This window comes from Dicentrarchus labrax, unplaced genomic scaffold (genome assembly GCF_905237075.1).
Source record: "Dicentrarchus labrax unplaced genomic scaffold, dlabrax2021, whole genome shotgun sequence".
NCBI lineage: Eukaryota > Metazoa > Chordata > Actinopteri > Moronidae > Dicentrarchus > Dicentrarchus labrax.
In genome coordinates, this window is record NW_026136713.1 from 12,217,392 (window position 1) to 12,327,137 (window position 109,746).

The following is a 109,746-nucleotide window of genomic DNA, read 5'->3' on the forward strand; positions in this document are numbered from 1 at the left end:
ACTAATGAAATTAATAATGAAATAGAGATGAAATAGGAATTACATTAGCCAATATTACACTAAGACCCCTAAGGTGCTGCAGTGATGTGAAAGCTTTCAGGCGTTATGCCAGGAGTCCAATATGTGAAACCCATTAGCTCCAGAAGGATCACAACTGACACATCACTTTCAATCAAATGGAAATACAAGAGAGGTAAAGAGTCTTTTAATCTACTAGTATGGTATCTTTGTTGTAGTTTGCATTTTTTCTGTTTCATTGTATTCTTTTTTAACATACACTATGTAATTATTAAAATGTTTTAAATCTTTTAACCACAAAATATAGGGTATTGTGCCACGTACTGTGATGCATCTGTTCCTAAAATAAAATGAAATAAAGCAAAAATATAGATTTTTTAATGGCAATGTCTTTGAAAATGTTCAGTATTTGGAATAAGGGAGTGGGTTACCAGAACATCTTTCCTCAACAATAGCTACAGAAATTAAATATAATTTATGAAAAAGAAATTAGAGCTAGTTGATAAAAAATTATGATAAAAATATTAAATATAGTGTCTGTCACTAGCAGATATACCAATATATGTTGAAAATAAATAGATTAAATAACAATTATGGAAATTATGTTTTAAAATGTATCAGCATTGCTTCCCAAACATCCAGTGCACTACTGGCTCGACTTTAAAAGGAATATCATTTAATCAAAGTAATTTATTTCTTTACTTTAGGCGAGGTTTTCCAGCTCAGCTTTAACACTGCGGAAGAAAAACGCTTTAAAAAAAAAAAACCAGAAGCACCCTGAGAGCATAATGTCTTCAGTAACCTGTTTCCCCGGGCAACCAGCAGGGGGCGCTGTTTCCCCGCTCTCTGTCTCCGCAGTGCTGCCTGTCTACGAGGAGTGCGTTTGATTGTTGCAGGACTCAATGGCGGACAGAGCAGGGTAGTCGCGTTAGCACCGAGGACAATAACATCTCCACTGTGTGAAATCCCGGCGTGACTCCGTCCGCCGCTGCGTGCAACGGGTGAAGCGGGCTCTCTTGTGTGCACTAACATTTAAAAACGAAGTCGCTGCAGCTTTTTTTTTTCTGCTCGTCTTCCTCGCATTCTTGAGTTCACCCCCCTCCTCCTCTCCTCTCTCTCATCCCAGCCGGAGAAGTTAACGTTTACACTGTTCATGGTGGCTCACTGAAGGCAGCGTTAGCTTGCGAGCAACAAAAAAAAAAAACAACAACCATGGGGGGAGTCTCTCGAATTGATTGGGAAGCGTCTGCTTTTGCTCCTCGACGACGGCAGGTCCGCGAATGGATCCGAACCGGAGAAGGCTGCCTGGGCCCGGGACTGGCTCCGGGGGACGGTGCGGGCGGTGAGCGTCATCGGCCTGGCCGCCCCGGAGGTTGGCGGAGGAGAGGCGACAACAACATCCACCGCTGCGGGGCTGACGGTCAGTGTTTACATACAAGCTATGCCGTACCGCGTAGCTCAACCCCCGCTGGGTGGTGTATGAACCGGGCACTAGTTACCGAGTATGTGCCTCCTAACCTCCGTCGACCCGCTCCAACCGCCACTAACGGCACATTTGTTGGGCAGTTAACGTTAGCTCGTTTACCTCCTATAATAGCTAAGCTACAAGTCGCAGCCAGTCGGGCGAAGCTAAACTCGAGGCCGGGGATTTTTTCTGGCCTTTGCTTTGTTCGCTTTTTTTTTTTTTAAATATTTTTTTAACGAATGACATTCAGCTCCCCCGATGTTTATCACAACCTCGGAGCAAACAGTTGCAAAACACGGATGCGTCAGAGCTAATTAATCGGTCACGATATTGTCACAAATCGTTAGCAAGCAGCAGTGAATAACAGCGTTAGCTCTCAGTTATAGTCCAGTTAAAGGCCTCACAAGTTCATATGAGGGTGAGCCGGGGATTCCTCCTACTTTACTGCGGGGTCCAGGTTGTTAATAAATGTCCAGACTTACGCAGTTAGCAAGTTTGTAATCTAATAAAACTCTTGAATGACTGACAGCAATCTTCCCGAGCTGTCTGTAGTCCACATTGTGCAGGGCTGCTGAAGTGCACAGACATTTCTGGGTGAGATTTAAAGAAAACATTGGGGTGGTGGTTGACCTACATTTAAAGGCCTTCACAGCCGAAAGCCAGGATTTTAGAGTAGTTAAGGAGTACAAACTAGGTATTTTAAATAACATTTACACTTGATTTACAGTACTTTAAAAAGCACTGTAATTGTTTACATTTAATAAAACTGATTTGTTGGTGCCTTGTTAGATTTAATACAGAAAGAAGACCTAGTTGAAAAGTATAGAGTGAGTGAATGAATGAAAAGTGTCCACTTTGGCTGATGTATAACTATATTTTAAAAAAAGTTAAATTAATGATTTTCAAGGAAAATAATGAATGATGATCCTTTGGGTTAGGTTTTGAGTTAACTATTAAAGTTAGATTATCCTGTAAAATCCTCCTATAAAATATGAGTATGTACTTTTGTAAATCTCTCTTCTGAATGGTGTGCCTATATCAAAGTGGATATTTATTAGAGAAAAGTGATCCGTCAATACTATAAACTTACGTGTGGACTGATCTCAACCAGTAAATGTCACCTGAGCTTGACTAATAACCAGCATGGCAAAAAATACAAAGTTTGTTTATGTGCTGAAGATGTTTTGTAAGGAAGATTGTTTCAGCAACTAACTTCAGTAAGACGAGGTCAGTGCAGCTTCTTGTCAGGACGCTTTTATGTTATTTCTTAATACAGCTTGGGGATAATCGAGATACTTTAGTTTAATAATGCGCCTCTGGATTTTTCGCTTCTCGCCATCTTAAATAAATTACAAGTAAGTTTCACTACTAGTATTTTTTCTCCTCTAACAGATGTCAGTGTAAAATGTCAATACCAGAAGCCGATACACGTACAACTAAATTGAAGAATAATAAAGGCTGCACAACATAAAATACTCCACACCAAAGACGGTCGGTTTCTAAAAAGACAAACAAAACATTTTTCACAGTTTAAAGCTTTTAACAGCTCACAGGTTCACATGTAGACAATGTTTGACTGAAAGAAGATTTGCAGTTATCTCAAGTTTTATTATTCCTCCTCATGAGTGTACAGAAACTGGCAGAAATTAGAAGGTTTTGATGGAAATAAGTGAAACTAGTTTTGTTGGTAAAGTTAAAATAGGTTACGCTGTCATACACAACTGCTGACTGTTGCCACAGCAAACGTCAGGTCAGTCGGGGAACCTATCTATCAGCTGGTTGTTTCCAAAACACAATGAGTGCAAAAATGCTCCAGTCGGGTCCAAAAACTCACTGCAGATATCTGAGCACACAGTGGTAATGGGATGAGGCGCCACCATGGATAAAAAGGAACACAATAAAGACACTCTGGCTTTCCACAAAGTCTATTTATTCTCCAGGTAAAATAACACTGCTCTGTTTTATCTCTGCACCACTCATTTTTTAGCTTCACAAAGCATATTTTCGCAGTTTTTACAGTAAAATAACGCTACACCTTTAATTAATAGGACAGCATGGTGTAAGAATATCAAGATTTTAGATTTTGTCAATATTACCCAACCCTAGCTTCAAGGCTATGCGCCACCGTATGATACTTATATGTATGTATGTAAGTATGAACCCAGTAATTTCTGTACTGAACTGTTTGTTGTACCAGCTCAGGTAATGTAGGCATGACTATAAACATAATACTTTATTCTATAATACTATACCGCTTGACTCTTTATAACACCTACTGTATTTAGTGTTGTGATGTTGGTTTCCTTAGTTACAGAAAAGTGCAGCGACGTCTAATAAGAGTTCAGCAGCGATTTGGTTTTACTTCATGTTTCTGAGATAAATGTGAAAGTCTCTGCTCTCCCACAGACATACAACTATAGGCTGTGTGATTTGTTTAAGCTAATAAAAAGCAGATGGGTTCTAAAATTGTATTTCAGCAAATGCGTTCTGCCTGTTAAGCTCTTCACACGGACAGTTTACCTGTGTGCAACCCAGGTTTGCTCAAATGTGATTAGACAATACTGCTCGGACTATAAACAGACTACCAGAAAGTTTCTGATGCTAAAATCTTGTCCCTTTGCGTACAGATTCGGCATTCGTATGTGAATGTTTATGCAGATCATTTAATGGAAAGCTTTAAACTGACTTGTTGTTTAAAGCTAGCTGACATCAAAAACAATAGTCTCTTAAAACTGGTACCTTGAGGGGTCATTACTTGAGTCGAGTGACACAAATTTAATAAGAAAAATACATCTCTTCATTTACCTACAGTGTTATCTAGCCAAGCAGATATTTTAGGTTTTGTTTGGTCAGATTTTACCCCCAAATAATGACCTTCTTACTCTTGACATAATCCACAGACCTTATTGTGAACAGTTTTCGTTGTATTCTACCAAATAAATATTCCTATGGAGAACTACAAAAAAAAAATCTAAATCCACTGTATTGGGGATGAGGCAGAAAACTGAAAGATGGATATCTCTAAAGCTCGGCAGATAAAATCTTAACTAGCAGCACAGTTAGAGACCACTTGGTAAGTGACAAAATATGTTGTTTAATGTAAATGAACCAACCTTTTTAAAAAGTGCTTCCCTGACAAGTATAGACACCAAAGTTTAGAGGATCCACAGTGGAAGAATGAGGGAGAACATCAGTGACTGAAGGTTAAGCAGTCGGCTTGATATTATCTGTGCAAACCTGCTACATCAATGCCCGCTGAGCTTTTTTTATTTTATTTCTGGTACTTACCTTCTTTAGCAAGCAACTGCAATTAAATAACTTCCAACTAAACGTAAGTTTCAGCTTCATTCAGCTTCATTTCTCTCTCTCACACTTGCTAATTATTTTTTCCTTTTAATCTAAGCAGGTGGGTATTTTGACGGATGGCGTTAATCAATAACGTTCCATGAAATTCCCACGCTGAGTTTAAACAAGTCTTGATGTGGCTAGAAGCAGCGACTGCAGGAGTCAGACTGATAACAGTTCAGTCTGTTTCTCGCAGCTTGCTCTGTTAAATCAAACAGCTCTAGTCAAAAGCTTCGTCTGTGTGTGTGGGGGGGTTCTTCTCTCAGGTTCACAAAATAATAAATCTCCACTATCCAACTTACAACTGTGACAATTAGCTGGTTTCGTGGTGTCTTTAGTATGTGTTATAAAAGTCAGGAGCACAGCCGTTATCCAGTTTACTTGGTGACTTTTTGTTGTTTATTTTGAAACTCTGACTACTTCAGTTTGATCATCCATTGTGAATTAATGCTCCTTTTATTATTTTGACACAAATATCTTACACAAAGAAACAGGGTTACAGGATCTATTATGTTGTCTGCTTATATCTGTTGTAGTTTCAGTTGCTCCAGTATTATTCGCCCCTCTCAAAAACTTAAGTTTAGGAAGCGTTCAACAAAGCAGTGCACAACGGTTTGTAATACTGACAGATATGATTTTCCAACTCTGCAAACTTATCTCAGTGGCAACTCTTTCGCATTTCTTTGCGACAATTGTGAGGCAACCTTGGTAAACAGTAGAAATATGCCATTCATGTTACAAAGTAATCTACCAGGAATGTGCACTTGCTGTTGCGTTGTGTTGCTGCAAAAGGTGAGCCAGGGTCAGCTCTTTCTACTGGAGCCTCCTGCATTCAAATTAATAATTGAACTTTTTGGTCTGAATGCAACATAACGCCCAAGATCCCTAATTCCAATCCATTCAGTGTGTGCGTGTCATCTTCTTAATTCAAAATAAATAACACTTGAGAGCAAACCAACTAGAATACAAGCTCAAAGTGGGTCAGTATTTAGACATTAACTGCACATTGTTCAGCTTCATGTACAGGCTATGATCCTTTTCAAATATCCGGATATGGACATGCGTAATATTAAAAAATACTAATACTACCGTTTGATGTCATTACCTGAATGTTGCCTATTTTTAAGGCTGTCTTACATTTTAAGCAAATGAATCATCAACTTTTTCCTTTACATCAAAGTAGCTGGAAAACTAATGACTGGCAGGCACTCCTCCTGGGATCCTGACTGGGGGATTGCTATAGTAGTTGTAAAATGAAGTGCGTTGTCCAACTGTTGCTCTAGCAGTACAGGGCCACTCTGTAGTCTGATTAGCATTAAAGATAAGATAAAGTTGTGCATCAGCATATTGTACCAGTGACACATGCACACTCGCTGCAGGTGTAGACGGATTCTTTCATACTGTTATAACTGGCACGGTATGAAAAGTTAACAAACAGAATCATGACATAGACGATGCAGACCAAAGTAGAATTAGTATGAACCATATTATGGTTATGAAAGGCTTTTTGAGAGCGGGTTGCTGCCTGGTTGCACACAGACATTGTTTTACACGTTAACTACATTTTGGGAAAGTGTCTAATGAGCTCTTGGCCACTGATGTGTTTGTGTCTTCACTGCCAGATAGTAGCCTGTGAGTCCACTTGCAGTGGAATTTAATTCTGTCTTTTGTTAAAGAAAACATTTCTTAGAAAGTGGAGCACATATCTCTACCATGTACTGCATTCTTTTATTTTTCTTTCTTTATCTGCTATAGTTTCCTAAACTTAAGATTTTATGAAAGTACTGAGTCTAAGTAAGCATAGCTGTCCTATATCATTAAATGTTCCTTATATTTATGATCTGTTTCTCCCTGTTTTCCGACTGCAGGTATTTGTGGAGTTTGAGAACGCTTCACAGCGGTGTTCTTGGGTGCAGGTGTATGACGAGGGGGTGAAAGCCGTGTTGGTGGAAGACTCCATTGTTTGGGCCAATCGGAGCGATGGTACAGGGAGTACTGGAGCCCCATCATCAGCCACTGCCTGGCCTGCCCTGGTGAGTGCTCAACTGGACTGTGGGAGCAAGCAGAACCGTCTGCACCGTGCATACAAGTCAAGCTTTGAAACAATCTCGTCTACCTGTTGAATTGTGTGAATAGGCATCAGCCAACCATGTCCAAGTCCAAGGTTCATCCATGGCTGTATTCAATAACTTTAGCTTTTATTTGAATATTCCTTCTCAAGTTTCGACCTAGACCATTGCTGACTAATTTGCAAGTTGAAAGTTGATGTAAGTAATGCAGTGCTTTTTTGTCAGTGAGGATATGAAGGAAAAATACTGCAGCTGTTGCTGCTGGGGCAAACAGAAGGAAACTTAACACCCCCTATGACAAATGCAGAATCACTCAATTTAGATTTTAGCATCCATTAGAGATGTAATCTGAACAAGTAACCGCGAATAAGTGATGGGACTTTCATCTAATGTTTGAAAACATAATTACTGGACTTTTTTCTTCACTCTGGTGTCAAACCCAGAACTAAACTGCTCAGCTTTTGTGAGAAGTCAGTTAATGTGTCCATGTGGGTATTTTGAGCAGAAACACAAGAATCAGATATGATTCACTTTAAAATGACTAGCCTACATAGCTTAAATTACATCTAGAAAATCCAGTTATTATAATTTTCCAGTTGCCCCTACTTGATAGTTCAAGTGCTTGTAAGATCAAAGAATTACATGGTGTTTTCTTTTTTCCTCAGGTCTTCCGCTCCCTGGTGGACAGAGTGGGTTTAGGCCCACTGGTTCCTGTGGAGTATTTTGGAAACAAGAATTTTGAGTTCCTGCCTGATAGCAAAACTGTCCAGAGGTTTGAGGTGTGTACATTTGTTTTGCAGTGTTTGTTAATACTTTAGCCATGTTAAATGCTAAAATTATTAATTTATGAACTAGTTGGTTCATAAGGGACTAATTATTTATGATACTTTACTGATAAATTACAGATATTGAATACCACTGGGGTTTTTGACTATTTATCAGACAGAATAAACAATTTCTTAGATCATTACTTTCTGACACATTTAAACAAAAGATAAACTAATAACAGCACAATGTTCTTTCGTGTGATATTCCAGTGTGAAGTTTCACACATCATTGCTGCACCAATGCCCAATGCCACTATTTCAGGACAGTTTGGTTTGTGTCCTTGTGCAGGTTGATAAAGACTTCAGACACCCGTTGCTATTGGAGCAGCCCACCCTGCAGACTGCCATCTCCAGCTGGCACAATGACTTTGAACTCCAAGAGATCTTCAGGAAGGGTAATACTCAAGCCTCAACAGTTTTTATGTTGTTTTTCTTTTACCTCTGTGTGTTCTCTGGCGTGTTTTGATTTTGGGCACCTGCTCAAATCAGCGACCTTGGAATTACTGTTGATTTGAAATGCTTAAACTTGGCATTTGTCATCGTATGTAATTAAACGATGATGTTAGGCAGTGAAAGCATGATACCGATGGACTAATAACAGTAACTGTGAGTCACTGTGTTTCTGATGCAGAAAATGTTGACACAATGCAATGGAGGTGGCAGTTTTTTAATATCTGGGTGTACTTATAATCAACTTGGAGTATAATAGTTATCTAAGGATGCAGTTGCAACTCACTAGATCGAGAGACTTCCTTACCTTTGTAATTTTCCAGTCTGTGTTCTTGTTGATGTGAGGTGTGCATGAACTGAAAAAGAGAGTGATTTTATTCAGGACTGTTATGTCCACCAGCTGCTTGAGCTGCACATTATCTGCAGTGTTATTTGCATCATCTGTTTTTTGGAATCATTTTACATCTTTTGAATAATATATAAATGCAGTATTTAATCTCACACAGATACATATGAGGGTAGTGTAGTCAACAATCTTGTGCTTAAGATTTGAAAAAATACAGAACTTTAAGATAGAGACGACCTTTTGTAGTGCAGTAATTTGAAACAAAAAGTTATAGAGTTATAGACAGCAAATGTAGTATTACAACCAAATTAAATCTTAACCATCCAAACAATGTCAAGCAGTATAGTTTAAATAAACACACATTCCAGTTAACATTGCTCACCTGTGCATAACTGAAACATGTACAGGCGGATGCATCAATGTGGATATTGTAGCACAGTGTAGACGTTATACTGCTTAGCGTGTGTGGTGATGCTTTCACCCTTCAAACCAAACTAATCTGCCCTAAGTTAAATAAGATCCAGTGTACCAGCCATTCTGAATCCCCTGTGTTTTAATTAAATATGCAAGAATGTAACTCCTACTTTTCTCCCTTTTTCTGCCCTCAGGTTCATACACTATTCAAGGACGCAGAGTTCTTGTGTACCAGCCAGAGTTTGAGGAGTGCTGGGCCTCAGGATTGGTCTCACAGCATGACCCTATTTCACACATTATGGAGATTACCTTAGATAAGGTAAATATCACTTTAACACTATTTAGGGATCAAAATAGCTAACAAGTAGAACTTATGGAAAATTGGAGAAACAAGGATTTAGTTGGACCATCGGTCACATGTCCTTTTCAGACTGGATAAGACGGAATCAAACGACTGTATTTATTTCGATAACTACCTATTAATGGAATGAATTGGAAATTGTGGCTGACACAATGGGGGGGACATTTGTACTGGGAAATGTTAACATTGTACTGAAGTGGTGTGAAAAATGAAATGCAATGTATTGGGAAAATGTACAATAGGGCCATACTTTTTTTATTTTCCTAATTCAAGTTTAATGTTCCCTGAAATGGACACACATTTACTTATTTACAGTATTGAGAATAAGCTATTTCAAAGTAATAACAAGCAGACAATAACAATTAGATGCAAACAGGAAGCCCAAGTGTAAACAGATGGAAAGAACTTGTGTAGCAAATGAAAAACATGGCGAAAGTTACAAGGTTTTCTAAATGAGATGGGCTACATAGCTGTCCTGTGTAAAGTGAATTAATGGTGATAATGGATGACATTAATGTGCATAGGTACCTGTATATGGGTGGAAGTGTATTCATGTTATTACATGTTAAGATATGCATGCTCACAGAGATGTTTATGCATGTACAGGTATGTATTTACAGCTACACACAGTATCTCTTCCCTGTCTTAAGATAATATTTTCTCACTGTGATGATTGGTGAGTTCTCATTGTCACACCATGAGTAAACCGTACTGTAGCGATGATTGGTCTGAGTCAAGTGATAAGTATCAGACTAGCCTTAAAAATCTGTTGAAACAAACTTAAACTAATCCTTATATTTTGCCTAAATGTATTCTAGTCATTATAGTCAAGCACTTAAAACCCCCCCCCTTTTTGCTGTAGGGAGAAGAAAATCAGATGGTAGATCCTCGTGTGATACATGTCATGCTGGCAGAGGAGGAGGTAAGCTTGTCGTATTATAAATATAACTGTACTCTGTAATTAGTTGTACTGTGCTGTACATTTTGTTAAGTAGTATTTTCAGCTCAAGATTGGCATTTAAAAAAAGGTGTTAATTGAATTCCTTCCAAACATTTCCCCCCTTTTTAGCTTGGTAAGAATGGTCGACGAAGGAAGGACAGTGAAACAATGAAGGGTGACAGTGGACGCAGACGCAGGACTGCCTCCGAAGGTGAGGATGACTTGAACTTGAAACGTTTTAAAGGCGCAGGAGATGCGGGAGCTGATGGCCAAAACTGTGGCGATTCCAACAAAACTCCAGCAGAAGGGAAGGGGATCTGGGGTGGAGACTCGAGCGAAAGAGTCAGCAGCACAACCAAAAACGGAAGCTCTTGTGAAGGAACCTTTCCTCAGGGCAGAGTGTCGTCCCCCAGCACCAATTCCTCACTCCAGATGGACCAATCAAACGCTACCCCTCCTCGCTATCCTGCCCACGTCAAAGAAAATGGTCGTTCACTCTCCACAGGGGCGGCGGACTCTACCACTGCTGTTGCCCACACCCCCACTCCTCCTCCCCTCAAACCAGCCCCTTCTCCCTTCTCCACCACATCTTTCCCCTCACTAGGCCAGATGCCAAGCCTGGTCCCTGGAGCTCCAGCCCCCAAGGCTTCCCCATCCCCCCAACCAGATCGAGAGGAGGCCTCCCAGTCAGCTTATTCCAAAACAGCTGCTCTTGTTTCCCCGGGGCCTGTCACCATTTCTTGGTCGCACGACAGTGGCCCTAGTGTGGCACTTTCTGCTTCTGTGGGTTTTAGTCCTAAAGCCCCCACTTGGGGAAGCCAGACTGAGGTAAGACAATCAATATGATCAGTGCCATCAATAACATCATATAATGCAAGTCACCACTGTCATTTTACTTTACCGCATTGTTGTTTTTCAGGGCTCTAAAACGGCATCGGGTTTTCGTTTGCCCCAGGCCGTACCCACTGCCTCTGTATTTGGAGATGTTACCTCTCAGACCAATGGAGCTCCTGCCACTACTACCACAACCTCCCAGGACACTCCCAGACCCTTTGGCTTCGGTTTTGGTGGCGCAAAGAATGAGACTCAATCCCAGCAAGACCAAAACTTGTTTTTCCAGTGCATGACCCAGAATTCTGGCTCTAGCTCAAGCCTAACTGCTGGTCAAACCCAGTCCAAGGACACAAATTACTTCACCGCAGTGTCTGAGAGCCTGAGCAAAGAGCCCCCAAGCCTTTTCAAGCCCGCGACCTCCACTGAGGGGCTGAAAAAGCCTGAGCAGCCTAAAGTGCCTGAGACCCATCCGACGGGAAATGGTGTGCTCAACAAATCGTCTTCGGCCTTCCAGGGCATGGGTGGCTCTGCAGGAGGAAGAGGCTCTGGTCTAAGTATTGGTGGTCTGGCTGCAGCCTCTGGGCCTCAAAGTAGTTCTAAGAAGAGCAGTAATAATGGAACTTCTGTGGGGGGCTTAGGGCTGCAAGCTGGTTTTAATACTTCAGATAGCCACCAGAACCTTTTTCTGCAGGCCTCCAAAGAGCCTGCAAATCCTTTTCTGGCATATGGGGACAAAACCTCCCACACCTCCTTTGCTGGCCTCTCTGGGACTGAGCCACAGACCCTTGGTCCTGCCTCGGACAGCAAGCCAAACCTGTTCACTATGGCAGAGCCACCTAAGGGGATCATGTCTTCCCCTTTCCCAGCACTCTCAACAGCTGCTTCACCCAGCTCTTCCTCCTCTCCAGCACCAGCCTCATCACAGAGGTCACAAAATGAAGGCACTGTGACAAAGGAGGAGCAAGATGTTGGGGAGATGCCTTCATCCACCTCAAGCTGCCCCATGTTTGTAAGCACTGGCCCTAGTGGAATGGAGGACGTCCCGGTGTCTTTTGACCAGAGCCAGTCTCAGAAGTTTAGCCTGGAGGAAAGGGGCCAGTCGTCTAAACGTGACTCTGACTCCAGCAGCAACAGCGACCTGTCAGACCTGAGTGAGAATGAGGAGGGACCAGAGAAAGGCCAAATCCCAGGAGGACCACACCCTACCAAGGATGGAGCCATGTTGCAGAAATCTAAAGTCCAAGGGGCCGCTAAGAGCCGTCCACGCAACAAGCCTTTCAAAGGTAAGTCTTGTCCACTCTCGAGAAACCCCAGAATTGTTGTAATGACAATGAAATGAACACTGTTGTCTCCTTCAGTGGGCCAGTCTGTACTGAAAGACCAGAGCAAAGTGCGCCGTCTGAAGCAGTCTGGTGAGTCCTTTCTCCAGGATGGCTCCTGCATCAATGTGGCCCCTCACTTGCACAAGTGCCGCGAGTGCCGTCTGGAGCGTTATCGTAAATATCGAACTACAGACCAGGACAGCGATGATGATGATGATCCAAATGTGGCCTGTCGTTTCTTCCACTTCAGAAGGTACACGTTTCTATGCTGGTGCTGCTCCTCAGTGTCTTGCTTTGTGTATTTGAGCATCGGAGAAAAAAATGATCAGAATAAAGGAAGCAATCATCACAAATAATGCTGTGTTCCTGAGTTACCCTTTTTTTTTTTTGGCTTGTGACTAGGTTGGCGTTCACTCGTAAAGGTGTACTGCGTGTGGAAGGCTTCCTAAGTCCTCAGCAGAGCGATTCCATGGCCATGGGTCTGTGGCTACCTGCACCAGCTGTCCAAGAGGGCCTTGACCTCGATACATCCAAGTACATCCTGGCCAATGTGGGAGACCAGTTCTGTCAGTTGGTCATGTCTGAGAAGGAGGCCATGATGATGGTGGAGCCTCACCGTAAGTATAAAGACACTAATCTCTCCTGAGCCCATGTTTTCTTCACATTTGTCTTATGCAGCTGTCTTACTCACACTCAACCTGTCAGAAGTGTCTATTGTGTATGTAATCCTGTTTCTTGTTGGCCCGTCCTTCAGAGAAAGTGGCGTGGAAACGTGCTGTACGAGGCGTCAGAGAAATGTGTGACGTGTGTGAGACCACCTTGTTCAACATCCACTGGGTGTGTCGCAAGTGTGGTTTTGGAGTGTGTCTGGACTGCTATCGGCTCCGCAGGAACAGGCCACGGGAGGGTGAGTCGTTAGGATGACATTTAGCAATCTTTATACCTTAGTTAACTAGTTCACCTGTCTTAACCTAACTTTTATTATTATTACAATAATAGAAACGTGTCGACACAGTTAATACTTTCTGAGATTGTTCGAGGCTAAGTTCACAGATCTGTCTTTTCCCACAGATGTAGACGAAGGTCCGGAGGATGAGGTTTTTGCTTGGTTGAAGTGTGCCAAAGGCCAACCTCATGAGCCACAGAACCTCATGCCCACACAGATTATACCTGGGACAGGTAATGTGTACATTATGATTGGATCATCAATCTATGAACCTCATGTGCCTCAAGTATTAAATATGATCTATAATTGATACAGTAAGAGTTGTAATGATTGATTTTATTGCTTCTATCCTTTAGCTCTTTACAACATAGGTGACATGGTGCACTCAGCGAGAGGAAAGTGGGGTATTAAGGCCAATTGTCCCTGTGCCAGTCGACACACTAAGCCTCTAGTGCGCCCTAGTGCCCCCAATGGCATTTCACAGGTACACATCATCTATTTCTTAGTTCTGCATTTCTGCATTTTGAAAAGTGTTTGACCTGAAGGCTCCAATGTGTGGTTGTTCTTATCTCAGCAGTCTACAACAAGCAGTGGTGGAGTACTCGCAGCTGCAACTTCTGGTATTGGCTCCACTCCAAAGTCAGAAGGAGAAACGTCAGTAATCAAAACAGAAACTACACAAACAGCAGCACCATCAGACAGTGGGGGAGGTGAAACTGTGGGCAGTACCAGTAACTCCACCAGTGGTACATCCTCCCCCTGTAACCTCACCCAGTCCTCTGCCAAGGAGTCGCGCTCATCAGGAGAGGGCAACAGCTCTGCTCTACACTGGTTAGCAGACTTGGCCACACAGAAAGCCAAGGATGACACCAAGGGTAAGTAGGAAAGAACAAATGCTGAGTCAGTGCAATCTGAGAGCATACAAAAGTCAAAATCAATAGTAAAATAGAAGTTGTATCACCGTCTTCTTGCCATCTTTCTTCCAGAATCCGGTTCACTTCGCTCCATGATGAGTAGAGACAGCCGGCCTCCCTTTGGCCTGGACTCACTCAGTGCCCTGTCGAAGCCTTCAGCTTCCAGCCCTAAGCTATTTAACAGCCTGTTACTGGGCTCCAGTATGGCCCAGTCCAAACCTGAGGGGTCCAGTCTCCGGGACCTGCTCAACTCCGGACCAGGCAAACTCCCACAGGGTCCTGGAGAAAGTGGGGTACCATTCCCCTCTGTCTTTACCTCAGCAGGCGTACGTATATAGCTTGTATTATATTATATTATATTGTATGGATCTCAGTGAAGAATATGCTCTGCCAGCAGAAGAGAATGTGTTAGTTTTGTGCGTGTGTGACCGTGCCCTTAAAGTCTTGTATTTGCCTCAGTTGTTTATGTTCAAATGATGCATGAAATAGTGTGTTTGGGTCAGTCAGTGAGTAGTGAGTCAACTAACAACATTTTCAGTAAGGATAACTGGGATTATAAGAATACTAAGATTAGAAATAACTGAATTGATTACAAATCATGTTTGCCTGTGTAGTAATGAACCACAACATTCACTTTGAAATTCCCCAAAAAAGATTAAGCTTTTACTAAAAATGATACCAATGGAAATACAGGTACTTAGCTGGGTAATCAAAATTTCTCTTTTATCAGAGTGACAAACTGAAGAGCAGCCTCCCGAACTTCCTGGATCACATCATTGCCTCAGTTGTGGAGACCAAGAAGGCAGAAGGCCGTCGGACCGGGGCCTCCGAGGGCGGCGAGCTTGGTGTGTTGGGGGGCCGTAAAGACGGAGTTATGGGCCTTAGTGTTTTGGAACCACATACCTCACACTCCTGGCTCTGTGACGGACGACTCCTCTGCCTACAGGATCCCAGTAACGGCAACAACTGGAAGATCTTCAGAGAATGCTGGAAGCAGGGACAAGTAAGAACCACAATATGTACAACTCTTGAGGCAAACATGATGGAGCAGAGCAAGAAAGATTGCTGCCAGTGAAACAGTTTGAAACTTAACAGCACTGACTTGCTCTTTCATCTGTCTAATTTCTTCTCCTTTGTGTCCAGCCTGTGTTGGTGTCAGGAATTGATAAACGCCTGAAAGGTGATTTGTGGCGGCCCGATGCCTTCAGTAAGGAGTTTGGAGACCAGGATGTAGACCTGGTCAACTGTAGAAACTGTGCTATCATCTCTGATGTGAAGGTGCGCGACTTCTGGGACGGCTTCCAGGTCATCTCCAGTGAGTGCCCAAACTATTTCTAAATGACTCCCATTTGTTGTTTTAATTACACGCTGCTGTATTTCACTGCCATTTCTCTCTGATGTCAGAAATGGCTAATGTGTTTTTCTGTGAATGCAGAGCGACTGCAAGATGTTGATGGCAATCCCATGGTTTTGAAATTGAAGGATTGGCCTCCAGGTGAAGACTTCAGAGACATGATGCCCACACGGTGAGGAAAGCAGCAATCTGTTGTTTCTTTTCTGTCTTAATGAATTTGCTCACCAACCGAGCTACCTACTATAAACATTTAGATTTTGCACAACGGTGGAGCAACACTAACACAGTCCTTGTCTTATCTACAACTCTCTCTTCTAACTCTGACGTTTCATTTCCACTTGCCATAGGGTGACTGACTCACATGTCAATCAGCTTGTTTTGCTTACCTCAGCACGTTTCTAACAGAATACAGACAGCGCTCAAAATCAAGGATGTCCTGTTGTCCCGAGGACAATAGAAACAGAACCTGGGACACAAAGATACAGTGTCTGGGACGGTAGAGAAATGTATCATTAGAAATGAAATTATTACATTTACGTGATATGGATTATGCCTTTAATTATTATGTAAGGTGGCACAGGCATAAGCGCTACGCTCGTCACACGCATACTTACTCTACTTATATCAATCATATAGAGAGAGCCAATGTAGCCAACTTGGTGACTGTCTTGCTAGATTTAGCAACTTATTCAGACCATCAGGGAAATGGCAAGAAATATATTCAAATACCGTATATTAGTTATTCATTCCCGTGTGCTGCTCAGAGTAATCACAGTGTTCTGGGGTGCAGCACTGTGGTGTCCCCATGCGCTGGTGCAGGCAGTCAGTGGGTGTGACTTGTGAGGCACGTTTGACCTTCTCTCGCACTCCTTCCCTCCGGATCTATGGATTACTGTGTTCCTATAGCTTATATGTAAATAGATTGTTTGAGTTTGTAAATATTTAAGTTGTTCATTTGATATTCTTCCCTCTCTTATTTACTTCAAATGTCTCAGTTGTGAGATTGTGATTATTTGGCTAAATAATAATAACTTGATAAAGGGACACTGAGGAAAAAGGTTAATTTTGAGCCCTGCGTACAGCTAAAGTTTTTTCAGGTGGAACTCCCTCTTTCGAACTTAAGTTGTACGTCACACGCATCAGTCTGTGTGCGGCTGCGTGTACAGTACCATGACTGTTCGTTCTGTTGTACTTAAATACAAAATTAAAGGTTTTTTCTTTTTAGGCTTTGATGGTTTATACCCCATTTTTCCTCATTACCATTGTGTGTACACTTAAACAATAAACTTGTTAAAATGGGGAATAACCATATTTTTACATTTCCACACATGTCATGAATGTAAAACCATTTTTGTGAACTAGTTATATCTCTTGTGAGCTACATCCCTCTGATTTTAGTTTCGGGATGTTATTTTTTTTGGACCAATTAATTATTTGTAATGTACAGAAGACATTTGCAAATATTACTTGTGTTGTTTTTCAATGTTCTCTCTTTATTTTCCCAGGTTTGACGATCTGATGGATAACCTCCCCTTGCCCGAGTACACAAAAAGAGATGGTCGTCTAAACCTTGCTGCCCGTCTGCCCAACTTTTTTGTGCGTCCTGACCTTGGACCTAAGATGTACAACGCCTATGGTGAGATGGACTGGCTGAGTCCCATGGAAATGTTTCATTCCCTGTCACACAACTAGATGTCTCACCTCTTCCTCCCTCTCCCTCCATTATATATTAGTTTTCATCTTATCTCTCTCACTCTCTGTCTGTCTTTCCCTCAGGTTTAATATCATCTGAAGACAGGAAGGTGGGAACCACTAACCTCCATCTGGATGTGTCTGATGCTGTCAACGTAATGGTGTATGTTGGCATCCCTCAAGGCGAGGGAGACCAAGAGCAAGGTCAGTGGACTTAAACACACTCTCACTCTTTGTTCTCACTTGTTCTTTCTCTCTCACACACACATTTAATCATTTCTTACATGACACACTTATAGGGTACACCAAACCAACGTAATGTAGCTACTAAATGTTATCAAAAATACAACTTATTTCCCAAACACTAATTTGACTATGTAAAAAAAATATTTTTATTTACAATATTACATGCAAATCCTCAGATTTTAAACACTTGATATTAAACACTCGTCCTTCATCTAACTGATCCCTCCTGAGCAGTCTTTGAGAACATCTTCACAGCTGTTTCCCGAACATCATGCTTTTCACTGTTTTTAGTTGCCCCAGGGTTGATTGGCTTGAATTGGGCCGTGAAAATACCCTTCAGTGGGTCTCACTTGTTTACATTGTGGCAAAATTTCTCATTCACAGAGGCAGATATCTCTGGACGCAAAGGTCTGTAGACTTTCAGTTGTATCACTTCAGTAGCATGCCCTTCTTCTTGACTAACTCCCCTTCTTCACCCCTCCCCCAAGACCCCCACCTCCTCCTCCCCACTCCATCCTTCTGTTATTATCTGTGAAGTACGGGCCAGAGCACTGGGACCCATCTGTTAGTTTCTAATGTGGCATGTTTTGTACTTTTCTTTGTAAATGCAAACTTTATTAACACCTTAAATTAATAGCGGATGGCATTGAAATTTCTGTTGTTGCCCTTTTGGAGATTCTGACTTTCTTCTACATAGATTTCAGGGTTGGGTTAACATGTGAGCTGTTTGGGGTTCAGTCAGTAACGTATTCCACGAATTGACACAGACTTCACATAAGATTTCATATAGTTACTACAGTGGGGGAGTATCTTCAGTTCCTGTTCGCTTTGGGTAAGCTGTGCTCTGGTCCTTACACTGTGGGAGAAAAGTTTCAATGAAGGGCATCTAGAATTGGCTTCCCTATTCCCTCGCAGGCTTCCTGTCACTTATCACAGTGACATAGACACACACCCAACAGTATGACCACAGGAATTTTGTCTTCATGCACTGGCCCCTCTTCTTCTTCTTATTGGGACCATGGGATTTTACACACACTTAAAAATTAACACATTGACTGATTCATCCTGCCAATTGAACATCAGACTGTGAAGGAATCATTTGTGAGTGGCCAGATAATAATGCCTGTGCCAGCACACACACAGACAGACACATTGTTAATATAAGTTACCTTAAACACGTACACATGGTGAGGTAGCAAAGAGATACACTTAAATTAAACAACTTTGAGCTGGTGAAAGACAAAAATCCACATCAGTCAGGAATTTTTGTTTTCACTTATCATCTTTCTGAATAACTCTGAATAACTCATTTGTAGGCAGTAGTGTTGCTCTGTACGATCAACCTTAGGCTGTCGATGTGAATATTGTGTCAGTCAATGTGATTGTGTAGTCTGTAACTTGTCCTTATCTTTGCCCCAGTGGTTCTCAACTGGTCCAGCCACAAGATCATCCTTTGCTTTAAGTCACAACCCAATCATCAGTAAACATTTGAACCATTTTCATTGATTTCTTGGCAAATATATATATTTGGCGCTATACAACTAACATTGAATTGAAATTGATAGTTCAGTGATCTACAAAGCTTTCATGCGCTTGAAACATTTGTCCTGTTGTGGTTCTTTCATGTTTTGCCAAAGGCAATATTAATAGTTTCTCTTTAGACACATTTTCTTTTATTAATCAAAGTTCTTTGGGGAAAAACATGAACACATCGGACTGCTGCTCGGGATGGTTGTCGTGACAGCCACATGATGCAGCTATAAACAGTAATATAAAAGAAGCTCTGGAAAATCTGTGCACTTCAGAATAAAACTATCATGGCCCACAATCTTGCAGTCCTCTTATAATGGACTTGCGACTTGCCACTGGTGGGTCATGAGCAACCAATTGAGAACTACAGCTCTGTGCCATTGTTGTCAAACATTATGATGAATGTACAATAATTCAGTTATTTAAGAATTATGCCATTAATCACACGAGAAATGCAGATATATCTCGACTGTCCCACACGGGGCCTCATACGTTTAGTCAGTCATCAAACTGGAATGAGGAAAAGACGGAAGCTATAAACCTAATTCAGTTGAAGAGAAAACTCTTCTGTAAACTCTGATGACTGCTGATGACCCTTTGGTGTCCTGTATGTGTGTGCTTTGTTGTTTATGTTTGGTCCTCCAGAGGTCATGACCACGATTGAGGAGGGCGACGTAGATGAAATGACGAAGAGGCGGGTGTACGAGGCAAAGGAGAAACCTGGAGCTCTCTGGCACATCTACGCTGCCAAGGACGCTGAGAAGATCAGAGAACTGCTCCGCAAGGTCAGCAGGCAGTAGATTTCTGTCTAAAAAGAGCATCTGATCTCTCAAGCTCAGACCTAGGGTGCTTTACAAAGACAGTGATGAATTGAATGAAAACTGCTCTACCTATGGCCTGATGTCAGCAAATATAATGCACAAACAAATATCTGATTCCCCTTCAGAAAATACTTTTAAGACAACTTGCATTCTGTGAATTCATGTTAATCTGAATCCAGTTTTTCCCTCCTCTACATCTCGTTTATTACACTTAATGGTTAAGATTATGCCTCGGTTTATGCACGTCTTTGTCAGGTGGGAGAGGAGCAGGGACAAGAGAACCCTCCAGACCACGACCCCATTCACGACCAGAGCTGGTACCTGGACCAGGTGCTCCGCCGCAGGCTGTATGAAGAATATGGCGTCCAGGGTTGGGCCATTGTACAATTCTTAGGAGATGCCGTATTTATCCCTGCTGGAGCTCCACACCAGGTCAGACATATTGTGTTATTTTAAGAAACCGTAAACAGCTAAAAACGAATTCACCTGACAAAATTTGGGTCGGGTACAGCCCTGTTATAGATATAATTTATGAATGTCCTGTGATTCAAGTTCTTGAATCTGCTTTATTAACATATTTGTTCATTCTCTGCTCTTCTCCTCTCAGGTGCATAACTTGTACAGCTGTATTAAAGTGGCAGAGGACTTTGTGTCTCCTGAGCATGTGAGGCACTGTTTCAGACTGACCCAGGAGTTCAGACACCTGTCCACTACTCATACAAACCATGAAGACAAGCTACAGGTTGGTGGAATTTTCCCTCATGTAGTTTCAACGTCGGATTTGAATGCATTCAACTAGAGAACGTTTATCTTGAGAGTTCACACCTTTGTAATCTGCTGGTTTGATGGACAAGAAGTGACAAACTCAGACTAGGTTAAGAGTTGCTTAAGTATGAACTGACAGAAATCAAATTCAACTGATATAATTTATGTGATACACAAAATGAAATCAGAACAACTTATAACTGGATGTAAAGTGTGTTTTTATATTTTAAAATCTGTTTTCTTTAAAGATTTGACTTTTTGTGTTAAGATTTATCATGGTATGTGTTTAGGTGAATTCTAATATCTTCCAGCCAGCATTTGAAGGTTTCTTTAGAAAAAGTACTAAGCAGAGGATGTTTTTTTTTCCCTGCTGTGATGCAGCCAGCAAATGTGTGCACGCTGGTAGAAGACAACATCAATCAGTTTGTGACTATAGAATATAATTAATATCTTAACGTTCTTCTGACGGGATTAAATCTGTTGACAATAAACGACGATGCCTGCTTTTGAAACTCTTCAAGCGTCATCAGAGGAATGTTAAAATAGCCACAAGTGACAATTAGTTTGTCTTTTGGCTTAAACAATAACAAGGAACCAGTATAACGCAGCTCTATTCTCAGGCAGCTGCTTGTTACTGTATGAGTTGACATTAATATATAAACAGCACCCAGCCTTAGAGACAATATTATTTACGTGTTCTGGGGCAGGAGATTGTTTCCATGTTTAACAGACTTTTCCTGTCATGTTCTCCTCAGGTGAAGAACATCATCTATCACGCAGTGAAGGACGCTGTTGGGACACTGAAGGCACATGAGCCTAAACTAGCCCGCCCTTAGTTCTTCTCACTCAATGCTGTCTCAAAACAACCAGCCTCTGACGACCACTCCACTACGTATACACACAGTATGCATTATATACCTACATACACAAGTACAATCTGCTGAGTGCAGAGTACAAAGATAGAGTGTAGGTTTTTTTGGGGGGAGGGGCAGTGATGGTCTGGGTTTGGGGGAAAGAGAACATTTAATTTTGGGAGGGATTAAACTGGGATGGGGCTAGTCAGCGCTTCGATGAAGGAAGTCCTTTATCGCTGTTACACAGTACGCTCAAACTTGTCTAGTTGTTTTACAAATTCTTTTTCTTTTTTTTGGATTAACTCTGTATTTAAGGTCAGTGTGTTTGTTCTGTTGTTTTCATTGTATATGTAAGATGTGAGAGTAAGGGAGGTAAAAGCTGAGCAGAGGTTCAGCTACCATCTAAGTGACTGACAAAAATGTGAGTACTGGGCTAACTTTCCTATTTTGATGACGTTGATATTATTTTTCTTCAATAGGAGCGAGGTTAACCTGTTTTTTGTAGATTTTTTTGTTGTTGGAGTTTTTAAACAGCTGATTGCTTCTGCCCTTTGTGGTTGAAATGAATTTGTGAAGCAGCCAGTGAGGGGAAGCAGACCAAAGTTTTGTATTTTTTGTTTTCTTATTTCACTTTTAGAGTAAGAAGTCTTTTCTTTTTATACACCACAATGTAACGATTAGGAGGACTTCAGAGAAGGCAGTTTTTGGTTTTTTTGGTCACCTATCTTTGTCCCATGGGCTGAATGAACTGCAGACTTCCAACAACATTGTTCAAGAATCACAATTGCAGCTGAACAGAACTACTGGCCATTAACATTGTATCAATATATATATTGATCTTAGCAGTCTGTTTGATTTTTCACAATAAAGTTTACAAAAACTACTGTTTTAATATGTCATTTTTATCCACAACCTGGGTGCCTATAAGACATGGTCGTATTAAAAAGTTTGAATTAGGGCTATTTATTTTATATATTTTAAATATATTTATTTAAGTCCAAAAGTATTCAAAAGCAGCAAATATTAACATTTGGAAGCAAATATGTAGGATTCTCACTACAACTTGTAGATTGTAATTGTGAAAAGGAATCACTTCACTTTCTGTTGATTGACTAATTGTTTCAGCACTTGTCTAAATGCCTCTCATAGATTTAATGTCCTGTGTGGTGTTGAATATGATTAGTGTTTCTTCATAAATTGTGGAAGTGTTAGTACCCAACCTTCCAATCTGACCAAGTGTCTTATTTTCAGCTGTAATTAGAATAATAAAGCTCCTAAAATCACCATAAAACACACTGCCATTTACCAGATTGTGTTTTACAGATGACAGCTGTTATTTTCTGTCCTGTGTGGCCTAGCTTTCGCTGCTCGTGTCTGAATTAGTAAGTGGATCACAAAAATGGGGCAGAGAAGATTGAATGTACTGTGCCTAACCAAGGAGGAGGAGGCAGGCATGAGTGCAGTTACTTTAAACCAACAAAGACATCTTTTTAAATCACAAGGTTTACTGTCTTTAATAAGAGTCACTCTATTATAATCTCATCTGCTGTTAACCATGGGCTCTCTGGCATCTTTCTCATTATTGCCACTAATTAATTAATTGAGCTGATTGGATCATATGAATGTGTCAGTGTCGATGCACTGCACAGGAAGAAAAGACTTATTATAGTTTTGTATTTTTCTATTCCATTTTTTAGTTTTGTTTTTAGTTTAGTTATTTCCAGAACAGATGTGCTTGTTTAAAGTTTTTCTTGTTTAAAAATGTTTAGCTTTAGTTTTTTATCAGTGCTGTGTTTGTTTTAATTATAACATGGGGGGTATAAGTCAGGGTCATGTAGATATTCCTTATCAATAAACTTATGCACAAATGCCTCCTCATACTTGTGTTGACAAATTTGACCAGAGACTAAAACTAAAATACTTTTTCTGTATGTTCTGTATCTTTTAATGTTATTTTATATATTAATTTTACTTAACTAAAACACTTCTTCACATCCACTCTTAGTTTTATAGTGCAGTTTACTTCATAATAACCTTGGAAAGAGCACAGGTTTTTTTTTAAAGTTAAAATGACACCTTTTACAGCGGGACCCTGGCCCTTTAAGAGCCCGTCCGTCCAGCAGTGGTAGGAGCATTGGAGAGGAGCTCGGAGCCAGAGACTGCAGCACATCCTCCGCTGCTGCTGGCCCACCTGACTGCACGGCACAGCGGACAGCCATCACAGCAAACCCCGCGTCCTGGAGGCTGGGGGAATGGGGGGCACCTAGCCCGCTTGCTTCCTATATTAAAAAAAAAAAAAAAAAAGATTTTCTTAGAAGCGGAGGAGAGTCACGGTGCAGCAAGATGGTATCGTGGATTATTTCGAGGATAGTAGTGTGAGTATGGGCTGGGCTGCATCTGTTGTTGTGGTTAAAACGTTAGCGGCTCCTCCATTCATCAGCTGTCTGATGAACGCCGCGACAACTAGGCTAGTAGTTAGCCTCGGTGTGCTCTGTCATCCATTTTTATATATGTTCTGTACATTTTATGAACGTGGACAAATACCTAAACTCTTAATTTAGTTAATAATAAGCGCTGGACTGAAGCAGCTGTCTGTGCTAACCGTAGCAACCGTTGCCCTGTTTGAGGCAATGATGCGGTACTGTCTGCATCCAGCGCTTGCTAGCCGCTGGTAGCTAACGTATGCGGGCTAGCCTGTTAAGTGTGAAACCACCTGACAGATAATGTGTTGGCAGAGAAAAGGAGCTGTTAGTCAGCCACGTTATTCGAGTAAAACCTGCTTAGTATGTCAACCTCGCTGCAGACAAGGAGCCAGACTCTAAACTTGCCGCCATGGCCTTTTTTCTTTGATCATCACAGCCTGAATGCTGCTGCTCTGTACACCATATGGTAACATGAGTTGGTAAAATGTGATGGCCCAGCAAGGCCAGTCACGGGTGTGTGTGTGTGTGTCCATCGATCCATGATTAGACCTGTGTTCAGGAACTGGCCAGATCAATGTGGATGACTGGTACATTTTTAAGTATTACATCATGTTAAAGATACCAGCTGTATGAGCAGGTCAGGCCTGGGCTTCCACCTGTACACATCCCGACTGTGTGGATGACTCAACCAAAGCCAGCAGCAGCAATCATCACCCTGATCCCCAATGCAGACGCTTTGCAATGCTGCATTAGTATTGTCTAATGTCAAGTGTCTGAGGGAGCAGGGTATTATGTCATCTGACTACTGGGTGCACATGTCAATGATCAGGAAAGATCAAATCGTCTTAAAGTTCATGGAAATGTATCCAGATCTGCATATCGTATATCTTTTATAAAGATAAAGATCCATGTCTGTAATCTTCTGGATACGAACAGCATCCACATCCAAACAATACACCACATTGGTTACTACTGTATTTTTGTGCCTTTATTCCAGTGAGTGCTGTCAGTTTCTCGTGGATTCAACCAGGCTGTGCTTAAGCTTGGTGGTGTAACCCAATGGTGTCTTTGAAAAGGTCCCAGGTGTAGAGATGTAATCGATGTTTCATCCTGGAAACATCGATTACGTAATTGCTGGATTACGTAAAAAACACATTGGCAAACGGTTACTTTTAGCGGCTTCCAGCTGGCTCTTCCACTTCACTGAACCTCAGGTAGTCATGCGTGGATGGGAGACAAACAGTGTGAGTGCATATGCATCATAATGGCTGCTGCACATCTAACACAAGATCAATCATTTCTCATCTTTACTCTGCATGTCGAATATGCAGCTGGCCCTTTTGTTGTTTTTTTAAAGGTAATCAGACAGAAAAATGGTTTGTCCAAACCTGAAAAACAGGTGACATAAGCAGCTTAACCAAACAGTGTGCTCAATATCTCTGATCTTGGAATCTCAGCCAGAGGACGGGACGCCCTCAAAACTCAGAGAAATGAACCCGAGATGGGGACAAAAAGAGGCGTAGGGCGTCTGCTGAGGGAGTCTGCTGGCTTGAGGGCTTTCTAAGAGTCGCCTCAGCTTACTGTACAAAGCTGAGAGCTGCTGCACACATGACTGAGCAGCTCATACACAATACTGTACACGGACAGAAGACCTACTTAAATGCTGAGAAAGGCTACCAGTAGCTCGGAGCGAGAGCCTCATTCTGTAGGTAGACATTCAACCCTTTAGTTAATATATACGACACAATCAGTGGTTTACACTGTGGGCACATAAAAACAAACTAGTGGCTTTCTGAATTGTATTCTCCCTGCTGTCCCCTCACTCAGCATTTCGCATCCTGTCACATCAGCACAAATCACCACAGTGGCACAGGATGTCACCAAATGCACATCAAAAACCCGGCCCTGTGTGCATTGTGTCCCAATCTGCACTTGGACCAACACATGGTGACCCACCCCTGGCAGGTTTTTGTGTGTTTTTCCACTTGATCTCGCTGCGGTTTTCCTGACTTGATGACCTGCTTTATATGTTGTTGTTTTTTGTACTGATTATCAGGCCAGTGTGTTTTGACAAGCCGCTGCCCATCAGCTGTCGACTGTAGAATCAGCATTTAGACCAAAAACACAGAGAGACTGACTTTGCTGGGTCATATACTACTGTATGTATATATATATATATATATATATATATATATATATATATATATATATATATATATATATATATATATTTCCTGACTAGTTTTCTTTTATTGTTTACATTCTGCACACATTACTGCATTAAAATGTTTTTTTAATTTCCGTGTTACGAATGACCGCCCAGCACTAGTATAAATAGACCTCTAATACAGAAAGCTACATGTGTTAAACTCAGAGCAAACTTGGCTAACCTGCTTTTTAAGCCAGAGCACATTTGTTAGGTGTCTGAGTCAACACCCAGAGGGTATGTTCTCAAGCTGAATCCCCTTTCCTCTGACCCACACTTCTGTGCTCCTCTACTTTTTTTTTTGCAGCCTTGCCTTTGGGACGCTCTATCCAGCGTACTCCTCATACAAGGCTGTCAAAACGAAGAACGTGAAGGAATATGTGAGTATCACCTACCTTACTAAATCACAGCAGAACCATTTTTGACCCCTGCCTGCTCTGTTTGACTTTCGGCATGTTTTTGCCCCCGGCTGCTGCTTGCTATTTTTACACTAATGTTTTAAATGCACACTGTGAGAAGGAATCTTAATACAAAGCCCACAGACACTTGATTTTCTTGAATTGGAGGACACATATTAATCTGTCTACCATACTGACTTTTCTGTTTCTTTGAGCACTATTAAATGCTCCTTACCTAAAAATATCCATCATGTTTGATAATGATCAGGGTCTTCCACTGGGGCACAACAACCTTCACAAAACGATAATGGCTATAAAAGATCTAATAATAATTCCATATCTCTGTCTCAATCTTAATTCTTCTTTTATTCTCCAAGAACAAATCATTTTTATCCAAATCTGCAAAGAATATATGAATGTACCTGCAGCTCGTAACGATTACATAACAGCCTGCCACATTGCAGATTGTGCATCGTCTAGTTCAGTTCAGTCCACAATTTCTTCACCACAAAATGATTTCTAGTTAAATTAAACTTTTGTTTTAAGAGGAAATGAGCCGATAAGGTTGGGGACCACTGATCTGACACCCATAGCATGTTTTTTTTTTTTTTTTTTATTTATAAACATGGTACATAGCTCATTGGGTACAGCTTACATACATAAAAAGATCAGACAACAAAATGACAAATTGGTAAGGTGTTCCTGGTTAAAAGGAAAAAAGAAATTACAAAAATACAGAGGTACAGGATTACAAACAAACTACTAGTAAGAGGTCAGGTAGTCCATAAAATAATCCCAGCTTCCTAGAACCACAGGTCCCCTGCCCCTTATTCTTGTCAACATAATCTCACATGATGCTGTTTCACTCATCAAAGCTTTCCACTCATTAAATGTTGGGATAGTGGATGCTTTCCAATGTCTCAGATTAATTCTGGCAACTGAGGTTGTCCCCACCATCAACACTGATGTGGGGATAGTGGCAAGGATATTCCTACCCACGCCTCTAAGAATTTCAATACACTTTGCCAAAATGGGTTGGCCGTAGAACATTCCCATATGAGATGTATGAATGTGCCTACCTAGTGTCCAGTAATACCGGTGTAAAATGTTATATTGAGTGAATTTACCTCTGGTTTCCTTGACATATTTACCATTATCAGCCATAATTTGTTTCCATGTATCTTCATCAATCTGACAATTAAGGTCTCTCTGCTGGATGAACCTCAAATTGTTACAGGAGCTGCTGGTTAAATAAATTTAATTAGTATAGAATGTTGATGCTTTATGGTTACACCCATAGCATGTTAAGAGCATGAAACTATCCAATCCCTTGATACCAAAATGATTCATAGTTTGACCGTTCACTCCCTTATTATGTCATGAAGTCCTATAGTGCCTGCAAATCCCCACATTTCCTCTCAGTTAGTCAGTGCTCAAGTATGAAAAATATTAACACTGAGCTGGGAGTAAAGTTTGAGATTTGGCGTCGTTATAAGATAAATGCTAGAGAATATCTAGCACAACAAATAAAGTGTTGATGAGTTTAAGATGAAATAGTGTTGCCATTGGAAAACGGAGATAAAAATCAGTAGATTCCCATTCTGTCTTTGGCTGAGAGTCGGGGTCCTCCCTGCTTACCTCATCACTGCAAGGGATGAGAGAGAGAGGGGGGGGGGTCCGGGAGACAGAGGAGGAGGATGAGGAGGAGGAAATACAGCATTCTGGCCCTCCGCCTAGACTTGCACTGGTGAACAGTCTCTTCCTGGCAGGTTACCATGGCAACCCCTCCCTCTCAACCGCTACTCAAGCAGACGGCCACAGAAGGAGCGAAATGAGGGGAAGAGAAAGAGGGGGGGAGAGAGAGAGCGGGACGCCATTTTTAGAACTGATGTTTTCATTCCCCTCTCCTCTTGTTTGACTCATTTCTAATGAGTCAAATGATTCAGCGTTATGTGCGTTTACACGGCTGCACGCCTGGGCCTTCGAACATACCGCACTGCTTTCCCCTAACTTAGTCATATTTGATGTACCAATATGTTTCATTATTGATAATGTATTTCCACTAAATCTACGTTTTGTATTACTTTCATAAGTTACCTCTAATTGCCTAGTTTATCGCAGTTTAGACAATGCCCTACATTTCCTTTGTCTATGGGAGATTAACCATGCGCACTGATGTGATCCGACAGGACTGAAACATATGTTGCACTTCTGCATTGGCATGTCTGTTCAGCTCCACGTGTCTCAGCACGTGCACACTGGATGCTGTGGGTTTTCATGTGCTATTTTTGTGATGTTCTCTCTACTCACCTCTGTCTGTGTGTGTGTGTGTGTGTCCAGGTGAAGTGGATGATGTACTGGATAGTATTTGCGTTGTTCACGACAGCAGAGACGGCCACAGACCTGCTCCTATCATGGTGAGTCAGGAGCTGCTCGTGATCCTGACCCTCCACTAGCTTGTAATAAATAAACTGCTTATATAATATCAATAGATGCATTCATGTGTGTATCCAGTGCTAAGTGTTCTTGATATTTTTAGTACGATGATCTTTTAGCGTCTTAGTTTCTTTAATTGTGTCTTTCTCTTTATAACTCAGAGGTCTATACCTTCCTCAAGCTGTTTTTCTTTTCCACTCTGTTTCATTACTCAGGTTTCCATTTTACTTTGAGCTAAAGATTGCCTTTGTAATCTGGCTCCTGTCCCCATACACCAAGGGCTCCAGTGTCCTCTACCGGAAGTTTGTCCACCCAACCCTGTCCAACAAAGAGAAGGTATGAACATGAGTTGTCTTTATGTCCATCTCACAAATGTAAACTGGTTTGCACATCCAGATTACTTTCTCATATTCTGATCTTTCTCTGCTCTAATTTTCCATTGTTGTCTGTGTTATAGGAGATAGATGAATACATCGCACAGGCCAAAGACAGGAGTTATGAGACCATGATGAGGTTTGGAAAGAGGGGTCTCAACCTGGCTGCTAATGCTGCTGTCACTGCAGCCGCCAAGGTGAGTCATGTGTTTCTCTTACGGAGTGAGAGCCCATTATCATTCTGGTATAAGGGGAAAAAAATGCCCTTGCTTGTTTTGTATTTCTTTAAACCAATCACAATTGTTTTGAGCAACACTACACCCAGGATGCGATGATGGTGTCTTTGCAAAATAATGTAGAGGGGGAAACTTATTTAGTGGAATATACGTACGTGGGGAGGCGAGCCCTGGAATTAAAACGACTAAATCCCAGCAAAAGAAAAGGTAACAGCTGCTAGCTTGTTTATGTTCGTACCGGGTTAGGGTAACTTGCCAATTTCAACGTGTAGGTCGCTAGCTCAGAGGTTGTGGTTGTTGTTTTGCGTAGTGACGGGGACGGTTATGCACAGATAGCAGAAGGGGAGGAAAATGCAGAGGTTCAGACTGAAATAGTCACCCAATGGTACTACTGGCTGCCCGATCTGATGCAGAGGTAAGGGAAAGATCTTTTTATGCTGTCACATATCTGACGTTTCTTTTTGGTTTTGCTGTGATGCCCAGGGGCAGGGCGTGCTGTCAGACAAGCTGCGGAGTTTCAGCATGCAGGACCTGACTCTCATCAACGCTGACGATGACCTGGTTCTGCACACAGACGCCCGCATGAGACGGGACCACTTGGACGAGATGAGCTCAGGGGCAAGCACGCTGCCCCGGGCCAAAAGCACTGCTGCACGGCAGAGTAAGGCCACACAACATGCATGACCACATTGCTTCATTATCAGCTTCACATGGAGAGGCATGGAGTCGCACACAACTGAATAAATACATACATACTGTGTGTTAGTTGATTGGGCCAGCGTGTCACTCAGTGGACTTACTTTTTACTTAAGAGCAGGACTGGGGCTGGGCGGGCCAAGTGGAATCATGTGATTTAAAGCACTGCAGGATGGCAGCAAAGAGGAGGGGATGCAAAGTGTGGAGTGGGGGGGAGAGAGAGCATGTGATTCCAGTGGGAGGAGAGGCTTGGAAGGAGGACTCTTTGTGTCTCACTACACTGCCGACTGCCTGCCCGTGTGGGCCTACGAGCTGTGAACTGAATACAGAGAGAGAGAGAAACAATGAGAGAACAGAGCGAAGTGGCACATTTTAATTTCTAACAAAGAAACCATGTGCAACTTCAAACACCAGTCAGAGTACATTTTTAAGTTTTCTTACAACCCATTAAAATCAAGAAGGCTTAGCAACCTCCTGTGAAGCTTTGCGACTTCTAATGTGGGTCAAGACCCACATGTTGGGAACCACTGCTGTAGATGGTTAAAGGTTGAATTTAGTTTGACTTTCAAGCCAAGTGAAAGAGGCTAGTTTTGTTTTTCCATATCCTGTAGGCAAGCTTACCCTTTGGTTAGCCCTCTCTGCTGCTCCTGTAGCTATAGACACACCTCTGATGGCCCTGTCTGGATATTTATCAACCCAGATACTGCAATGGTAGCTGGGCAGAAGAGAGTCCTATTTAGTGAGGCCTTTATCAAATAGCCAACATCCAACTTTAAAACTGGTGGAAATAAAAACTGTAGTTTGAAATGTGGCCACTGGGTGGTGTGAGAGACTGTCTGCAGTGATGTAGTGGTCTGCAAATGAACACTTTTAAACAGTTGTTTAAGTCTTCTAAATTAATGGGAAAAGGAGGTTTTTGCATTTAAATGTTTATAGAATAAAACACATTCACATCAGAGGCAAATAATTGGAGACATCTGGCTAATTAATGATTTGTCTTGTTGTTGTGGTGAATTACCTGTTGTTGTTGTTGTTGTTGTTTTTCCCACCTGCTTTAAATCTGAATCCTGAGCTTCTTTCTCATTGATTGACCGCCATTTTTTGTCCAATCCTACAGCCCGCTCTTTGGCAGCCACAAACCTTGCTGATGACGCGTCATCCCAACACAGCTCTGACCAATCAGACACAAGGACTGAACACTCTGATGAAGATTTGGGAGAAAAAGCCCCTAAACGTGTTACTAGCGTCAAGGCAACCAAGAAACCTGCCGCTGCTAAGACAGAGGTAGGGACAATGAAAACCACACACACACACACACACACACACACACACACACACACACACACACACACACACACAGTCAAGAGCAGGTCAGAATGAATGAAGGCTAATTTATTTTATGGTTTTCAGTGCTGTATATTTTACCTAAGAAGAGAGTGTAATAGAATAATGTGTTACAAACAATTCAAATTAAATATATCTTATTTTTTTAACAGACTGAATTACAGATCCATTTCCAAAAAAAATAAGAGTTTTGATTGATGATTTTGGTTTTAGGTGACAAAGATTGCTGTACTTCCATATTGCAATAGCTCAATATTCAAAATAAAATATAATTTCAGTGGGGGAAAAGAATGTGATGTCTGTGATAATTTTAATAACTTAAGTGCACTTCCACAAAGATGGGACTTGCAAGGAACAGATTTTTAAAAAGATGCTGAAATATCCAGACTTTTAGTCCCTCTTATGAGTCATTGCTGGATCCTACAATATAGCATCTTTGACTAAACCACTCATGCACCTTAAAACCTCAACCTTCAACTTAAATCCCTTAGTTGCTGTTTAACAAACATTTGAAGTCTCAAGCTGAAAGGTTACACTTCCATCCTACAGTATGAGTAGTTGCTCCATTTCCTTTTCATGTGTATTGATCTGTCTGAGCGATTTCAAGCATGTGTTTCCCGTATTTGGCGTCTTCTCTCTCTGACTGGCTCCGGCACATTGGCTGGTCAGTCTTTCTTCAACTTTGATTGAGCGGATGTCAATAAAAATGTTGCAGTGAAGTTATATTGTGCTTGTTTCTTCACCATGTTTAGTTCATTATCCCATCGCCTATATCTGTAGTGTCACCGAAGACATTATACAATTGCTTAACAGTATTATACGCCTCTCCATGAAGAGTAAACTGAGCTTGTGTAAAATTGGTGGACTGCCCTTTTTGGTGTAGTATAAACTTGATACATCACCCAACGTTAGTCGAACCTATTCTGGACCTCTCATTTGAACAACTCTTAACTACTTTTGACTTTCTCCTCCCTCCCTGTCCCTCCTCTCCCTCTTCAAGACTCAAACCAAGATGGTGAAAAAGCCGACAAAGAAAAAGACCACGACTAGCAATGCAGAGACGCCACCATGAGGCCTGCTGTTCACATCCATCGGCCGACACTCGCTCCCCCACAGCCTGCAGGCCCTTCTTCCTCTGTTGGTCTCCACACAAACACATTTATATATATATCTCTCTCTATATATATATATATATATATATATCAAGCACTGAAAATTGTGTCACTCTTGCTGGTTTTTAGAGCAAAGTGCAGGTTTGTTTTTTAGCAGTATGTGGCCTCCTTTAGGTTGGGAACAGTTCTTTTAAGTTTTACCGGGTCGTTGCATATTTTGTCTCTTTAATTACTGTGAGCTCATCTCTGATTTAACAGTCGGGATGTTTCTTTTAATCTGATAATGATTAGTGATATATTTATAAATTCCCCTTTATCCTCTCCTTAGACATACAGTCCCCTTATTAGGTGAGAACATAAGCTGGCCTTGTGCAGTTTTTCAGTCTGATTGATGTTACCGATTCATTTTCTGCTGCAGATATTCTTAATCGAGGCTGTTTTTGGTTGAAGTATCTCCTGTAAAATATCCCATTATTTACTCCTCTGTGCTTACTCCTACATTGTATTAGTTGAAATGTAAAAAATCTCACCATCCAGATTTGTGAAGGCCCAAGTCTGGGTCCTCATCTGGACCCGGCCATGGTGGTAGAAATCCTCAGATGCTGATGTCTCGGAAGCACAGACATTTGGCCTTTTTTAGAAGAGAAGTAAGGCGGTTGAGACTTTAACACCTGCACTGACTGATGGTTGTAGACGTCCTTATTTTCTCTTCCAGACCTAATAGTTCCCACTTTTGTCATTCAGCCACCACCCTGTCCTAGCTCAAGAAACTCAAGTCTAATTTTACAGGAATACTTGTGCTTTGGTTTCTTTAGTTTACCTTAATTATAACATTTTTTGACTTCATTTTAGGCCTCACAGCTTGTGGAGGAGTTTAAAGACTAGCTTCCCCCCTCATTAAGCCTGTATACCTCTGAGTGAGTCTGGCTCTGCTAGGTTCAGATCTCGCTAATGGCAACTTTCTTCCTCACTGCTTTTTAATGCGACTTTGAAGTCATGTGCAGTACTGGTGATGGAGTGTTTTTTTGTTGAGTGTTGGCTTAGTTATCCATCTATGCATCACTCTCGAAGTTATATTCCTCCACCATCATTGTTTTATTACACTTCTAGTTGAGTCAGTTCTTTTTGGTCACGTGATATTAGTAATAAGTAAGATCAGTTGTGCATATTCGGGCCTCTTAAGGTAACACTGTAACTGGGCTCCCTCCCGATAAAATACATTAGTCATAGAAGAGTTGCCTGTGTTTGTGAGGTAACATATCTGCTTTCACCACAGTAGAAATGTGTGTTTGTGTTCAACATGAGAAAGACGTGGAGTAGCTCTGCACTTCCTCACTCCTTTTACCCCGCTGTGTGGTTGCCTCTTTATAATATTTCTACTTATCTTTAGAAGCAAGGACAAAGCAATATGGAAATAATTAAACCAAAACCAACATCAGGAGACTGTGAGGAATTATTTTCTCATCCCCGTGCTGTTGTTTCAGATGTGGAGGGAGTGTCAGACCAGGCTGTGGGTGTTTTCTAAACACTGGACTTTGGTTCTGGTCGCCAGCCACTGCATAGGGCCTGGGTGCTCTGTGATGAAAGATTTAAAAAGCATGTGACTACTTCTGCACTCATTACTGCAGTGTGACACTAGTATGAACCAGTAGAGGGAGACAAACTCCACCTCAACTGTTGGTAAAGTTACTAAACCATATGTAAACACAATGTAAATAGTAACTGTGACTGTATATACAGTATGAGCTTGCTTGCCTTATTCCTTCTCTGGGCTTAAATCAATTACATTTTTCTTTTTTTTTAATCATTTGTGTGCTTTTCTTTTTAAATTCTTGACAAATCAAATGTTCTGAAACCAGAAGAAGCTCAGACTTCATCAGTTTGGACTTAGAAGTGATTTATTTTGTGTGTTTTTAAACATGTTAACTTTTCTTTCTCTGTCTTTTCTCATTAAGACATTTTAACTCATCTTCATCACAAAGTAGGGAATCTCTAGGCTGAGTCTAAATTGATGTTTGTACATTCACATCCTGCTATGTACTACTACTACTGCTACTCAGACTGTTTTTAATTTTTTCTTCATAACTTAATGTTTGCACTAAATTAAAAAGAAGATGGCACATAATTAAAATACATTTTGTCAAATGAAGATGCAATCCTGCATTTCTATCGTTGTGCTCATTCCATTTTTGGATATTTATTGTTTTTTTATTTTCTGTTTAATATCAGTATTGTATACAGGTTATGTTTATTTGTATATTGTTTGTGCCAATTCTCAAAGCTCCATCTCAAAAAGGATTACTGTACATGTGCTGAGACAATGGTATCTAACAAGGTCATGTATCAGTAATAAAACTACTAATAAAGGAAACTAAATCAGTGAGTTGCTACCTGTTGTTGTACACTTGAAACCAGATGTGTATGTTATAACCCTTTTGTGCCTCTATCTTTATTCTGTGACAACAAAGAGTGTGAGTGGATCTGATGAAGCAACAGTTAAACAACTTCACAGCCCTAACAGAGCACTCCTAGTTAAGATACAGTTTTATATGTTTTAGATAGAACTATAAACTGACTTTTTTTATTTAACAAAAGCATTATTTTATTCTCATGTCTATTTTACAAGATCTGTTCCTGACTCTGGAGGCTTTCTTGTTGTTGTTTATTGACCTATTTATGTCCACACATGCCTATAGATAACCAGAGACGGTTAATGGTTTAATCACATGTTGTTGATGGTGAGGGAACAAAACACAGAGTCTCAACTTTAAAATGTTTATTGATAAAATAAATCATCAACCAAACAAAATAAAACATGAGTTTCAACAATAATTAGTACACTAATTACAATTGTTACTCAGTTAATGTATTAATTCTAAAAATACATTTTTAATAAAACTAAATAGTTGTTACTAACATTCTCACAACCATTTAGTATTTCATATTAAAAAGAACACATTTACTTTACTAAATGTTAAATGTCCTTGTGATATTATATTAAAAAAAAATTATAAAAGGAAAAAAAAAACAAAATTAAGATAAAAATAAAAGAATTCAATCAATTCAACATATTTTCATTTGTTAACGGGATCTGATAAAGATGGAAAGGGCTGCTATTCCCCAAAGACATCTGAAGTTTTTGTACAAAAGCTTGAACTATTGAAGTGTTAACAGTTTGTATGTCTTTTCTAATAACTGACATAAAACTGTTGGTAACCATTTCTTTCCAGTTGTTTCCCAAAATTTCAAAGATTTCATCCTGCACCACTGCAGGAAATTTAAATGAAGAAATTAATTTGTCTCCACGGACCATATGTTCTTCCAAATCAAGTGAACTTTTTCCCTGTTCTACAAGACGATCAACAGCAGATTTAATATCAGAATATAGTTTGCTTCTATCTTGGGGTTCAACATTAGATATTAATTGAGAGGCACCATCAGCGTTAACATTTTTTCTGAAATCTTTGCTGTCTAATATGAAGGAGGTTTTCTGACTGAATTCTGAAAAATATTGTAAATTTTTACTTCTCACAGATGAGATTTTGGAATATGTGAGAGAATTTAAGAAACTTTCTGTAACTGGCCCCCAACACTTTGTGAATCCAACAAAAGTAAAAATCCCATATTCATTGAACCACTGATAAACTTTGTGTAAAAGTTTTAATATACAACAAAGGATATGGTTTTCCTTCCCATTTCTTTTTAAACATGGGCTATTTAATGTATAAATGTAAATAGCTTGCACTTTGGTTCCATTGCTTCGTAGATATCTATCAATTTCTCCAATTAAAATTTCCTCGCTGTGTATATTAAATTCAGACGTCGCTTTTGAATAATCCGGTCCAACCCCGGGAGAAAACAGACATTCACCACTCCTCAATACAAGAACAGCAAATGCATATTGTGTCTTCTTGTTCTTCTTGTTCTTGTTCTTCTCCTCCTCTTGATAATATTTCAGGAAAGTCTGGAATGGCCTACAAGCAGACACTCCAACAATAGGCTTATTAAATATTTTTCCTTTGGATAATGATTTCCAAACTGGCCTCTCAAAATTATTAAAATCAATGGTTCTTTTACTTAATGAATCAATTGTATCCAGCAACTCTGATATTAATGAATTCCTTAAATTGGCGGGAAAAGGGATTTTAGGAAACTGAATATTTTCGTTGAAATCATGAATTTGAAAAGCAGCAACTGGTTTAAAAAAGGGATAATTCTTCTTTCCAAGATCCTCCTGCTGATGGTCCCTGGAGAATGAAAAAGTTGAACTTTTAATTTAATTTACAGGACAAAATGATGTGAACATTATTGAAATTAACTGCTGCGTATATTAAACTATACAGCTGTAAACAGTCTGATTATATTGAATGAAACTTGAATATATGGAATGAAACTTTAATTTTCATTCCATATATTCAAAGTTACATATACATACATTTCATATGGCCACTGCAACAAGGCCTCTTGGTACAGGAGGTGCCAGCTCTCAGTTGAAGTTTGATACATTTGACTCATTTAAGTTGACAAAAAATATAAAATTCAATAATATTAAAGTCCAGGTGAAATAAAAAAAAGTAATTTTAGTAAGTTATATTGTACTATTGTGCCAATTTCTTTTTTTTTTTTTTTTTTTTACAAAAACTCAATTTCTTTGTAGTTTTCTATCAAAATATATTCATTTTGTCTTCCTGTAAAACAAACATGTTCTTATGTAAGCATGAAGTAACCGATCTGAGTCCCTCCCTAGCTGCTTGTTTTTAAAGGAAACACATAAATGTGTGGAAATGGCACTCTGATTTCTTTCGAGGTTTCATGTAGACTTTTAGTAAAGCCATTAAATGCCCCAGTTGGCACAAATATAACTTAACTGTGGTAAATTAATAATGTTAAAAATATTGGCTATTATCAAACAACAAGTGCGTCATTCTTTAATTATTATATAATTTAACATTTACTGAATTGAAGATGGTTGTTAGATTTGCTTACTAACTCCATAACTGATTCCATCTGTTTAACATTTACTTATCTCAGCAGTTTCATGGGACCAGTTGACAAAACTTGATTGAATAAATACAGCATTTTATTTTTTAGATTGTACCTCTCGGGTGGTGTGAGTTCTTGCTCTGTCGAACTGGTTGAAGACGTCTCTTTTCCAACTCCTTCGAGATCGTTGCTTCTGTCCGGCTCATAGGGGACTGGTTTCACTGGAAAACTGGAAAAAAATATATAAATATATAAAAAACGTTTAAAATATATATATCATTCAACATATTCAGAGTTTTATTCTATATATTCAAGTTCCATATTATATATATAATAATTTCCTAAACGACATTCCAAATCTTTTGAATGTATCTCTTTCAAGATATAGGCTCACTATTTGTTACGACATGTGTGCAGCGTGTTCACATTTACTTATCTCAGCAGTTTCATGGGACCAGTTGACATAACTTGATTGAGTAAATAAAAAAAAAAAAAAAAGTAAAGCATTTTATGTTTTTAGAGTGTACCTTTTGGATGGTGTGAGCTCTTGCTCTGTCGAACTGGTTGGAAACATCTCATCTCCAACTCCGTTGTTTCTGTCCGGCTAAGTGGGGAAAAATGTATTAGCATCTATTAGAAAGTTTACTGGGTATAAATTAATTCTCAGAAGTAGCCTCAAGTGTTCTGGGTGGTTAAACACAGTTTTAACAAACAGCTTGTCTCTGTGAAATAACTAAAACAATAATGTAATATTTTAGTAACTGCAAACTCACGTCTTTTGTTGACATATCCAAAATCCTTAGGTCCGTGGTCAAAGACTACAGACAAATGTGTGTTTGTAAGTGTTAATCGAGTCAAACTGGCTTTACCAGGGTTTACTTTCCACTACACCCTCTGATTCAACGAAACACTGTGAATAAAAACTATGTCGAAAAGCGCCTGTAATTGTACTGTGGAGGAAGAATGCTGGTTTTCCTGTTTAAAGGGTGGAGTAACAATGCGTGTTATTAAGTGTTATCCTAATATACTGAGCGAGTCAAAGTATAATATCACTGTAGTGACACCTCATAGAAGATCGCTGTTAAAACGTTTAACGTCATATTTTTCAGTTTTTTAATATACACTTCTTTAATATATGGTAATAAATCTATTTTTGTCCTCACTAAGCCGGACAGAAGCAAGCAAGTTCCAGGAATTCTTGAAAAAGTCAAAGAAGAGATGTCTTCACCACTTTAACCAAGAAACAGCTCGCAAATAGAGCGTAAGAAAGTGAATATTGGACTTGGATTCATCCTGTTGGCTCAAACACAACTCCAAATAAATGCTGCTGTTGCTCCATAACTGCTGGACGTGTTAATAAGCAAGAGTTTTAGTTTTTACAACTTTTATGTTGAAATATGAAATATAACTATTGATTGGATTCATGTTCCCCTCAAGATGAAATGTAACCATTTTTGTGATTTTCTGACTAACCTCATCAAAACTGTATTTGTCACATAGTTTGGTTTATCACCAGAATGCACAAACGTAGATTTTTGTAATGTACTGTAATTTATGTTTAGTGCTAATTAGCAAATGTGAGCCTGCTAACAAGTTTCTAACTATCTAACTTTTATAACTAAAGTGGTGAACATAGTAAACATTATACTTAGTATCAGCATATTCGCATTATCATTACGATTGCACGTCTGCATGCTTTAGGCATTTAGAATTTGTAATTAAGATCGGCACAATCTTAATTACAAATTGTTTATTATAAGGCATGGAATGGCTGTAAAACAATGAATACCTTTTTGGAACGCTATTTTATACCAAACACAAAAATAATTGACCTCAAATTATACAAAAATACTAATAAGAAACCCATAAAGAATAAAAATGTAATCACTTTTACTTATAAAGCATTAAAAAATTATTTGTATTTATTTACTTACTGGTTAATTATCTCATTAATGAGTGAGATTACTGCATGCTGTTCCTCATTATGGAGAAGAACTATATATGTATGTTTGTATATGTAACATATATATGGAGGAATTAAACGATTTTACTGACTGTAAGAATACTGAAAAGTACAGATTACATGTTATTGCAAAAATTGTATTCCTCCCACTACTTTAACAGTAATTATACTGCCAGTAAAATGTAGGTTGTTTAGTTGGCAGGTTTACCAGCCCCAGCAGGGTCAAACGATTTTTAGAAAGGAAAGGCTGTTGGCTGTGTGTAAATCTTAGCCAAGTTTCATTGTGTAGCCTATACAGAGGCTGGAATCTTGACGTAAACACAAATGTGTGTTTGTAGGTGTTAATAGAATTGATTTGAGAGTTGAGAATTGATAATGAAGAAAAACAATACAGAGATCACGCTGGCCCTCAGTTACCTGCTGCATAAAAGAAACAAATCATAGATTTAAAGAAAAGGTAAACAAACCAGGGGATTGTCACATTTTCTCATTTTATTTCCCCTCACTGAATAATCTGAAATCCTAATAATCCTAATCTGAAAACAGATGAGTAAACTCTCAACCTCATTTCTCTCCACTACTCCCTCTGACTCTATGTAACACTGCAGTAATACCTCATGGAAGAGTGTTATTAACCCTTTCATGCATAGAGGTCACTGCAGTGTACAGCTATTCAAAAGCTGTTTTCTTGTATATGATTGAGTTTTGATGGCATAGTTGCACATCAGCCACTTCAGTGGATGCTATTGCATCATCCCATACACTGACACCCAGTGACAAGCTATTGCAAGGAAAAAAAAGGGTTAGGGTTATTTTAGTTCTGATTTTGATGTGCAGGCAAAGTTTAGAGTAGGTTTCCTTGCAGTAAAGCTAACCATAAAAACATTCAGTGTAAGTCAGTGCTGGGGCAGTGCACCTTACTATGGCGGATAGTCGATGGATCATGAGCGACAGACTTGGGAATCTATACAGGAGAGTGAATTTCTCAATGGTGTTTTGGTTATGCATGCATAAATTATATTATTTTATAGTTCACATCACTTTTTATATAATTTTATCCATTTGTTTGTTAAATACACATTTCTACAAAAATGTATGCTGTCCACCTCAGTGGACATGTATCTTTATAAAATATGGGTTGAAAAAAAATAAAGTTCAAATCTTGTTTTTCATGCCTAAAGATGAAAAAAAAACACTTAGTAAAAAAAATCCTGACTAAGGTTATCATAATTAATGCATGAAAGGGTTAAATATGGTCAAAACAGATAACAATGATAACTAACTCTAACTGGTTAACACTGTTTAGAAATGTATACATGAATGTGGCAGGCAGCTTCACTGTGCTGAATTGTAATGGGAAGTTAAATGTGGCTATATTCTTTTCCATATAAAAGTTTAACTTTTGTTTTCAACCAAACAGGTGTAGTGCAACTATGGGTGTGGTCAGACCAGAACTGAAATGTTCACCAGCTTGTTAGCTTTGTCTCATTAAACGCATTGTTACTCCACCATTTAAACTTGAAAACCAGCATTCTAGCCTCCACATACAGTACATATTAAACTTGGCAATAACAGATTAGTCACTTTAAGAAGGATAAAAATAGTACAAGCAGCCATAGCGTGCCACTAAGTTTCATCAAGCCATAGCGTAGTCTGACCGCACCCACAGTTGCATCACACCTGTTTAATAAACAAACAACAGAAGTGAAATAATTTCTTAAATTGAAACAAGGAAAGGGTGAAAGATTTACTATATGACTAGATATGGAAAAGAATATAGCCACATTTAACTTCCCATTACAATTCAGCACAGTGAAGCGGCCTGCCACATTCATGTATACATTTCTAAACAGTGTTAAGAGTTAGAGTTAGTTATCATTGTTATCTGTTTTGATGTTTAATTTATGATGTTTAGACATATAAGGTGAGAAAATGTGACGATCCCCTGGTATTTTTACATTTTCTTTAAATCTATGATTTGTTTCTTTTATGCAGAAGGTAACTGAGGACCAGCGTAGTTGAAAGCACCTGGGCCCGGAGTTTTCTGGCCGAGGGTCTCTCTCTTCTATCCTGCACTTTGCTGTGTTATTTTCAGCCATCCAACACTAATCTCACTATAGGTCGCACTCACGCATACATTGTCACTCAAACGTTACTGATAAACACACATCGTTGTATCTGTAGTTCCTTTTGGATTGCAGTTATCCTCTTTTCTTTAAGTAAATTACTGATTATTTGCCTTCAGCTTGCACATCTTTCTTTTTTATCTTGGCCTCAGAGACAGGTCATGATCCACCTCTGAACTTACCCCGTGCATTGTGTGACTCTGTATTGTTTTTTTATTAATTATCAATTCTCTCAGTATATTAACATTTACAAACACACATTTGTGCTTGCGTCAAGCTTTAAACTTGAAAAACAGCATTCCAGCCTCTGTATAGGCTACGCAATGAAACTTGGCATGGAAACAACAGAATTGATTGGCCGAGGGAAGGGTTTATATAGAGCCAACATTCATTTCAACGTTCAGAATTTTTTTTTTATTGTGATATTCTTTATTTGAAAAATGAGTTGCGGACCCTGCCAGGACTGGTAAACCTACTTACGAACAAACCTACATTTTATATAGCTTACAAAATTAGTGGTAGTAGTACGAAATAATACAATTATATTAAAATTGTTCAGGTAACTTTGCCAGCCCCTGCCAGGGTAGGCTTTTACTGGACACCAAGAAAACGGTAAGTCACAACAATTTTGAACTGAGTCTCTTCCTGTTTTTCAAAATATTTTTATATTGTCATTAATAAAACTGTCCAATAAAGTCTCAGCATGATAACTAAATTTAAAGGAATTCAATGTTTTTTCTATTGTTAATCTAATATATTTTTTCTCTCTTGTCTGTAGCGTTTGAACCATGAAGGTAAGTGATTTCTCTTTCTTGAAAATATTTTGGATATCCAACCAAAAGACAGTTTTTCAAAGGGAAAAATATTCAACATCCTTGACAACAGTTTGCAGTTGCTGAAATATAACATTATTGTTTTAGTTATTTCACATAAGGTTGTTAAAACTGTATTTAACCACCCAGAACACTTGAGGCTGCGTCTGAGAACATAATTTATACCCAGTTAACTTTCTAATAGATGCTAATACATTTTTCCCCACTTAGCCAACAGAAATTGGAAAAGAGATGTCATCAAACAGTTTGACAGAACAAGGACTCACACCACCGGAGAGGTACAAATAAAATGCTGTATTTACTCAATCAAGTTTTGTCAACTGGTCCCATGAAACTGCTGAGATAAGTAAATGTGAAAAGATGGAATTAGTAAGCAAATCTAACAACCATCGTCACTTCAGTAAATGTTAAATGATATAATAATTAAAGAATGACGCACTTAATAATGTTTGATAATAGCCAATATTTTTAACATTATTAATTTACCACAGTTAAGTTATGTTTGTGCCAATTAGGGCATTTGATGGCTTTACTAAAAGTCAAAATGAAACAGAAATCTAGGGAAGCTGAGAACGGCCATGGATTTTTTTTATTTTTATGCACTGTTATATTGTGATAACGACTTATTATCTCGTTATCTCGATATAACAAAGATCGTTTTCTCGTAATAACTTATTAATTAATAATGTGTTTGTCTTGATTTCAACCTACAAGAGCTGCCACAACGGCTTCCAGTCAAGTAAACAAACCAATGTAAAGTGTAACTTACTGGTAGGCGACAGCTACAGCCAGTGGCTACAGAAGCCGTTTGTGGCAGCTCTTGTACCTAAGTTTGTTTTCTCAAGGTCAAAAATTAATTATTTAGTTATCCCGACATAACAAAAATAGTTTTCTCGTGATAACAAATTAATAATGTGTTCGTCTTGACTTCAAACTAATGCACTGCCACATTCAGTGCCATTTCCACATATTTATGTATTTCCTGTAAAAACAAGCAGCTAGGGAGGGACTCAGATCTGTTAGTTAATATATTTTGATAGAAAAATACAAAGAAATTGAGTTTTTGTAAAAAAGAAATTGGCATACATCGTTCAATAGGGGTACAATATAACTTATTAAAATTACATTTTTTTATTTCATCTGGACTTTAATATTATTGAATTTTATATTTTATGTAAAGTTAAATGGGTCAAATGTATCAAACTTCAACTGAGAGCTGGCACTTCCTGTACCAAGAGGCCTTGTTGCAGTGGCCATGGGTTCAACTCCCACCTGTGGCAGTAGTTAACTATATCAACCTTGGTCACCGCCCTCAACAGTGGAGGAACAAATATATTGCAAGCTCCTGAGAGGATTCAACACGCTGCACACATGTAGTACCAAATAGTGGGCCTATATCTTGAAAGAGATACATTCAAAAGACATCAACTTTATAAATATCAACTTTGCAAACTACTGAGCCAGTTTATGAGGTACTGATCCAATGCAATCCAAAACAACAGCTGTGATACAATGTATCTGTGCCTTCCAAACCTGTTTCAAATCACTGTTGAAAAACAAATATGTTTTATGATGATTCATATATGGTTGACGTTTGTTTAAGTTTAGGCTCAAAAATGACTTGGTTCTGTCACTTTTCTTGGGACGACAGTCTCTCTTGACGTGTTGTTGTACCTTTTCATTCTCCAGGGAAGAAGACCATCAGCAAGAAGATCCTGGAGAGGACAATGATCCCATTTCTAATATAGGCCTATGTGGATTTGCTGAGTGTCACCCCATGCTAACTTCAGCTGTCATTAACAATAAAGGCAATAGAAGTCCCAAAAAAAGTAATTTACTAATATCTGAATTGCTGGATACAATTGATTTAATTCGTAAAATGTATTTAAATACTGTAAATACAAATAAGTCACATTTACAGTCCCCCCATAAAGTTAATAGTAATCGGCCAAAACTTAAGTGTCGCATTTTTGAATTGTTTTTGAAAAGAGTGTCTGCTCATGGGCCCTTACATACTCCCCCGATATATTTTCATGAGAATAATGGGGGGAAGGAGAAACAATATGCATCTGCTGTTCTTGTATTGAGAAATGATGAATGTGTGGAGTTTCCCAAGGTTAAACCAGTTCTTTTAAAAAAGACATCTGAATGTTCGAAACACAGCGAGGAAATTTTAATTGGAGACATTGATGAATATCTTCGGAGCAATGTAACTAAAGTGCAAAGTATTTCCTTTTATACAGTGAATAGCCCATGTTTAAAAAGACATGGGAAGGAAAAACATATTCCTTGTTGTATGTTACAACTTATAGAAAAAGCTTATCAGTGGTACAATGAATATGGGATTATTACTTCAGTGGGATTCAGAAACTGTTGGGGGTCATTTACACCAAGTCTCTTTAAGTCTCTCGAATATTCCAACATCTCATCTCGGAGCTGTATTTTTTTCGGATATTTTAAAGAATTCAGGGAAACCCCCTTTAAATTAAAGAGTTTCATAAATAAAGTTAAAGTTGATGATATCTATGAGACACGGTCTGATGATACCATCTATATAGATGCTATTGAAGATGCTCTTGATGCTCTTGTGAAACTGGGAACAAGTTCACATACTTTTAAAGAACATTTGCTCCGTGGAGAGGAATTCATTTCTTCATTAGAATTTCCTGCAGTAGTGCAGGATGAAATCTTGGAAAATTTGAGAAAGAACTGGAAAAAAATGGTTGAAAACTGTTTTGTGTTTCACATTGGAAAAGAAATAGCAGCAGATCTAAAAACTGCAACAGTTCATGCCTTTCTAGAATTTCAGACGTCTTTGGGGAATAGCAGCCCTTTCCATCTTTATCAGATCCCTTAACAAATACCAATATGTCGAATTGATTAAAAAGGACCGTAAAACATAAACTGTAGTTATCAATTACAATTACTGTCAATTATTGTTTGTTGTTTGATTAGTCTATGAATAAATATTTTTAAATTGAGACTCTGGTTTGTTCCTTCATCACAAACAACATGTATATTTTGCTTGCTTGAATGTTAGTTTCCACAGCTTATGCTTACTATTCTGTGCACATCAATTCAAGTCCATTGCCTGCTTTTCACCATAGAATATCTGAGCATTTAGCAGCTAAAAAGCCAAGACCAAATGGCGTGAAGGAGAGTGAATATTGGACTTGGATTCATCCTGTTGGCTCAAACACAACTTAAAGTCCCCCACAACCAGGCCCCCTCCCACCTTGCAGACCTGCTCCATCGCCACACTCCTTCCCAAAGCCTCCGCTCTTCTGATGCCAACCTCCTGTCTCCACCACTGAGGACCAAGCATCATACCTGGGGCGACAGAGCCTTCTTCATAGCTGCCCCCTCCCTCTGGATCTCTCTCCCCAAACAAATCAGAGACTGTATTGATCCATCCAACTTCAAATCACTGATCAAATCCCCCTTTTCAGAAGTGCTATTTTCTTTTCCTTTTAACTTATGTGAAGTGTCTTTAAGTTTCTGGAAAAGCACTAAATATATATAATAAATTATAAATTAAATGTATTATTATTATTATTATTATTATAAATAAATGCTGCTGTTGCTCCATAACTGCTGGACGTGCACAGTGAACAGTGAACAGTTTGCTAACAGGTTGGCCATATCAGCTTAAAGAGTGATACTATCAGTGTTCTTTACAGCTTGTTTCTGCTGCCCAAGTAGCAAGAAATGACCGAGCATATGAGCAATCAGTGCGTCTTGGTCAAGTTGTTAATCTACTCCATCCTGTCAATGATCTGATCCCACCCTCTCTCTATAATTGGCTGGACATTGGAGAGTCTCACACTATTTCACAGGTCAAAGTTGAATCATATTAAACTCTGTGAGAGATAAAGCAGATGGGAACAATTCAGTAAACAACTGAATTTCATCCACTTTTATGTTGTTTGTGAAATATAAAAATTGAATGGATTCATGTTCCCCTCAAGATGAAGTGTAACCACTTTGTGATTTTCTGACTAATCACATCAAAACTGTAATTTGTCCAATAGTTTGCTTTATCACCAGAAATGCACTTTTTTTAAAACGTTGATTTTGTACTGTAATTTATGTTTAGTGCTAATTAGCAAATGTACTAAAGTGGTGAACATAGTTAACATTATACTTAGTATCAGCATGTTCGCATAATCATTATGAGCACGTCTGCATGCTTTAAGCATTTAGAATTTGCAATTAAGATCGGCACAATCTTAATTACAAATTGTTTATTATAAGGCATGAAATGGTTGTTAAACAATGAATAAATGAACATTTTTGGAACACTATTTTATACCAAACACCACCATAATTGACCTCAAATGATACAACAATACTAATAAATAAATAAATAAATAAAAAAAATAATAATAATAATATAAATAATGATTTGTATTTATTTAATAACTGGTTAATTATTTCATGAAATTGAAAAAAAACCCCTGAAATAATACGTTTTATTACTGCATGCTGTTCCTCATTATGGAGAAGAACTATATATGTATGTTTGTATATGTAACATATATATGGAGGAATGTATTTCAGCGATATGACTGACTGTAAGAATACTGAAAAGGTACAGATTACATTTTACAGAGACGTGTGAACAAGACACAGGTACAGTGGTGGCACAGTGAGTGTTTTCGTTTGGTGTCTGGTGTCCATGCAGCATATCGGTGCACAAGAGAGCTATTGTTTCCAAACTGTACATAAACACTGAGTGTGTTGAGGGTTGTTAAAGGCCATCAGAGCCAATCTCATCTGCCTTTCTCACTGTCTTTAAATGCTCCACAAATGCTCCACATTCAGCTAAATAAATGCCAGATAATCAAAGCTGAAGTTATCCTGGAAAAGGCAACCTGTTTGTGGCTCTGGTGTTAAAGGGTTAATGGGGCATAATTTTTCATTTATTGTATGTAATATTTGGATTGTATTTATGGACTTTACTTAGTTATTGGTTATTGTCTGTTGTTCGTTGGTTATGGATATACTGCTGGCTGTATAACAAATTGTCCCTCGGGAATAATAAAGATTCCCATGAACCCTGCAAGACCAGCTTCTCACAGGATGATACTTAAATTCATCATCTGATGCATACATATATACATATATTTAAACATCATATTAAATTAAATTATTAAATTTAGTCAAAACTTAAAGTTTATTTTAGTAAAATGAATTAAACTCAAAACAGATAACAATGGTAACTATTTCTAACTTGTTAAAAGAAAGTGTGTGTAAAAAATGTGTAGGCCTTACATGAATGTGACAGTGTGAATGAATCACTCTATTGACAGTAAATCTTTCACCTTTTCCTTGTTTCAGTTTCAATTCTGTTGTTCCTTACAATGTTTAACTTTTGTTTTCAACTAAACAGGTGTAGTGCAACTGTGGGTGTGGTCAGGTACGCAATGAAACTTGGCATGGAAACAACAGAATTGATTGGCCGAGGGAAGGAGTTATATAGAGCCAACATTCATTCCAACTTTCAAAAAACATTTGTGACTTGTGATATACCTTATTTGTAAACTGAGTTGCAGACCCTGACGGGACTGGTAAACCTACTTACGAACAAACCTAAATTTTATATATATAATTAGAGGCAGTAGTATGAAATAATAGATTATTTCTATTGAAATTGTTCAGCTAGCTTTGCCAGTCCCTGCCAGGGTAGGCTTTTGCTGGACATCAAGACAATGGTAAGTCACAACAATTTTTAACAAAGTCTCTTCCTGTTTTTCAAAATGTATTATTTTAAATATAAAATATATGTTTTATATTGTCATTAATAAAACTGTCCAATAAAGTCTCAGCATGATAACTACATTTAAAGGAATTCAAATTTTGACTTATAAAAAAGTTTTTTTTTATTGTTAATCTAATATATTTTCTCTCTCTTGTTTGTAGCCTTTGACCATGAAGGTAAGTGGTTTCTCTTTCCTTGAAAATATTTTGGATATCCAACCAAAAAATATTTAACAACATTGACAATAGTTTGCAGTTGCTGAAATAATACATTATTGTTTTAGTTATTCCACATAAGAGACATGCTGTTTGTTAAAAGTGTTTTTAACCATCTAGAACACTTGAGGCTACTTCTGAGAACATAATTTATACTCACTGTATACTGTTTTGGCATTGAGAGGAGGGGTCTGAGGGGAGGGGCAAGTAGAGCATGGTTTGCATATAATTTGCATATCCGTATGCATACTGAAGCATACTTTTGCATGTGAATAAACATGTAACTGGCAGAGAAAAAAAACAGACTTACTTGCGTTTTGGAAGTTCCCAGTGAACAGGACATTTTAGTAATGCCACCATGCCAGAGGCTTCAGAGCGGACAGCGGGTTCCGGAAAAGAGACGTACTTCTTCAGTATGCCCACAGGGGTGGACTGGGACAATAATTCAGGCCCGGAATTTGTTACCATCCCAGGCCAGGTTAGGCCGGGTTAAATAAAGGTTAAATGAAATAATATAATGCAAGGATTTCAATATTCATATAATTTATTATGTTGTGTCTATGTTAGTTACACGCAACTTGGTGTGTGTGTGTGTGTGTGTGTGTGTGTGTGTGCCTGCAGTGCTGTGACAGAGAGCCTCAGAGAAAGAGAGGAGTGTTTGTGCCCAACGTTGCTGCTCAGTCTGTGTGAGCTTCAGCGAGGCAGATACCCTAATGAGCCGCACGACGGATTTTTTATTTCAAAATCAAGCGCGACCCGAACCGAGCCTTTGGTCCCGACCATCGGCAATGGCCGAGCGGGCCGGGAAATGTGTACTGAGTGTGCTGATATGCAAATTATATGCAAACCACGCTCTACTTGCCCCTCCCCTCAGACCCCTCCCTCTCAACGCCAAAACAGTGACAGAAAGTTGAAACTGAAAATCAGTGACACTGAAAAAAAGCTGACGTAAAAGAATCTGTCACTGAAAAAAAAAGTGACATGAAGAAAAAATCTGAAGATTGTCATTGAAAAATACAAAAAAATCCTATGTAAAATAATAAGATTTTAAGATTTTAATTATTTTAATTAGTTTCTTTTTTCAGTGCCAATACTTGTTTCAATGCCAATACAACTGTTTTCAGTACTGGTTGTGTTTTCAATGCCAGTTTTTTTTTTTTGGATGCCAAATTTTAAAGTCACCATCCTGGCTCAATAAATTTATACCCAGTAAACTTTCTTATTGACGCTAATACATTTTTCCCCACTTAGCCGGACAGAAACAATGATTTTGAAGGAGTTGGAGAAGAGATGTCGTCAAACAGTTTGACAGAGAAAGAGCTCACACCACCCGAGAGGTACACTCTAAAAAATAAAATGCTGTATTTACTTAATCAAGTTTTGTCAACTGGTCCCATGAAACTGCCCAGATAAGTAAATGTGAAAAGATGGAATCAGTTATGGAGTTAGTAAGTAAATCTAGCAACCATCTTCACTTCAGTAAATGTTAAATGATATAATAATTAAAGAATGACGCACTTAATAATGTTTGATAATAGCCAATATTTTTAACATTATTAATTTACCACAGTTAAGTTATATTTGTCCCAATTGGGGCATTTAATGGCTTTACTAAAAGTCTACATGAAACAGAAATCAGAGTGCCATTTCCACATATTTATGTATTTCCTGTAAAAACAAGCAGCTAGGGAGGGACTCAGATCTGTTAGTTCATGCTTACATAAGAACACGTTTGTTTTACAGGAAGACAAAATAAAGAAAATTGAGTTTTTGTAAAAAAGAAATTGGCATACATCGTTCAATAGGGGTACAATATAACTTATTAAAATTACATTTTTTTATTTCATCTGGACTTTAATATTATTGAATTTTATATTTTATGTAAAGTTAAATGAGTCAAATGTATCAAACTTCAAATGAGAGCTGGCACTTCCTGTACCAAGAAGCCTTGTTGCAGTAGCCATGGGTTCAACTCCCACCTGTGGCAGTAGTTAACTATATCAACCTTGGTCACCGCCCTCAACAGTGGAGGAACAAATATATTGCAAGCTCCTGAGAGGATTCAACACGCTGCACACATGTAGTACCAAATAGTGGGCCTATATCTTGAAAGAGATACATTCAAAAGACATCAACTTTATAAATATCAACTTTGCAAACTACTGAGCCAGTTTATGAGGTACTGATCCAATGCAATCCAAAACAACAGCTGTGATACAATGTATCTGTGCCTTCCAAACCTGTTTCAAATCACTGTTGAAAAACAAATATGTTTTATGATGATTCATATATGGTTGACGTTTGTTTAAGTTTAGGCTCAAAAATGACTTGGTTCTGTCACTTTTCTTGGGACGACAGTCTCTCTTGACGTGTTGTTGTACCTTTTCATTCTCCAGGGAAGAAGACCATCAGCAAGAAGATCCTGGAGAGGAGAATGATCCCATTTCTAATATAGGCCAATGTGGATCAGTGTGTCACCCCATGCTAACTTCAGCTGTCATTAACAATAAAGGCAATAGAAGTCCCAAAAAAAGTAATTTACTAATATCTGAATTGCTGGATACAATTGATTTAATTCGTAAAATGTATTTAAATACTGTAAATACTAATAAGTCACATTTACAGTCCCCCCATAAAGTTAATAGTAATCGGCCAAAACTTAAGTGTCGCATTTTTGAATTGTTTTTGAAAAGAGTGTCTGCTCATGGGCCCTTACATACTCCCCCGATATATTTTCATGAGAATAATGGGGGGAAGGAGAAACAATATGCATCTGCTGTTCTTGTATTGAGAAATGATGAATGTGTGGAGTTTCCCAAGGTTAAACCAGTTCTTTCAAAAAAGACATCTGAATGTTCGAAACACAGCGAGGAAATTTTAATTGGAGACATTGATGAATATCTTCGGAGCAATGTAACTAAAGTGCAAAGTATTTCCTTTTATACAGTGAATAGCCCATGTTTAAAAAGACATGGGAAGGAAAAACATATTCCTTGTTGTATGTTACAACTTATAGAAAAAGCTTATCAGTGGTACAATGAATATGGGATTATTACTTCAGTGGGATTCAGAAACTGTTGGGGGTCATTTACACCAAGTCTCTTTAAGTCTCTCGAATATTCCAACATCTCATCTCGGAGCTGTATTTTTTTCGGATATTTTAAAGAATTCAGGGAAACCCCCTTTAAATTAAAGAGTTTCATAAATAAAGTTAAAGTTGATGATATCTATGAGACACGGTCTGATGATACCATCTATATAGATGCTATTGAAGATGCTCTTGATGCTCTTGTGAAACTGGGAACAAGTTCACATACTTTTAAAGAACATTTGCTCCGTGGAGAGGAATTCATTTCTTCATTAGAATTTCCTGCAGTAGTGCAGGATGAACTCTTGGAAAATTTGAGAAAGAACTGGAAAAAAATGGTTGAAAACTGTTTTGTGTTTCACATTGGAAAAGAAATAGCAGCAGATCTAAAAACTGCAACAGTTCATGCCTTTCTACAATTTCAGACGTCTTTGGGGAATAGCAGCCCTTTCCATCTTTATCAGATCCCTTAACAAATACCAATATGTCGAATTGATTAAAAAGGACCGTAAAACATAAACTGTAGTTATCAATTACAATTACTGTCAATTATTGTTTGTTGTTTGATTAGTCTATGAATAAATATTTTAAAATTGAGACTCTGTTTTGTTCCTTCATCACAAACAACATGTATATTTTGCTTGCTTGAATGTTAGTTTCCACAGCTTATGCTTACTATTCTGTGCACATCAATTCAAGTCCATTGCCTGCTTTTCACCATAGAATATCTGAGCATTTAGCAGCTAAAAAGCCAAGACCAAATGGCGTGAAGGAGAGTGAATATTGGACTTGGATTCATCCTGTTGGCTCAAACACAACTTAAAGTCCCCCACAACCAGGCCCCCTCCCACCTTGCAGACCTGCTCCATCGCCACACTCCTTCCCAAAGCCTCCGCTCTTCTGATGCCAACCTCCTGTCTCCACCACTGAGGACCAAGCATCATACCTGGGGCGACAGAGCCTTCTTCATAGCTGCCCCCTCCCTCTGGATCTCTCTCCCCAAACAAATCAGAGACTGTATTGATCCATCCAACTTCAAATCACTGATCAAATCCCCCTTTTCAGAAGTGCTATTTTCTTTTCCTTTTAACTTATGTGAAGTGTCTTTAAGTTTCTGGAAAAGCACTAAATATATATAATAAATTATAAATTAAATTTATTATTATTATTATTATTATTATTATAAATAAATGCTGCTGTTGCTCCATAACTGCTGGACGTGCACAGTGAACAGTGAACAGTTTGCTAACAGGTTGGCCATATCAGCTTAAAGAGTGATACTATCAGTGTTGTCTTTACAGCTTGTTTCTGCTGCCCAAGTAGCAAGAAATGACCGAGCATATGAGCAATCAGTGCGTCTTGGTCAAGTTGTTAATCTACTCCATCCTGTCAATGATCTGATCCCACCCTCTCTCTATAATTGGCTGGACATTGGAGAGTCTCACACTATTTCACAGGTCAAAGTTGAATCATATTAAACTCTGTGAGAGATAAAGCAGATGGGAACAATTCAGTAAACAACTGAATTTCATCCACTTTTATGTTGTTTGTGAAATATTAAAAAATTGAATGGATTCATGTTCCCCTCAAGATGAAGTGTAACCACTTTGTGATTTTCTGACTAATCACATCAAAACTGTAATTTGTCCAATAGTTTGCTTTATCACCAGAAATGCACTTTTTTTAAAACGTTGATTTTGTACTGTAATTTATGTTTAGTGCTAATTAGCAAATGTACTAAAGTGGTGAACATAGTTAACATTATACTTAGTATCAGCATGTTCGCATAATCATTATGAGCACGTCTGCATGCTTTAAGCATTTAGAATTTGCAATTAAGATCGGCACAATCTTAATTACAAATTGTTTATTATAAGGCATGAAATGGTTGTTAAACAATGAATAAATGAACATTTTTGGAACACTATTTTATACCAAACACCACCATAATTGACCTCAAATGATACAACAATACTAATAAGTAAATAAATAAATAAATAAAATAATAATAATAATATAAATAATGATTTGTATTTATTTAATAACTGGTTAATTATTTCATGAAATTGAAAAAAAACCCCTGAAATAATACGTTTTATTACTGCATGCTGTTCCTCATTATGGAGAAGAACTATATATGTATGTTTGTATATGTAACATATATATGGAGGAATGTATTTCAGCGATATGACTGTAAGAATACTGAAAAGGTACAGATTACATTTTACAGAGACGTGTGAACAAGACACAGGTACAGTGGTGGCACAGTGAGTGTTTTCGTTTGGTGTTTGGTGTCCATGCACATCGGTGCACAAGAGAGCTATTGTTTCCAAACTGTACATAAACACTGAGTGTGTTGAGGGTTGTTAAAGGCCATCAGAGCCAATCTCATCTGCCTTTCTCACTGTCTTTAAATGTTCCACAAATGCTCCACATTCAGCTAAATAAATGCCAGATAATCAAAGCTGAAGTTATCCTGGAAAAGGCAACCTGTTTGTGGCTCTGGTGTTAAAGGGTTAACGGGGCATAATTTATTAATTCATTAATTGTATGTAATATTTGGATTGTATTTATGGACTTTACTTAGTTATTGGTTATTGTCTGTTGTTTGTTGGTTATGGATATACTGCTGGCTGTATAACAAATTGTCCCTCGGGAATAATAAAGATTCCCATGAACCCTGCAAGACCAGCTTCTCACAGGATGATACTTAAATTCATCATCTGATGCATACATATATACATATATTTAAACATCATATTAAATTAAATTATTAAATTTAGTCAAAACTTACAGTTTATTTTAGTAAAATGAATTAAACTCAAAACAGATAACAATGGTAACTATTTCTAACTTGTTAAAAGAAAGTGTGTGTAAAAAATGTGTAGGCCTTACATGAATGTGACAGTGTGAATGAATCACTCTATTGACAGTAAATCTTTCACCTTTTCCTTGTTTCAGTTTCAATTCTGTTGTTCCTTACAATGTTTAACTTTTGTTTTCAACTAAACAGGTGTAGTGCAACTGTGGGTGTGGTCAGGTACGCAATGAAACTTGGCATGGAAACAACAGAATTGATTGGCCGAGGGAAGGAGTTATATAGAGCCAACATTCATTCCAACTTTCAAAAAACATTTGTGACTTGTGATATACCTTATTTGTAAACTGAGTTGCAGACCCTGACGGGACTGGTAAACCTACTTACGAACAAACCTAAATTTTATATATATAATTAGAGGCAGTAGTATGAAATAATAGATTATTTCTATTGAAATTGTTCAGCTAGCTTTGCCAGCCCCTGCCAGGGTAGGCTTTTGCTGGACATCAAGACAATGGTAAGTCACAACAATTTTTAACAAAGTCTCTTCCTGTTTTTCAAAATGTATTATTTTAAATATAAAATATATGTTTTATATTGTCGTTAATAAAACTGTCCAATAAAGTCTCAGCATGATAACTACATTTAAAGGAATTCAAATTTTGACTTATAAAAAAGTTTTTTTTATTGTTAATCTAATATATTTTCTCTCTCTTGTTTGTAGCCTTTGACCATGAAGGTAAGTGGTTTCTCTTTCCTTGAAAATATTTTGGATATCCAACCAAAAAATATTTAACAACATTGACAATAGTTTGCAGTTGCTGAATACATTATTGTTTTAGTTATTCCACATAAGAGACATGCTGTTTGTTAAAAGTGTTTTTAACCATCTAGAACACTTGAGGCTACTTCTGAGAACATAATTTATACTCACTGTATACTGTTTTGGCATTGAGAGGAGGGGTCTGAGGGGAGGGGCAAGTAGAGCATGGTTTGCATATAATTTGCATATCCGTATGCATACTGAAGCATACTTTTGCATGTGAATAAACATGTAACTGGCAGAGAAAAAAAACAGACTTACTTGCGTTTTGGAAGTTCCCAGTGAACAGGACATTTTAGTAATGCCACCATGCCAGAGGCTTCAGAGCGGACAGCGGGTTCCGGAAAAGAGACGTACTTCTTCAGTATGCCCACAGGGGTGGACTGGGACAATAATTCAGGCCCGGAATTTGTTACCATCCCAGGCCAGGTTAGGCCGGGTTAAATAAAGGTTAAATGAAATAATATAATGCAAGGATTTCAATATTCATATAATTTATTATGTTGTGTCTATGTTAGTTACACGCAACTTGGTGTGTGTGTGTGTGTGTGTGTGTGTGTGTGTGTGTGCCTGCAGTGCTGTGACAGAGAGCCTCAGAGAAAGAGAGGAGTGTTTGTGCCCAACGTTGCTGCTCAGTCTGTGTGTGCTTCAGCGAGGCAGATACCCTAATGAGCCGCACGACGGATTTTTTATTTCAAAATCAAGCGCGACCCGAACCAAGCCTTTGGTCCCGACCATCGGCAATGGCCGAGCGGGCCGGGAAATGTGTACTGAGTGTGCTGATATGCAAATTATATGCAAACCACGCTCTACTTGCCCCTCCCCCTAAGACCCCTCCCTCTCAACGCCAAAACAGTGACAGAAAGTTGAAACTGAAAATCAGTGACACTGAAAAAAAGCTGACGTAAAAGAATCTGTCACTGAAAAAAAAAGTGACATGAAGAAAAAATCTGAAGATTGTCATTGAAAAATACAAAAAAATCATATGTAAAATAATAAGATTTTAAGATTTTAATTATTTTAATTAGTTTCTTTTTTCAGTGCCAATACTTGTTTCAATGCCAATACAACTGTTTTCAGTACTGGTTGTGTTTTCAATGCCAGTTTTTTTTTTTTTGGATGCCAAATTTTAAAGTCACCATCCTGGCTCCATAAATTTATACCCAGTAAACTTTCTTATTGACGCTAATACATTTTTCCCCACTTAGCCGGACAGAAACAATGATTTCGAAGGAGTTGGAGAAGAGATGTCGTCAAACAGTTTGACAGAGAAAGAGCTCACACCACCCGAGAGGTATACTCTAAAAAATAAAATGCTGTATTTACTTAATCAAGTTTTGTCAACTGGTCCCATGAAACTGCCCAGATAAGTAAATGTGAAAAGATGGAATCAGTTATGGAGTTAGTAAGTAAATCTAGCAACCATCTTCACTTCAGTAAATGTTAAATGATATAATAATTAAAGAATGACGCACTTAATAATGTTTGATAATAGCCAATATTTTTAACATTATTAATTTACCACAGTTAAGTTATATTTGTCCCAATTGGGGCATTTAATGGCTTTACTAAAAGTCTACATGAAACAGAAATCAGAGTGCCATTTCCACATATTTATGTATTTCCTGTAAAAACAAGCAGCTAGGGAGGGACTCAGATCTGTTAGTTCATGCTTACATAAGAACACGTTTGTTTTACAGGAAGACAAAATGAATATATTTTGATAGAAAAATACAAAGAAATTGAGTTTTTGTAAAAAATAAATTGGCATACATCGTTCAATAGGGGTACAATATAACTATAAAATTACATTTTTTATTTCATCTGGACTTTAATATTATTGAATTTTATATTTTATGTGAAGTTAAATGAGTCAAATTTATCAAACTTCAACTGAGAGCTGGCACTTCCTGTACCAAGAGGCCTTGTTGCAGTGGCCATGGGTTCAACTCCCACCTGTGGCAGTAGTTAACTATATCAACCTTGGTCACCGCCCTCAACAGTGGAGGAACAAATATATTGCAAGCTCCTGAGAGGATTCAACACGCTGCACACATGTAGTACCAAATAGTGGGCCTATATCTTGAAAGAGATACATTCAAAAGACATCAACTTTATAAATATCAACTTTGCAAACTACTGAGCCAGTTTATGAGGTACTGATCCAATGCAATCCAAAACAACAGCTGTGATACAATGTATCTGTGCCTTCCAAACCTGTTTCAAATCACTGTTGAAAAACAAATATGTTTTATGATGATTCATATATGGTTGACGTTTGGTTAAGTTTAGGCTCAAAAATGACTTGGTTCTGTCACTTTTCTTGGGACGACAGTCTCTCTTGACGTGTTGTTGTACCTTTTCATTCTCCAGGGAAGAAGACCATCAGCAAGAAGATCCTGGAGAGGAGAATGATCCCATTTCTAATATAGGCCAATGTGGATCAGTGTGTCACCCCATGCTAACTTCAGCTGTCATTAACAATAAAGGCAATAGAAGTCCCAAAAAAAGTAATTTACTAATATCTGAATTGCTGGATACAATTGATTTAATTCGTAAAATGTATTTAAATACTGTAAATACTAATAAGTCACATTTACAGTCCCCCCATAAAGTTAATAGTAATCGGCCAAAACTTAAGTGTCGCATTTTTGAATTGTTTTTGAAAAGAGTGTCTGCTCATGGGCCCTTACATACTCCCCGATATATTTTCATGAGAATAATGGGGGAAGGAGAAACAATATGCATCTGCTGTTCTTGTATTGAGAAATGATGAATGTGTGGAGTTTCCCAAGGTTAAACCAGTTCTTTCAAAAAAGACATCTGAATGTTCGAAACACAGCGAGGAAATTTTAATTGGAGACATTGATGAATATCTTCGGAGCAATGTAACTAAAGTGCAAAGTATTTCCTTTTATACAGTGAATAGCCCATGTTTAAAAAGACATGGGAAGGAAAAACATATTCCTTGTTGTATGTTACAACTTATAGAAAAAGCTTATCAGTGGTACAATGAATATGGGATTATTACTTCAGTGGGATTCAGAAACTGTTGGGGGTCATTTACACCAAGTCTCTTTAAGTCTCTCGAATATTCCAACATCTCATCTCGGAGCTGTATTTTTTCGGATATTTTAAAGAATTCAGGGAAACCCCCTTTAAATTAAAGAGTTTCATAAATAAAGTTAAAGTTGATGATATCTATGAGACACGGTCTGATGATACCATCTATATAGATGCTATTGAAGATGCTCTTGATGCTCTTGTGAAACTGGGAACAAGTTCACATACTTTTAAAGAACATTTGCTCCGTGGAGAGGAATTCATTTCTTCATTAGAATTTCCTGCAGTAGTGCAGGATGAACTCTTGGAAAATTTGAGAAAGAACTGGAAAAAAATGGTTGAAAACTGTTTTGTGTTTCACATTGGAAAAGAAATAGCAGCAGATCTAAAAACTGCAACAGTTCATGCCTTTCTACAATTTCAGACGTCTTTGGGGAATAGCAGCCCTTTCCATCTTTATCAGATCCCTTAACAAATACCAATATGTCGAATTGATTAAAAAGGACCGTAAAACATAAACTGTAGTTATCAATTACAATTACTGTCAATTATTGTTTGTTGTTTGATTAGTCTATGAATAAATATTTTTAAATTGAGACTCTGTTTTGTTCCTTCATCACAAACAACATGTATATTTTGCTTGCTTGAATGTTAGTTTCCACAGCTTATGCTTACTATTCTGTGCACATCAATTCAAGTCCATTGCCTGCTTTTCACCATAGAATATCTGAGCATTTAGCAGCTAAAAAGCCAAGACCAAATGGAGTGAAGGAGAGTGAATATTGGACTTGGATTCATCCTGTTGGCTCAAACACAACTTAAAGTCCCCCACAACCAGGCCCCCTCCCACCTTGCAGACCTGCTCCATCGCCACACTCCTTCCCAAAGCCTCCGCTCTTCTGATGCCAACCTCCTGTCTCCACCACTGAGGACCAAGCATCATACCTGGGGCGACAGAGCCTTCTTCATAGCTGCCCCCTCCCTCTGGATCTCTCTCCCCAAACAAATCAGAGACTGTATTGATCCATCCAACTTCAAATCACTGATCAAATCCACCTTTTCAGAAGTGCTATTTTCTTTCCCTTTTAACTTATGTGAAGTGTCTTTAAGTTTATGGAAAAGCACTAAATATATATAATAAATTATAAATTAAATTTATTATCATTATTATAAATAAATGCTGCTGTTGCTCCATAACTGCTGGACGTGCACAGTGAACAGTTTGCTAACAAGTTAGTCATATCAGCTTAAAGAGTGATACTATCAGTGTTGTCTTTACAGCTTGTTTCTGCTGCCCAAGTAGCAAGAAATGACCGAGCATATGAGCAACCAGTGCGTCTTGGTCAAGTTGTTAATCTACTCCATCCTGTCAATGATCTGATCCCACCCTCTCTCTATAATTGGCTGGACATTGGAGAGTCTCACACTATTTCACAGGTCAAAGTTGAATCATATTAAACTCTGTGAGAGATAAAGCAGATGGGAACAATTCAGTAAACAACTGAATTTCATCCACTTTTATGTTGTTTGTGAAATATTAAAAAATTGAATGGATTCATGTTCCCCTCAAGATGAAGTGTAACCACTTTGTGATTTTCTGACTAATCACATCAAAACTGTAATTTGTCCAATAGTTTGCTTTATCACCAGAAATGCACTTTTTTTAAAACGTTGATTTTGTACTGTAATTTATGTTTAGTGCTAATTAGCAAATGTACTAAAGTGGTGAACATAGTTAACATTATACTTAGTATCAGCATGTTCGCATAATCATTATGAGCACGTCTGCATGCTTTAAGCATTTAGAATTTGCAATTAAGATCGGCACAATCTTAATTACAAATTGTTTATTATAAGGCATGAAATGGTTGTTAAACAATGAATAAATGAACATTTTTGGAACACTATTTTATACCAAACACCACCATAATTGACCTCAAATGATACAACAATACTAATAAGTAAATAAATAAATAAATAAAATAATAATAATAATATAAATAATGATTTGTATTTATTTAATAACTGGTTAATTATTTCATGAAATTGAAAAAAAAACCCTGAAATAATACGTTTTATTACTGCATGCTGTTCCTCATTATGGAGAAGAACTATATATGTATGTTTGTATATGTAACATATATATGGAGGAATGTATTTCAGCGATATGACTGACTGTAAGAATACTGAAAAGGTACAGATTACATTTTACAGAGACGTGTGAACAAGACACAGGTACAGTGGTGGCACAGTGAGTGTTTTCGTTTGGTGTTTGGTGTCCATGCACATCGGTGCACAAGAGAGCTATTGTTTCCAAACTGTACATAAACACTGAGTGTGTTGAGGGTTGTTAAAGGCCATCAGAGCCAATCTCATCTGCCTTTCTCACTGTCTTTAAATGCTCCACAAATGCTCCACATTCAGCTAAATAAATGCCAGATAATCAAAGCTGAAGTTATCCTGGAAAAGGCAACCTGTTTGTGGCTCTGGTGTTAAAGGGTTAACGGGGCATAATTTATTAATTCATTAATTGTATGTAATATTTGGATTGTATTTATGGACTTTACTTAGTTATTGGTTATTGTCTGTTGTTTGTTGGTTATGGATATACTGCTGGCTGTATAACAAATTGTCCCTCGGGAATAATAAAGATTCCCATGAACCCTGCAAGACCAGCTTCTCACAGGATGATACTTAAATTCATCATCTGATGCATACATATATACATATATTTAAACATCATATTAAATTAAATTATTAAATTTAGTCAAAACTTAAAGTTTATTTTAGTAAAATGAATTAAACTCAAAACAGATAACAATGGTAACTATTTCTAACTTGTTAAAAGAAAGTGTGTGTAAAAAATGTGTAGGCCTTACATGAATGTGACAGTGTGAATGAATCACTCTATTGACAGTAAATCTTTCACCTTTTCCTTGTTTCAGTTTCAATTCTGTTGTTCCTTACAAAGTTTAACTTTTGTTTTCAACAAAACAGGTGTAGTGCAACTGTGGGTGTGGTCAGGTACGCAATGAAACTTGGCATGGAAACAACAGAATTGATTGGCCGAGGGAAGGAGTTATATAGAGCCAACATTCATTCCAACTTTCAAAAAACATTTGTGTCTTGTGATATACCTTACTTGTAAACTGAGTTGCAGACCCTGACGGGACTGGTAAACCTACTTACGAACAAACCTAAATTTTATATATATAATTAGAGGCAGTAGTACGAAATAATAGATTATTTCTGTTGAAATTGTTCAGCTAGCTTTGCCAGCCCCTGCCAGGGTAGGCTTTTGCTGGACATCAAGACAATGGTAAGTCACAACAATTTTTAACCAAGTCTCTTCCTGTTTTTCAAAATGTATTATTTTAAATATATGTTTTATATTGTCATTAATAAAACTGTCCAATAAAGTCTCAGCATGATAACTACATTTAAAGGAATTAAAATTTTGACTTATAAAAAAGTTTTTTTTATTGTTAATCTAATATATTTTCTCTCTCTTGTTTGTAGCCTTTGACCATGAAGGTAAGTGGTTTCTCTTTCCTTGAAAATATTTTGGATATCCAACCAAAAAATATTTAACAACATTGACAATAGTTTGCAGTTGCTGAAATAATACATTATTGTTTTAGTTATTCCACATAAGAGACATGCTGTTTGTTAAAAGTGTTTTTAACCATCTAGAACACTTGAGGCTACTTCTGAGAACATAATTTATACTCACTGTATACTGTTTTGGCATTGAGAGGAGGGGTCTGAGGGGAGGGGCAAGTAGAGCGTGGTTTGCATATAATTTGCATATCCGTATGCATACTGAAGCATACTTTTGCATGTGAATAAACATGTAACTGGCAGAGAAAAAAAACAGACTTACTTGCGTTCCGGGAAAGAGACATACTTCTTCAGTATGCCCAGGGGTGGACTGGGACAATAATTCAGGCCGGGAATTTGTTACCATCCCAGGCCAGGTTAGGCCGGGTTAAATAGAGGTTAAATGAAATAATATAATAGAAGGATTTCAATATTCATATAATTTATTATGTTGTGTCTATGTTAATTACACGCAACTTGGTGTGTGTGTGTGTGTGTGTGTGTGTGTGTGTGTGTGTGTGTGTGTGTGTGCCTGCAGTGCTGTGACAGAGAGCCTCAGAAAAAGAGAGGAGTGTTTGTGCCAAACGTTGCTGCTCAGTCTGTGTGAGCTTCAGCGAGGCAGATACCCTAATGAGCCGCACGACGGATTGTTTATTTCAAAATCAAGCGCGACCCGAACCGAGCCTTTGGTCCCGACCATCGGCAATCACAGAGCGGGCCGGGAAATGTGTACTGAGTATGCTGATATGCAAATTATATGCAAACTATGCTCTACTTGCCCCTCCCCTCAGACCCCTCCCTCTCAACGCCAAAACAGTGACAGAAAGTTGAAACTGAAAATCAGTGACACTGAAAAAAAGCTGACATTGTAAAAAAAATCTGTCGCTGAAAAAAAAAGTGACATGAAGAAAAAATCTGAAGATTGTCATTGAAAAATACAAAAAAATCATATGTAAAATAATAAGATTTTAAGATTTTAATTATTTTAATTAGTTTCTTTTTTCAGTGCCAATACTTGTTTCAATGCCAATACAACTGTTTTCAGTACTGGTTTTATTTTCAATGCCAGTTTTTTTTTTTTTGGATGCCAAATTTTAAAGTCACCGTCCTGGCTCCATAAATTTATATCCAGTAAACTTTCTTATTGATGCTAATACATTTTTCCCCACTTAGCCGGACAGAAACAATGATTTCGAAGGAGTTGGAGAAGAGATGTCGTCAAACAGTTTGACAGAGAAAGAGCTCACACCACCCGAGAGGTACACTCTAAAAAATAAAATGCTGTATTTACTTAATCAAGTTATTGTAACTGGTCCCATGAAACTGCCGAGATAAGTAAATGTGAAAAGATGGAATCAGTTATGGAGTTAGTAAGTAAATCTAACAACCATCGTCACTTCAGTAAATGTTAAATTATATAATAATTAAAGAATGACGCACTTAATAATGTTTGATAATAGCCAATATTTTTAACATTATTAATTTACCACAGTTAAGTTATATTTGTCCCAATTGGGGCATTTGATGGCTTTACTAAAAGTCTACATGAAACAGAAATCAGAGTGCCATTTCCACATATTTATGTATTTCCTGTAAAAACAAGCAGCTAGGGAGGGACTCAGATCTGTTAGTTCATGCTTACATAAGAACACGTTTGTTTTACAGGAAGACAGAATAAATATATTTTGATAGAAAAATACAAAGAAATTGAGTTTTTGTAAAAAAGAAATTGGCATACATCGTTCAATAGGGGTACAATATAACTTATTAAAATTAAATTTTTTATTTCATCTGGACTTTAATATTATTGAATTTTATATTTTATGTAAAGTTAAATGAGTCAAATGTATCAAACTTCAACTGAGAGCTGGCACTTCCTGTACCAAGAGGCCTTGTTGCAGTGGCCATGGGTTCAACTCCCACCTGTGGCAGTAGTTAACTATATCAACCTTGGTCACCGCCCTCAACAGTGGAGGAACAAATATATTGCAAGCATTTGTCTGCTCCTGAGAGGATTCAACACGCTGCACACGTGTAGTACCAAATAGTGGGCCTATATCTTGAAAGAGATACATTCAAAAGACATCAACTTTATAAATATCAACTTTGCAAACTACTGAGCCAGTTTATGAGGTACTGATCCAATGCAATCCAAAACAACAGCTGTGATACAATGTATCTGTGCCTTCCAAACCTGTTTCAAATCACTGTTGAAAAACAAATATGTTTTATTATGATTCATATATGGTTGACGTTTGGTTAAGTTTAGGCTCAAAAATGACTTGGTTCTGTCACTTTTCTTGGGACGACAGTCTCTCTTGACGTGTTGTTGTACCTTTTCATTCTCCAGGGAAGAAGACCATCAGCAAGAAGATCCTGGAGGGGAGAATGATCCCATTTCTAAAATAGGCCTATGTGGATTTGCTGAGTGTCACCCCATGCTAACTTCAGCTGTCATTATCAATAAAGGCAATAAAAGGCCAAAAAAAAAAAGAAATCCCAGCAATTCAAGTCATACACTAATATCAGAATTTCTGGATACAATTGATTTATTTCGTAAAATTTATTTCAATACTGTAAATACTAATAAATCACATTTACAGTCCCCCCATAAAGTTAAAAGAAATCGGCCAAAAATTAAGTGGCGCATTTTGGAATTGTTTTTGAAAAGAGTGTCTGCTCGTGGGCCCTTACATACTCCCCCAATATATGATCATGAGAAGAATAAGGGGAAGGAGAAACAATATGCATCTGCTTTTCTCGTATTGAGAAATGGTGAATGTGTGGATTTTCCCGAGGTTAAACCAGTTCATTCAAAAAAGACATCTGAATGTACGAAACACAGCGAGGAAATTTTAATTGGAGAAATTGATGAATATCTTCGGAGCAATGTAACGAAAGTGCAAAGTATTTCCTTTTATACAGTGAATAGCCCATGTTTAAAAAGACATGGGAAGGAAAAACATATTCCTTGTTGTATGTTACAACTTATAGACAAAGCTTATCAGTGGTACAATGAATATGGGATTATTACTTCCGTGAGATTCAGAAACTGTTGGGGGCCATTTACACCAAGTCTCTTTAAGTCTCTCGAATATTCCAACATCTCATCTCGGAGCTGTATTTTTTTCGGATATTTTAAAGAATTCAAGAAAACCCCCTTTGAATTAGACAGCAAGTTTCAGAAGAGTTTCAGAAATAAAGTTAAAGCTGATGGTATCTTTGAGACACGGTCTGATGATACCATCTATATAGATAGAAACAAACTAAATTCTGCTATTAAAGATGCTCTTGGTGATCTTGTGAAACTGGGAACAAGTTCACATACTTTTAAAGAACATATGCTCCGTGGAGAGGAATTAATTTCCTCATTGGAATTTCCTGCATTAGTGCAGAATAAAATCTTTGAAATTTTGAGAAAGAACTGGAAAGAAATGGTTGAAAACGGTTTTATGTCAGTTATTACAAAAGAAATAACAGCAGATCTAAACACTGCAACAGTTCACGCCTTTCTAGAATTTCAGACATCTTTGGGGAATAGCAGCCCTTTCCATCTTTATCAGATCCCTTAACAAATACCAATATGTCGAATTGATTAAAAAGGACCGTAAAACATAAACTGTAGTTATCAATTACAATTACTGTTTGTTGTTTGATTGGTCTATGAATAAATATTTTTAAACTGAGACTCTGTTTTGTTCCTTCATCACAAACAACATGTATATTTTGCTTGCTTGAATTCTAGTTTCCACAGCTTATGCTTACTATTCTGTGCACATCAATTCAAGTCCATTGCCTGCTTTTCACCATAGAATATCTGAGCATTTAGCAGCTAAAAAGCCAAGACCAAATGGAGTGAAGGAGAGTGAATATTGGACTTGGATTCATCCTGTTGGCTCAAACATAACTTAAAGTCCTTCTCCTCACTCACAAAGTCCCCCACAACCAGGCCCCCTCCCACCTTGCAGACCTGCTCCATCGCCACATTCCTTCCCAAAGCCTCCGCTCTTCTGATGCCAACCTCCTGTCTCCACCACTGAGGACCAAGCATCGTACCTGGGGCGACAGAACCTTCTTCATAGCTGCCCCCTCCCTCTGGATCTCTCTCCCCAAACAAATCAGAGACTGTATTGATCCATCCAACTTCAAATCACTGATCAAATCCACCTTTTCAGAAGTGCTTTTAATAATTAATTAATTGTTGAGTGTTGTAGATATAGCTATAATTTCTCAGTGTGTTGTTTTTTATTACTATTTTCTTTTCCTTTTAACTTATGTGAAGTGTCTTTAAGTTTATGGAAAAGCACTAAATATATATAATAAATTATAAATTAAATGTATTATTATTATTATTATTACTATAAATAAATGCTGCTGTTGCTCCATAACTGCTGGACGTGCACAGTGAACAGTTTGCTAACAGGTTGGCCATATCAGCTTAAAGAGTGATACTATCAGTGTTGTTTCTGCTGCCCAAGTAGCAAAAATGGCCGATATGAGCAATCAGTGCGTCTCGGTCAAGTTATTAATCTACTCCATCCTGTCGTTGATCTGATCCCACCCTCTCTCTATAATTGGCTGGATATTGGAGAGTCTCACACTATTTCACAGGTCAAAGTTGAATCATATTAAACTCTGTGAGAGATAAAGCAGATGGGAACAATTCAGTAAACAACTGAATTTCATCCACTTTTATGTTGTTTGAGAAATATAACAATTGAATGGATTCATGTTCCCCTCAAGATGAAGTGTAACCACTTTGTGATTTTCTGACTAATCACATCAAAACTGTAATTTGTCCAATAGTTTGGTTTATCACCAGAAATGCATTTGTGTTTGCTAATTCTCAAACAGCACGTCTGCATGCTTTAGGCATTTCGAATTTGCAATTAAGATCGGCACAATCTTAATTACAAATTGTTTATTATAAGGCATGAAATGGCTGTAAAACAATGAATACATTTTTGGAACACTATTTTATAAAAATTATACAAAAGAACAAACAAACAAAAAACATAAAAAATAAAAATGTAATTACTTTTACTTATAAACATCAAAAAAATATATTTTTATTTATTTAACAACTGGTTAATTATCTTATTAATGATTGAGATTACTGCATGCTGTTCCTCATTATGGAGAAGAACTATACATGTGTGTTTGTATATGTAACATATATATGGAGGAATGTATTTCAGTGATTTTACTGACTGTAGGGTTAGGATACTGAAAGGTACAGATTACATGTTACAGAGACATGGGTGAACAAGACGTAGGTGCAGTGAGTGTTTTCGTTTGGTGTCTGGTGTCCATGGAGGATATCGGTGCACAAGAGAGCTATTGTTTCCAAACTGCACATAAACACTGAGTGTGTAGAAGTTTGGTAAAGGCCATCAGAGCCAATCTTAGTTATTATCTCATTGGTTATTGTCTGTTGGTTATGGATATACTGCTGGCTGTATAACAAATTGCCCTTCGGGAATAATAAAGATTGAATGACATGAACCCTTGGACCCTGCAAGACCAGCTTATCACAGGATGATACTTAAATTCTTGTTGACACCCAGTTTCTGTCACACAGCCTCGAAAAATAAAAATAAAATAGTTTTGCCATCATATGACACTATTTCTGAAAGCGGTTGAGCTGGGTCGTTGGTCTAAAGTTAAATTAAAGTAAAGCCAGTTCCTGTTGGCATTAATGCAGTTTGTGCATGTGGACAGTGAAGCTATACATACATATATCTTATATATGGAGGAATGTATTTCAACGATTTTATTGACTATAAGGATACTGAAAGGTACAGATTACATGTTATTGCAAAATTTTTATTTCTCCTACTACTTAATTATACTGCCCGTAAAATGTAGGTTTTTAGTTGGCAGGTTTACTAGCCCCAGCAGGGTGAAACAATTTTAGAAAGGAAAGGCTGTTGGCTGTGTGTAAATCTTAGCCAAATTTCATTGTGTAGCCTATACAGAGGCTGGGATGCTGTTTTTCAAGTTTAAATCTTGACGTAAGCACAAATGTGTGTTTGTAAGTGTTAATAGAATTGATTTGAAAGTTGAGAATTGATAATGAATAAAAACAATACAAAGATCACGCTGGCCCTCAGTTACCTAAAAGAAACATAGATTTAAAGAAAAGGTAAACAAACCAGGGGATCGTCACATTTTCTCACCTTATTTCCCCTCACTGAATAATCTGAAATCTTAATAATCCTATAATCTGAAAACAGATGAGTAAGATCTCAACTTCATTTCTCTCCGCTACTCCCTCTGACTTTATGTAACGGTAATACCTCATGGAAGAGTGTTATAAACAATGATATGGTCAAAACATATAATAAATTAAACATCAAAACAGATAACAATGATAACTAACTCTAACTTTTAACACTGTTTAAAAATGTATACATCAATGTGGCAGGCAGCTTCACTGTGCTGAATTGCAATGGGAAGTTAAATGTGGCTATATTATTTTCCATATCTATTCATACAGTAAATCTTTCACCTTTTCCTTGTTTCAATTTAAGAAATGTTTTCAATTCCGTTTGTTTATTAAACAGGTGTGCTGCAACTCTGGGTGCAGTCAGACTACGCTATGGCTTGATGAAACTATTTTTATCCTCTTAAAGTGACTAATCTCTTATTGCCAAGTTTAACATGTACTGTATGTGGAGGCTAAAAGGCTGCTTTTCAAGTTTAAATGGTGGCGTACCAATGCGTGCTGTTCAATCAGACAAAGTTAACAAGCTGGTGAACATAGCGGGCAAGTAACTTTCATTATTTCAGTTCTGGTCTGACCACACCCAAGGTTGCATAACACCTGTTTTGTTGAAAACAAAAGTTAAACTTTGTAAGGAACAACATAATTGAAAGCATTTCTTAAACTGAACCAAGGAAAAGGTGAAAGATTTACTGTAAATAGAGTGATTCATTCACGCTCTGTCACATTCATGTAAGGCCTACAATTTTTTTTTTTTTTACACACTTTTTTTTACACACTTTTTTTTAACCAGTTAGAAATAGTTACCATTGTTATCTGTTTTGAGTTTCATTACATTTGGTAAAAAATACTTTATGTTTTGACTACATTTAATAACACTCTTCAATGAAGTATTACATAGAATATTGACTGCGCCTGCCACATGCAAGAGAAAGATGAGGGAGAAACGGGCGTTTGCATTATATGCTATAACTGAGTATTGTTTTTAGTTTTATTAGTTTTATTCAAACCCAGTATATAATTTATTATTAATAATCTTCCTTTAACCGTTTTTCTCCAATGTCAACATCATAATGCTCAACAATTTTTAAAAGTTACTCTTTTGTACAACTATTTAAAAGCTCATCGGACGGGGACTGAACAAAACTATCAAAAGTAGCTGTACCAGTACAATTTTGATCACTGCGATGCCATACAAATAAAGCATTCCCACTAACTGCCTATCCAAAAATTTACTAATCTCAACCCTGGTTTTCATGCATTTACTTACAGTGGGTATTTATGCACTAGAAATCACCAGAGCAATTTTTATTATTAATTCATATATGTTTTTGTTGGTAGTTTAATCCCCAGTAAGTCCAGTGGTTTTGTAATGAGTGTGTTGTGTGAATATGGTTTTCTTCTGTTAAAAACGGCCCAATCTGCCTGATTGAACATGCATTTTTGATGTTTAGTTGAATATTTTAAATAAAGTTTTATTTGTGTGCCAAGCAAAAAATACGGTAATAAATTAGACTCAGACCAGCCTGAGTCTTGTGCAGAGACTTCACCGCTGCCAAGGGGTTCCCTCGTTGTTTCCACCCTCTAAGTACAAACAACAAGAAGAAAAACAGGTTTCTGAGTGGAGGGGAACTTTAAATATCAGCAGGCTGCTGTTTAATGATAAATCCATGACACTGTTTATGGTGGTAAAATAACACATGTCATTGTAATCTGCATATTACTCCACGCCTGCATGTTCTTGTTGCACTTATGTTGCTGATTACTTATATTACTGACTTGAGTCCTTTCTGTAGCGACCAATGTGTTCAGCTCCAACCTGTGGCTGCGTGTCATCCCCTCTCTCTCCCCCCCCTTCTTGTCACTCTTAGGCTGTTTCTGTCAATTAAAGGCAATAAAAGCCCCTGAATATATAATATATATGTGTGTATATATAAAAGTCACATGTAAATAGACATTTTGAAATGTCTTTAGATGTTTTCTTAAGTTGCAGTGCATTTGCCTTTGTGAGCCACTGTAAATTAGTATAGGATGATAGCAGAGCTTATTTTCCCCTTACAGGTGTTACCCACAATATAATATCTGTTTTTAGTCTTACTGTATACTGTAGTAAATGCACATAGCATTTATGTGTGACTAACACAGCAGTATCTATTTTAAGAAGGAAGACAGTCAGTCTGTCTGTTGGATTTCCCAACCTTGGTCTTCTGTAACAAAGTGAAACTACGAAATGTTGGATGTTCAGTGTTCAAGGCACAGAGTTTAACTCATTGTCTTCAAAGACGCCCAAGGTTGTGACCTGTGACCTAGACTTTTTCAAATGGTACAATTTTAAATAGCTAGCATGACATCTTCAGACTAAATGGAAATGCTGCCAAAGCCAACGAAATATCTTGAGCTTGGTTGGTTCTGGAAAATACTGAAATAGTAAAGCAAACTGTGCAAACTGTAGCTTATGCAATATTCTCTGTACTTGTTACGGGTTTTTGAGTTGTTTTCTACCTGAAATGCACAATTACATGTGCAGCATCATTGAGCTTTATGAACTGGTAAAGAGGTTAAACTGCCAATGTTATGGTACCAAATAAAAGTAGCAAGGTGGATGTTTAATCTCATTTGTTAAAAGGAATTACTGTTAAGTATGTGAGAGATAATGCTCTGTTCGGTGACCTGCTGTATGAACATGAATACATGAATACTACTTAAACTACACAAGGAGTCATATTTACAGCTAGTAGAGGCATGTCAGTCAAGAATACCAAAAATATGATATCTATTCTAATAGAGGTATTTAATGTTGATAATTACTTGAAACATGTCAACTCAACAATATAGGTCCTTCAAAGGTAACAATTAGGTAGCTGCTTTAGCGCCACCATCAGGGGAACTGTTCCTTATATTTATTATGCATAGTTTTAGTTAAGACTGGATGATTCTGCGATATTTAATGGATTTTCATTCATTGTAGGGCACTTAAAATAAGAAGGCATGAAATAAGATTGAAAAAAAATTTAATGTTTTGTTATAATTTGAAATTTTGAGATATTTAATGGCTGTATTTTACCACAATCAATCTTTCACATTTTCTCTTTCATCCAAATTTATTTTTTCCTTGTGTTGGGGTGATAGACTATTCTCTGGTGTATACTGCCACCTTGTGGCTCCCTGTTTAGTCTTTTCCAATACAAGCATTGTACGAAGCAGAAGAACACATCAGATGAAAGGAAACAATTAAATGTCTCATACACACACTACACTCATAGCTTGGTCACCTTTAGTCTGATGAAGAGATTCAAAGCAGGGCTGCTTTCATTTGCTCTCACTTTCCGATCAGAACAATCCCTATGACTTTCTTCTAAAAAAAAGCTTTCCAGTGATCAAATGAAACCAAAATCGAACATTATAATCTGACAATGTAACAGTGAAAGTTGTTTTCATGAGAATTTCATGCAAATAACAGGTGCCATGTTTACAGAACTGATGTAAAACAAGCAGTCAACACTTGGTGGAGCTGTCTCCCCAACAAAGAAAGAGAATAGGCCGTTGAGTTATAATCTTGCATGAGCGACACTAAACCCAGAGACGGCTTTGAGCTGAAGGGGGCAGCCACACTCTGTGGAGTACAGTTGGCTTAATATGATAGCTGTTTTAATTGAAAATGTAGAAAAATCACAGAAAGGTTTGCAGGAAATTGCGATGTTATATATATTACTTTCACTAAGTAATTGTTCATTAGAGGGTACAAATTTATTTCCACATACAACCTGTTCCAGAGTTTGCTTTGCAGTGTTTATGACACACTTTATTCTCCTCCCAGGTATCACAAGTAAGGTGATGTCTTTTAACCTAAACATGGCCCCATAAACTGGCCTGTCAGAGTCTGCTTGGCCACATCACTACTGAGGTGTAAGGAGGCTACTGTTCCGTCTACCTCTGAGAAATAGTTTTCGACAGCTTATGTAACACGTCAGCTAAACACGAGAGACATTTCTCTGTGTGTGTGTGTGTGTGTGTGTGTGTGTGTGTGTGTGTGTGTGTGTGTGTGTTTGTGCACGTGTGTTTCAGGACACACAATATCAGTGTTTTAGAGGGTTGAAGGTGCTGGCAGGGGCAAGGAGTCGGGTCAGAGTGTCAGGACTTATCTGTCCTATCTGTTTGTGTTTGAGGTCCACGTGGCATTACAAGTGCACGTGTATGCATGCATGCATGTGTGTAAGTATGAATGTAGTGTATGTGTAGTTGTGTGTGTGTGTGTGTGTGTGTGTGGTTGTAGCAGGGGTCAGTATGTCAGATCCTACAAAAGGGTTGCTGTTAGAAAACGCCCACACACAAGCTCCTGGTATGGAGCTCCAGAGGTGGGAGATATAGGGTCACTAATAGGGTCTGCGATGGGTCAGATAGTTGCTATGTGGTGTTTTGATGTTATCACGGTGCATTTATTGTTTTGCGTATGTTTACCCTGTTACATCCCAGAGAAGAGATCTGTAGATTCAACGGTTTTTAATGCTGATGTGTTTGGTTGTTGACCGATTTGTAGCTTTTCTTTTCAACTGTCATTCCTAGATGGAGAGATTCTGTTGTTAAAGTGCGTCTCTGACAGTGTGGCCGACATACACAGAGCCAACCACCCTCTCTGAACTAAACACTGCTCCTACTTCCTTTGACTTCCTTTGTAGAGCTCTTGTTTGCTTTCTCCCTGCTTCTCTTTTCAGCTCTTGTTATTTCCTCTCATCTCTTTTATCTATTTCTATCTTCGTTTTCTCTGTTTTTCCAGCACAGTGGTAGAAAGGATTGCAGGTATCCATAGCAACGTGTTTGCGCGTGTGTTTGTGTGTGTGTGTGTGTGTGTGTGTGATCTGCGTGTGTAGCCTCTTGTCCGAGACACAATGTGGTAATTACCGGAGCTTACCTCGGCGCTAATTAACCGTCGCCGTGGTAATTGGAAGGGTCAAGTGAGCAGGACGATTGGCTCACCTTCCTGCATCATCCACCACCCTCTCCTCTACCATCCCTCGCTCTTTTTCTCCTCTGCTGACAACTTCGCTACTCCACTGTCACCCTTGTATCTCACCCTCCTGTCCTCCCCTCTCCCCCCCACAATCTTTTGCCCTCTCTCTTTTTCCATACCTGCCTCTCAGCCTCCTCACAGTCACTTTAATACTATGAGCGCCACTGATCTCATCTCTCTGCGACTTCTTGGTGTTGTTGTTCTGGTTGGGAGCATTATCAAAGGATCTTTGGCTAGCATCCCGAAAAAAGTCCCCCCCTCCTTTCTCTCCCTCACCTGCTCAACCTGATTGGGCAGACTGACAGCTGGCTGCCAACCAGAGGTGGAGCTTTTGACCTTCACAGTCTCCAGGAGTCCGCAGCAGCATTTGATTAACTTACCTGGAAATGTACACAGACACCTGGAATATTTCCTTTAGATGGCAGCGATAAACAGGCGTGTTTGTGCTCTTAAACATGAAAAATTGTTCTGTGCTGTCGAATCCAAATAGATTTCTTTTATGTTTTTGAGAATTTTTAAACTGGATTGGGTTGCACATTCGTAAACTCATCTCTAAGTATTTATATGTCTCATTATGAAAGAGGGAAACCTCAATGATTCTGGAGAAATAATAAATAAAGGCTTTGAAGTCAAAGTATGTGTGTAAAGTCCGTCCTTAGTTATTGATAACTGCTCGCTAGTTTCAAAAGTGACTCTAATCAGTATTTGATAATCAAATGACAGTGTGGCAGTATGAAAGCAGTAGTTTGTACTGATGAATCGACAGAGAATTATCACCTAAATATGCAGCTCCCCTCAGCTTTACAGAGCTTTACAGCAAGTTTCAGCTCATTGTTTTGCTCTGCGGCAGCAACTTTATTGTTTTGGTTCACTCTAACCGTTCTCATAGTGTCATTTTTGTACACTGTACACTACCTGCTCAGCACCAAACAGCATACAGACACAGTTAGAGACCAGCTGGTGAGCATAGTGCAGCATTTAGCAGCTAAAGAGCCAGATATTTTCCTCAGGAGAGGGTAGAGACTAAAGGAGAGTGAATATTGGACTTTCATCAGATGGCCAGAAACATGTGGGATGTATTTAAAGTTCATCACAATCAACTAAATGGTGATAAAATGTCAGTGTTGTGTGCACAACCTGTTTCCACTGCCCTCCAAACGTGTATCAATGCAGCTTCAAGAAATGAGTAAACAGTTTTTTTTAATATATATTTGTGGAATTTGAGGTACCATATTGTGTTTATTTATTTGAAATGTAATTCATAATCTTACCTGATTACATTGCTGTTAAAAGCCTTTTGATCAAACATCAGGTTAGATATTTAGAACATGTTTTATATGATCTATTTTACAGTTCAGTCTGGGTCACATATTAGCCATGTAGGCTAATGTTAGCTTTGTCAGCTGGTTCAGTCAGCTACACACCAGTGGCCGTCAGTGGGTGTAAATATTTAGTAACAGCTAAATGTTTGTAAGAACTAGTATGCACATTGCAACTCATTTTGATTTAGTGATATGAAAATCTAAACACTTACAAAGACTAGCTCTTTGTACGTCTGAGATGATGTGATTTGAAGACACTTTTCGGTGACTCTGGGACAATCTTAATATTTTAATCATGTGTACTGATAGTAGGCCTGGAAAGACTTCACCTTTGGCACTGCATCTGTCACTACTGGTCTGGGATTTAATCCAGTCGAAGCTTTCTGTCCTTTCACTCTCCTCCTCGACCTGTATTTCTCTCCGTTTTCCTGTTTTTGGAAAGAAAAACACAAATGGCTTTATTCTTGTTTAAAAGAACAATTTTACTCTAAAGGGAATATATAAAAAAAACTTTCCATGCAGTAGCAGTATCTGATTTTTGTCTTTTGATACCCTGACATACAAATATTTTTTCTGCATGGACTGCCCATGTCTTTTCTCCTTTCTGGCAAAGAGCTGAAGGTTGCCAAGGTATCACCCACTTCTTCTTCCTATCCCCTCTATCGCTCCTTGGGGTTTCAGATTCTCCTCATCTTTCTTGTTCTCCAAGCTCATGAAAAGAAATCCATCTGCCCTTTAGGGGAAAGAGTAAAAAATAGTCCTGCAGCTTAAATCAGACAGAAGAATGGATAGCGGTCCTTAGGAAAGAAGAAAAAGGTAGATAGTGGAAACTAAAGTGTTCATTGGAGCACCGGGGTGAGGAAGCATTGAAATATTTGGTGATAGAAAAAGAGTGAGCCGTTGACATTACATATGGACAGAGAGGGAGAAAGGAAGGGAGCGAGAGTGGCGGAGGAAAGGACTGAAAGTCAGAAGTGTGGTGAAAGAGAGGTCAGGAGAGAGTGTTAGATGCAGTTAGAGCCGAGGGAAGAGTGAAAAAAAAGCACAGATTGATGAGGTAGAGGATGGACGGAGTGAGCGATGAGAGAGCTGGAAGAGGGGAGATAAGGTGAGACGTGGGTTTGACATCATTACCGTCAGCAGGGCTTGTGTTTACCGCTCAGCTCCTGTTTACAGAGGATCTCATACTGAGAGGACACCTGGTGGGCTGTCAACACACACACACACACATACACACACACAAAGCAGCCGTCACAGTACCGCTCTCCATGGTACTGAACCCAACATGTAGGAGCCCAGTGCAGAGCAGAATGGGGCAGACCTCCTCCTCTGCTCTCCTTATGGAGAGGCTCCTGCCAGAGGGGGAGAACCAAGGGGGGTGGGGGGGGAGGTTCTATATTTAACCACTTTCCTCATTGTTTATTAATGAGCGGGTGTTTAGTCAGACCTGGGGTGCTGTTTAATGTATGATGACAACGTCGCTCTCCGGGGACCTTTCCCATACTCCTCGCCCTGCGTTTTACATAACCGACACAGATTTTGGGGGGTGAGTTGGGCAGGTTGGGCAATGGGTGAGGGGGGTTTTGGTGTATAATATAATGTGGATGCGTGCAGACGAGAGTATATCCTCTCCCTTGCTGCTGAGTGGTGTACACATGGGGAGGTTTAACAAGGGGCCACGCTGAGGTTCCCATTTCTTCTCTGTGCTGGGAGCAATCTAGAAATGTGTCCTCTTTTGATATGATATGGATCCACACTTGTGATAACGAAACTAACTTGATACTATGTGCAACTTGTCCATAATGGCACATACTGGCAAATACTACTTGGCTCACTGTCCCACCCCTCAACGAATCACTGGTGTTACATTAGTGTTCAGTCCTGTTTGCTCAGGAAGAATTAAACTATTTCTCTCTGCTTAATAACTGGAAAATGTTATTTATTCATTCATTACTTCCTATCTTGACTACTGTAATGCCCCACTTACTGGCACCAGTAAAAAAAAATATTTTCTTCTTTTGTGCAGCTTGTTCAAATTCAGCTGGCAGGATCTTAACTGGAACCGAGAAACACGATCATATTTCACAGATGCTTGCGTCCAAACGCTTGGTTCATGATTTAGCCTTTAGAATTAGTTGTTGAATTGTAGTTATAAGTTTAAAGCTAAAATAGGCCGTGTGGCTACTTATATCCCTGATCCCTACACTCCTACCACTTCAGATGCTTCCTTCCTCGTTATTCCAAGGTTGGGAATTGATGATCGAGCATTTATGGTCAATAGTCTTAAACTTTGGAATGACCTGCATAAAGATCAGAGCAGCAAGAACTGCTTTCAATCTGTAAAAAAAACCTCACTTCTGCAAATGAGCCATTCAATTATAATATATAGTTAGTCTCAGCTCAACTTACACCTGGCCCTTTCCTAATGTTCTTGTGTCATGATCATTTTCCTGTTTTTAAGCTTTCATCTGTTTCTTATTTATGTGCCGAGAGAATGGTATTTGTATGTGGAAGATTTGACTTAATGTTTTTACTTGTGTAAAGGTATTTTAAATATAGAAAGCCAAAGTGAGTCTTCTTTTTTTCTTCTTATAGTTTTTTGAAAAAACAATCTATCATTGTTTTCCCATGAGCCATAGACCATTACGGGTTAAATGTCACGGCTCGACAAGATCAATGGGCGGGTCAAGGGATTGCGGTTAGTACAAACGTCTCTGTAATAACAGCCGGACAGAGAGGAGAGAAGTTTTTACACAGCAGAGATTACAACTAGATATAAAAATAAAAATAAAGACTTTAAAGTAAACCCCAGGAACATGTTTCAGCTGTTTTATGAAACACTTTGTTTTGAGAAGGGCTATAAAGTTCATTATTATTTCTAACATTAAGGATTATGGCTGTGTAATTTGGCTGTTTATTAGATGAGTGAATTGCACTCCGATAGTGCTGATTCTCTTTCTGAAAACTACTACACTAGGATTTTCCTATGGCTATTGTTTTTAATACACATTTCATGGGGCTCCCCTTCCCACCTCCCCTCCCTCACATACACACACAAAAACACATACAGTACACAGAGACATGCTCTGGACGAGCTCGTAGTAGTCTGAACACACAGACAGTGAATGAGGCAATCCTGCTGAGGCGTGCATGACTGACACAGGCTTGTCCTGACAGTTGCCCAGAAGACCTCTCTGGGTGCGGAGCAGACGAGTGAAAACAAACCAATTTGTTTCCCCATGCCAGGCCAATGAGCACACACACACACACACACACACACACACACACACACACACACACATACACACACACACACTTACATACATACATACACACACATAAACAAACACATGCAGGCACACAGGAGGGGTGAGTCACGAGAACTCGGGGCATCCGCTGAGCTTTAATGTGCTGAACAGACAGGAATGAGAGAAACGAGAAGAGAGAGGGAAGAAAGGCTGGAGGTGGCAGAGAAAATCAGACAAGGTTAAGAAAAGGAGGGGGAATGAGGGAGCGACTATATTCAGGTTGGCGAGGTGGCAGATGATTACGGAGGGATACAAAGAGAGATATACTGTAGCTTGACTGTAGCATAAATACATAATAATGTAACATAAAGCAGAATTTAATTAACATTCAAATAATCTGTGCTTTAATAAGGCTGTTATTACTATGGGGACATTTAATTTGCATTAAAGACTCTCTCTCTCTCTCTCTCTCTCTCTCTCTCTCTCTCTCTCTCTTTCTCTCTCACACACACTCACACTCACACACACACACACACACACACACACACACCAAGCTCGATGTACAGTGCACCATGAACTAAGAAACTACTGCAGCGTTCATCAATAATGGAGAAGAGAGAATTTGGAAGACAACAGAACAAATGAATCATACTGGCCCAGAGAACAGGGCTGACAAATGGTAGCATTAACACCTGCTGCTGTGTGTGTGTGTGTGTGTGTGTGTTCATAGAAGGCTGAAATGACACACATAATAACACACACACACACACACAAGCATCAAATACCTTAAAATACCTAGAAAGGAGCAAGGCCGCCCTCACCCTCAGAACAGCTTTAAGGAGAGCAAGAGGATGTTTAGATTGAGAAGAACAGTAATCTTGACAAAATTAGCTTCGATTCAACTTAAAATTCAACATGAAGAACTCTAAATATCAAAAAGTTATTAATCATAATAACAATAATGATAGTTTTGCCAAGTGGTAACGCAGTAGGATGGGCAAGGTTTGGAGGTGTAGGCTATATTTAGTGGTACCGAATTAGTTAACTGGATAATTTTAACTACAGCATCATGGATACACATTGATTTGATTTATTTAATTTAATGTGAAATGTAAAGACCACCGATACCCTTTGGTACAATGAGGTGGTGGTGGAATCGGGCACCAGCTTAGTCACAGTTAGGATTAGCATCTTTACCATGTTTTCCCCACTGGAAGGGCACCTTACAAGGCATTTTATCATGTTTTATCTACCCTAGGGGCATTCAAGAAGGCACTTTTACTGCGTATTTTTGAACATGGGTGGATTGCCCCCCTTGAGCCCCCTCCCTCCACCAGTTCAATGAGATGTGTAAATGTTCACAACTTGCTTGCGCTGTCCCCAAGTGGCCAAGAAAATCAGTTATTACAGGTTAAAAAAAGATAAAGTAGTTACACAATACTTTACATTACAAACATTGTATCTACGTTCACCAGCTTTGCTCACTCACTGTGTCTGTCTTCTCTTTGATGATGAGTGGTCAGTGGGTTTTAAGTGCTGAAAATAACTGTGAGAGTGATGAGAGTGAACCAAAACAGCCGGACAGCGAAAACAATGAGCTAAAACTCACTGTAAAGCTGTGTAAAGACGAGAGGAGCTGAAGATTCAGGTGATAATTATCTGTAGGTTCATCACTACGAGTGACCTTTTTCCACATCGTTTTCACGCTGTTATTTGATACATTATTATATACAAATATAGATTATAGCTTCCCCTATTTCTTTGTGGAGCCCGTGGAAGGTGTCTCTCTTCATCCTGCTGTTCATGAAACCATTCGTGGTCTGCAGTGACTGTTACTGCAGAGTAAAGCAATCATCAGAACAAATGAATCCTTTTCGATGGCATGCAGCAGATCACCGTGTTCAACACACACAGTAGACATTGTTCATCATGTCACCGTCTCCATGTCAACTCACCTGAGCACAGAACTCCTGGTTTCTTGTGGTTAAAGGCCTTGTGAAGCTGATGTTAATTAAATTCTGCTGTAAGGTTGTAGCCATTTTTGATTTTTTGGGTCTGGTTGTTTCCAGATTTGGGACTAACTAAGTACAAATACTGTGTTGCTGTAGAAGTAGTAGTTTTTGCTGTTTGCACATGTTCATAGATGTGTGTATGTGTGTGTGCGATCACTCCATGCTTCAAGTGTTCCAGTCTGCATTATTTAAGGCGGGGCATTACATTATTTGTTTTTATGTAACAGCTGCCCTGAGCAGCTGACATGCATCCCTCATGTGTGTGTATTTGTGTGTGTGTGTGTGTGTGTGTGTGTGTGTGTGTAGGCGTGTGCTGTACAGTAAAGATCTACTTTTCATGTCCATGTTTACATAAGAGTAGCAGGCGTTTCACTGTTCCATGGCGTTGGGAAAGCCCTTTTCCACCCACATCCGCTGCTGCAGTCTGTCAGCGAGAGCCAAGTGCACACACACACACACACACACACACACACACACACACACACACACACACACTACAACTGTCGCCTTGAATAATGAAACACGACCCTCTTGATATGACTTCATAAATATTACATCAATAATCTGACATTAATGGGTTTTCCTTCCACGTAATCCTTCCTTCTTATTTGTTCAAAGCAGCCACACAAACAACAGAAACTCCTGAAAAGTCAGAAGTCGCACTTCATACACACACAGTACGTTTTAAGGCCTTTAGACAACAATATTACAGGCTGTTTGTTTACACATGTGTGCAGCATTAGTATATTCAATTAAAACACATTGTATTCATACCATTAGGGCCAGTGAATAATACATGTTTTATTTTTACCTGCTGTCTGCCAACTATAGGTGTTTGATATCTCACTGTGATCGCAGGCCTCACAGCTGTTTCAGCGTGGGGGAAGCCCTTTGTACGTGTGTGTGTGTGTGTGTGTGTGTGTGTGTGTGTGTGTGTGTGTGTGTGTGTGTGTGTGTGTGTTTGCTTTTGTAATGAGGCTGCTGGTTTCTGGGGAAAGCCCAAGGGCTAACCTCCACCCACTCACTGTTTCTGGATACCTCTGTGCACCACAGTGTCTCCCTCTCTATTTCTATGTGTGTGTGTGTGTGTGTGTGTGTGTGTGTGTGCTTTCAGGGGTTATGTTCTCCCTATGCAAACACATCGGCCTCTGGATTTCTCTCTCTCTCTCTCTCTCTCTCTCTCTCTCTCACTCACACACAGACACACACACACACACACTCTCATTTCTTTCTTTTTCTTTCTCTCTCTCTGCCATTCCTAAAATCTTTCTCAGTCCTATGTTTTCACGCTCTCACTTCTTCTCTCTGATAAACTCTATTCTACAAACCAAGGGCACAGACAAGGCTTGTTTTTCCTATGGAGCTAAAGTATTATGGGAGAGAGCTGATTCTAATGAGTTTCTAGTGAGGCATTGCCCAAAGAGCCATGAACCAAGAGATTCGTACATAAAACCCTCATTTACATCCCTGTCTTTATACTGTGTGTGCGACTATTTGAACCTGACACGGGCCTGAGCCACTTACATTTGTAAAGAGCAACGCTAGATGAATGTTTTTATCCACTCAGTAAAATCATAATGCATTCCCATCCTACCTTTTGCTAATGTGTTCAACAGTAAAATAAAATATGAGATGCTTTGCTGGTAGCAGTTATGAGGACCTTGAGAAACAGTTTTAAACTGACTATTAGCACAGCATTAACTGTGTAATTGCTTTAAATGTATCAGTCAGTTCTGCATCTTCTGAACTACCATTATTTTTTTACTTTGTACTACTACTATCCATACGAGTGGTGTATCTCTGTGGCAGACCGCTATGGTCCACACTGAAGTATCTTAACAACTAATGCGTGGATTGTCTTGAAGATTTTGGAGGGATTTTCTATCGGCATTCATGGTCCAGAGACGATAAAGCTGTCTGACTTTGTTGATCCTGTAACTTTTCCTCTTGTGCTACCATCAGGTGAAGGTTTCAGTTTGTGCAATACTTTGTTTTATGACCAAATAAATGCATGACAAAGGAAATTCCCATCAACCTCACTTTAACCTAAGATGGTGAACGTGGGGAACGTTATCCATGCTAAACATCATGCTAACATGTAACTGTGAACATGTTAGCACGCTAATGTTAACAGTGTTTTGCTAGAGTGACTGTAGACCAGTCTTGTTGAAATCAAATTTCAAATTTTTCACATCTTTTAGAGCAGATTACTCAGTTATGGACAGAATTAGTTAAGCAATGACTCAGGAGTAGTCAACACACAGAATCTGACTGCAGAGTTTATATGTACACCAAGAAACATTACTCAGAAATACAACCGCTTACTAACTGCTTCAAAACAAAGAAACTATCCTATTTTTTTTAGATACTTTAAACATGGCTTGAGTTTAGATTGCACTGAATTTCCTATCTCTTATTCAGTAAATTGGATTACATGAATCAATGTGAGCCTTGTGTGATGTACTTCAGAAACCGTTTAAGTCTAAAATAACAAAAAACAACACCTTAAAAAAACGTAAAAAACAGAAAAACAACAACAAAAAGTTGCATAAATTACTTGATTAAAAATTTTTCAGACTTTTACTGTATAGCACGGTACTATTCAAAGGCCCAAGCTCTTGTCTCAACTACTGCATCATCCCTCTTTATCCTGTTTTCTCAATCTTCACCAGCGTGTCAGGCTGTACTGCTGCGGAGCTGTCCAGTGTGCTGAAACTGTATCGTCATCCTAACTGAGTCTCTGATCACAAAAACATGAGAGAAGAATGAGCATGTCAACGTGACACCCGATCTGCAAAATGCCAGAGGAAACCCCATGAAGGAGCAGTACACCTCAATGTCATATGACAGTGTTCACACCATTTGTTTCAGAATTCATTCCCACCATTATTGACTAATCAGCCGTCTGCCTGTGTGTGGAGTGATATATTGTGAGTGTGATGTGTGTGTGTGTGTGGGTGAGGTAATAAGAAGAGCCTGTAAGTAGCAGTGTGGTGGGAGGAAAGGTACTGGCTGTTATTGGATGTAGAGTGGGAGGCAGGCAAGGCAGAAGAAGGGCTCCCCTGGTTACTGTTGCTCTGTGGGTGGCTACCAGCAGCCAGGCTCTCCTCATGACACTGTCGCTGGGCTGAGGGGGCGATGGACGGGACTACCTCTCTCCCTCTTTCTGTCTCTTCAACTCATGCTCCACGCCCCCTTCCTGTGTCTGTTGTTCTCTTTCTTCTTCTTTTTTTCTTCTTCTTTCCCACCAACACAATCTTTCACTTTCTTCTGCCATCAGTCTCTGCATCTTGCGGTCCCTCCACTCTGTTTCTTTGTAGGCTTTCCCTCAGTCTCTCTCCCACGCCAGGCCCCCCGCCCGTTGGTCTTGAATGGAGGTTTCTGTGCTCCGCAGTGGTCTGAGGAAAGACCTTTTCTCCACCACTCCAACCTCTCCACCCACCTGCCTGAACCCCCTGCTCTTCTTTACCTGTGGCTTTCTTCTCTATTTACTTTTTCCTACCTGCCAGCTTCCTTTTTCGTATCGACCCCACCACGCAGCCACAGTTCTTATACACATATACACTGGTGTAGTAATGTCACTGACTTTTCTTTTTCATCACCTATTCTCATTTTTCTCTCTCTTCACTTTGTTTCCTGTGGCCATCACTTTGTGCGTCACTGCTTTATGCCTGTTTTCACTGAGTTTTGTGTTGCGATCTTTATTGCTGGCTCGGTGTGTGTGTGTGGTCAGCTGTTCTTAGTGCTACACAACTGATGTCAGATTGGACAGTCTCAAAGCAATAAGGCAGTAATCTCTTAAAGGCCCAGAGGCCTTTAAGTCCACACCTTCTCTCATCTCTCTCCTTGTCCTCCTTTACCTCCCTCCTTCTCACCTTTAGAAGGAAAGACTATATTACCTCTAAATGGATCTTTTGGTGCGGCGATGCCCTCCTAGCGCTCTCTCACACACTCACACACACTGATGCATACATGCGTGCTTACACACAAAAAGTGCATGTACACACACTCACGCTCCTCTGGACGTTGCTCTGCACCCACCATCTTTATGAAGCTGAGAATTATCCCACCATAGGTAATCATAACTTGCCATACCTGGGACCCATACAAATACACCTTGGCCCCTTTTCTCTTATAATGTGTATACAATGATCTAATATAGAGGCTACAGATAGCTTGATAGTCTTGAAGCCAGCGGGAACATTCAGTGACCCAAAGCTCTTTTCAGTCTCTTGATTGTGTCACATTTTTGTGGTAGACATGAGCAGCGCACGATGAACAGTGCATCTGTAGCATATTTTCCTTATCTTTCTGTGTTTACACTGAGGAATAGCTTCAGAGCACAGAAGCATTAAAACCATGTCTTCATAGCAGCGTGCACAGAAATAGAAGCACGCTATGTCGTTTGATACAAAATGTGCGCTTTGGGTGAGCATGAAGGCAGGACGGGCAGACAGACAGGGGAGCGAGCTGCCCCCAGGCTAACACTTATATAACAATATGTCTAGGATATATAGCACACAGAGGATCCATACTGTTGTTGGTCAACAGTAGAGTCATTTAATACAGGCCTGTAGGAGCCTGATGTGCTGATGTGCATATGCTTCCCACAATATTTTCCACTGCCTCAAAGTTTGGAAGAAACTTGTGCTGATAGCACTTCTACGAAAGTTTATATTTGGTACTTGAGAGCCAGAACTGCACCAGCTAGGAACAGGCCTGAGTTGCATGCTTAGACTTTCTTTGGATCCTGAGCTGTCTCTATAGCAACCGCTGTAGGCAGTTGCTGTGGTAATCACTAGCTGTTCCTGCCCCTGGCATCGTTAAGTGTTTGAAGTTGTCCCAAAGGTGCTCCGCTGAAAGGGTTAACTCCACCGCTCCCTTGATGGTGACGTGTTCGCCGGCACGCTTATTTGTCTCTTTGATGTTTCCCAGTGAAGGGGTTATCTGGCATCCGGGTCTATCTGGAGGTGTTTGGAGTGAACAAACGGCGGGCCGCAGTCTGACGTTGATGCTAAAGCCAAAAGAATAGGTCAATGTGTCTGCTGGTTTGTAGATGCGCTACACAAACGAGATGCCCACCACTCAGCGCAGCGTGGTGCCCGGGGGTGAAGGGGTGTCACAAGCCGTTAGCCAAAGAGAGGCAATGGGCGCTGACACCAGTCAGAATGGCAGATGTCCACACGACTAGGCAGGGTGGCACATGAGGGCACGGGACAGACCAGGATTGGCTTGTAGATGCTGTCCCCCCTGGACATGGCAGGGAGCAGACAGAGGCGTTTCTAACATGGGCATAAGACTGCACCCACCACAGCCCAACCTCTCATAAACTCAGAGCCACATTAAAGGCTGACAAAATTGATTAGAAGCTGATACTGGCAGTGACCTGATGGAGCTGCGCGTGCATGAGTGCATTTACTTCTATCTTTGTGAGAACCAAGAGTTTTAGACCTTCAGAGTGAGGACATTTTCACTTATTCGAGTGAATGTTTAGGTTTAACTTTTATGGTGAGAATAGGATGGTTCAGGTTAGGTTACTGCTGTGGTTAAGGTTAGTGAATATTGAGTGTAGTGTAGCAAAAAGGTCCTCATGAGGATAGAAGTACAAAGGCAAGTGTGTGTGAGTGACACACAGAGAAAGAGTGTGTCTGTGGTCCTGTTTCTACAGATTTCTGCCAAGGCCTGTCAAACCTGACAGCACAAGTAAATTGTCTTGGCAGTAGATATTGAACACACCCATCATGTTACAGTCAATCTCTGCTCCAAACCAGCGCCCTCTAGTGGGCAAAGCCTTTGACCAGATGAGTATGTTTTGGAGGTATCGCAGCCTCAACACATGCCTATATATTAGTATTTTGTCAGGACCAGTAATCCAGAAGCAACACCTCTGCAGTAACAGGTATGTACAAATATTTTCATCGTGCATCAGTACTCTAGTGTAAAAGGCTGAAAGGGGGGGAAAAGTGTTTGATGGTCAACATCTATCAAATTCTTAGACTTATTTTCAATTTTTACATTTAAAGTAGAGCAAGAGAAATTCTTAGAGTGAAACAAAATACAAAGTTTGTGTTTTTCTGCGGTCCTTTGAGTGTTTTACCAGAGCACGGCTCAAGATCCTGCTGAAACCCACGAAGACTGATGAACTCCCTCCTCACCAGTCACCATTTCTGACAGTAAGGATTTCTCTGAAAGGATATTGTCTGCGTTATCCAGAAATTATTACACTAACCAACTATTTTTAATCATTTGAATTAGAACTGCACAATTAATCGAAATATTATCGAAATGGCAATATGACCAAATGCAATATCCAAATTTTCTGACAAACCAGCTTTATAATGAAGTACTGTAGGGCTTCAGAGAAACCCTGGCCTACAAATCTTGTTCTCCAAATATAAATAAACATGTTTGTTTGTACAGACCCCAACGAATGTCACATCATCATAATTTAATTTTTTTTTTCAACAAAAATGAAAATTTTAAAAAATTAAATTTAAAAAATGATCATTCACACTAATTGGGATAGAAAAGGTTAACATTTTGCTCACTGGTTGTCTTCTATATTTGTGACATTGGTCAGTGATCACTGTGATGGTTGTTTGCAGCAGTTCAATACACACCGATGAGACAGCTTTACATTTAATTAGATACAAAAGCTGAGCACCAAACGGAAGCCCTCGATTGTCGATGGCCCAAAAGCATGAGAGAAAGGTGAATCCCAGGAGTTTTAGCTGAACTTGCGTAAGCTCTGATCTTATGTGCTGGCAGGCCCTCTCTGGCTACTTCTCCACACTCCTCATCTACTCTCCTTTCCTCTCTTCTCCTCCCAGAGATTACCTCGATTACTCTGGCAAGACATCAGAAGGAAATCAGGAAACAGGGTGAAAGAAAGCAAAGAATTACTGTTGCATGACTGAAAGTGTGGCTTTACCGTAGCTAGCGGGCAACTGCCATCTCACAGTGTGGAATATACTTTGGTCAAATAAAAGATTCTGTTTTTTTTCCTATTTTTTTCTGGAACATAGCAGTTGCATAGGAACGTAAGGACCGACAGGACTGATAGCTATATGTGCGCAAATGGCAGTTTAGCCATGTGGTTCATGAATAAAGTATTCATTTATGATCAAACGTACAGCAACTTCAACTTGCTGACAGTCTCTTCAAAGACCCCGCTGGAGATTGAGCTGAAGCAGATACATTATTGTACAGCTGCATCCTAACAGATGACAAAAAATTCTCATTCTATATTGTTTTCCGTCTTTAATTATAAATCTATAAGCGAACCAACCCTCTTTTTTTTATTTTTGCCCTGCTGTGTTCTTGTCTGTACACACACCAGCATATCATCCAGAGTGATTGGCTCATAAAACACGTCTAATCTGCTAATACTGAATGAAGAAAGCCCATCATCTCGCCAAGACTTAACACAAGCCTTCCTCTCCCCCCTGCCTTTGTTTTCATCTCTGATGGAAATAGCAACACATGGGCTACTGTGTTTGTCTTTAAGATGGCACACAGCTAATCCTGTGTGAAGCTGGAGGGATCTCTTCAGCTACTCTTGTCAGCGTTGATTTGTCAACAACAATCTTTTCATTTCCTCTGTAAGCTGACACCATCATCTCTGCGCGATAATGTGATAGAGGCGAAGCTGGATTGAATCTGAGCGGGCCGCGTTCACAAACCAGGCTGCCACTCTGCCACCGTACAAGTGGAGCCTTTGTTGGTTCATGCACTGTGGCTTTAAAAATAAAAGCTCAACAGTTTAACAAACAAGCCAACCAACAAAAAATTGTTGACTTAACTGTGGTGTTTTTGAGGATGCAGGAAGGAAAAAGCATATACATACTGCAGAGCACCCATTTAATCATGCAATTGTTTGAAATAAGGGGGGCGAGTATTGAAGGTAATTAAAGATTCCAGCCATAGCCGCCTGGCTGGTGAATATGGAGCTATGAGCAAAAGAAGCAAACAACAATTAAAAAACCTCAATAGGAACACCCAGCTTAAAGCGAGCAATCATGTCCGAGATGTTGGGCCTAAATGAGGATGTTGTTTTCTCTTTTCTGTTCTGTCAATCTCCGCCAGAAAGCGATTTCCTCCTGAAGAGTGGCGGCCACGGCTAAAAGCATGTTTTAATAAGCGCACTGACACATCCATCTTTGTTTCTGAGAGATAAGTCACAACGAGCGCAGAGCAAAGCATCCAGGGCTAGCTGGAAGGATGCCCATTGCTGCGTATCAGTCGAATGTGCTTAGGCACACAAAAACACACAAACGCACACTTACATGCACACACATACAAACAGAAGAGCTGTCACCCTAACTTAAATCCTATTTACCACCAAACCAATGGAATTTTTCCTTGGAGCCGAAGGTGGTTGGCATGTTCACTTTATGCCTCCTCGGAGATTAGTGAATTCAGCCCTGCTCTGTTCCCACTGTGTCTCCTTTTAAGTCTTCCCTCTTATACTCCCCCTTCCTCTTCTTCTTCACATCATTGCGCTGCATTAAATGTGCTTTTATTTGTTTATTTATTTATTTGTTGTTTTTCATCTGGGGGGAAAAAGGAGTGAAGTCTCAGATACCTGGGACTTATAGCTGGCTGGGGCTGGCAGCTGTGTGTGTGATTGAGGAGCGTGACAGAAATGTCCTCATTAGGTCTCCACAAATGCTGTGAAGAGAGGCATGCTGCACAGGGGAGGAGAGGAGAAAGGAGAGAGGAAAGAGGAGAGAGGAGAGGTAGAAGGCAAGGAGCGAGGAGAAAAAAGTTTGCGAGCTTTTGACACTTGGCGCCTTTTATCTGTGCGGTATCTCAGGGTTTAAAGTTGAGCGTGCTCTAAAAGATATTCATGCAGAAGCACACACGCACTAGTTCGCTCACTCGCTCTCTCTCTCTCTCTCACACATGCACGAGTCACAAAGTGCTTTGGAGTAACTTTATGTCATTATTATACACTATTAATTAAAGAGAAATAATAGAAGCCAGATGAACTTCTGTTCAGCCTAATTATCATGTCTTTGATTCCAAATTGTGCAGAAAAATAGTGTGAGAGAGCGAGAGAGCGAGCAACAGAGAGAGAAAGGAGTGTGTGGGGAGGTTCAGACTGGGACTTGGGACTTGGGGAGTGGAACTTGGTGAGAGGAGGATCTTACACTGCATCCCAATATGGTACCCATAACCCTTCCTTGAAATCAAAGCTCAATCTTTTAATTACAGAATGAAATGAGACACACACACACACACCAAACACACACACACACACACACACACACACACACACACACATACACAGAAGAAGATAAAGACAGGGACGGACTACAGGGAGGAGAAAAGGGTGTAAGTGAAGGGATGGAAGAAAGGGGTAACAGTAGGGGGTAAAGGGGTAGAGTGAACTGTTGCTCAGGGGAAAAACGGCAACAACAAACAACAATCATCTGTTTTATCTCGCTGCCTTTCCTCCACATCTCGTCCTCTGCATGCATCTAGTGATCTCTGAACTCCGCGCTTCCACGCCAACTCCCCTGTTGCCTTGTTTACATGTTGTTGCCGCTGCCGTGTTTGCAGCACGTTGATCATTAACATCATTATATGTCTATGATACTGCATGTCGAGTCACAAATCAACTTTCCTTCCACCCTTTCAGCTGGTCTAATGATCTAACTAACTTTGCAACGTCTTCTTTTTTTGAAATGTCTCTTCGCTCATTGTCATTAAAGTGCTGTAAAAACACACCTGTTTGTTGTCAATGTCGCGGGTGTGACAAACCACTCTCACCGTGTGAGTGCAATGCTGCCGGCTGCTTCCGCCGCCTGTATGACAGATGAGATTCACTAGAGTGAGAGCGGGAGGCAGACGGAAGGAAGCCGGACGCAACAGGAGTGACAACGAGGTGATCAGCAGCGGCTTTTGGGAAAGGTATTCAGAAATAAATGCAATGTGAATAAGTCAAATAGGGGGAAGACAGAGAGAGATGGAGATGTGGAGAGAGACAGAGGAAAAGTCAAAGAGATAGGGGAGAGGGAGAGAGGAAGAGGGAAGGAGAAAGTGGTGGCACAGCTGAGGTTGACACTAATGAGGAGCCTTTGTGATGGGACCTGACAGAGGAGAAGAAAGCAGAATCCCCCGACACCGATGCTCCACAACACTCCTCCGCTTAATTGGGAGAGCCAGAGCCCACAACGAGGGTGTGTGTGTCAAAAAGAGTGTGTATCTGTTTTAGGAGGAGTAAGTGAATGTAAGACAAAGTAGACTTATATATGCTCACTTAATTAAGCCTACATATTGTGTGTTGGTGGATAAATGTATGTAATGGCGCTAATGTAGGTATTCACAGCTCACTCCATGTTCTTGGTGGATTTTCACACTTTTTGGTCCAGAATTTCACGCTTTTAGTTGATGCTGGCAAGATACGCAGCTTAGAGCATTACATGCACGCTGATGGCTTTGAGGTTCACACGTCGGATATCTGCCATCTTCTCACATTCTTTAAAAGTGTCAGGAATCCAATGTAATATGCCCACCCTTCCATTCTTGCAGTACGCACAAATGTACATGCATACTGTACACATGCATTCACTCCAGCGACAGCCCTTACACGCTCCCATGAACTGAGGATTTGCACTTGACGTTACAGTGCAGCACTCGCACACATGCATGCACTTAAAAACATGCACTTGTGTGCGGACACAAGTGGGGACACTCACTCCCTCCCCGAGGTGCAGTTTCCATCTTTGACTCTGAATCAATCATTTTTAATTTATCAGAGGGGATTTGTGTCATGAAGGCTGATGCCAACTCCAATAAGAGGAAAAAAACAACACAACAGCAGTAAAAAAGCCAGAGCAAATCCCTGCTCTGATGCGATTATAACACACAACCAAATCAGGGCTGACTTGAATAGACACAGAACACAAAATCATATTAAGGGAAATTCGATGTGCATGGCATTACATTGCTCTCAATCTCCGCTCTTTTCTCTTTCTGCTCTTCTCTCCCTCATTCTCTCTTTGACTTTCTTACTCTATTTCTTCCTGTCCTTCTTTCTATCTGTCATCATCACCATCGCCTCCCGGTTTTTCAATGCTAGTGACCTGAAAAATGTGTTGCCAGTGACTTATACGGTCTCTTCCCTCATCTCTGAGCAGATCCTCTGTTTTCTGCCTCTGGTAGTGATTCTGCTATCCGCCCTCTCCCCAGGGACAAACTCTGTTAGCTTCTCATGTCACAGGTAGCACCCAGGCTTAACAGCAACGGATTGAAGCTGGATACCATCTAATTTTGGACAATGCCACAGATATAGTATATGTTAACAGATGAAAGGCAGTCTCTTAAACAATGTTAAAATGTGGCTACAGCAAAAGCTCTCAAACAATAATGTTTGATTCAAATGATAAAATAGCTTTGCCACGAGCAGGTATCTTGTGGGAAAAAAAAAACACAACAGCTTTGCGATCAGCAAGAGAGGTGAGTCAGGGAGAGAAACTGCGAGGTATAGAGGAGTGGGGAGGAGTGGGGGGCAAAATACAGTATATAGAGTGCGAGAGAAGAAGAAGCTGAAGAGATGGATAGAGTAGGGTTGTTATGTCAGAGGCAGTCGAGCTGCTCTCATCTTGCCATTATCTCAAGCACCCTCACATTACCATAATAATGGCTTTTAACCAAATGTAGCACTCTCCAAAGCAGCACAGGCAGAATCTGTTTTAACCAAATGTAAAACACTCATCGACAGGCAGAATCAGAGGGGCTTAACGTTAACATCACCATAGACCAATGAGTGCTGCGTGGAAGGCATGTGTGGGTTTGAGTGGGAGTTTCAGGCTGGATATAGTCTACTGATGTATTCTTGATTATACATATAATGTACAAAGATCATTTTGTGTGTCAAATACACACCCACAGATATACATCCCTGTAAATGTTCTGCAGCAACACACATTAGCTGCCTAGCATGTGTGAACGCGTGTATGTATGAGCGTTTGTGTAACCATGTGTCTATTCCTAATCATGTTACACGTGCTGTTTGTGCATATACATGTGTCGGTGTATGAGCGTGTGCATGTGTGAGATTGTGAGTCAGAGTTGAGGTCCAGGTCTGGCCAGGTACTCTGCATGTGTTTCCCCCGTCCAGATGGCCTCTCGGCAGGCCTGGGCCGGGGCGCAGGGTGTCCTCCTGCCCTCCCACCCAGCCATCGCAGAAGGTCGACTCGACCGCGCCGCCCGCCTGCCCTGCAATGCCGCCTTCCAGACCAACAGCTCCCTGCCAGAGGAAGAAAAAGAGCCAGAAAATGGTATTGAAAGCAAGTTTGTGCCACCTATGTCATTAAGCAGGTGCATATATAGTAATGACCTTCTGTTAAACTGACCATAGAAACACACACATGGAAATTACTTTTTGTTTTTAAGCCCTCTTTCTTTTCGTCTCTCGCATGATGATATTTCTGTCTTTTGTTCTTTCATTACATTACTCACCTTCTTCCCCTTGTCTATGTTCCTTTTGCCATGCCTCTAGTGTTACAGTTTGAACGTGTGTGTGTGTCTGTGTGTGTGTGAGTGTGTGCAGTGCGAGGTGCCAGGAGGGTGTGGAGACCCACAGATGGTCAGGGTGGTTCCCACTCAGTGAGATCTGGGTCAGAGCCCGCTCTCAGATTAGTGGGCCTCACTCGTGAAGCACCCCCCACAGGTTTCTGGGCAGACCTGGATCTGACACAGAGGTTTTGTTTTGTTACGGAGCGACACACTTATTCATGGTATCATATTGTTTTCGCCAGCTCTTGAAATGAGGCTTGTCACCTTTGTGTGCACCTGACTGTCGTATTAGTTGGTATTGTTAAATTTGAGCACTCACGTTAGGAGATTTAGCTGTAAAATGTTAATGCAAATATAAATTTAAATTGCTGTGCAGTTGGGTGCTAAAAACCTTTCGCGTGCAATCTCTGTTTCATTTTGGGGGTCTGTCCAGGTTTGCAGAGCTAAAAAACAATGCAGTCCCTTGACAATTCTTTTCAGTGTCTCTTATGGTAGAAAAACTACCACGCGACGGGAAAACAAAGGCAATTCTCCAACCACCACAGGGAAAAAACAACAAACAACAAATCTATGGATGCGCATTACCGCCAAGAGGTTCCTGAACTTTAAATACAAATGTAGATAATAGCTGTAAGAACTGAGTAAAAAGTTTCAGTAAGTGGTATGTGCTTTTTCACAGCTTTAAAGTGTGCTCAGAGCAGAGGTGTTGCTTGTGGCTCTCTGGAAGTGTTTAGTGTCTTACTCAAGGACACTTTAGAGCGGTGAATGCTTCCTGATAGAGAGGCTTGAATCAGGTAGTTATGGTTGTACATTCAAGTAATATTGGTCGAACATTCCTGGATGAGCTTGCATATTTTGAGTCTTTAGTTTATTTTATGATTTAAAGAAAAAAAAGTAATTAGCCCACCTAATTGCTCTTTTTGGTAAATGCCCAGTAGATGCTATAGAGGTGGCCAGTCAGTCCTCCATGGTTAATAAGTGGGAATGACAGAATGTACAGAGGGGTAATGGTGTCACAGTGTGTGAAGCAGCATCCCATTGGTTTAAGCCACAGCATGTCATCACAGATTCTGTCAGCTCTTTACAATGATGCTCATGTCCTTCACACACACACACACACACACACACACACACACACGCTGTATATTGATGCACAACATACATGGATATATGTTGGTACATGCACTGCCATGTGCACAGACCCCCCCCACACACACACACACACACACACATACAAACACACATACCAAACCAACCTAATGAATTAATTACAATCGCAGCCAGTGCGTTTGTGTGTATGGGGTGCTAATAGGAAGTGACAGGGGCTGCGGCGATGTACTCATCACTCCAGGCTTCCTGCGTTTCCCCACCGCCTCTCCTGACAACCCCCCCAATCACCCAGTTCAACTTGACATTTCTATCTTTGTAGTGTGGTCACCTGTCATTCTTTGAGCTGCCTGTTAGCTCATCACTTGTACTGGCACCAGCACATGTGCATGAATAGACACACACACACACACACACAGAAACAAAAATACATGTCGGCAGCATGCACATACACATGCATGTCAGCTTTCACCTAGTAATTACACATACATTCAACAAGCAAGAAATACAAAAATGCTGGACAGCTTTAATTAACATGACATACGTGTGTGTGTCTTATTTATTCAACTTATTGTAGAATGAAAAATCTGTTCACATTGTCACATGTGGTAACAAAATCCATTGAAGGTTAACCATTTCGTTAAAGGTTTATAGTTTGCTTTAATATTAAGATTAGCGTTATGACGTAGATTACGGTTATTATAGCCCTCTATAGAATGCATGTAAGTGAATACTTACAATATGTCCCCACAAGTATGGTAGGACAAGTTTGTGTGCATAAAGGTGCAGGGGTCAGGGGCTCCATCGTACAGCCGAATAAAATGAATAAAGCCTCCACAGCAAATATGTGGCTTCTCACCTCATTCATTATGTAATGGGAGTAACAGCCCTCCTCCCTCTCCTCTCATCTCTCTCTCCTCACCTCTCTCTCCCCACCCCATCCTCCCCTCAGCCTTCACCTTCTGTTCACCACCTGTACGGGAACAGATTCTCTCCTCTCTCCGCATGACACTTCAATCTGTTCTACAGCAGATAGAAGGATTGAGTGTTGGTATTTTATTTTTATGTCTTTTTTTTTTTTCTAAATGTCTATATCTATGTCTCCCTGCACGTGGTAGTCGGTGACCGACATGCCTGGACGCCACCTCAGGTCAAATTCAAAAGGTTAAAGGTCTGACATTTGAACACAGTGCCAGCAGGGTTGATGTTCACATACACGTGACATCGTCTCCACACACACACGCAATGCAAGCAGCAGGCGCTGCATGTTGTGCGTGTGATTATGTGTGGAAGCATCCGTGCATGTCTGTATGTCTGTGACCTTAAACAAATGGCTTATCCTACTTGTGTTGTTCCATATTTGACATATGAGGTTGACAAGCTTTGCAGCTTTACTAGACTGTCAATTTTCATATTCACTATTAGCTTTTCCAGCATCAGTATTGTATAACGACTGATGATCCAAATCTGCAAAATGTGAAAAGAAAGGACACGACAGTTGTGAATGACATGAGGAATTCAAGAAGAAAATGTGAGGGAGGGATGATTCAGATGAAAACAGGAAGACAGGAGGAAGAATGAACAGCAGTAAAGGAGAAATCATTTACACACTCGCTCACACACATGCAGGTTATGGAGAGGTGGCAACTGATGGTTCCTTCCCATTGCTAAAGATACAACTGATGACAATTCCATTAATCCTGTCAGTCCTCTTGCTCCATCTCTCTCAATCCCCCCTCTTTTTTCTCAGTCCTTTTATAGATGAAAGCCTTCCACTTTTTCTGTCAATGGCCTGCAGTCATCTGAATTAAACATTGATTTTATCGGAAGTTTAGTCACTGCGTCCGTGACGACTCGCTGCCTCCTCAAAAACCACGTGCGTGTATCTCATCGCAGAGGAACGCAGAGCAAAGGAGAGAAGGATGAAGGAGATGGGAGATGGAGTTAGAACAGAGGAGACAAGGGAGGTGGGTGGGGGGGATTTCAAGAGGACGACATTAAAACGCAAGAAGGGAGACAGACGGGGACATAGGGAGCCAAGAAAGGAGACAAGGAGAACACAGGGGGGATGAGAAGAAAGAACAAGGGATTCAGCGAGCAGCAATTAAAAGAGGAAGGAGGGAAAGGAAGAAAGACTGAGCGGTGGATGAGGCAGGGCTCACACAGAATAGAAAGGGGAAAGGGTTTTTTGAAGTGCAATGTTCAAATCTCTCTTTAGTTCCCGTCATTGTCCAACACCTGCCACAACTCATCTCTGTAAAACTCCCTCCCTTTTTCCTCCCATTCCCATCCACCCTCACTCCCACCATCAACAAAGAGCCATCATTGCTAATCAGCTGGGCTACCACCACACAGGCCCACATTCTTCTTCTTCTTCTTGAAATATTAAGAAGTCACAGTTTCAACATCCTCGTCCAGGCAGTTGCTGTTGCTTGCAGCCAAATGATCACAGATAAAATAAAGAGAATTGTGCTTTGACGTGCATGTAAAACCTCTTCTGTTCCACATCTATAACCTCTGGGAAGAGAGGAAAAAAAGGTTATGTTGACACCCAGTTCGCGAACACACCAGCCAAAGATAAACAGAACGGGTTGACCCCTAGCAGGGAATGCACAAGCTTTGCTGTTGTGCCCCCCATGGCCAAAAACTTCCCTCCTTTTCTTCTTCTATGTTTCTTTCCCCCCTTCCTCTATCTGTGGTTTGTTGTTGGGCACCCTGAGGAGACGGGGAGATGAAAGGGAGCTGGTCTCAGGGGAGCATCAGCAGTTGAACGAGAGAGGCCCTGCGCTCTCATCCCTGCAGCGGCACGCCATCTCTGGAAGGAAGCATCTCCAGAGTGGGACGACGGGATCTGGGTCCTCTGGTTCACTCTCACCCCTGTTCATAATCGCATTGCACACACACATTTACAGACAGACACACACACACCTTGGAGGATATGGTCCCGTGTGAGCATTACAGATAAAACTTAAAACCAGTCTCCGCAGTAGTCATGTTCATAGGGCGTGGTAGACTCGAGGGAAAGTAAAAAGCGAATTCAATATAGATAACAGCAAAAGTGCGTTAAGGAAGTAGAATAAAACTAATTTTCATAGAATTCATGAATATCTCCTTCCTCTCCCTCTACGTTCCTCTTCTTCTCCGTCTTCTGGAGGCTAATGGTGGAGTTCCCTCACACCCATGGCCCCGGGGTGGCACAGCTTAGGCTCCCAGAGTGCACTACTGCCCTAGGAATACCTCCTCATTTGGGTCAAGCTCTCTCTTTCTATCTTTCTCTTTCTATCTTTCTCCCTGGTGTCTCTCTTTCCCTCGCTCGCTCACTTTTTGCTGCAGTAGGTATGAATAATTAAACCTGCGTTTCCTCTCCTCTCATGTCATGTCTCTGTCTGCCACCCCTCCTCCCGCCCTCTCTGCTGTGTCTCTCACTCAGGCTGAAGTGTTATAACAGAAGTGAGTCATTTAGAAGAGGGAAAAGGCTGCAGATCAAGGAGAGTTGAGTTCAGTTTGGAACTTGGCATGTTACGTAAGCTGTCACTGTGTGTTATTGACTGAGAGGGAGAGAGAGAGAGAGAGGGGGATGGAGGAGAGAGAAAGAAAGGGAAAGAGTGAGAGAGGAAAGGTGAGACTGTGATAATGGTAAACAGAAAAAGCGAGTAAGAGAGAGAGAGAGAGATGGAGAGCAAAGGATCATGAGTGTGTTTCTGTCATGTAGAGTGATGTCGCAACAGAGGTGATAAAGTTGCATTTTCTTTTAAATGTGTTGTAAGCTACCCTTCATGGGCACAACACAGTTTGTGAAAAGGCCCTTCAGAACCTGAAGGATCCATTATTGCATGAATGACAAATGTGTAGTTCTTACTGTCGGAGTTGGAAAAATTACCTCCTGTTTTTTTTACATAATTACATTAAATCGGCAAATATTGTTAAACAGACACAGTAACACTGATGGTAATATATGTCCTAAAACTTAAAAGAAAAGAAGCAAGCTTGTGTATCTGCTTGTTTGTCAAGACTGCTTAAGATGAGTTGAAGACAGTTTAAAGATCAAATCATGGTCGAATCCTGTGGTTGAGACAGAACAGTGCAGAACAGCACCCCATTAATATTCTTCTTATTGTCGTTTCCTTTCTACACAATGGTACATAAAACTACCCATATAACATAAGGATGCTTGGTTGTTACATGGAAAATAAAACACTATGGAAAATAAACATGACGTGTTGGTCAAAAAGTGTACTCAAAAGAATGTATGTGTCTATGGTTTACAGCTGGCTGACAGCAGAACAGCATCTCAAGTGCAAAGAATGGGTTGGTCATGACCAGGCTTTAACTTGGCCAAGACGAAGACAAGTGCAAATCCAAGTCCGAGATAATAGGAAAAATGTCTAAAGACATTTGTAGTCAGGACCACCTTTGTGTAGTCCAAGACAAGTCCAAGACAAGTCCAAGATTTAGTCAAGACCAAGTCCAAATGAGAGAGAACAAGTCAAGAACAAGACAGAAAAAATAAAGCTTTTACAATTGCCAATACGATGAGTTTTGGCAGCCAGGCATACCATTAAAAGTTAAATTGATAACCATGGTTACCAGGTGGCCGGTGTCACTACTAGATGGTTCTAGATGGATATTGAATTAAACCAACAGCGGTTTTCTGAACAAGCTTCATCAATGGTTTCGTTTTGAAGGAGGACGTTACTTCAGAAAAAAAACACATATATTACTGGACTCGGTTGAGACCAAGTAGAAAATCTGGCCAAGTCTGAGTGCAAATACCAACAAGTCTGAGACAGTAAAAGAAAACGCCTCAAGTGTGGACTCAAGTCTGGGACCGGGCCCTGCGCTAATCATGGAGAATGGTTTTATGTTGACTTTTATGTCCAACTGAAAACATACTCCAATTACATGAAGATATAACTTATCAAGCATAAACAGCTCCCACTATACATCACTGTAATTCATTGCCTGTAAACAAACAATAAACTTACTTCAGCCTGCAGTGCAAATCAAAACAATCACATAACCTTGCCCTTGCACACTATTTTCACCAGTAAGTACCAGTTTACCCTTCTCCTATATGTGCACACATCTACCTCTTCCTCTCATCCTTCCCCTTCCTCCATCTCTCTCTGGCAACTCCTTCCCTCAATCCGCCTGTCTTCCCTCAGGTGCCGTATTACCATAATGGCTTCTTGTGACGATGATGTACAAAGCAGCAGTATGGAAATGCAACATGCCACAGCGCACATTATCAGGGCTGAATGCATTAGATGTCATTTGTGTGAGTATACGGCTGTACGGTCATTATGTGTTAAACTGTTCTGTGGGAAACAGGAGGAGAGGACAGGGACAGAGGGAGGGAGAGTGATGGTAAACTATATTCCATGGTACAGTTAAGATATTCTGCAGCTTGCGTGCTAAGAGGAGTGAGGATTAACAGGGAGATGAAAATAGGGAATGAAAATAGCCTCTTGTCAGTCTTTTTTGCATACCTACAGTATTCACTGCTGCAAAATTGTGGCATGTTTAGCCAATGAACTGGCTGAGGCTGGTCTGCTAGTAGTCTTAATAAGCTGATATAGTGACAGATGTACACTTTCCCAGTGAACATGTAAATGACATGATACATTTTTTTGCTTTCTCCCTAAACTCACTCTTGGTGAATTTTTAGCTGTTGTATTCAGCTATTATTAGCTATTGGATGGATTGCCGTGACACACATTCATGTTTTCTTATAACCAGCAGCTGTCAGACCAAATCCTCTGGATTGATCATCTTCAGTGTCCTCAAAGTCCATAACTGCATACTACACAAACCGGGCATAGAATTTTCACAAGACAAACTTACAAACTTTGGAAACACTGCATTCATATCTGTTGAGGTAACCATAGCCTTCAGCCAGGAGCAGCTATCACGAGGTGCCCAACCTTCACAGAGTGTTTTATGCAACTCTTATCTGCATTTAGTCTCTCGTGTAAGAGAAATCTTACGAGACTTCCTGGTTAAATAAGTTAACTTTCCATCGTGCACCAACATTCAATGAGAATTTACTTGGCTTTTGACCAAACAACTGCAAAACCAAAAATGAGCTTCAGCTGTAGTTTGTGTTTCAAATAAATGTGCAGATGTTAGCATGCTAACAAGCTAAACTAAGATGGTGAACATGTATAGAGAGTCATGACACCATGTCCTGTCTAACCTCTGTTCCATTAACTTACCAATGCAACCCAATGCACTCTGAGCATCAACAAATCAGCGAAAAACTACAAGCATGACAGCGCAGGTACTTGCGTCACCATAACGTAACATAATGGTTTTATTCATATTTAAAACCATAGCTCTGCAAAAAAACTCCTCTTGGTCCGTGTGAGAGGAGTTGTGTTTTCCACCAGTGGGACACAAACTTGAGCTGATTTCCATTAGCTGATTGTTATTATTTCCCCCCCACGAAAGGATTCAGATAGATTTAACACTCAATCCTCCACTTTGTCCCTAATAAAGACACCAGGCTAATCACTGAGGTTCCGACAATAATGAGTTTTTATTTTGTGCTGAACTACTTGAAAACCTCTTTTGTGTTTCAGACTGTAATGATGACTGTTCCTCTCTCTAAGAACACTGTCCTCTTCTCTCCAACATAATGTTTTATTTCCTCCCGTGTGTTTTTGTATGTGTGTGTTGCAGCAGGTGTGAGTGTGTGGTCTGAGCTTCGTCTCCTCACCGAAGCAGGACCCTGGGATGAGTCACTGTGTTGCCGTGGGGACACTTCCTGCCCTCCTCATAAATATAGCAAACCTTAAAGTGCAGAAAAATGTTTCTTTTTGAAAATGGCCAAGAAATTAAGAGAAAAAATATGTATGTATATGAATATTTCAGCATTTAGAGCATATAAGCTCCGACAGACACTGAGGGTCTGTTTTGGAATCATTGTAAGGAAATAAAAACAAAAAAACAAAGGTTTATTGTGGTGCACAGTTTTGATAGATAGATGCATAGGATGTATTTGTGCGAGTGAAAAAAGTTTTTAAGCGCAAAGAGAGAGCTCAAAGTTCATACGAGTCAGAGAGATAGTGTGCTTTTTTGTTAAATAAAGGCAAAGAGGGTGAGGGGGGAAGAAAGGAGAGTGTATCCGTGGGCATTGCTTCAGGGCATCACACTCTGAGTGCCAGTGAGAGAGAGACAGAGGAGTAGAGGAGCATCCTGTCACCTATCAATCTCTCCTTCAGGTTTTATTTATTTCTGCGTTTTTTTTTTTCTTCTGTTACCTGTTTACACAAATTGTTTTTCCTTCAACCTCTCAGCTTTTCAAATTATGCATTGCTCAGTGTGAATGTTGTTGTTGTGGAAACTCGAGAGAGGGGACAATGAGGCCTCCAAACTCCAAATCTCTCTTTTTGTCTTTAGGCTGTCAAAGTTATCGCTGTCAGTTTTCATTTACTGTACAATAACAGTGCAGTTTATAGTCTGTAATAGTTCAATGAAGTGTCTGTTTACTACTGTAAGCTCTGTTTTTCAAGTGCTTCTGTGCTCCTGCCTCCATTTTTCCTGTGTGTTTGAAATTATTTGTTGTATCCCGACAGAACAGATGATGGAAATCATTTTTTGCAGCACTAACTCTCAGTGATTCACGCTAACCGCATCCTCAGAAACACTTGCGCGATCACATTTCTGCCAAACTGGGTGAGAAAGTCAGGAATTCATTTATAGTCTCTACCCACTCATTCCTTTTCACAGTCACCGGGGACCCTGAAAAGATCACCAGTCAGTCACTCACAGGGCCATCACAGATAGACAAACGCGCTCTCACAGTCGTATTCACATTCAGAATCTTACCTAACAACGTTTTCCTTAGTGTGGAAGGGAAACAGAGCATCATGAGCAAACCCAACTCCACACAGGCTGGCAGAGTCGAGCACTGTGAGGCAGCTGAGCCACCGCAACACCTTCTATAAGTGAATGTAATTTTCTTTTATTAAATCAATTAATAAATATATGCCTGGTTCAGAATAGACCATAACAAGAACCTGTTCCTGAATTGTATATTGTTGCTGTTACCTGCAGTATATTTTTTTTAATGATACTTTAATGAAGCTGTTGATTTGTCACCCACCAGCCGTCTGACATCATAGCAGAATTTGTTAAATGCATCTTATAAACAGACAGACAGACAGACGGTCTAATGGCACCATTACAACATGAAACTTTTAAGTCTGATAAATTTAATTATGTAGAATTTTTGCCTTCAATTGGTAGTGACAGCTGTAGAGTGACGGTGGGTAGAGAGAGAGAGGGGATGACACACAGCAAGAGAGGGTCGAACCCATGGCCTTGGTACACGAGGTGCCAACCGTACCAGGCTTTGTTTTTAACTGATAGTTAGTCTGTGGAAAGAATACCATTGTCTCTGTGTGTGAATGAAGTATACAATTGTATTGTTCTTTCATAAATAATAATTACGGGGCATTATGTGCCAGGCAATTTCTTGGCTCAACACGTTAATATCGTCACTGTGTCTTGTTGTCACCACGAGGCTGCCAGGCAACCAATGGAGACTCCAGGAAATGAAATCCATAACCTCTCTAAAACAGCATATCATTTTGCACTCAGGTTTTTAAAATAAACTAAATAAAATAGATATAACATGTTAATTAATGATCTTAAGAGATTTCAGTAGGTGGAGTTTGTTACCTTCTGACAGAGCCAAGCTAGCTCTTTTCCCCCGTTTCCAGTCTTTGTGCAAAGCTAAGCTCCTGGCAGTAGCTTAAAGATAGTCTTGATAGTAGAGCGCTATTTGCTCCCGCATATTTACATGTTTCCTGTATAAACAGGCAGGGACTTAGTAGCCAGTAGCAGTGAATGTATGTTATGCCGAGGTTCGATTGAGGCCAGCTGGTTACATGGAATACCGTACGGAGGTGGTTTTCTCGGCGGCTGGCTCCCCGGGGCTGAGTCGGATAACAGCTGACCTTACAGTTAGTGGCAGGTAGCTACTTTTTTAGCAATAAATCCATCAGGAAACTCCGTCAGTCACCTCAATACTTGGCACTGCTGTCGTCAAACTGGTCTCCATCTGTCTTAAAGGAAGCCGTGTTAACTGGGAGGCTGTGAGCACGGTTCAGTTGCATGCCAACAGCAGCTTCAGTTAAAAGAGTCGAGGCAGGGCAGCTGCAGGACATTACAGCAAAAAACAGAAAACATTTTCCCCCATAAAATCTACCACACCAACCCTAACCTCCATTTTGGTTGTTTGCCTATTTCTTCTAAAATGGTAAAATGGTTTTGTGCGTTACTATTTTGTTATTATTGTTTGTGGCTGCATGCGTTTCATCCTAAAGCGAGGGTGACCACTTCAAAGTAAATAAATGTTAGATAGTTTTATTCTGGTACCACTAATAGTATCTGCACATATTGCCAGAGGCATCCCAATTGCTTTCATTCAGCTATCAGCCCTTCGACAACTTAACGGTCGCTCGTTACCTTGCCAATTTGTATCAACAGAGCTAACTTGTATACTAACATGCCATGAGAGTGAAATTTCACACTCATACAATGTGGATTGTAACATTAGCACCATCTTCTTACATAACTCTCAGAAAGAAAACAAACAGACATTTCCCCCAAAATGTCAAACTATACCTTTTTAAATGGGCATTTTTTATTGTTCAATAACTCTGTTTGTCACTACTATAACAATGTCAGCCCAAATGCCATCACAAAGATCACTTCACCTCCTTTTTCCCTGGGTGCTGAGGCGCTGTTGGTGTCTGCCTTCCCCAGTTTGTGGGACTGAGGGGGACAGATGGAGGAATCCCTTTCTCATCGCCCACTCCTGCCTCAGTTTTCATCCCCCAGGAGGACTCACATCTCCCTCAGCACAGAGGTGTTTTCAAATTAAATACTATCTAATGAACTGGAAAACCTGCCCCCACCATGCTGTGTGTGTGTGTGTGTGTGTGTGTGTGTGTGTATTTGTGGAGTACGTGTTGGGGAAGTGCTGGAGAGCATGGTGAGAAAATGAAAGAAAAACTGTGTGAGAGATTAAAAGAGAGAGGTATTTGCATTGCAATCTAGTGATTGCACAGCCTGTGTGTGGCGTCATGAAGCGTGTGTTCGTTAATTGTATATCTCTGCAGTTCTAATTGCTTTAATTCCCTGTAATTAATCAGTAATTGCAGTGAGGAGCCACGCACAGCTTCTCTCTGAACGCGAAAGAACTTTTCAATATGGAGTACATAAATATAGATGAGAGGAAGGAACCGATGGAGATGGTGTAGAAACAGAGACGAAAGAAAGAAAGAAGGAAAGAAAGAAAGAAAGAAAGAAGGAAAGAAAGAAGGAAAGAAAGACAACTATATTTAGTATTCTCTGAAAGGCTGAACCATGAAGTATATATGGCAGGGTCTCATTTCTCATTAATGTATTCTGATGCGAATGAAAATGAGAGATTATGGGTGAAAGTGGAACAGTCCCTACAGACTTGCAGCAGTGCTGCATATAAATCCCCACAACTCAGCGGATAAACCTTTTTATTGCATAAACACTCAAAGGTTTGTCCACAGAACAGCAACACTGTTCGGGAAACATTTAACACCTCCTGTTTGCGCCCTATATTGGGGTTCACGTGTTTCTGTCTTTTAATGTTTTTAAAGTCTTGGATGTGAGTCCATATTTCTCTGTGCACACATGAAGGGTGTGGCAGCTGTTTCCACGGAGATCCCTGTCCTCTCAGTCCACCAGAGTACAGGAGTGAAAGGAGAATCCCTCCCACTCGCCATATTGTTGCACAGTAATCTCCTCCCTTCTCCCTCTCTCTCTGTACCTCCTCCCAGCCCTCACTTCCTACCTCATGCCCCCTCATTAATTCCCAATTAAGACAGCAGCCCACCCACCCACATACCTCCTTATTGCACATATTGCACATAAATGCTTTTTCTGGTCAGACTTTTAATTTACAAAGGTTTGAGCTGAGGCTAGCAGACTCACTGAACTGTGTGAATGTGTGTGTGTGTGTGTGTGTGTGTGTGTGTGTGTGTGTGTGTGTGTGTGTGCGCGCGTGCACATGGGGGTGTATGTGTATGCTGTATAATGATCGCTTTTCTGTTCCTTTCCCCAACCCCAGATGAAAGCAAACCTTTGTCATTCTCGATCGTTTTTTAAATGAGAGTTGGTGGCTGGTCTTCGGTGACCTGCTGCGCCCCTCCCTCCTCCTCTGTCTTCTATCTGCCCCCTTACACCTCTTACCACCCACACCCCCCCTCATAAATGGCCCCAGCTCCCTCATAACAAGCCAGATTCTCATAGATCTCCATCAATTTGTGTCACACCAGGGATTCCCTGAACAAAGATGCCTTTGCCACATCACCCACAACATCTATGCATTATTAAGGCTAGAAAAACAGCCTGCAAAGTATCTGCCACAGCCTTGGTTACAGAGCTAAAAGATACAAAGAAGAACGAGAAACAGGAAGACAAAGCAGAGAGAAAGACAGAGGCTAAAAGAGAGAGACTAATGATAAAAGGCTAACATTTTAAATGCCAATGTGGCCATGCATTCCTCAGGATGTTAGTGATTTGACTGTTAAGCGGAAATCTTGCTCCGCCGCTCTCTATACTGTGTCCGTTAATTTAAGAGATTTCCCAAGATGCATCTCCATGAGCAGTTCACATCAGCGTGTGCGTGGTGAGGCTCGCGTTGTTCTCTAAATGGTACCACAATACTATTAAAGTGCAGCATGTCAAAAGGGTCTACGTTGGAGAAAGGACATTTAAGCTGCCTCATATTCAGCTCCTGAGAGCCCCTTAAACAGCATGCTGCTCCGTGCAGTTCACAGAAACTGATATACTGAGATTCATTGTGTGTCAAAAAAGGGCAATTAAAATAAAATAACAAGCCATGTAACCTGAAAATTCCCTTGGGTCAACAATTCACCTTTAAACTTAATTTATGGTGTCATGATCTTTGAGAAATTGTGCATGATTCACGAGCAGGAGCAGCTTCCTCTGGCACGATTACAAACTGAACAATCAGGTTCTAATCTGGGATTTAATTAAAGGAAGTCAACATGAAGAAGCTGCACTGACAAAAAATGGAGAATACGTTAACTCAGAATGCTTCATCGAGTATTTAGCCACTAATGAGTTTAATTTAACTGCAAGCGAAAGGTCATGAACTTCACCACGGGTCCTTCTGACCATAAAATCACTGTAAAGATTCATTTTCAACCACTGTGGAGATCCAGGATGGATGATAAAACCACAGAGAGGAATAGACAAAATTAGACCATAAAAGAAGAGAAACCAGTATGACTCAGGGTGGACTCGCTATTGTATTGAGGGTGACAGTGAAATTGAAAGACCCTGTCCAAAACCAATCGATCAGTGGAGACATTTCTCTCAACCATCAGACATGATGGCAAAATATACAAGGGTTGGAGATCCTCTAATTGTAGAGTTGGGTACCGAAACATGGTGCCAATATGGCACTGGTTCCTATACAACCGGTATCTACTTGACTGAATCACAACGCAGATGTCAGTGCCTCATTTTTGTACCAGAGCTGTCTATTGAAACAGTAGTATGAACATCACAGGCAACAGAGGCATCACCACTGTGTGTGTGCCATTGCTAGTTAACGTTACGGCAGAGCTCTATATCTGGCAGCAGGTAGTCTACTGTTAGCTTTTAGCAATCTTAAACGCAGTTAAAATGCTGAGTTAAATGGTCTTTTTCGAATATTTCACTTGAAGCGATTCCAATAGCGGGTGGGAGGTACTACAAATGTTTAAAAGCAACTGCATGTAAAGGGGGGAAGCGTCTCGAAACATACAGGATACACTTGAAAGCAGAGCTGCTTGGGTGACCCAATGCGAAGCACATCAGTCGGCAGTGTGGGCGTATTTGGCCCCAGTGAAGGGCCGCATAGATATAAATAGTAGATGAAACCTGTCTTGACTTGCAATTCAGAGATCACTGATGGTGACAGCAGCCTTTCTTTAGGTTAGCAAATATGATATTTCTACAAAATAATTATATTTAAGTCAATTTCAACTTCAAATTTGCCTTAGCGATGAAAAAAGCCGTTCTCTAATGCTGTTGACTGTTTTTGGTTTATAAAGTAGGCTATGGGCACAGTTTTAAAAGTACTGGTTTAGTACCGGTATGGGGAAAAACTATAACAAGCCAACCTGATTTGAGTATTAGTTTTAGAGGATTGGGTGTTTTCAGGGATATGCAGCTATAAAGTTAAGCAATGTGCTTTATTATCCTCCATAAATATTAACCTGTAGACTGCATAAAGCTGATAACATATAGAATCAAGAATGTATGTTTACATACATACGAGATGTGAGATTTTTGTTGTATCTTGATAGCATAGCAGCACACAGACTTCTGCTTTTAGGTCAAAAAGCTGTTAGTAGTAAGGTGGAAACCTCCTCATGATCTCGCAACGGATCCCTTCATTGGCGAACATCATTCCTCTGGAGCTGTCTGTGGCTCGAATCGGTGATGCGAACAGAGAAACAGTTGATGCCCAATCCGGGGCGCTCGAGAGGGTTAGAGTTAAGCTATAGATATAGATACATTTTGTGAAGTGGTGGCTGTCAGTATCATCTATGACTCTTTTCTCTTTTATTTATTTTTATTTAAGTGTGTGTATGCAGTGTATATATTCTCAAAATGTATTTATTTTTTCATTTGTCTGTTTGCTTGTCTTGTTTGTGTTTTTACCCATGTGCAATTTAGGGTGTGGGAAGGGAGGGGGAATCTTTTGGAAAAGACTGGAGGGACAGCTGAGTGTTTGTATATTTGTGTTGAAATGACCTTTGTTTGTTGGTCTATTATATGAAGGCTTGTTTTATCATCCAGTACTGAAAAATATTGAAAAATGAATAAAAAGATATTTAAATCAAAATGGAAAACAATTATTAATACTAACAAACACTAAAATTATCAACCAAATTACTGTAGCAGTGAGTGTCGACAAACTGTCCATACAGCCAGGAATAATATCCACATGCTAACAGGCTAACAAGCACTGAGTCTATGAAACAATACATGAAAGAAAGCTGTCTCTTTGGTATTTTTTGGCCGTACAGTCTACATGTACAGGAAGTGTCGAGAACAGTATGAGAACTGATATCAGCAGCATCTTCTCATTAGCAGGATTTGTAGTACTAAACGGTCTCAGTAGTGAGCACATGTGGCTGTGGTAAGCCCCGTGGAGAAGACATGTATCAGTCGGTCACTGGCCGCACTACGTGAAGCTAAACTTTGTCACACAGTACTGTTACTGAGTGCTGTAATGCGGTTTATATGGCTTACAGTCTCAGCATTTAAAAGCTGAGTAAACAGTCAATGTCTTTTTAAGCATTACCACATGTTTATTATTGTAACCTGATGATGAAGCTCCCTTAACCTTAAAGTATATATTTTAACCCACACTATGATCTTTCCCTAAACCTAGCCAAGTCATTTTTGGGCCTAAATTTAACCAGACATTAACCGTAGCAGTATAAGATCAACTGATGTGTAGTTCTTTTGTAAGGCGCAGACAAACAATGTTGTCCTGGCGTCAGATCCCAAAAAGGCTTTTATGCGTTGTTCTGGAGAGTGTAAACAAACTATGAGTTTTGTCATTTAATTTAGAGAACTTGTTAATGGGTTGTTAATCATGATCATCACCCCTCCATGATCTGGCCTTGCTGGCACACACACGCAAACACACACTGTTCTGAATTCGCAGTGCACCTTTACCTTCTCAACAGTCGCAGTAATAAGATCAAACTTGCTCGGTGAAACCCAACCTTTGTTTTATCCGATGGAGGCATGAAATGAGATTCTATTAATACCTGCAGCCCAATTGGGCTGGCTGGCTGACTCCCAACGGAGGCAGCACTGAAAAGGTTAGGTGCGGCAATTATGCAGGTGGAGTTGCAGAGGAGATGGGGGTGAGGAGGAGATGATTCTGCCTTGATCACTGGCTCTGAACAAGGTGTTATCAACTGCAGCAGAGGGGGGGGGGGGGAGAGAGAGAGAGAGAGAGAGATAGAAAGAAAGTAGAAGGGGGGTGAGGGGCGGTGGGGGCTCGGAGGGTAGGATTGGCTGCCAGAACGGCGTTAATGACTCGCCTTGTTTTTTGAAGCGAGGAGTTGCCTTTTCAAAGGCAAGGCAATTAGAGGGGGACTTGTTCTGTTGTGCTTGGGCTACTGCAGTGACTTAGTAAAGCTGTCACCTACCGGCCAATCAATGCTGGACAGGGGCGACTGGTGAAATACTAACACACACAGCAATATGAAGTAATGACTGCGCTACACACACACACACACACACACACACACACACAAACAAACACACACACACACACACACACTGTGCGCCTATGCGTCTCTATTTCTGTGCAAACACAATCTTTAAACACATATTCTCTCCCATCTCATCTCAATGAAGATGACAAGCGTGTATTCATGTTTGAATGCATGCCTACAGTATACTTATTATATGTTTGAGTGCTTTACATGGCAGCCACACACTGTATGTGAAGCACAGGTGACAGAGATAATTGGAACCCTTCAAATCTCATTATGCTGCCTTGCTCAAAAGAAAAGAGAAAACATGGAGAAATTTGCCCCCTCTCGCTCCCCAACCTCTCTCTTTGTCTCTTTGGATTATCCGGTAGCGCAGCAACACACCCACCATTAGTTTGCTGCTGCTGCTGACCCCAGTCATTCATTTAATTGGCTGTTAATTGCTATTCTCTCTACAAGACACAATGTATATGTGGAGCTATATTTAGGCGCGCCCCTCGATGGCTCTTCATGCTAAATTACAACTTTCAGCCAGGCGCTGAAGGGCCCCATTGTGGCCTGTCGTTCTCCCCCTCTGTGACTGACTGACAGGCTGGGGAGGGGGGGGGGGGAGACATCCCTCCCTCCCTCTTTCTATCCCTCCCTCCTCTTCTCCTTTCCTTCCCTCTCTCTATTAGTTGCTGTACTGTACAGTCTGACACCTGGATCAGGCTGTGTGTCAGTCCCTCTCTCCTTGTCTGTTTGACACAACAGCAGCAACTTTTCATCTGTTGCAGGGACGTCTGAGGACGTCACCCAGTCTACATCAGTTTCTCATCAACGTTTGTCTGGTGTGCTACTTGCTGAGGGAGAGAAGACATTTTCATGTGGCAGATTTTACAACATGGACTGTGAAAAGTATTTTATCCTGTATCCCGCCCTCATTTTTCTGCGTGTCACTTTTTTATTTCTCCATATCTTGATGACTGATTTCCATACAGAACAT

General features: G+C 39.7%; 5 protein-coding genes across 21 annotated transcripts; 4 read left to right on the plus strand and 1 right to left on the minus strand.

Moving 5' to 3' along the window:
* Positions 1-806: 806 nt before the first annotated feature.
* kdm3b (lysine (K)-specific demethylase 3B) lies at positions 807-22,396 on the plus strand. Its single transcript, XM_051420959.1, has 26 exons — positions 807-815; positions 1,199-1,438; positions 6,697-6,861; positions 7,563-7,676; positions 8,014-8,119; positions 9,129-9,253; positions 10,158-10,217; positions 10,365-11,063; positions 11,155-12,352; positions 12,428-12,644; positions 12,794-13,008; positions 13,146-13,298; positions 13,463-13,570; positions 13,694-13,821; positions 13,912-14,212; positions 14,324-14,577; positions 14,982-15,254; positions 15,395-15,566; positions 15,687-15,777; positions 17,111-17,241; positions 17,382-17,501; positions 17,928-17,951; positions 19,719-19,858; positions 20,150-20,326; positions 20,502-20,636; positions 21,415-22,396. The coding sequence occupies exons 1-26, from the start codon at positions 807-809 to the stop codon at positions 21,493-21,495; spliced, it is 5,436 nt and encodes a 1,811-aa protein (XP_051276919.1). The 3' UTR covers positions 21,496-22,396.
* Positions 22,397-23,633: 1,237 nt separating this feature from the next.
* Positions 23,634-35,121, plus strand: reep2 (receptor accessory protein 2). The gene is made up of 8 exons (XM_051420552.1): positions 23,634-23,888; positions 26,450-26,522; positions 28,881-28,957; positions 29,192-29,312; positions 29,434-29,547; positions 30,070-30,247; positions 31,400-31,566; positions 32,627-35,121. Exons 1-8 carry the CDS (start codon positions 23,857-23,859, stop codon positions 32,696-32,698), a joined length of 834 nt encoding a protein of 277 aa, XP_051276512.1. The 5' UTR covers positions 23,634-23,856; the 3' UTR covers positions 32,699-35,121.
* A 90-nt stretch (positions 35,122-35,211) lies between these two features.
* Positions 35,212-38,965, minus strand: LOC127374880 (uncharacterized). The gene is made up of 4 exons (XM_051420551.1): positions 38,495-38,965; positions 38,249-38,325; positions 37,837-37,950; positions 35,212-36,985 (listed from the first exon to the last, which is right to left on the minus strand). The coding sequence occupies exons 1-4, from the start codon at positions 38,507-38,509 to the stop codon at positions 35,797-35,799; spliced, it is 1,395 nt and encodes a 464-aa protein (XP_051276511.1). The 5' UTR covers positions 38,510-38,965; the 3' UTR covers positions 35,212-35,796.
* A 3,253-nt stretch (positions 38,966-42,218) lies between these two features.
* Positions 42,219-65,697, plus strand: LOC127374427 (uncharacterized). 17 transcript variants are annotated; one of them, XM_051419692.1, is made up of 5 exons: positions 42,219-42,328; positions 61,634-61,730; positions 61,931-61,945; positions 63,185-63,270; positions 64,362-65,697. In XM_051419692.1, the coding sequence occupies exons 2-5, from the start codon at positions 61,728-61,730 to the stop codon at positions 65,581-65,583; spliced, it is 1,326 nt and encodes a 441-aa protein (XP_051275652.1). In that variant the 5' UTR covers positions 42,219-42,328; positions 61,634-61,727; the 3' UTR covers positions 65,584-65,697. The 17 variants fall into 17 exon arrangements, with proteins under 17 accessions (XP_051275652.1, XP_051275665.1, XP_051275661.1 ...); XM_051419701.1 differs by lacking the exons at positions 42,219-42,328; positions 61,634-61,730; positions 61,931-61,945; positions 63,185-63,270 and adding exons at positions 48,140-48,357; positions 48,566-48,580; positions 49,871-49,956; positions 51,016-51,131 and having other exon boundaries at positions 64,481-65,697; XM_051419704.1 differs by lacking the exons at positions 42,219-42,328; positions 61,634-61,730; positions 61,931-61,945; positions 63,185-63,270 and adding exons at positions 48,140-48,357; positions 48,566-48,580; positions 49,871-49,956; positions 57,722-57,837 and having other exon boundaries at positions 64,481-65,697.
* LOC127374429 (uncharacterized) lies at positions 42,289-45,624 on the plus strand. The gene is made up of 4 exons (XM_051419706.1): positions 42,289-42,422; positions 42,589-42,604; positions 42,854-42,921; positions 44,333-45,624. The coding sequence occupies exons 2-4, from the start codon at positions 42,599-42,601 to the stop codon at positions 45,498-45,500; spliced, it is 1,242 nt and encodes a 413-aa protein (XP_051275666.1). The 5' UTR covers positions 42,289-42,422; positions 42,589-42,598; the 3' UTR covers positions 45,501-45,624.
* Positions 65,698-109,746: the final 44,049 nt, after the last annotated feature.

What these genes read in the sequence shown, in the direction of transcription:
- kdm3b (XM_051420959.1), top strand. An exon ending in AAACTGTCCAGAGGTTTGAG is followed by an intron (nt 7,677 to 8,013) that starts GTGTGTACATTT and finishes GTCCTTGTGCAG; the next exon opens with GTTGATAAAGACTTCAGACA. An exon ending in CGAGGGAGACCAAGAGCAAG is followed by an intron (nt 17,502 to 17,927) that starts GTCAGTGGACTT and finishes TCTCATTCACAG; the next exon opens with AGGCAGATATCTCTGGACGC.
- reep2 (XM_051420552.1), top strand. Translation starts at nt 23,857, where the DNA reads ATGGTATCGTGGATTATTTCGAGGATAGTAGT. An exon ending in ATTATTTCGAGGATAGTAGT is followed by an intron (nt 23,889 to 26,449) that starts GTGAGTATGGGC and finishes TTTTTTTTGCAG; the next exon opens with CCTTGCCTTTGGGACGCTCT. An exon ending in AAGCACTGCTGCACGGCAGA is followed by an intron (nt 30,248 to 31,399) that starts GTAAGGCCACAC and finishes CCAATCCTACAG; the next exon opens with CCCGCTCTTTGGCAGCCACA.
- LOC127374880 (XM_051420551.1), bottom strand. An exon ending in GAGCTCACACCATCCAAAAG is followed by an intron (nt 37,951 to 38,248) that starts GTACACTCTAAA and finishes ATTTTTTTCCAG; the next exon opens with TTTTCCAGTGAAACCAGTCC. An exon ending in GAACTCACACCACCCGAGAG is followed by an intron (nt 36,986 to 37,836) that starts GTACAATCTAAA and finishes TTCATTCTCCAG; the next exon opens with GGACCATCAGCAGGAGGATC.
- LOC127374429 (XM_051419706.1), top strand. An exon ending in GGACTCACACCACCGGAGAG is followed by an intron (nt 42,922 to 44,332) that starts GTACAAATAAAA and finishes TTCATTCTCCAG; the next exon opens with GGAAGAAGACCATCAGCAAG.
- LOC127374427 (XM_051419692.1), top strand. An exon ending in GAGCTCACACCACCCGAGAG is followed by an intron (nt 63,271 to 64,361) that starts GTACACTCTAAA and finishes TTCATTCTCCAG; the next exon opens with GGAAGAAGACCATCAGCAAG.